This window comes from Colletes latitarsis, chromosome 14 (genome assembly GCF_051014445.1).
Source record: "Colletes latitarsis isolate SP2378_abdomen chromosome 14, iyColLati1, whole genome shotgun sequence".
Taxonomy (NCBI): Eukaryota; Metazoa; Arthropoda; class Insecta; order Hymenoptera; family Colletidae; genus Colletes; species Colletes latitarsis.
Genome location: NC_135147.1, coordinates 15,180,729 through 15,297,415, shown reverse-complemented (window position 1 = coordinate 15,297,415; position 116,687 = coordinate 15,180,729). Strand labels below are relative to the sequence as shown.

Genomic DNA, 116,687 nt, shown 5'->3' with positions numbered 1-116,687 from the left:
CCACCCCTGGGAAAAATTTTAATGGAAGATTCTAGAGGCCAAAATAAGACGAAAATCAAGAATACCAATTTGTTGATGGAGGCTTCTTTAAAAAGTTAATAACGTTTAAAGTTTCACCAGTACTGAATTTTTTTCTCAAAAATGCGCAGGATTTCGGAGGTATGTCTATTCGCCAAAAATGATTGCAATTGACCCCCGCAACCAAAAATAATTTTTCCAGAACGATTTGAAATTTTTTTTTTTCATCGTAAAATTTCACACCTTCTCGAATTTTTTTCTAGAAAGTGGCTAGGATTTCGGGGGTATATCCATTCGCCAAAAATGATTGTAATTGACCCCTTTAACAAAAAATAATTTTTTTAAGACGATTTGAAACTTTTCAATTTTGTTGAAAAATTTGATTACGTACTCGAATTTTTTTCTCGAAAATGCGTAGAATTTCGGCGTTATGTCTATTGACAAAAAATGATTGTAATCGACCCACGCAACCGAAAATAATTTTCCCAGAACGATTTGTAATTTTTTTTTCGTCGAAAAATTTAGACACCCTACCCCTTGCCGATTGTTCTTTTAAATTTGTTTTTCATTTTTAATAATTTTGCTTGACGCCCTACGGAAAAGTTGCCTAATACTTTTTTGTAGGCACTCATGAGCACTAATTCAGAAAAAAGTTTCATCGAAATATATTTACTATTGTAGGAGTTATGGACGTTTGAAAATTGGAACATTTCCATAGTGTTTTTCTCATTTTGCACGGTTAAGGAATAACTTTTCGAATATTTTTGGAATTTCTACATATTCTACACCAAAATACGCGTCGTTTGCCTTTTTAAACATTAAAATCGTCCAATCCGTTCAAAAGTTATGATATTTTGAAGATTTCCATGAAATTTCAGGGAAGCATTTTCTAGCCTGAAATTATATTTTCGGTGTGGAATTTTTTTCTCGGAAATGCGTAGGATTTCGAGGGTATGTGTATTCACTAAAAATGATTGCAATTGACCCCCGCAACCGAAAATAATTTTTCCAGGACAATTTGAAGTTTTTGAATTTAATTGTTAATAACTTTTTAACGAGGGCTCAGTCAAGAAATTGATATTCTTGATTTTCGTCTTATTTTGGCCTCCAAAATCTCCCATTAAAATTTTTCCCAGGGGTGGCCGGACACCCTGTATACCAAATTTATGCAGACTATATTTCATTTAACAAAACAATATTAATATTTAATTCAGCATATAAATATATATATAATAATAAATACAAAAGTAAAATAGATTTAATACAGATATAATGAAATATTGGATTCACTGTTGTTTTAAAACGAGTTAAATTAAAACATATGTACATAGTAATCTCCGGTTATTTGAAATAGTTTTTCCACGGCAAGATGGAAAAGAATCGATCGTACTGTGTATGTTTACCACGAACCAAAATCCATTCGTACCACAACAAAACTAATCGTTTAATTTCAATGAGAACTACGTACATGTAGAAAGATCTTTAATAAGTAATATTTTTAATATATCTAAATAATACGTTATTGTTTACATCTTTCCTTTTCTTAAACTGTTACAGTAGTTAAATTGCTAATACAAATATTTCAAGTATGCTTATTGCCTTATTTTTGTATATAGACTATCAATTTTAAAAAACGAAAATAAAAGATATTCCTATTTTGAATGTAATATTTTATAATAAAGATGTCAAAATTTTAGAAAAAAAACCTGTCATCAAGTGCAAGTGAGTATAACTCTTTAACTACCACATCAGTTTTCTGTGTCTAATGTTATCCTCGATATTTTTTCAAATAACAGCATAACAAATAGAAATATTTAATAATGTTTACATCTTTCCTTTTCTTAAACTGTTACAGTAGTTAAATTGCAAATACAAATATTTCAAGTATGCTTATTTTTGTATACACGGTGTTCGGCCACTCCTGGGAAAAATTTTAATGAGGGTTTCTAGAGGCCAAAATAAGACGAAAATCAAGAATACTAATTTGTTAATGGAGGCTTCGTTAAAAAGTTATTAACGTTTAGTTTCACCCGTACTGAATTTTTTTCTCGAAAATGCGCAGGAATTCGGGGGTATGTCTATTCACCAAAAATGATTGTAATTGACCCCCGCAACCAAAAATAATTTTTCCAAAACGATTTGAAATTTTTTTTTCCGTCGCAAAATTTCACACATTCTTGATTTTTTTTCTAGAAAGTGGGTAGGATTTCGGGGGTATGTGTATTCACCAAAAATGATTGTAATTGACCCCTGCAACCGAAAATAATTTTTCCAGAACGATTTGAAATTTGTTAATTTAATTGTTAATAACTTTTTAACGAAGCCTCCGTCAATAAATTGGTATTCTTGATTTTCATCTTATTTTGGCCTCTAGAATCCTCCATTAAAATTTTTCCCAGGGGTGGCCGAACATCCTGTATAATTCCGTTAACCTTGTAAAATTACTGACAAATTTATTTTCGTTTTTAACTATAGTTGTATATTAATATCATCCAAATACTTTTGTCACATTTAATTTTGTTCAATATTTAAAATATATATTTGTTACAATAGTGTAATAAATTATTCCTATATGTTGATTAATTAATATAACATGTACTGTACCCCATACTGAAATCATACAACAAAACGTGTTTGCCCGAATACATTTGTTCGGTATTATAATTGACGGTCGTGGAAGGAAAATTCAAATAAGGTTACGCGACATCTGTTACGAATTGCGATAGTGCTGCTCTCTCGCGACACAACTTACAATTTCTTCTAAGGTATAACAGTTGTGCACCGTCGACAATTCGTCTCGATCGGTTTTATTTTTTTCTTTTAATATTTCCCATTTTTTTCTGAAATTTCCCGCAACATTCCACCAAACCCGCGCTTCGTTGCGCAAGGGAAATCGTTCGAACCGTAGAAGAAAACTGCGGATAAACATATCATTCGATGTTGGCCGAACGAAATACGATAATCTCGGGCAATCATATGACTCCTCTGCACGTGACTTTATTTACAGTTGACTGATACTCGCGAACATGTATGGTGCAGTTCCTTGTGACATGATAGACCGAAAACGAAACAAAGTTAGCGGGCAATGCGGTAACTATATGTGGTCTTTAATTTATGATGCCTTTGCTCGATAAACTGTTTCCTTCGAGGAGGAGTTTCAAGAATAACGTTCAAACCTTCGTAGCGTCGAACGTCCTAACAGAGGAAGATGATAGGTAAGAATTCACCTTTTTCTCGCTTATTCCGATTTATTCGTTTGCATTCATCTTATTCATTCTCGTCACTCTGTATTTTTATCGTTCTATATGTATCGATCTTATTCACTGTTTCGATATCTATTGCTGATACGGTGTATCGATCATCGGTGTTCCAACATCGTTTTGATGTCTATTGCATGCTTTTGTTGTCCGAGGGAATGGTTTTTTTCATTCACGCTTCAAAGTAGTTCTGTTCGAATTGTAAGATTTGATCGAAATAGTGTTTACGAAAAACCTTAACCTATTTCGCGTATGCTTGTTTCTATCTCCCCGTTGGCGGGAGGCATAATCGCTTGTCATTACTAACTCACTCGTGACTTGGCTTCTGCATCGAGCCGTGAAATTGACCTCTACGTTAAAACTTTCCAAACGACTGTTACATATATTTAAATTCGCGTAGACAATTTCGTATGTAAAAATTGATCTTTTTTATACGTACGCAAATATAAAAAATGGTCCCTTCGATGGTAATTCATCCTTATATTTATTCAGACAGGCTAAAAAGGAATTATTTGTTACAACGTTATAAAGCATGTAACGGTTCTTATCTATGATGCACAATATAATCAAGGTTTCTGTCCAAAATCGCAGGATTATTGTAAAATTTAAAATCGATACCTGTTATAGAGTAAAATATTAAATATGAAAGAGAACAATAGATATGTTATTTCAGAATAATATTAGAAGATTACAAATTGAAATCCAGACATTGTTTTGTATAATTTCCGTCGTACGTACGTACATATAAAAATAATACACTAACGTACCAAATAAGTTTTTATTACATAGCATTGTCATATTAACTACTAATACAATATTTCCCATGTTATTTTTAAACGTTTAAGAGTTTCAAAAATTAAGGAACAAGGTATTTTCTTTATTCAAAATTTTTGTTTCGCACTTCCGATCTTTCATTATGTACAAAATATAAATAATAAAAAAGTATCAAATAATATATAAAACAGATGTTAAATCATAATTTACGCAAAATATATATATAATTCATAAATAAATTGCCTTCAAATTTATTTATACGTATCTTTTTATAATTAACACTAGATTTACGGGCATTGATCGCACGTATATTTATTGATACCTTTCATATTGACGATTACCTTAAAATACGATTTTTCTTTTAATTAGAATACGTATTCATGCCATTGCATCGAACAAATTCAACATAAGTTGTTAAAAAATAATATTTACGCGTTCTGCAATTTTAACACTAGATTTACGGGCATCGATAGCACGTATATTTATTGATACCTTTCATATTGACGATTACCTTAAAATACGATTTTTCTTTTAATTAGAATACGTATTCATGCCATTGCATCAATCGAATTCAACATAAATTGTTAAAAAATAATATTTACGTGTTCCGCAATTTTAAATATGGAATCTGACATCCGTCAAATTGACGGCTTCCGTAAATCTAGTTTTAAATATGGAATCTGACATCCGTCAAATTGACGGCTTCCGTAAATCTAGTGTTAATTTATACGATATAAAATACACTAGAATAAGATATTTTTGAACGAAACTTTTCAACATTTAGATCCGTATCACAATCAACATAATACTTTTATTTATTAAGCGACATCTATATTATAAAAATAAATAATCGAGATGTTCCAACTTGGAATAAAGAGTTATGATATAATTTAATTTAATCTAGTATGTTTATTGAATTATACATTTATTTATTTATATTATTCTATTACAGTATTATAATATGTTTAATATGTATAGGAACTCCGCCTTGTGCCTTGGAACAGGTCAAGTTCGGATCTTGTTGTTCCGAGAATGCGAGTGGCGCGGAAGAAAGCTTCTCTTCGACTCCCTCTCGTTGGAAAAACGATGGCGCAAGAATAAAGCAGCTGCATTTGATCTCAAAAACAATACCGAGCCGACAAATAACGATTCGATAAACTTCGCGGGCAGTCGTAGTTTCGAGGTGACAAATCGCCAAATCGTTTAAAAATCTTTTTCACATTACCGTATTTAATCATGAAATTATAATTTTTCAGCGAGAAAGAACGGCCGAGGACGATGTGAGTTTATTAAGCGAAATGGTATTTGGCACTGTGGCGATGACATACAGAGGATCTTCATTCAAGGTAAAATTTAATACAACACGTTTAACACTAGATTTACGGGCATTGATAGCACGTATATTTATTGACACCTCTCATGTTGACGATTACCTTAAAATACGATTTTTCTTTTAATTAGAATATGTATTCATGTCATTGCATCAATCAAATTCAACATAAGTTGTTAAAAAATAATATTTACGTGTTCTGCAATTTTAAATATAGAATTTAACATCCGTCAAATTGACGGCTTCCGTAAATCTAGTGTTAAATATAAAATTACGAAATAACATGCAATTTTCAATGTATCTTCTATATTATTTCTAGATACATTCGATGAATTCGCCACCCTGTATTATGTGCACCAAAGTTTTCCCTGCCACGGAGCATAACACGTGTAAACAGAGGTAAAGCTAAATCGTCAGTTATTGATTTGACATTACTGTTGATTTGTCGATACGATATTTGACTTATTACTCAATTATGTTCCAGCGAGAGAGTCTCAGACGAAGGGTTGGGTTGTTCCGTGAACCTTGATTCTAATTCCAGCATGCGAACCCTCTGTAAGTGAAACTGAAAGACTTGCATATTAGATCTATGTAGCTTTAGGATAGTAGGTAAAATTACAATGGAAATAAAGCAATAGATAGAATTCCGAATTAATAGCAGAGATCTCAAAGATAAACAACCAATGAAATAAGGAAAATGATAATTAACACCTTTCTGGCCCTTATTTTGTTTTGTAATATACAATGTTAGGCTTATTGGAATTGATATTATTGATGCCAAATAGTAAAGTATCAGTTCCTAACAAACTATTTTGATAACGCAGAAAATATCGATACGTGCCATTTTCATATATCGCGTACTTGATATAAATTCTTAATGGCGATACTATCATAACACATATCGATACCAATACGTATAAACCGAATCAAATAGACGTCAAAACAAAGTCTAATCCGCGTGAAATAAACAATTTCAAACAAATGCAAATAGTTACTTTCACTGATTAAATATAATTACAATTGTACCCGAATTTGCATACTAATTGGTTCCAGAGTAATCCGACATAAGCCAAGATAGATATGATGCACATTTGTATATTAACATTGTATTAGATAAAAGGGTAGGTTTTCCATTAATTTGTAATAGTAACTAAAAGTTCTTATATTTACATTTGTAATTATAAAATATATAAAATTAAATGCATTTACACGAATCTGATTATTTGAACAAATGCCTGTAGCATCACTGATAAAACGTAAGTCCAGATATTTCTGTACTTAAAATTGTATCTATCTTTTATATGTACTTAAGTTTCTTTTAATTTCTTTCGATTATACATATACAGGGTATCCCACGTAATCTGTCGCCACGATTTTTCGAGCATTTGCGGCGGTCTAATGGAAAAATTTACCAAATTTAATCAGTTTCTGGTTAACTACAAATTGCAATATAAAAACTACCAAAAAATGTCATTCTAAAAAAGTTAAGGCCACCTTCATTTTTTAAAATGGTATTGTATATTTTTTACTTCATATTATTGTAACTCGTATCAAGACGAATTTAATAAACTTGTATACCATGACCTTTGAATGACTTTGAAAATAAAAATGTGGAACATCTGAAGCAGTGAATTTGCACAGCATGCAGGTGAGCATTCGTCAGGAGAGCATTCTAGAAGCACCAAACATAAATTATAATTTAAAGTGTACGTAACAATTTCAAACATCACTGGTTTCACATTCTTTGCTTCAAAATTATTCGATGATCATGGTATACAAGGTCGTTGAATTTGTCTTGACACGTGCTACAACAATATGAAGAAAAGAATATACAATATCATTTAAAAAAATGAAGGTGACTTTAATTTTATTTAATAGTAAAATTTTTTGGTAATTTTTATATTGCACTTTGTAGCTGACTAGAAACTGATTAATTTTGATTTGGTACATTTTTCTGACAGACACTGAAAATTTGTACAAAACAGAACGAGACAGTTTTAAACAAAACTTTAAAACAAACACAAATGAGATATCGTACATTTTATAGTTGGAGTACCCAACAACAATCCCTCCCCCCTAGTAAGAATCTTGCAATGTTACATGGCTGATATTTTAAATTGGTCTATTTTGGGAATATGTTCTAAATATCATCGCGATCTTTCCAGCCAGTTTTCCGTGACGCTGTAGCAAACAGATAGACACAACTAAGTTTTATTTGTAATTGTTTAATGCTTATATCTATTGATAACAAATGGCTTACCTTGTTCCCTGGCATATACGGAACAGAGTAGAAGTAGTTCAATCGAAATCGATTCAATAGATTTTAAGTCAATCCAGAATGGACAGCCAGACAAAATGTCTAAAAACGTATAATTCAGTTTGGATATCCTATAAACTATAACGTCTGAGTCGAAATCGCCTAAAAATTGTACAATTACAGACAAAGTTACAATTTTATTTATATAAATAATATCAATACTTACACGGAATTATACGATATTGGTATCAAAACTAAATATCAAGTACCAAAGACTTTGATACCTTTCCATTTAACCATTAAGTACTCTGACATCGAATAGTCAAGCTTTGGGACATTTAACGCAACTATTATTTTGAATTATAACAGGATATTAGTCATCATGTACGACAGAGCTTTTTTTTCAATTCATAACTTCTCAATGTCTTGAATCGAAAAATGGGCAATGTTTGAAATACCTTTTTTTTCTTCATATTACAGAAAAGTACTATTATAGAATTATTATAAAAAATTATATTAATAGAAAAGTATTATGTTATAGAATATTATATTAATAGAGAAGTATTATATGCATTTTTTCATGTAATTCATTCTAATATTAAACGCGTTATTAATAATATCCTGGTACTGTTCTAAAAATGTCGTCGTAATCGATGAACACGATAGCGCTTCATCGAGTAATTGGAAACGAAAAATACAAACACATTAATTTTTTATATGAGTGTAGCTTTTGTCTGAACTAAACAAAATTATGAAACTTAAAACTTTACAAAATGACAGCACTTTGAAGGAATAAAACGAATTAATTACAAGTTTTGTTCCATATTTTTACATTATGAACAAAATTTCTAACACATTCAAATAGTCCTAATTCAGAAGAAAACTACTCAATGTTTACACCAGTTAAAGTAAGTTTTCACTACAAAACTGTTTCGTTCAAACGCTCGTATCTTGATCAATTTATTAAATTTCAACTTACTATTATAGAGTTTTTAAACATTAAGAACTTGTAAAAAATGGATTTTTTTCGCCCAAGACACAATGAAAGCCTCTTAAGAAGCTTAAATGGGGAGTATAACTGAATGACATGATTCACAATAATTATTATTTATTATCCTACTCAATGGATAATACCAAAAACAAAAATAAGTAATGTATTGTTAGTAATCACGATATATTAAAATAATTTTATAACATTTCTAATATGTGTTTATTCGCTCATATTGATATATACTGATAGATTCAGTTTTGCACCAGATATGGAACATTACAGTTTTTAATTCACAACAGTGTATTATTATTATGCCTACAGACCATTCAAATGTAAAACAATGTTAATATGATATACAATGACATACTATTTATCAAATTTGGACAATAGCGTAGCAAAATTTGATTTCATTATTCTTAAATCCTTTGACATTTATGATAGAGTGTATTCGTCTTTTCAATAATGCCCACAAATTTTTAATGAGATTGAGATCTGGAAAAATTTTGACAATAGACTTGAAGTAGATTTTGTTTCGTAACATCTTTGTGAATATACTAGTTTATAATACCTTCTTACATAAACAAATATAACTATTATGTGTGAACATTTTACCAGCTTTTTAAAGTCTTCCTTTAGCGCAGTGTAAAATCTAATCTTTTAGTCTCTATCATTATAAGTAAATAAACAAATATGTATTAAGTTTTCAAAAATATTTAAAAATGCTGTGACCACTAGTAATATATAAGACGAGTCTTTAAGATCACCTGAATAACTTGTTTATTTTTAAAAATATAAAAAAATGTTTGAAGTAGGAGTTGTTTAATTTTATGAATGATATAGAGTGATGACATTTCTTCGCTCCAGGTGGAAGAACTAAAAGTTTATATGACAAATATAATGGCCTACAATTCAATGTCACTAAAGATCAATGACGAAGAAAGATACTCTAAACATTTGCATTGGTAACCTTGAACGCTACTTGCTCTAATGCAGTTTTATATGCATGTTATTGCATTTCAGGTTTTATTTTCGTCTACTGCAGCACAACCTTTTTTTATACAGTCTTTCGTATCTTCATCTACTTGGCATCTTCTAGATCTGTTATGCTATAACCTACTTTACATATACTTCAATGTTAGAAGATATATAAATAAATAACATTCCATAATGTACAAATTATATTTATGATAGTATTCTTATACTAATCTATATCAACACAAGAGTTCTTACTTCGAAAATTTATTCAAAACTTCCATGATGGTTTACATGAAGAAACAAAATATTCATATCAAACCGCTTTAAAGCACGTATCACCGTTAAAGGTCATCATTTCGAATAGTTAAAGTAAAACTTGAAATGTAAAGATTGAAAGTACTGAACTTATACCTCTACCTCAAAACAAAATACTTTTCGTCGTAACTGACCTTGAGTGACCTGAATAACCTTGAAACGTAAATCGTTGTATTTGCCTTACAAGCCTCTATTAAAAAGCAAATAAAAAATATCGTTTCAAAACATTCTTTTTTATCTGTAATAATATACGAATTATCCAGGTGACTTGTTTCAAATGCCCCATTCTGTATTTATATTCATTGTTCTAATCATCTACTGCTTAATACTTTTCTGATCACATCACAGAATAATAGTAGTAGTTCCTGAAAAATATCAAAATATTCAATAACATTTCTTTGAATATAATTATACGACAATTTTGTACATAATTATATTAATGTTATTCAACATTAATTTTTCCTAATGAAATAATTTATAAATAACTATTTCTTTTACATGTAAGTAGAGCATCTTATGAACTGTACTCTGTAGAAATTCAATGAAGAATAAAAAACTCTGTAGGAGACTAACAGCATAAGTAATTTTAACCCTATGTTGTTATTCTCATAAAGGCTCACAAGTTCCATTAGACTGCCAAAAAAGGTGGAAAAAAAAGATTAAGAACTGCTGGCTCTACTATTTATGAAAATAGATGAAGTAGATAGAAGTAGAGCATCTTATGAACTGTACTTGATAAAAATTCAATAAAGAATAAAAAACTCTGTAGGAGACTAACAGCATAAGTAATTTTAACCCTATGTTGTTATTCTCATAAAGGCTCACAAGTTCCATTAGACTGCCAAAAAAGATGGAAAAAAAAGATTAAGAACTGCTGGCTCTACTATTTATGAAAATAGATAATACTTTTTGGGAAACGTGTAGTTATTGGTTCAGTTACATTTTTCATTCTAAATAGGACATTTTTTCCAGTGTCTCGGCCAAGTTCCGGGAATTTGTCAGGGTCTGAATTGAACGTTGGTCCAAGAAAAAATTCCACTTGCTCTAGTACCGGCAGTGGGTGGGACATAGATATACCGCTACCGATGGGCAGTAAGTTCACGCCAAGTTAGAGATGATTCATTGGCAGAAGATGTTCACTGATCGGAATATAACATGATGATAATCCAGGTTCGCAATCATTGGAAAGCAATGGATCATCAGGTATCGGTAGCCTTTCGAGCTTACGCCGAAGGTGGCTACGTGTAGTGTCTACTTCACTTGCACGGTCGGATTCGGACGATGCTTTTGGACTGCAATACTGGAGCGAAAATGGAAATGATAATAAAGATAGTCTCGTCAAGCGTCATAAAACAAGACTTGGGTTAACAATGTTAGTGCAACTGGCGAAGGGTCATGAAAGGTTTGATCTTAGTTAACGTTTGTCAACAAATGCTTAGATAATGAATCTCTTAGTGTTCCATTTTGTATTTAAAACGTGTGAAACCATAATTATTATTTATACTTGAATTACAGACGAATCGAAGCTTGTCTTTTGGAGCATATGGCTCTACTGGAAGGAATGCTAGACCGTTTACGATATTTTTGCATCGAGGCGGGTAACGTAAATGCCCAGAACAAAGGAATGCAACTCTCCGAACGGCTGTACAGATCTTCCTCCCCATTTATTATCTCATTGCTTCGATTACTTACGAACGTTAATACAAGGCTGAATTTACGGACACCTTTACTGTGGCATGATGTACTACTTAATTCAGTGAGAATAGAGCACAAAATGAATACATTGCATTATAGCTTGCAACAAATGTGTCAGTTACTCGAAAACATCGATACAAAATCAACCAATTTGTAAGTATACAAATAGAGGATTGGTGTGAACACAATTTCAACATCTGTGTGTTTTAGTTTTTTAAGTACCGTTGTAACTGCTGTTTTAACATACCATCTTGGTTGGATATACACTATACTGCCTGTTCATGATCGACAATTGGTAATTATATAAATTGTTCGCTATAGTACATGCGCGTGGTAATTTATTTCATTTAGCAAAACAATCCGTATATCAATACAATATCTATTTAAGATGGAGAAATTAGGTTCCTGGTATCCCTGCAATCCTCTATGGGCTCAACTGGGTGATTTGTACGGTGCATTGGGTAATCCAATTAGAGTAGCACATACTGTTGTCGCAGGAGATCCTCAAAAAGTCGATTTAATTAACTCCGTATTATCCTTCTTGTCATACTTTATTCGTAGTGGGATTGTACAAAAACGTTATGAATATTGCTGCGTTACCGAAGAAGATATTCACAAAGCTGCGAGCCTCATAGAACAAGCGAGAATAAAGCGTCCGCATTTATTCAATACGAAAGTAACTTGCAACGATCGAGACACTTTGGCGTCTCGACGCACATCGCGAACATTTACTCGCAAACAAATTCCAGTACAAGAGCATCCATATGACGTAGAAAGAGGTAACAGTTTCTTGCAACGCTCCTACCCTCAGTACACCGTTGACGAGTTAAGAGCAGAAGGATCTGTTAGCCTACTTAAGCGTAGTACTACAATGGAATCGAATCTTGATTCGTTCATGCTGAAACCGTTAGTATTTGAAAGAGATACGAAATTAGACCCGAAAGAATTTCCTTGTACCAACGACGAAAATGAAAAAACAACCAACGATGAGAAGACCTGTGCATCCAGCAAAGTTAAAATAATAGTTAGTGATATTGCATCACAGGATATTGACGTGGCCAAGACTGATACGCAACATTATTCTGAATTTCCATTGCGGAATTTCGAGAAGAAGTTAGAGGATGACGAAACAGAAGAGATGTTCATGAATACTAAAATGAACACATTCGAAGGATACGACACATCAATCGACACGCTAAAATTATATTCTAGTAGACCAGATTTTGACACTGGTCAGAGCATGGCTAATGAAAGAAAAAATTCACATGTTTTTTTCATGCTCGGCGACGAAGAAAAATCTGCCAAATCGATACCACGACCGCGGCTTGGTCATAGTTGTCAATGTTCATATATGTTTACAAGAGTGCCAAGTACATCCGCACAATTGCCAGAAGGTGTACTGAGAAAGATTATTCAAAGAAACTTTCCAGAGTCCTCTAAGAGTATACAGTCACCGCCAGGCACACCTTCAAGTATGACAGCAGGGTCTTTAGGATTCTGTCAGAGGTGCAATGGTCAAGGCTATGTACCTCCGCAGAATTACGACAATTGCAAACAAGTATTGGAAACACCGACCAACGCAACTGAAGTTCTGCGTACTTGCGGTAGTACCGTCGGTGATGGGAACGTTGGACTGTCTAGATCAAATAGCTTAGAAGCTTTGATGGAAGCGAGTAGCGTTGTAGAATTACCCATGCCACGGTTAGTTTCATAAGCATAGCATAGAATTTATTAAGAATCTTTAAGGCCAGTTTGAGAATATAAAATGTCTAATTGTAGATCGAAAAAGATGAAGAAGACTGATTCGCACCAGAATACAGGATTTACAAAAACACTTTTACAAAACAGTATAAAATGTGAAGAATCGCATGCGATAAGTAACACTGAAACTGGTTATACATGGGGTTTAGTCTTACAGGGTTTGCCAAAAAAGAAGAGAAAACGGAAAAAGAGAATTGTTAGACAAGGAGATAATAGAGATAACTGTGAAGTTGAAATTGAGAGAGAATGGTGGTATTGCATACGCGAAGAATGTCTTGCCAGTGTACGATATCCAACTGTTGATCAACCAATTGCTGAATCACTTTGTATTTTAGCAGATTTAGATACTTGGCACGTTGGAATAATATCAAACAATACACCTTCGCATGCTGCACCCTTACCAGTGGGAATGTCACGACTTGTTGCCAATATGCTGGAAAGCTTTGCTTACTTATGGCGAAAATACCATTCAGCATCACATGTAAGAACTTGTTTAATTTTTATTAATTGACATATGCAAATTTACATAACATTGTTTTGAACACTGTGAAATGTTCATAAGTGGAAATAGAAACTGTCTTAACAACTTTATGTACATACCAATACTTTAATATATTGATTTGAATGGAAAGCTCTTGCATATCCTAGGAAACAGAATTAATGCAATTAATCCCTTATCGTACAATGATGAGCTGGCTCATTATAAGTTCTTTATATCAAGTTTCACAATGACAAAGTTATATTTGTCATGAAGTTTTATATATTAAAATCAACAGATTTTCACATTCGTCAGGTATTCGTAAAACAAATTTATTCTCCTTTATAAGTATTGCATGGATGAATAAATTTAAACAACATTACAAAGTATATATTTAAAAAATTATTCGTAATTAAATCGTACGTCGAGGGATTAATAATAATTCGTCAGAATTAATCGCGTTTAATATTAGTCGATTACTTGAAATTAATCGTTCACGACGATCAACAATTAACAATAAAGTAATTATTCATAACAATTAATAATTTAATCGTCAATTGTCATGAACGATTAACAATTGTCCATCTCACTCGTAATCGTCAATCATTGTTTTCATTAAATTTTATTCAACACTGCTAAGAGATAACACTATAAAATATCAAGAAGGTATAAAATGATATTCACAAATATTTCAACGAAATTTCTATAAAAATAGAATCTAAAAGTTTATGAAATGTTAGGACAGAGTAATAGAGAATAATGGATACTATATTATTATGTCTAATTAAAGAGAAACGCAAAAACTTCCCATTCAATTCAATACGAATCTCACTATTTGTTTTAAAATGTTTTTATTACAGTGTGTAGGTATTCTTGAAGCAAAACTAAGGGAAATGTGGCTGAAAAGCGAGGCATTGGCTGAAATGTTGATGGTGACAGAGTTGTGTGATGCCAGTGTTGCAAATCTCACGCATGCTCTCGATCTTGATGCAGCAGATATACCACTTTTACTCGCAGTCGCAACTTCACACTCGCCAGAAATAGCACAGAGATTTGGTCTGACACTTACTTGAGTACATCATACTTTCATCACAATTTTTACACACTGACACGAAGTCTGTTTTGTCCGATAGAGAACGAAAACTGCAAAAGATGTTTCTATACTCGTTCATAGGTATGATTGTAGATAGCTTTAATAGCTCAACTAACTATCCCAATAAATTTTTATCCATCTTTCGAACGAGGATAATAAATTAGTGCTTCTTAAAAGATTTCTTTCCTTGATTATTATAAAGTCTGAATCAAATTGTACAATTCGTAAAAAGTCTAATTTGTTAAAAAATACACAAGTTTTAAATTTGCATTTAAAGGTTAGAACTTATGTATATATTTTGTAATAAAGATAAATGTAATTTTAAAGTATTTATATAAAATGACGACACATTATTCTTTGGTGGCTTGAAACTTTTAGAAATCATAATTTCAAAGAACGGATGATGGTTTTATTTAAAAAAAAATAAAAACAATAATTTTTAATGTATAAAAATGCGATACTTACAAGGAAATTTAGATGAAATTTTAAAAGATTTTGATGAAACTTTGTAGGCTTGAAAAACAGCCGAAAATAATACTTACGTATTTCTTTTTAGCTGCAGCAACTCAAGTTTAAGGGGTGAAATCATTCCCAAAATTTGACCCCAAAAGTGCTAACACGGAAATGGTTAAAGATAGAAAAAAAATATTTTAAGAAGAAAATGTTCGATAAAAAATTTTAAAAAATGATAGCATGTTCTATTCTAAACTCAACCATATACAAATATGTATAGTATCTTTAACAGTTAACACAAAAATTCCATTTATTATGCCGGCCACTCATGGTACTACATGGTACTATCAAAGTCAACGCGGTTTATAAATTGCTAGTATCGTCTTTCCACGAGAAAAAGGCACAGCGTGTTTACATCCCCACTCTTGCTGCAATCCGCTGATTGGCTGTCACCGATCTTCGTCAGTTTTCGACCAATACCTGTGAGTCAGTAGACTGCAACGGGTGTGGGGATGTACACACGCTGTGCCTTCTTCTCGTGGAAGGACGATACTAGCAATTTATAAACCACGCTGGCTTTGATGCGAGTACCACGAGTGGCCGGCCTAATAAATGGAATTTTTGTGTTGTTCAAATACATATGGCAAATGCATTTTTTTAAAAATATTTTTGAACATTTTTGGTCGACTCGAACATTTTCTTGTCATATGTCAAGAATCATTCAATTTTTGTCAAAACATTCATTTATCTCTAACCGTTTCTGAATTAGCACTTTCGAGGCCAAACTTTGAAAGGTGGTTTCGCTCCTTATACTCATGTTACTGTAGCTAAAAAGAAATACGTAAGTATACTTTTGAAGTAATGAATAATTATAAGGCTAATTTAACACATAGTATCTATAATTGTCCTTTTTTACACAACATGTAAGAATTTACCTCCATGCACTCTATAGGAGTGGATAATAAAACTTAGATTAATTTTTATACTTTAACGTGTTTTAATTCCAATTTTTAGCATTAAAACTCTTTTTTTATATGTACTTTCACATAAATCAATAGATATGAAGCGTTAAGATAGTGAACATTTTAATCGAATTATTAAAACTGTAATTTTCTTTTAAAAAAGTGCATTTTTTAGTACAGTAATGCTCGACTATATACGACGATTTTATCCCGAATATATGCAAAGGAATCACCTTTATCATTGTTTCTTTAGCTTAAGAGGCCAATAGCTATTAAAACAAAACGCTGCTGGCCAAAATTCAAAACGGTATCAAATCAAACCAAACGTGACTATATTCGAACTCTTTTTAATTACACGTTCTTCGAGCCATATCTGAAGAATTCTCTACTTCATACAGTTGGAACTATTATAAGTCATGTTTAAACTCATTTTAATCAAGAAAACCTCGCCGACAATACTCTTGTGAACATAAAATAAGAACTATAAAAGTTTTTCCTTTGAATTAGCGGTTGTTACACCGATATGGATGCGGCACTCAATTTGAAGTTCAACGACTGAGCATCCACAAAATAAGACACGTTCGCTATCGCATTCATTCCTATATATCTCATTCATTTCTCTCATTAGATAGCTCACACGTAGCTGGATCTCATCTCAAGACAAGAAATATTAATTTGAGCCCATCCCCAAATATGTATATGTCGATCTCCGACCAGGTTTTCTGCATATAATCGAGCACTACAATAATTATTTTTTATTTTTGCTTCAAAATATTACATTACTATATCCTTAACCTTAATAATTTAGCGAAGACCGTTTAACAATGTTACTGTCTATAAAAAGCGAATATTAAACAAACTTTTTTGTAGAAGCATATCAATTTTATTACGAAACACAGTAACAAAAATGTGAAGACCACCGACCGATTCAATCTTTTTAGTTTATTAAATTGTAAAAGAACTAGAAGCCGAACATATATTCAAAACGTGATTGGCATCTCGCGATGAATAAAAACCATTTGCAATACAGTTTGAGTATAAAATTAGCATTGAATATTATTATTGGTTTGTGTTCAGGATATCATCAATCTTTAATATACTACGAACAGTTTCACAAGCAAGCGTAGTGGCGCTTAGAGAAACTAAAGTCGGTTGAATTATGCTTTCCTGTAACATATAAGCAATCTCACCCTTCCGTACACTGATACCTGCAGTAGATTCGCCTTGAGCATGCCGATTCCGGAGTTCCGTCACTGTCGCAATGGGATTTAATCCTGCATTTTCTGCCAATGTCGATGGAATTATCTAAACCATTAAAAAATAAACATTTAGAAATTAGTGATTCGAGAGATGGTAAAAGGAAAATCATATACAGGGTGTTCGGCCATCCGTGAGAAAAATTTTAATGGGAGATTCTAGAGGCCAAAATAAGACGAAAATCAAGAATATCAATTTGTTGATGGAGGCTTCGTTAAAAAGTTATTAACGTTTAAAGTTTCGCCCGTACTGAATTTTTTTCTTGAAAGTGGGTAGGATTTCGGGGGTATGTGATTCATCAAAAATGATTGTAATTGACCTCCGCAACCAAAAATAATTTTTTCAGAATGATTTGAAATTTTTTAATTTAATTTTTTAATAACTTTTTAACCAAACCTCAGTCGAGAAATTGATATTCTTGATTATCTTCTTATTTTGGCCTCAGAATCTCCCTTTAAAATTTTTCCCAGGGGTGGCCGAACACCCTATATAATTCACAACTCACCTCAAATGCATTAGCGAAAGCTTTAATACAGTAAGCATCAATGCCGCTTAAAGTTTGAGCATACGCTCCTAATTTGACTGCAAGCTCAATTTCAGGTGCCCCTCCTCCAGGAATATAAGCACTATTTTTTACTAAACAACGAACTACGCACAATGCATCGTGCAATGATCGTTCTGCTTCTTCTAAAACCAATTTGTTACTACCTCGTACAACAACAGTTACAGTCCGTCCGGGATTCTGAATCTTTGTAATCTGTAAAATAAAAATTATTTTGAATCATATTATATAATTCGTGAAAATTATTCTATTCGATAAACTAGGAACGCTTAGGAATGTAAAATCTCCTTAACACATTAAACGTTATAGTCCCTGTGGACCAACACTAAACATTTCGAAGCTCTTCAAGAACCACCTAAAGTTTTATATACTAAAATATAACACAGTACACTTTGTAAGATAAAACAATAACAACAAACATTATCAAACAATTAATAAATAATTGGAGAACTTATTATGTAGTTATACATATGCATATATGTATAATATATTTATATTAGAATTGTAATTATAGTATGCCAAAATGTTTGCTCTCATGATACATAGAGTGTTTACTTTCTTAAGCATACTACTTAGTTTCAATTTTAATCATACTACTTTATAATACAAATATATACATATTAGTATTTCAAACGAACCGTGCTATAAAGTATATGTGAGAGTATGTATAAGTTGTACAGACCTTAACAAATTTAGAATTTCCAGTTTGAACTTCTTCGCATAATTCTGCGTTGACAAGATTTTCTGCAACGAAATGATCCAACGATGCAATTGGTCTACAACCTAATGTTTTACAAATAAATGAAATATCCTCGCGTTCGATATCGTTAATAACCATAACTTTGATTTTATCTAAAAAGTGTATAGCTAAATCGCTGATAGCGTCGCGGAGAATGGACTTTTGCACTAAGAGTACATTGCAACCGGATTTCTTAATTTGTTTTACAATGTTTAGTATGTAAGCCCTTTCTTCTTTCAAAACACGATCCATTGCAGCATAATCGGATACGATAACGTTATGGTCCATCTAAAATTACATTCAGTTGGTATTTAAAAATCAAAACTTTTTAATTTTAGATGCCCCTTTTCCTTGGAATACTTACATCTGTTTTTGGCGGAGAAATGCAGAATTGAATTAAACCTATTTTTGCCTTTTCAATACGTTTTGGGCCATTGATATTACAGGATTTTTGAGTAAATATCAATCCCTCTACAAGCTCAGTATCTTCAACGGTGCCACCTAACTTCTTTATTACTTTTATATTCTATAAACATAATCCAGAAATTATACATTTAATCTATAAGTAATATTTATTCTGAAACTACCATGCATTTTTTTGTTAAATTTGATAGCAAACTACTTTTTTAATTTTCTTAGAAAATACATAACAATTTTATTTATGCACTGATTTTCTTACATTAAGATCAACGTTCTTCTCGTTTTCCTCCTCAGTAATTCGTAATACTGCATTCACGGCTAGGGATGCTAAGAGACTAGACTGTTGGAAAACTACCTAAAAAAATAGTACAAAAATGTTACACATTACAAGTAAATGAAAAGAAATATATAATAGTGTCTGAACATATGCAAATATTTAAAATCAGATTTCCATTTAGCCGAGGTAAAGAAACGAAATTCGACTCAATCGCGCGAGAAATTAAAAAGCTATGCTACATTCGTATCAGGCGATAGCCACTAATGCAAATTAAAAACTTTAATTTTTCATTATATCTTCATAAGAGTATTATCAATGAGTTGGTAAAACTTTTTTGATTAAAATAAATACAAACACGATCATATTCGGACTCTTTTAAGTATACACTCATAATTGAACTGTTCAAAAACAATTTAATAAACATATGATTAAAAATAATCTGAATTCGGTCGTGTTTAGTCTCATTTTAATGGGAAAATCTCCTACAATCTTTTGATAATACTTTCATGAAGATAGCTGCCAAATAAAAAATATTGTAATGGGGATATTTCTTTTACATATATTTAAGTAAAACTTTGCGTATAATCGAGCGTTACTGTAATTGGCTAATGGACAATTGATCAAATATATTAAATGTGTGAAATCATGTATACTTTGGAGTTAAGTGAAGTTTCTGCAGCTTGAATCAACAAATTTTCCTTTGCCACAGAAAAACGAGTGGACATAAAGAATAATATGAGCTCAGTTTCATCCGCAACTTTCTGAATTGCATCACTGATTAACGTAGGATGTATTCCTTTTTGTAACAAACGTTCTGCAGCTTCCAGGAAAGCACCAGCAATTACAACAACACTAGTAGTACCATCTCCAGCCTCTGAATCTTGTGCTTTTGATAATTCAACCAGCTGAAAACACATAACAGTTAACCCAAACGCATTATTTCATAATTTAACATTCTAAAAGCTTTCCTATGAATTCTGAAACTTTAAACTCTCAAATATTAATCCTCTGACTGCCACGCCGAAATGTTTTGCTCAGAACGCCACGGACGTGTACCGTCAGATGCAAGATTTCATGGAAATTAATCTTTTATTTTCAATGTTCTAATACAAATTTTTAATTGCTCAATGGGGCACTTGTTATTTCAAAGTATCTTTTAATTAACGATTACGTTCAAAATGCACTAAGTGTCAATTTTCATTCAATTCTTACAATTGTAAGTAGTTCAAGCACTTTAGTCACTGATGACCATCGCGATCATCATCATCATGGGAGAAATTGTGGCTGGTCATATATGACCAATGTGGCAGTCAAATATTAAACAAAAAATTACCATTTTTGCTGCAGGATGTACAACATTCATTTCTTTTAGAATTGTAGCGCCATCGTTTGTAATTGTAACTTCGCCGTTGCCTGCTTGGATCTAAACATACAAAATGGAATACTGACTGTTATTATTTATAATTATAAATTATCTACAAAAATATAATATCAAACGGTATAAAATTGTAATTATAAAAGAAAAATCAATGTATTGCTTCGATATAACAACATATTTTTACCATTTTATCCATTCCTCTAGGACCCAAACTAGTACGAATTGCATCACTGACAGCTAAAACATATATAAATATTTTTTAGATATAAACTTTCATTTATAATTTCAACTACATATTTGAATACAGATAATTTTTATATGTTAGAAATTTATACAATAAAGTTATATTTATTTTTTAACCATTTGTATAGAACTTTTCATTGATACTAATTAATACGTGAATATTAATAATAAAAGAGGATACACATCGTCGTAATTAATTTTTCCTATAATCTCGATAAACTTTCACATGCATGAAAAATAAGTACGGTGTAAACTAAATCACTATCTGCTTGTTTTCATTTAAAAAATAGAATACGTATTTTGGTTGAAAAATATTAAGTAACAAATTCATGACACAACGTAGGTATTGCGTTCGACGACATGCCGGACATTACTATATAAGGTAAGACTTTTGTTTTGCAGACACAGAAATTAGTCGACAAAAATCGAAGAGTGTAAAATGCATTTCAACATCGATTATTTATTCACCTTTTGCAGCATTAATATTGCTAGTTCGAATATCGGTGGGCTTGGTTTTATCTTTATATGCTTGACCAAGAGCACTTCGTCCATCGCCGCTCGCCATTGGTGCCGTCATTTTCAATTAGATATTCACGTTTGATAAATTGTGTGAATCGTGAAGTTTGTACGCAAGTTTATAAGAAACTTCGTTGTTTTTGTCTTCAAAATAATTTCTCGTGACGCTTTTCCTTAATGATTCGTTGAACGCTCCAAAACACAATTTAATTTCTTACAACGCACGGACCTACCCAACACGCGCTCCAGAAATGACTGGAAACCAATGAATATAGAATCCAATGGAAGTAATACAAACATGAAGTATGAAAGATATGTTATTAGCTCCACATAGTGGAGAATTGGAAAAGGTATCATATACTTACGGCTACTGTGACGTCCGCGTAGCGTACGACTCCCCACTCTGGCCCCTCGCACCTGTATCACGTATAGTTAGTTACCAGTGTTACGTCGGGTCCCCTCGGCATTGGTAAGAAAGAATTTCCCCAGACTTACCCAATTAGCTTTCCTTCCGGGGGTGGCGTGCCGCTCTAGCGTGACGTCACAGATCACTCTCGGAAATGTTGGGGTGGTATTTCTATCGCGATGAGTTGCCAAGGTGGCGGCGTTGCGGGCTGGTGGCGGGAGTTTCGGTTGGCTGAGCCCGAGCTCTAGAAATTTGTCTGAGCACGGGTGTCAGTCGTTCCGGGAGAACATTGAGGCGGCGTTTCCATTAACGACGGCCGGCGTGGCAGGTTCTTTTGGCATTTCAATTTTACGAGCGAAGGAAGTAGATTTAGGGAGAGGAATGAATTAATCGTTACTGAACTTGAACACTGTACTTTATTATTCCCCAAATGGGAGCCTTTGCACGGCTCTGATATACGGTATAAAGGTTTACATTGCCAGAGAGAGATATCCACGGCCCATTAGCCAAGCAGGCTTATTAATTTCAAATTCTTCAGCTATCGACCATATCAACTATGTCAACTCTGGCAACTAACTCCCGCTCGGGAAAAGACGCTCCTTTTATTCCTTACAAACAGAGGGGCGGAAGCCCTCCCCGGTGGTTCGAATTCTTTGTGGAATCAGGTATTCCTGGTATCACCGGCTGAGACTTCGCACCCAGAAGCGTTTCCATATTCCTCCGGTTACCTTACGTCGGATGCAGATAACATTCCTTAATTTATTGATCGCGCTCAGCTAACAGCTCGCTTCGAAGGTATAAAATCTATTATATATTTTTTAATTCTACGCGTGTTTGACTCTATAACATAAATTAACTAACTCTTGCCAACAATGGATAATTGATAACTGATTACCACATTAAATATGTATAATAATTAACGCCCGAACATACAAATTACCAATGGATACCACGGCCAATTCTCGAGTCAACTCGAATATAATTTCTAGTGATGTTCAAGAGACGAATTCCGCGATCTAGTTATTTATCATCTAGTAATTTGTTAGTAAAAGTTAGTTAATTAATGTAATAGAGTTTAAGCACGCAGATTTTAGATTTTAGATTTTAGAAATAGATTTTATACCTTCGAAGCGAGCTATTAGCCGAGCGTGATAAATAAATTAAGGAATGTTATCTACATTCGGTGTAAGGTGACCGGAGGAATATGAGAACGCGTCTGGGCGCGAAGTCTCCGCCGGTGACACTCGGGGATATCTGGTATTGCAAGGAGACCGAAGCACAGGGTAGGTCTCCCACTCCTCTAATTGTCAGTAAATAAAAGAAGCGTCTTCTCCTAATGAGGGATTTTAGTCAAGTCAGTTAGTTTATTCATTGCTTTGATAGACGTCGGTCAGAAGAAGAGAGCCCGGTTAGTAGGCCGCGATCATTTGTAACGCGAATTTTATATATCAGAGTCGTGCAAGGGCTCCTCTTTTGAATAATAAACCAAAGTATTCCAATTTTAGTGGTGATTAATTAATTCCTTTCCTTAATCTAATTTTCTGGATGGCAACAGCATGCGTCAAGTTTGAACTAGTATCTTTTAATATTCTTTGACTCATAAAATTGAAATACCAAAGAGAACCCACCGCTTCGGTCGTCGTCAGCAAAAACACCGTCTCGATATCCTTTTGAATCGGCTGGCACCTGTGATCACGCAATTACTCAGAGTTCAGACTCCACCAATCGAAATAGAGACTTCCGCCGCCAACCTGCAACGCCGCCTTGCCGCAGGAGAAGCCACGCCGCCATCTTGGCAACTCATCTCAATAGGAACGCCGCCTCCGGAAGAAAATCTAACCAAGTAAGTCTAGGGAAATTCTTCTTTACCGATGCTGATGGAATGACGACGTAACATTACATTGGCTTACATATTGTCTTAATTAAGGACTTAATACAGGTATTATGTCATCAAGGCTATACCAAAATCAATATATTATCAAAAACCGAAATAAATATTGGTATTATATTGGTATTCCGATTATAAAAATTGTCAATTTAACGAGTCATCACACCTCGTCACTCCTTACCGAATTCGGGGACCAATTTTCATTTGTTTATATTTCATGTACGCTTATTAATACTAATATACGACAAACTAAACGTGAAAATATTTTAGAATATGTACAAATATTTTCATCGCCAAAACATGATACCGATTGGTGTTGATTATTTTGGTTTCGATATTACAGCAATTTCGGTACTATATCGATCTCGGTACGAAAAACTGATAACATAATTACAATAAGGACATAGTATGCACCAGTTTTAGATCTTACTTAAAACAAATCTCAAGAATTCTAATGAAGTATAACAGCGACAAAATTGCCGATAAATTAAATAAATACATATATCAATATTTTCATATAGCAGCATGACGTCACCATGACAAAGATATAAAAAGAAATAACGGTAAAATACCGGTATTTTGCATAAGTACCGGTATAAGTCCCTACTAGGGACTCCCTAGTTTCTATCATGCATCAAACTAAAGTTAGCTCAAACACGAACGTCTCAGATTGCAAATACAGCTGGGACTTCCTAAATTACATATTCTATATTCAAGTATCCGATTTTTCGCAGTACATATTTGAACAATGCGATGTGAACCGTAAATTAAGTTCTTTACGTTCATTGTTCTTGTTTAAAGTTTATTTTTATTTAAATGTTTTAAATGTTTATTTTTAAAAAATGTTTTATTAACGATATTCTACACAACATTTTTATATCTATAAAAAAAAACTAAATAAACCATATTTATATTTTTCGTCCAAAAACAACTTCATTTCGCAGTTACAATGTTAATGTCAATGTTAATGTTAGAAGAACATTTATCTTCATTTAATTTTCACAATTTTTGAGAATATACAGGGTGTTCCGTGGGTTTCTCGTTAAACTGCAAGAATTTAATCTAGAAGTAAAAAAAAAAGAAATGTTATATAAAGTTTGTAAATAAACACTTTGTTTTAGAGTTAGAAACAAATATTGTATAAATAAAATAAGTAGCGTATTTTTCGTTATACATTACGTAGAAGGTCGAGGAATTGCATTGTGTTTATCTGGTCTGCATAGTTACATGTTTTTTATCATCTAAAACAAATTACTAACTATATTCCATGTCGTACTATTTGTGATATCTTATTTTAAAATGATGTCCTTCTGCTCGAATGTAAATTTAAAATCGATAAACAAGTTCCTCAGTGTTTTGCTGAGTTTCAATAACTGCATTTTTAATTCCTTGCTTAAGTTTTTTGTATGAAATCAGTTTTATCAAGTAAACGTTTTATTTTAAACTTCTCCGCATGAAAAAATCGAGTGGCATAATATCGTTTCTAATTCTAAAACAAAGCGTCTATTCACAAATTTTATATAACATTTTTTTCTCCTTTTAATTTCTAGATTAAGTTCTCACAGTTTGGTGGAAAACCATGAAATATATCGCATAACTGTATTTACACATATTTTACACATGCAGATTATTCTAAGAATCATCGATTTCGTTCGCAGCAATGTTTCATTCGATGCATAACCCGAATTAACTGATGACGAGATGTAATGTTTAAATACATCATCAATAGATTGATATATCCGTATTATTTAAATAGTGCTCAGATATGAATGTTGTTTTATTCGAATAACTAGAATACTCAAATATTCGAAGTTTATTCATAGTATGTAGATATTCGAATACCAATAAAATATTCAAATAGCCTCAACTCTAATCATAGAGCGATATATGTCAACATTCTGTGTTATTCCGTGGAATATGCATGTAACGGATCGTTGCACAATTTAGCTGTTGTGCTAATAATTTATATCGCGCGAACCTATCGTGTGAACAATTGATATTAGTAAATTTATTTTTGCCTTAATTTACATTGTGTTACATATATTACAATTTACAACGTCTAAACGGTTTTAAATCTTAAAATATTAATAGCTTGTACACGAATACGGTGTGGTTTGAAATGTCCTTGGATTATTACATGAGCTTCCACTCTAGTCTGTAAGATACTCTAAGTCTGATGTAAAGTATGATTTCGACATATGAATTATCAGCGCCATTGCATGCCACGGTTTATTATTTACCTGAACGGGTCGCGAGTAAAATGCGAACAATTCATAATCGTGAAAGAACACGATTTTTAACGAATTTTAATAAAAAAATCAGTAACACTTTTAAGTGATCATTGTAAGTGATATACTCATAATATTGTAAGCTCAAAAATGTTTAAGGGCAAACTTGATAGATTGTTACCTGTCCGTTGTCATTTCTGATAATCGGCATGAGACGTGCCAACTCACCTACTATCAGTTAGATACGAATTCTGTTACGACAGTATGTGTACAACGAGAAACAGTTTATAATTTGCAATGAGATAAATTTGTATGGTAAGCCTGTAAAAAAGGATTGCGATACGATGGCAAGCACAGCTATCGCAACTAACCCGGAAAATAATTCCAAATTTTTGGAGTCGTTGCAAGCTGATTTTAAGTCTCTTGCTTCTGAAACGAAGAAAAAATATCCACAAATCAAAGAAGTATGTTCATCCCCTTCATCTTTTTAATAAATAAATACCTACTATAATTTAACATTAGCTAAAGAAGTTAGGTTAGTTTATCAACCTAAAGTGTATTTTTGCAAAAATTCATGGATAAAGTAGTCTCTATTAAAAATCAAGTTTCTGTCATTGCTTCGATGACTTTTTGAATACAGGATTGAAAACAGTTTTAAGGAACGCTATGTATAGATGACATATTTTTAATATTGTTATATATAATATTTCTATTCAATTTATTCCTATAATTTGTTGATAATAAAAGAATATATTTCTAAATGTTTGTAATAAATATTGAATGATTTTTTAACTAGAAATAAGATTTATATATTGTACTGCTTATCAATTCTTCTGTCAAATATATAAAAAGATGTTAATAAGTAAATTCCTTCAATATAGAAGTTTGGATTGTGTTATTCTAATAATTTTTTATAACAGAGACAGTAACATTAAAATTCTAATTAATTAAAGTTACAATTGATATTAACTTACATATAATTCATTGCAGTCATGTGAGGAAGGAATTACAAAAATAAGATCCGCTGCAAATGCTTCGGGTACACCTATTTATTATATTGTTAATCAAATCTTGTATCCTTTGGTTCAAGGCTGTGAGAGTAAAGATGTAAAAATTATTAAGGTACATATTGAGCAACATGCTTTTCATTATTTCGTTTGTATTAATTATAATTTTTACGTTTATTCTTTTAATATTACATTTTTATATGTTTCTAGTTTTGTTTAAGTATAATGCAAAGGTTAATCACGCAACAAGCTGTTGATCAAAAAGGTGCTCGTTACATTACGGACACACTATGGATGTTGATGGAAACAGGAACAGAAGAAGTTAAAGTTTTACAGACTGTAACTTTGTTACTCACAAGTAATACTATTGTACATGGCGAAACGCTTGCAAGGGTAATAATTTAGATTATCTCGGAAATTTGAAATTCTCATGAACTTTTTATAATAATCATTGGAAAAAATTAATTTTTTTGTATTCACCTAATCTAATTGTAAATTGTAAGATGTAATGTGTAATTTCCAGAATCTGGTTCTTTGCTTCCGCTTACATTTTACAAAAGATTGTACAACAATCAATACAGCAGGAGCCACAGTGAGGCAACTAGTATCACTGGTATTTGAGCGTGTTGTTGCAGAAGATGAACAGGGTCTTGATAATGTAAATTTCGATGAAATAAATTTAGAAGAACTAAAAATCGCGACTAATCAGGCACCCAAAGGTTTAGGACCATGCGCTGCCGATGCATATTTAATGTTTCAAGTAAGGATATGTAACTTAAGTTGTTAAATTACTGAATAAAATTAAATTACTAAATATACATTTATTCCAGGATTTAGTACAATTAGTGAATGCAGATCAACCTTATTGGTTAATTGGTATTACTGAAATGACACGTACATTTGGGTTAGAATTGCTAGAATCTGTTTTAACGAATTTTTCATCTGTATTTTTTAAGGTATATACATTCCAAATATAGGTAGTTCAAATACGAAGTATAAATTTCCAATTTAATATTTTTTCAGCACTCGGAATTTAGCTTTTTGTTAAAGGAAAGGGTTTGTGCCCTTGTAATTAAACTATTTTCACCCAATATCAAATATCGTAATTCTGTTCCGGCATCACTTCAGCAAGCTACACCTCTGGATAAACCTTATTTCCCTATTAGCATGAGACTTCTTAGAGTTGTTTCTATTTTAATACAAAAGTATCATTCTCTTTTGGTAAGCATTATAGTTTTGATATTCCATAATATATTTTAAAAGTAAAAATTGTTTAAAATGTTTATGAGAAATTAAAAATAAAGTAGTATTACATAAACATATTTTAATTAAATACAAATGTATATTAAATCCATCAAAAACATTTATTTCCGATAAATATTCTCCTGCTTTAAATAAATATCTTGTATTCGGATATTATACAAATAATGTAATGTGATTAAATTAACATTATGTATTACTGTGTGTATGATTTCAGGTGACAGAATGTGAAATATTTTTATCTTTAATTGTTAAATTTTTGGATCCTGATAAGCCAACTTGGCAGAGAGCTTTAGCATTAGAGGTCTTACACAAGATGACAGTTCAAGCTGATTTGCTTACAAACTTCTGTGAATGTTATGATTTAAAGCCTCATGCAACTAATATTTTTCAAGACATTGTCAATAGTTTGGGTGCCTATGTACATAGCCTTTTCGTTAATCCTCAAATGATGAATCAAACCAATATGGGTAAATTTAGTTTCATTAATAATGGTGGAACATTAAATAAAGATGAATTAATGCATTTATAATAACAGCGACAGGTACAGCAGTACCACAGAACACTACTTCTCCATTATTCACGGGAATGCCAATAGGTCCTGGTGTTTCCCCTCAGCCTGGTTTTTACTCGCGTGGTATTTGGCTGCCGGTAGTTGCCACATTCACAAGTGGTCAAGCTAAATCTACTTAGTAAGTACATTCTCACTCTTTATAGTTTTAACATTTAATTAAAACGATTAGCAAAGTGTTAACAAAGTAATTAATTCGACGTGCTAGCATATACAGAGTGTTTGGTCACCCCTGGGAAAAATTTTAATGGGAGGTTCTAGAGGCCAAAATTAGACGACAATCAAGAATACTAATTTGTTCATGAAGGCTTCGTCAAAAAATTAGTAATGTTTAAAGCTCCGCCCGTACTGAATTTTTTTCTAAAAAGTGGGTAGGATTTCGGGGGTAGGTCTATTTACCAATAATTATTGTAATTGACTCCCGCAACCGAAAATAATTTTTCCAGAACGATTTGAAATTTTTTTTTGCCGAAAAATTTAGGCACCTACCTCCTGCCGATTTTTCTTAAAAATTTGTTTTTCATTTTTAATAAATTTGTTTGACGCTCTACAGAAAAGTTGTCTAATACTTTTTTGTAGGTAGCCATGGGCTCTGCTTCAGAAAAAAATTTAAATGAGATACCTTTACTATTGTAGTAGTTACGGCCGTTTGAAAATTGGACCAGTTTTAGGGGGTTTTTCTCACTTTACGGTGTTAAGGAACAACTTTTTCAATATTGTTAGAATTTATACATATCTTCCACTAAAACACGCGTTGTTTGCATTTTGAAAAATTAAAATCCTCCGATCCGTTCAGGAGTTATGACATTTTAACGATTCGCAGGGAAGCCTTTGATTTTCGGTAAAGAATTTTTTTCTCGAAAGTGCGTAGGAATTCGGGGTATGTCTATTCACCAAATATGATTGTAATTGACCCCTGTAACTAAATATAATTTTTTTAGTATGATTTGAAATTTTTTAATTTAATTTTTTAATAACTTTTTAATGAAGCTTCAGTCAAGAAATTGATATTCTTGATTTTCGTCTTATTTTGGTCTCTAAAATTTCCCATTAAAATTTTTCCCAGGGGTGGCCGAACACCCTGTATGGACAGTGGAAACCTTTTCCAGAAATCATTCAAAGTTTAATATAACTGAAAAATATAGACAAAAATGTCGAATTAATAAATGTTTATTCAGAATTTGACCTCTCAATCCATATCTAGCGTTCATTTTCCTAAATATACTAGTTAAAGTTTTATATTTATCGAGTAAAGTAATTGTTAAATGTGTCTCGAATTTTTTTTGTGCAAATAATTCAAATAATTTTTAGCTTGGACATGCTTGACAAAGTTGAGCCACCACAGATTCCAGTTGGCTATGGAATAAGTATAGCCTATGCATGTTTATTGGATATTATACGTTCCATCTCTTTCGCCATTAATGGCTCTGGAGAAGTTTTAACTGGAAATCAATCTTATAAACCGATCGAATCTGAACGTAAACTTCACACCCAGCTTGTTAATTCTAGCTGGTGTGGACTGTTAGCAGCATTAAGTCCGCTCATAGATGCCAGGTAAAAAATATTAATGTTTACATTAATTATTCTATTTTATATTTAAAATTATTTCCATAGTATAAAGATAATTTCTTTTTCATTATAATTGTTAGCACCGACGAATCTGCAACGGAGAACGTATTAAAAGCAATTCAAACTTTTGCGTCTTTGTGTGGACAACTAGAGCTACAGACTCCACGTGATGCATTCATTACTGCAATCTGTAAAGCTTCGTTACCTCCTCACTATGCATTGACCGTATTGTATAATGCTCCCCAGGGTATACCGAGCGCAAGACAACAAGATTCCACTCAATACAATTTAACTATTGGAGAACCGGATTATCGGCAACAGGTAGTTGCTGTTGGTACTCCATTGCCTACCGCATCTCTACCAGTTGGTGAGTAGAAATAACTGAAAAACAAAATGATTCCTAAAAGAACTTAATAGAACAATGCATTATTAATTTGAATAATGAACTATCAGTGATATATGTATTTATTTAAAATACTTATATTTAAATAAAATATAAATAAAATATAATTGATATCATGATTGATCATATAGATCGCTACAACTCAATGTTAGACCTGATGCATTAAAAAAGTCATAAAATAAAATATACAGGGTGTTCGGCCACCCCTAGGAAAAATTTTAACGGGAGATTCTGGAGGTCAAAATAAGATGAAAATCAAGAATACCAATTTGTTGATCGAGGCTTTGTTAAAAAGTTATTAACGTTTAATGTTCCGTCTATAGAACGGTAATCTGCGAACAGCTGCGTGCGCGTGATAGTGGTACTCATTCACAAAATTGTAAGATTGTCGATGCGTCAGTAAGTAGAGTTCCTCATGCTGAATGAGAACCACTATCACGCGTATGCAGCTTTTCGCAGATTGCCGTTCTACAGGCGAAATTTCAAACATTAATAACTTTTTAACGAAGTCGCGATCAAAAAATTGGTATTTTTGATTTTCGTTTTATTTTAGTCCCTAGAATCTCCCATTAAAATTTTTCCCAGGGGTAGCCAAATACCTTGTATACATAAAAAAACTTGTATCTTTGGACTAACTATTTACGTTCTGGTTTTTATTTATTTGATAAAATTAAATTTATTTTAATAAAGCAATTATTTATAGTAAAATCTTAATTAAAAATTTTATACTGTGTGTTAAGAAATGTTTATACGAAACTTCTAATGCAAATTATTTGATTATAACATTGTTTATATGTTGCTAATAATAGTGATAGAAGTGGTATGCCAAAATGAATGCTAAATTACGTTTATGCAGGTGCACACCAAGGGCCTGTTATGTTAACAGCAAAGAATTTGCAGTGCATGCGTGCGTTACTTTCCCTCGCACATTGCCATGGAAGCATACTCGGTGGTGCATGGCACTTAGTACTTACGACATTGCAGCATCTTGTCTGGATACTTGGCTTAAAACCTTCTACAGGAGGATCTTTGAAAGCTGGTAGAACTGCTGCCGATCCAAATGCAGTACTAACAAATGCAGTTATGGCAGATTTACCTGTACTTAGTGCCATGCTTAGCAGGCTATTTGAAAGTAGCCAACATTTAGATGATGTAGCGTTACATCATCTAATAGATGCACTTTGTAAATTAAGCCACGAAGCGATGGAGTTGGCATATTCTAATAGGGTAAATGTCAAGACCTTGTGTATCTCATAGTGGTAAAATTAAGGGGATATTCTTCTCATTGATAAACAGAAAAAAAGGTGTTCCTTGGGAATTTATTACAATAAAAGTATAAACGTAAATAATTTTAGATTTTAATATAAGGTCATAGTATGTGTTTTTTAAGCTCTAACATATTTTATTTTGATGATTTTACTTGTAAAATCTGTTGAAATATAGACTGCAAAAATATCATAATTTTACAAAATATTTTGTCTTCGCTTGATTGGAAATTTCAAATAAATTCTTATTTTTCTAAATTGAAAATGTTCAATGAACTAATTTAAAAGGTAAAAATTACATTGTAGTAAGAAAATTAGTGATCTTGGTTAATTAAAAAAAATGTATTCCATATTTTCCGTTGATTCTAGTTCCAGTATTAGGAAACATATGTTTTTACGATTTCATCAAATCCGAAAAATTGTGTTTTGATAATTACAACCTCGATTATGACAGCCATGGAGATAAATTTTTTATATATACCGTAGAAAATAGTTAATAACTTCATAAACACACGAGATAATTGCATACCAATTTTTATATACTTTCTGAAAATAAGAATGTATATATATGCTAAATTTCAAATTCCAAGATCTTATACTTTTTATTACATCAAATTCTTCGAATTACCTAAAAAATAACGTTTTAAATGAGAATAACCCCGTAAAAGAAAGTTGTGATATTTTCTCTCCAAAGAAAAATTTTGAAAAAACTTAATATTCTTGTATTAGGAACCATCACTGTTTGCAGTGGCAAAACTATTAGAAACTGGTTTGGTAAATTTGCCCCGAGTAGAAGTTTTATGGAGGCCACTAACAAATCATTTGCTAGAAGTTTGTCAACATCCGCATATTCGTATGAGAGAATGGGGAGTGGAAGCTATTACATACCTTGTCAAAATGGCACTACAGCATAAATATCCACAACCTTTACGCGATAATCAAGTATGTTTACTGTATATTTGAAAGCATTAGAATTACATTTAAAGGAATCATTTGTTAAAAACGTTATTCGTTCTTCCATCACAGAAACTGCAAACTTTACTGCTAGGGCCATTATCGGAATTATCATCAGTACGTCATGGTGATGTAAGGCAACGTCAATTGGAGTGCGTTTTGCAAGTATTACATGGTGCAGGAGAGACATTATATCATGGTTGGCCCTTGGTACTCGGTATTATTGGAGCAGTATCAGATCATCATGGGTAAATGTCACTGTTAGTTACATAATTCAAGTTTAATAAAATATTATTGTTCTAGCCGTTGACCCACGGGTAAATTACTCGTATTTTGTACGGGATTATAATTATTAACTGTTTGCAAAAGACGTTTGCTAAACAGAAACTTTTTTTGTAGAAAAGAACTTTTCTTGGTTCGTTTAGTGTACATTACTGTAAAATTTATCACAATTATATAATATAAATTTTTCTTGAAATGTGGCAAGTTTAATTATCTAGAGTCGAGCGAGAAATTCATCAAATTTTGTACGTTTTTTTGAACATTTGAATTAATTACTCAAAAACTAATTGAAATTTCAAAATCGGACTTAGATTAACACCTGCTCATATTCTTTTAAAAGACATTTATCAAATTTCAAAACTTGTTATTGAGCCGTTTTCAATTAATGCTGTTACAAACAAAAATCCCTCACTCAGATTTATTATTAGTGTAGATTAAGGTAGTATGACATTCTTGGTTAATATATTTTTTTATAACCCATAATATATTTTGGATATTTTACAGAGAAGCCTTAGTCAGAATAGCTTTTCAATGCTTACAACTGGTAGTAACTGATTTTCTACCAGTGATGCCTTGGCGGTGTCTTCCACTTTGCGTCGACACAGCTGCCAAGTTTGGTTCACAAACACAAGAATTGAATATCTCGCTTACTGCTGTTGGATTAATGGTAAGTATTAATTACGTCTGATGAAGATTTATAATATTTAAAGTTTGTTTTTGTGTGTTAATCTTGGTCTATATGTTTCTTTTTTAAAAAATCGTATAATAGATTGGAAGTTAATATGCTGCGCGAATTTGGTGACAGTACGTTAAAACATTCGATTACGGAAGAAAATCATGATTAAAAGACGTGCATACATTCGGTTCTAGAAGACTTAGAAGCATCTAATCTTGTTAAAGTCGAAGTCAAAGTACCTCAAATAAATTATATTAAAATTAAGGCAATCAGGCACTTACAGTTTATTAAGAACGCTTTATTACCATCAAACTTTTTGCTTTGCGCACAAGATACAATGCATTAAAGTAGATTCATATATCATCGATAAAATATATTTTAGAGATTAGATCTTCATGTATTTATATTTTCATATCTTTTTTCAGTGGAATATAAGCGATTATTTTTATCAAAATCAAGAAAAACTCTGTGTTTCTCTAAAAGGAGATTCATCATCCGTATTTCCAGACTTTCCTGGTACAACGAATATGCCTGCGTTTGATAAACTTTGGATGTGTCTATATGCAAGATTAGGTAATAAAACTTTCTGGAATATAATAGTATAAAGATTGAGTTTAAAATCTAGTATAACCATTAAAAACGTAATTATGAACGTGATATGTTAGGAAATTATTTTATCCCAACAGATACCTACATGTTCCACAGTAGTAACAGTTATAATTGCGCAATTAGTTGTAATTTTAACATTCATGTTATTCAAAGATTATGTCATCATCAAAGGATAGGCCACTGTAGGATTAAGTAGTTTCCTATAATAATTTTTTATATTTGCATTTAGAAAAGAACTACTCTTTGTTTCATTCTCTAGAATCACTCTTTATACTAAAAGGTTGGAGATTTTCAAATCCAAAACAAACTGATATTCATTTAATTTTTATCATAATGTTTAACATCATGTTAATTTTAAGGTACTCAATTTTACTTTTAACTAACTCACTATTTTATTTTAACATTTTTAAGGAGACTTATGCGTGGATCCACGACCCGCAGTGCGCAAATCAGCTAGTCAGACTTTATTTTCTACAATATCTGCTCACGGTAGTTTGTTGCATCAACCAACATGGCAAGCTGTGCTTTGGCAGGTCCTTTTTCCGTTATTAGATAAAGTAAGGAGTTTATCTAATTCAGCGAGCAGTGAAAAAGTTGACACTAGTGGAAACATACTTATTCATCACAGCAGAAATACAGCACAGAAACAATGGGCTGAAACGCAGGTAACAATTTCTATATACATTTCAAGTTTGTATCTATATTGATATCTATGACAGAACAACTTTTATGAGGTCACTTTGTAGGTGTTGACATTGAGCGGCGTTGGAAGAGTATTTAATACAAAACGTCAACTTTTACAAATGTTGGGAGATTTTCCTAACGCTTGGTCTCTTTTATTAGAATTCATAGAAAATTCAGCACTTAGTAAAAATAATGAGGTGCGTGCGAACAATTTTCGTCTTCATAAGTGAAAGTAGAAACATGTAACCTTATTTACATCATATTTCAAATCGACAGGTATCATTGGCAGCTTTAAAATCATTTCAAGAGATTCTATATCTCCAAAAAGGAAGTGATAATAACGAAGTCGTTCAGTCAAATGATTCTGAAGCATTGTGGATTGTTGCTTGTCGTGTGTGGCTTCACATCGGAATGGAAAGTACAACACCACCCCAAGAATGCGAAACAGAACCCTATATACCTTCGCAAGCATTTTTAACAGCGTTGGTTCATATATTTCCAGCTGTTTTCCAACACATCAGAAACAAGTGTGTTTATAAAATTTTGTTAGTAATTGAACTGTATTTAGTAAAACAAATTTCATAGATTTTATTGACTTTTGGGTACAACATCTATAGTAGGAATAAATTATGATTTCATTTTTTCTCTTTTTTGCAGAGTTACTGGTCCGGATTTACAAAAACTTTGCACCGTGTTAAAAAATGCAGTTGCGGTTCCAGTACACGGCGAATCAACACCGTTTATCGTACCTACAATGCCAGATGTCGTTCTTACTCATCTGCAAGATGGTGTACTTCATTCCATGGAGCTTTTGCAAAAGGTATATAACACTGTCCAACAAATAAAAACCTTTCTGTTTTACAATATCTACTGGGTGATCCTTCTAGAGTTTCTTGTATCAAATTCCTTTCTTAATCCTTTCAAATTAGAAACTGTCTCGAAACTTTTCTTAGATGGGTTCCTTATTTCTAAGTGTCTATAAAATCTGATATTGTTTATTTGTACTAATAAAAAAATTTTCATCGTTTACAATGATTCAAAACAATGAAATTGAATAAACATATTCATTGATATATTCAGAAAACGCTCCTCTATTTGTTTAAGACAAATTGAACTTTCTGTTAAAAATTATGTTTTTACGAAACCATGTTTTTCTGGATTCATGTTTAGGGCGAGAAACTACAAGAATCACGTAGTAGATATTATAAAACAAAATTTGCGTTAAACAATGTAATTTATTTTGTTGATGGAATTATTTTTCCTCCATTCGAAAATAATTTTTTTACATTTTGACAGGAAGCACTAAACGGACCTGACAATTTGCGAACAATGATCGTACTAATATTTCTTCAGCTGCTAAGTTTTTCAAAATTGGCTTGTGAAGCGCCTACGTATGGTAAAATACCAACGAAACACATTTCCCAAGTTAGAGGTGTATCTGTGCGTATTTGTACCTTAGATACTTGACCGTGCATTGTCGTTAAGCGGTTATTGTTTAGTATCTCTTACTTATTTAGGCTGGTTGGGTGACCATGAATTATGTTCCTTTCGGAGAAAAAGCCTTAGCAATGGTCGTAACATTGTATCAAAAAACGGCACACGAAATGACAGTGATAGATGGACAAGTTTTAAAACACATTATAGAGGCGTTGCATGTGCCTTTGTTGATGAAATATACTTGCCCATCGCCGACAACTTGGAAATTAGCTGTTACTAGTCTGCTTGCTGTTCTACATACCGGTTTGCCCCTAGCCAGAAAATATCCAGAACAATTTCAAAGCATGTGGCCGGAGCTAGCGAATACTCTAGATGACTTCTTGTTTCCAAAGAGGTAATTTTTAATATTGTCTTTTTTGATTCTTTATCCAATTTTTACATATGAAAAAGAGAAAAAGATTCTTATTGCTGCTGTTTTGTAAAAGCAATAAAAAGTTTGCGTTTATTAAAAATTTTATGTTGGTCTTTTTGTTGTTTCTAGCGTACTAAATGTGGAACGAGGTGTTGAAGAAATCCAAGCGGATGAAGCCGTAGATTGTCAAGTGATGGAACTACTTCGCGACGAAGTGCTACCACATTCTCAACACATACCTCATCAATTTATCTTACGAGTAGTAATGCTTTTAAACAAAGGTTCCATACATTCAGCAACAACGACAAATATTGGTAGATATAAATTGTTTTTAAATTATACATAACTGAACGCACATTTTCCTTTCAATTTTTTAAATACATAATCTTCTGGTGTTCAATTTTTTCATCTACAGAAATTTCATTTTTTTTTTTTATTAATACTATAAAAGAAACCCATCCATATCTATTACTATTTTCCATTTTCTATTTATTATTGTAGAAAATGGTACAGAAACCAAATTAAGGGAAGAATTTGCAAAGACATGTTTTGAAACATTGCTACAATTTTCTCTTCTGGACGGACTAAATAATGAGTCAGAGCATGATACTTCCAAGAAACCTGAAAACGACGAAGGAGGCGTAGCAGGACGATTAGCAGTTACTGCTCTTCTTCATAGGTTCCAAGAAGTTTTACGTCGATATATAGAAAATGAAAGGCGAAGTGGAAAGTGCCCATTACCTAGGTAACAGTTTTGTTACTGATTCTTTCATATTTTTTTTTTTTTTTTTTTTTTTTAAATTAAAATTAAGTACTGTTTTATGGATAGTAAAACTAGTATTACTACGATTGTATAAGTCTATAAAAAATATTAATTACTAATTTTTAAGTACTTACTATATGAACCTTTTCTAGGTACAGATTATCTGAAATTTCATTTGTTCTGAAAGCTGTTGCAACACTTGTAGTGTCACTAAAAAAAGCACCCCCAAATAAAGGTAACTGTAACTTAAAGTACATGAAAAAAGCACGTATCTACTAGTGCATTTTTAATTATTTTTTTTGCCATTTACATAAATGTTACTTCTTATCTCATATTTAAATTGTATTGTGATATCGATTGTCCATGAATTTATTACCACATTTGAATTTGTATTTTATTTTTCAGTTGAAAAGTCAGTATGGGAGCAACTGATTGGATTATACCCTTGTTTAGTAGAATGTACAATTGCTACAACATCGAGCCAAGTTTCAAGATCTTTACGGGAAGCCTTGCTTCAATACCATGATCTATTGAGGCCACCGATTCACAGTTCAACAACATCAAACGGTGTTTGACCAATGCATACTTTGCTTCTTACTCGAAATAGTAACGTTTGCTACACCGCCAAGTAGTAAACTTTTTGTAACTACGGTTACATGTATAATAAACTACGTTACAAAATTTTTACTTCCGTGTAAATGTACAAGGCGAAGCATCCAAGGTGAAGTACTATTAGAAATCATTATTTACACATGTGCCGAAAAGTTTATCTGTCAGACATTATAAATTTTTCGTTATCATGTAACAAAGGTAAACAAATTTAATTCTCTTGGTTTTTGTAATGTAAACAATTTAATTTTGTAAATTGCAATAGATTTTTATAGAACAATAGTTTTAATTAGTAGTTTAATACTAATGTAAAAAATGCATTGATTAGGTACTCATTCAAAGTTTTCGGAGCTTCTTTTCTTTCAAATATTTATGCTTGTACAAAAATGATCTTGAAATTTAAGCCTTCCTTTTAGTTAAAAAGATGGTCTTTATATGACGAACAAATTTTTATGTGCGGTGTGATATTTATGGATAAAAGCTGCATACAATTTTTTATTTAACTAATATCACCATTTATAATCAGCAAAAACTAAAGTAACATGTGGTCTATCATATTTAAGTAAAATAGCACGCAACACTAGTTTTAGGAAGTCGAAGCAAGTATACAAAAGTTGTATGAAATATTTATTCCATAAGTGCAAATTGATTAATAACTACAATTTATATACATGCCATGCTACTGTACATAATTGATGTACAAGTTGGCTTTTCTAATACATATTGTAAATACTGAACTAATCGTGACTAGTAGAATATACAGCATAAGACGATTTTATAAATAATATGAAATTATTATTCGCTATTCTTACAATGATATAATATTGAAGAAATTATGATATAACGATGTAAATAGCTACACGGAAATTCAATAAAAGTCTGAAATATTTATTGCTATTTTTGTATAGAAATCGTGCCTTCACAGGTTTTAGGCTTCATATTTTTTGTATTTCCGTGATTCATAAATATATAGCAGAAATTTTTTAAATACTAAGTTTTTAAAACATTTGTACATGTGACGAAATGAATTAAAAATATGTTCTTTACGAACATTTTCTTATTATTTTAATATAATTTTGTAAAACATACTTTCGTTATGTTAGCTACGTTGTTGTGCTTAGGATTTTTACTCTTTTTTTTAAAAATCACAATCATAATCTAAACTAACTAGTCTGTATTCTGTTTTAAAGACTAATACTACAATATGATAAATAGATTTCATTAGATATTAGCAGTGTTAATGCACATAGTTCTGAACTATGCATAATTGTATAAATTGAATTTGTTAAGGATTTAATATATGCATATGGTACTTGGTTCGATTTCTTTTAATGGGCAAGCGCCATTGTGAGAGTTGAAAGGAAGCATCTTGCAAATGTAGATGTCGCATCGATAACCGGAAAACTTCTAGAAGTTAATCATGTTTCATTGAAAGCGCGTTGTAGAATTATCTTTATTGTACTATTATTTTGCATCGGATATCAAATAAATATGACAAATTTTACCTATATTCGATTGTTTCGAAGTGCGTCGATAAAGAAGTGAATTTGATTCATGGTGTATTTTCGAGCGACGCCGCAGCCATGATTGTTTAGTTTCGGGGGGGATGAAAAGCGAACGCGAATGAGGGATTTGAATGAAACGCGTGTGATCATAACGTATGAACTTATTTCGGTGTTTAATGAGTGTGCCTGTTAATTAAGAGATATGGTAAGCAGTAACGTTGGTTAAAACATGGATTAAGTGTCTATTTACGGAGAATAGTTTTCGCGCGAATTTTCAGGTGTTACGATTGTTGTTGGGTGCCGCCGTCGCTACCGCGGCGCAACACTGCACTTTCAAACTTTCGATCGATTTGTAGCCGATGCAAGACTGTAAAGCAAAATGGGCATTGTGTATGGCCTATACTGACGTGACTTTTATCCTATTTCTCGACGATTCCTCGATTCCGTATACCAATGACGTACCGTTTCTGTGAAAACGTTCGAAAACGTAACCGGGTATCACATCGCATATAAATCGATATACATGTACTTACGAATGTGTGTACAAATGCGCGTTTGTGTATGCAACGCTTGAACGCGAGTGTATATACAGGTACTACAAGGAGCCGTGGATCAGGAACGCCCCTTTTTACGATACGATCGAATTTCTTTCCCGCGCAATTTCTAAGATACGATGAAACGTCAATAATCGAAAACATAAAATTGCGTACTTCTCATTTAATCCCTGGACTGATTTCACTTAATTTTTCAGCTTCCTTTCTTCAACGATGATCCCATTTTCTTTCTAATGAAATTTTTAATTTATTGTTATTTGATATTTTTTTTTGTCGAATTTGAACTTTGATCCTGACGTGTAGAGAATATAATCAAAATAAATGATGAATGCTGAAAAGGAAACGGAGAATTTCAAAATGTACATCATATAAACGTAACTGTATTTGTTTTCTGTTAAGAAAGATATGACTACTTTTTAAATTTGTTTAAAATTTTTTGTTTACTTCGTAATAGTTACAATTAAGTTTATGTTTAAAATAGTTTTTTTTATTTTAAAGGAAGTTATAGTACTTTAAGTAATTCGTTACTGAGAAAAATGTAGGAAGTATTTTAAATGAGTAAAAGATTTTCCTGTGTTTGCGTTTTGCTGAAGATAGCATGTTGCTAAATCAGTTATCATGCTTAGTAGCAAGAGAATGTTTTTAGACTGTCTGTTGTGTTCTTATGTAAAATATGTAATAGAAAGAAGTAAATGAATATATAAAGATTTTTACAATATAAATAAAATTTGATAAAATACGTAATGAATCTGTAAATTGTTTTATGTGTGCGTTATCGTAAATCTGTAACTTGATTTCATCATTTATAAATAAAAAGTAAAACATGTTGAAAATATGGAAATAATATTCTCTTTTTATACATTGTTTTAGGGTATTTAAACATTTCCTTGAAATGTGGTTACGAAGCGAACATGTTGGTAGACGACTACGTGGTCGCTTAAATATAAGCACCAGATCCAAAGTCTCCAACCATCGAGTACAAATAGGCAGTTTGCGGAAACTACCATCTATCAGTAATAATAATCATCGTATTAATTCACAAAACATGTGCGGCAGACTAACACGATGGAGGCGTAGATGTACACATTTTTTAAAAGAGGTCAGCATTAAAATTTTTAATCAAATATTAGATTTGAATTAATTGTTTTATATATAGTACATTCTTTCTTGTTATCATCAAAGACATTAATATTCAATTATATTTCAAAGTGTATTATTGTTATTAGCTTATCGTAAATGATCTTTGCAGGTCATTTATTAAAACAAACTTCACTGTTTCTTAAAAAGAAAAACTTTCTAACTAATCAGCGATTAATGGTTAATGAGTGACTGACTAACTCGCAAGGATGTTATGCAATTAGATTACTTAGAACTACAATCGAAGCCATTTGGTTAATATAAGGACACCAATTCAGTTTTGTTAAAAAGATTATTATCTTCGTAGGCTTGTAAAGAAAATGTTTTACATTTTGCGAAATCTACACCTATTAGACGAGAGAGAGGACCTCGTAGAAGAAAATGCATAAAGCGATCAATGGTTACTTCAACTCCATTACATCGATCAGCTGCGAAAGATGCAATTCCTGTAAGTTATTATAAATTACTTGATTTCTTTATAATCGAAAGTACATTGTCTAAATTTTTTTAGCTATCAAAATGCACAATAATATCTAAAGTCACAGAAGAATCTAAAGAAAACTGGAATACAACTATTTTATCTCTATATTCATCCATATTAAATACAGATTCATGTTGTTCCTCCATATCTACTATAAATGATTTCAAGCCTTCCATTCCAAGTGTATCACACCTGACAAATCTAATGCCTCCAGCATCTATAGGATCACATTCAGATCTTTCATATGTATTAGACAATGAAGAAGCTAAGAATAATGGTAAGTGAATTTATAAAAATTATATACTAATTTATTTTTTCTTTTGTGCATGCTAAATGAAATTTTACTTGTTATAGATGCCAGTTCACTGTATTATTCTGCTACCTGTACAGAAACAGAAACATCTGAAGAATGCTATAGTTTAATACATTCTACATCCATGTATGGAACACGCGCTTTCTCACCAGAAAAGTATTTTCCAAATGGAAAATACGCACTTAGCAACAACAATGAAAATAACAGCAGTTTATCAAAAAATCAATATTCTATTGACAGTCATTCATCGAAATATGAATCGAGTTATATTTCTGTAAAGTATAGTACATCAACCATGTACAGTATAAATCATCATCATTCATCTGATACAAATGGGAATGTTACTGAGAAATACAGTTCTGATGATATTGAGAGTGATTATCACGATGTTGAGTACATGGAAGTTGGAGGTGAGGAAATAGTAGAAAGTTGTGATGTGGAAAATATGGTTACTCATGTGCAGGAAGACTGGGAACCATTTGATCCTTATGTCTTTATCAAGCACTTACCACCTTTAACTCCAGCAATGAGAGCCAGATGTCCTGCTCTTCCACTTAAAACACGCAGCAGTCCAGAATTTAGTCTAGTATTAGATTTGGTATGTTTATATTTAACTGAAAAAATAAAATAGTAAATAATAAAAAATTATGAATTGAACACTGATAAAATTTTGATATCTAAATATCATGGAATAAATGAATCTCTGTTAAAAAATATTTTGTTACACAGGATGAAACATTAGTTCACTGTAGTCTACAAGAACTTTCGGATGCAGCGTTTCGTTTTCCAGTCGTTTTTCAAGATGTAACTTACACAGTGTTTGTCAGAACACGACCGTATTTTCGTGAATTTTTAGAACATGTCTCGTCACTGTACGAAGTAATCCTTTTTACTGCAAGTAAACGAGTTTATGCCAATAAATTAATGAATCTATTAGATCCGACAAGGAAGTTGATTAAATACCGTCTGTTCAGAGAGCACTGTGTTTGCGTTAATGGAAACTATATCAAGGATCTGTCTATATTGGGTAGAGATTTATCTAAAACTGTTATTATTGATAATAGTCCACAAGCATTTGGATATCAGGTAAATTAATATTTACGGAATGTAGAATGAAATGTTATAAATTATTCTTTATTCGTACAAAATATTTCTATTACAGTTAGAAAATGGTATCCCCATAGAAAGTTGGTTCGCTGATCGTTCAGATAATGAACTAATGAAGTTGTTACCTTTTTTAGAAAACTTAGTAAACTGGGTGAGTACTCACATTTATACACAATAAGTCATAACGGCCATTAGAAATAAAATAAATTTAATTATTATTGCAGGGAGGGGATGTTAGACCACGCATTAGAGAACAATTTCGACTTTTTAGTTTTTTACCACCAGATTAATTTAGGTAGTAAGCACAAAATTAATGTGGAAGTACCAGCCTACGTCGGTATATACATGTATGTATATCTTAAAAATATTAAGTAGATAAATGTAAGATATTAATACAAAGCGTGCAATAATACACGCCAAAAAAATTATATAATTTGGAATAATATCTTATTAATAAGCATGTCCGATGGAAAAACATTAAAACGCGTAAAATCCAAAACACAATTACTTTTGCAAACGTTTAAATTACTATCGAGCTATGATTTTCATGAAATTTCAAGTAAAAGTTCATTTATTAATGGAATGTATTAGATTTTATACTACATTATTACATTCTTAATCATATTTACTTTAAATTTGAAAATGTCTTAATACGTCAAAATTGTGTTAAGAAATATATCATAATATAGTAAATATGAGAATCTATATCTATCAAATTTTGGGCAGGTACCAACCAATTGAAATGATAGATAATAAAAGTTTGTAATTTACATACAGACCAATCAAGATTTAATATTAATGACTGCTAGAGCTAATGCGTTATGCGAGTAAATACTACGCATAAAGTTTTAATTCAAATTGTTTAACAATTGATTCGCGCATCGATTGTTAAATGCTCTAGCAATAAAAGTTGTAATAAATTACAGGTGTCTCTCAATTTACATATACTTTTCAGAAGGTGAATAAAAATTAATTTAAAATATACGAATATACGTGTAATATGAAATCGAGAGATGCCTGAAACATATTTGCATTAAAGAATCATTACTTTCTTTTTTGTTTTTGCAATTTTATTTAAAAAAATGTTTCAGTTTCTTTTTGTTAAAAGTGCTAAGTGTATATAAAATTAACTATTATATATGCGTACATACACTCGCTGGATTTTTTTTTTTTTTTTTTTTTTTTAACTTTTAGCTGAACAAGTTTTTTTTTTAACGAGATTACTTTAATTCAATTTATAAAATTAATTATAATGTCCGTTACACGTAAAAATACACAAAGCACTTAATGCATTTATCTATTCACAAGAGTAACTTAAGAAAGTTGATACTCACAAGGTGAAATTATTGCAATAGTTAACAAAAAACAGTAAAGTTCATCAGATAGAAACAAAATATACTCGTAGAATAAATACAGGTAAAAAATAAATATACAGCAAACTTCCAGTTGCGATACCAGTAACTTCTGTTTTCACAATGTTTTTACTTTTATGCATAGTACATACATAGCAAAAATGAAGTCATGCCTATATAATAGAAAAACCTGTAAAATGGGAATATTGAGCTCGTACCTTCAGTACAAAAAATACTGTTTGCATTTATTACATTTGTAATTGACTATTTCAATTTTGTATGGTTTTAAAAATGTGTCTGCACAAGTAATTCAGATTCATGTTAAAGCGATGTCCTCGAACATTAAAGTTTTACAAACGTTAGTATTATCATTTATAATTTTAATTTTGCAGATGATGATAATAATTATCGCATTTTTAATCAGTTTTTACCGATCGTTTCTTTTTTCTGTTTGTTTACTATAATGTAGGTATACACATACATTTAAAATATGTCTCAAGGGATACGAAGTCTTCGATTCAAGCTTAGTCATTATAGAGGAATATGATCTCAGTCTGATTATTTTTAATCAGTATATTAAAACTATAAGTGCTGAAGCTTTAGTTGAGCACTACAAGTATAAATCAGTATAGATTACAGGTTATTTGAGTGCATATATATTTATATTCGTAATGTCTTAATTACGAGTATACGATATGTATGTTCTGTATGAACGTGCGTGTGACAACTATATCATTATACCTACACCTAATAAGATTATAGAATTGCATGTATATCCATAGTCGGAGACCTATATCAAAATGAAACAACCATGCAAAATAATTTAGCACAAGTAACATGAGAATTTATATCTTGTAGTTCTTATACTTCAAGATCACATGTACGTTTCACGTCACAAAATTACAGATGTGTAAGATCGATCCTGTTATTAAAAATTTTGAAAGTGTTTAAATTTTCTATATTGGATATATTTTTCATTAAGTTCCGAATCTTATTAAAGTTGATACTTTATAATTTCGTATGAGTGTGTTGAGCGAAAATGCAAATAGATATAATCTTTTAATTTTATTATTATAAATTATTGTGAATATTTATCATTTCATGCAATGATTTTATTTCCTTTTATGTTAATAAATATTAAATCACAAGTCGCTTACACTTCTGTTTAGAATAATGAAATTATATTTCTATGTACATTGTAATAGCAACTTTCAGACATAATATTTGTTACTGAAAGATACTATCAAGAAATAAAAAATAATAAAAGTAGGGAGATTGTACAAGAAAAATACATGCTTGTTACATATAAAACAAATGTTTATGTTATTAATTCGTTTATTTGTCATTAAACGATAAATATATTCACATATAAATTGTTCTAGTACGAAAGCGAACATTGTTTGTTTAATAACATGCTTGCACATTAAATATTACATTACAAGGAACATTTCAACATTTTCAAATATACTAGACTAATTTTATGTTCTATTTAGTACACAAATGTTTGACTAATTAAAATATAATAGTCATAACCAGTATTTATTGTAATTAAACGCTGGAGACAAGAAGTATGTAACAGACTGAATATAATAATTAGAAAAACTAATATACAGCAGTGCAAAATTTTGTATATTTTCAAATTCAGCTTTTTATGGTATAAAATAATTTGAACATTACTCCAACAACTTATATTTAACTTAAATTGGACATTATTGTATTACACCATAATACACCATTATGTTATTTTAAATACAATTTCTAAGCGTATATTACAATTAGATAGAACACAAGAATCTATATAAAAACTGACTAGAGACATAATAAAACTTTATTATATAATGCCAAAGTATTCTGTATAAAATAAATATGCATTGAAAATTGATGCACATTAATAGAAACATACATACGTAGAGATAAATATATATCATCATTAACTATGTTAAATATATACACAATGTCTATGATTGAAAAATTACTTATTGTCGATTAATACCACATATAATTATACTTAACATCAAAATGATTATTTTTGTACATGATTTTTCAGTGCGATTCAGTTAAATCAGAAATAAATGTTGATAATAACTATGTTAAAAATAATATTTTAAAAAATGGACAATAATCATTTAACAATCATTTACGATTACTTCCGACAAGAAGCCATTCTGTGAAATGTCAAGTTTACAGATACCTTTTATCGATTACGTATTCTTGCTGTTTTCCAAGAACATACCTATGTTTGGAAATCCTCAAAGTCGTGTTACTTACTTCTCGCCTCTAACGTTTCGCTACTTTACATGATCGCTTGAGGAGAAAAAATGCTGAAAAATGTCACGTGCAGTATTATGTATTTAAAATAACGTTATTTCATGTTCAACGCTAATATAATTTCTATAGTTAACAGTTGTAACAAGTTAACTATTAATAATTTCTTATTTTCTATACAATTTATTATCCCTCCAAACTCGAACTTCAGATACATTGAATTTTTCTTTATTGTTGTTACTGCAAGATTTGTCATATTTATGTACCCGTGTAGATATATGATATACAATATATATGTACACTTTGAGTTCTCAAGCAACATAGATTTGTAAATTGGTGGTTATATTTCCACATACATATGAAATAGAATTTGTTTTTCATCAATGTTTCTTTTCGTAAAAAAGTATGCATAGATATGTTCAACTTTAATTAACTTTCGTAATAAAGATTGTATACCAAATATATTGTAGGGAGAAGCAAAGATCGATCCCGGCAGGAATTACTAATTATACTAGGTCAAATATTTTAATCAGCCTTCAGGAAGCCTGCGACTAATAAAGAAAATTACTCAATTGACACTTTGACTTAGTATACAAATAGAGCATTAAAAAATATTACACAACATAGTTTTTATTGGTTGATATTTGTGTTTAAGTGATTAAAATTGCCTTTAAAGTTTTGAATAAATTACTTTTGAATAATAAATAAAAGATAAATAACTTTTGATCTGTTATTCGTTCAATAAAAATTACAATTAAATTATATGATCAAATTATGTTCCATGTTAAACAAATAAAAATTTATTCGAATAAGTATTCAATTAAATATACGCGATTAAACTACTGTACGGAATTTTTATTCGTCATCTATTATTGAAATAAAATTTTACCCTATACTGATACTTATATGCAGAATGGTCCAGAACGATTCAACTGCATAAGTCGAAGACTTGCGTGTACCTAAGTGTATTTTATATAGTCATATATCATACACCATAAGATTGTTACCTAAAGTACATTTTATTATTTAAAATAAAAGAAGTTAGCTTTTTGAAAAAAAATCAATCAAATTTTTATTGAATGCTGCACAGTTTTGGCTTTGCATCTTCGTTTTTGGCAACGTTGCATGCATAAAACAGGAACTTATTATCAGTGCAGTCAGTATACCTGAGTTCAACATATCTGAAGTTCGAGTGTAGCTCCTTCTAATCTTCTGAACGCTGGAAATACCTAGTCTCAATGCGTTTGCAGAGATTCACAAGCAGTTGATAGCTCTGGACAATATTCGCCAGTTTGTTACCAGGTAGAGGTGTTGTAATTATTGTGAAAATATGTCCAAAGACTAAGGCATCCAATTCATTTGGTATTCTAAATATAATTAAATAATACAATAATCAATTAGAAATTTAACTAAACAAATAAATATACAAATAGATATATATTTCATGCACTTGTACAAATCTATTGACAAAATAACAATAAATGTTTATAATTAAAGAGAATCTTCCGATAATGGTGGTAGTGATTCAAGGGATTCTGAACAATTCCATAGGGTATCTTTGGAGGGGGAGTTGATAACTTCAAAATCCATTACAGATTCAGCCAAAGCATACTGGAAATAGTTATGTTCAACATTTATAGCATGCTCAATGAGTTTAGGAAATTGTTTTACAGTTGCAGCAATATCTTCTACAGTAGGACGAAGTTTAGAGTTGAGTAGTTTATGTACATGACCAAACACCAAAGCATCTACTTCATTAGGCCTTTTTAATTTGAAAACATAAAAATAAAATAGTAATGTGCGAGATGTATTTCACTTATCATTAAAGTTAAGTGTTAGATGAACGTTATGATACGTGTCTATCTAGTGTTTTTATTAAATTCTACTATGAAAGATTAACAAAACTTTTATAATAATTGATGTTAACTTATACTTACTTTTCTCCAGAAAAATATGTATTACCCTCCAGTCTATCGGATAATGCTGTGCAACAATTTTTTACCTCTGTACATACTTCCTCTAAAGTCTTATTATACCACCCAAGTACATTGAGTTTCTTTATGACATCTTTTCTTTTCTGCCAGTTTAAATAGTGATTCAAGGGCCAAGGATATACACTCCCATGTCTTGGCTTGGTTACCTCGTTTAAAGTTACTTCGTCGATCCAAGAAATATATAATTCAGCATTTACAAATACATTATTCACTAACGATATATAAGCTCTCATGTCTGCTTTGCAATTTGAAGATAAATGATCTGATAAACTTATGCCTTTATTTCCTATGAATGACACAATATTGTCAAATTCAGATATTAAAAATGCTCCGCATTTAATAAATGGCACTCGGCCAGATGGTGACATATATTCCGCATTGCTTCTCAGCTCTATTTGAAATTTAAGATCACACATTTTAAGGAAAGCTTGTACGGCTAAACAATTTGCACTATCGGGTAACAATATTTGTTCAACCTCGTATGGTTGATATAAAGTAATTGTTTGGGGCCATGGCTCTTGACCTAAATGAAAAGAAGGAGCATAATTTAATTGGTGTTTTGAAATAAAAAAAAAAAGAATTAGGCTTTCAAATTGTAAACATAAAGATTAACATAGAATAATGTATAAAACTGTTGTGTATAAACATTTGAACATCACATACAGATGTAATAAGAAAAAACTAATAAATAATATAGTAACGCTATTGAACAGATAAAGGTTAAGTATCGTGTAAGTTAAAATCGTGAAATAAAATACTTCAAAATAAAATAAACAATTACCTTCTAATTCAAAAATTATAGAATCCTCCAACAAAGTGCTAGGCATTTTATTGAATTGAGTTTAATATTAACAATGATATAAAATTTTAATTTTTTCAACTAGACCGAACTTCGCCAGTAAGAGAGAACAAGGAAACGTTAAAAGCAATCAAATCGGAACTTTTCCAATGTAAATAATGAAGTTAATATTTCGAGAACAAGTACATTACAATTCAAGTAGATACATTAGATAAAATAATAAAATTTAATTTTTATAGCAAATACTTTCCCAGATTATTAGCTTTAGTTACCACAATTTGCAATAACTTCAAATCAAAATGTATTAATTTATTTACATATTTTCATATATGTATTAATACTTTTATATAATACAAGCATATTAAAAAAGAATTCAAGTAATTATACAAATCTGGATTTATGGAAATAAGTTTTTTCAAATTTTCAACTTTAAACATTTCTTGTCAAGAAATCGTATTAAAAGCGTGTTTTTAATCGATGATTGCTCTAATGTGAAACCATGAATTTAACAAATAAATATTTTAACTTTTTTGATCTTTTTCGAAGTTTTTTATTGTAGGATATCGATTTAATGATTTAGACTGAATATGTTAAATAACATTCGCTGAATATATTTTATTAATTTTGAATTTAGAAATTTAAAAAATTAAAAATGTTAAAGTCAATGTTATATTTATGTATGCAAATATGTATTGAAATTATTTGTTTAAGTATCTATACATTTTAAAACTTGCAAAGAGTATAATTATATTTAAATAGTGTATAAATAGTATATTGGTGAATGATAGTAGTATAGTGAAGAGTCATTTTGAATGCCGCAAGTATTTCCGCGCCGGAAATGTTCAACACAATCTGCGCAAGGGTTAGTGCGCTGTAAACAGCAGTTTCTTTCTCTTTCAAACACGCCAAGATGTCGAAGAGAGGTAAGTTTGTTTTCGTGGCTGTTAAGAATCCAATAAAATCCGTCTGATGGTACCCTATCAATTTAAAACGAATTATACAAAAAATGGACAAACGTTTACTGTGTGCAATGATAGGAATAATTTTATATTAATAACGGTGCAAATTGGAAAAATTATCAATTGTATTTGGGAATAAATTTGCGTAGACGTGTCCGCCGATAACAACAATTAATATGAAATCATTATTTTTTAAGGACGTGGTGGTTCGGCAGGAGCGAAATTTAGGATATCTCTAGGTTTGCCAGTTGGTGCAGTCATTAATTGTGCTGATAATACTGGTAAGTACTTAATAAAAAATTATACAAATAGCACATAACCTCAAACACTAACCGTGTTATGGCTATTGATTAACACATGGGTTATGAGTGTCATTGTATTTTAAAATATTTACTAGAATTACCTATACTTCAAATAAGGAATAACATTAGTACCTATCGGTAGTAAATGATAATCTAATAGTTCACTGCAAAATAAAAGTCTAGCAATTATGTTATTGTTAATTTATTAAATATTGCCATTGATAGAATTACTTTTCTTTCACTTATTTTCTAATATAAGGAATCATTAGTATATGAAAGATAAAGTTTAATTTCGTATAATTAAATATATTTTGAAGTTTAGTTATTTTTGCATTATATAGTAAGCAAATTTAGTATGAATATAATATGATAAATTTGACATACGACAAAGTTGATTTAATTGAATATGTGGATAAGAAAATGTCTATATATTTTAATTATAATTTTCAGCTATAAAGTTTAATAAATAATTTTTTTACAGGTGCAAAAAATTTATATGTCATTGCAGTTCAAGGAATTAAAGGCAGATTAAATCGTTTGCCAGCTGCAGGATCAGGTGACATGATTGTTGCCACTGTGAAGAAGGGAAAACCTGAACTCAGGAAAAAAGGTACTTTTAATTGAACTTGTCAATTTTACAAATTATAGAATTTGTAATTGTGTTTATATATATTTGTTTTCCACATATGTAATCTTGCTTTATAAAGTAGTAATCACTACTGTATAAACAATTTTATGAAAATTGAATATTTTATAGAATTTTCATTTTACTTGTTTGGAGAATTACAAATAACTTGTTTTAAGCTTATATTCTTATTCTTATAATTTTATATACTTTTACAGTTTTATAGATACCTATTTTGATCAAAAGATGCATATAATTGTGAAAATAAATGTAGTAATGAAATTAATGTAAATTATGGTATTTTTAATATCATGTTATTGAGACAAAATGATTTAACTTTTTAAGTTAAAATTTAAAAAAATATCTTGACACTTTTGGTAGAAATAGCATTAAATGAATTGTGCCTGCGTAATAAAAACTTTATTCTATTTCATAGTTATGCCTGCAGTGGTGATAAGGCAACGGAAACCATTTCGAAGGAAGGATGGGGTGTTTATATATTTTGAGGACAATGCAGGCGTTATAGTAAATAATAAAGGTGAAATGAAAGGATCAGCTATTACAGGACCTGTTGCGAAAGAATGTGCAGATTTGTGGCCCAGGATTGCATCTAACGCTAGCAGTATTGCTTAAAACGTACTGTATAAATTTATTGTCCTTAATAAAATATATTTGAGCATTTGCTCAGAACTTTTTTTGTATTTTTTTCTTGTTATAATCTTTCATTTGACAATCGTTAAATAAATTAAGATAGAATAAATATTACACAGCTTTCAATAAAATTTATATGGAATGGTAGATGTATGTTTACAAAAAATATAAGTACAACGTTAATTGAATATGTTTATAAATTTCTGAAAAAAGGAGGTTAGCGTTTGGGAAATCCTATTTGGCAAAAAGGAATCGTTTATCCAAAGAAAGATGATTTTTTATATTTATAATTATGTGTATCTTCAAGAAAGGTATTGTTAAATTTCAGTAATTATTATACAGTTTGATCTACAATCCGTTATCAATACAGATCAACTTAAATACGAATCCCGATTACTGATAATAAAATAATGTTAAAAAGAGAAGAAATACCAAAAAATAGTTTAATGCTTATTACGTGGTTATGCTATCTAAAAAGAAAGAACTTTGCAAATATATATCAGAAACTAAGACAGTGTGGCGGTTATATGTATAGGAAAAAGTTGTTCAAAATCTTATGTTTTATAACATATTTTACAATCATCAAAATCGAAGTTGAGGCCCCCTAAAGTAAATAATTATCAAAAAAATTTTCGAAATCGTATGCTGATTGTCGCGTGGTAAAATTTCAGATGTTGCAAGAGCAAGAAGGAAAGGCTCACACTCGCCTTCTTTCTCGTTTTCCCAAAGTTGCACGAAGTTACGTACAGATGGTCCTTGCGGTAGTATGTCTCTGTTTTCTCCAAACATCAACAATCCTTCTTAAGATTTATATAAATCGTTTTAAAAAATTTGTAGAAATCATGTATATGTATCGAAATAATTATAAAACTATAAGACGTATAATCATTATCCGGGAGCTGATTACGTTCAAAATCTAATCAGACTTTAAAACGAGAACATAAAACTTAAATGTAAAATTTTATTGTGCGTAAATAGGCACAGAAAAAAAAATTTCTTTTTTTTTAATAGTCACAATATGATCAGGGGATTTTAAAACGTGTATTTTTGCTAAAAAAAATTTTCGAAATTTTTGTTTCATTGAAATTCATTTAGTCGTTTAGATGCAATCATGTTAACAGCATAGGAACAAAAAAAATTTCTTTTTTATTAATAGTCACAATATAATCAAGGGGTCTTAAAATGTACATTTTCGCTAAAAAAAATTTTCGAAATTTTTGTTTCGTATGGTACTTTCCTTATACCTTACACAAGTCAGAAAGTAAAAATGCTGGGACAGTCGAGACGGAATCGTTTGCCGATTATCGCGAGATCGTATTTCAGCTGTTACAAGAGCAAGAAGGAAAGGTTCACACTCGCCTTCTTTCTCGATTTCCCGAAATTGTGCGAAGTGCCGAGCCACGTACACGTGGCTCATGCGCGTAGATGCTGCTATCCCCACCACTCTGTTAGACGTTACAGAAGTTCGTTGTTACTAATGACGACGTTGACGCATTCTAGATCTGGCAACACTGTTCCCGATTCCTGGTATACCGAGAGCTACGTCTGGCATCAGTGTCCCAGGCAGGAAAGCGAGGAGCTGTTTTGTTTGGAAGGGGAGAAATATTCCTTTGTTCCCAGAAACTTCTCAGTAGGATCAAGTTTCGCTTGTACTGCGTAGTAGTTGAATAGCAACAAAAAATGTGACGACATTGACGGTTAACACTAGGTTTACGGACACTCGTTGTGCATATTTTTATTATAATTCACTACGTTGACAATTTCATTAAAATGCAGTTTTTTCTTTTAATTAAAGTACATATCCATATCATTACATCAATTCAATTCAACATAAATTGCTAACAAATAATATTTATGAGTCCTATAACGTTAAGTTTAGAATCTGAATGCATCAAATTGACGTATACCGTAAATCTAGTGTTAAGAAAAATGTATCAGTAACTAAACGAAGCAAATAATGTAATAATAACTGATCATTGATGCAAATATTAATTATTACATATGTGTAATGTAAGAAAAATATTTTGACAAATTTATATTTGCAGCTTTACGCATTAAAAATTATATCGATGAATACTTTCTTTAAGACATTTTAAATGTTTGCATTATCACAGTTAGGTATACAAGTTTCCATTGATTTCTTACGATTCAGCTAAGGAGAGAGAAATTTGTTAATTCGTTATCTGCCATTAAAATATTAAAAATATAATTCAATGATGAATCAATATTACAAGTATTAGGGTTCTTTCATTATAAACAATTTTGCAACATTCTTGTAAGTTTGAAGTATCAATCATCAGTGACCAGAATGGCAGTTAATGTATTAAGAGGATAATTATTATAACATTAGGTTTTTTTATGAGGGAATTTACAAATTTAGAAACATTTTATTATTTAAATTTTTTAAATTTTTACGATTACGTATTATGTGTGTATCGGTATACAGATATTTCTGTTTCCTTAATTAATTACTCGTTGAATTATTGTACAATATTTCAGGTTATCCGGTTATGGAAACATAAATGCGAGCCATAATTTCACATTTATTTAACGACTAACTTAATTTATAAGGTCGGAAATATCGTTATCGTGAAATAGATTGTTCGCTACAAATTTACGTATCGAATGAAATTTCAGCTTTATTAAAATATAAGGTATAGAAAACGTAAAAATATAAATGGTTTATGTAACGTTACGGTACAGTGGAGAAGTACCTTTTCTCAGACTTTTCGAAACGAAATTGCAATTCATTTACTGCCAGTAGAAGACAAAACGGTATATAAAAATATTTTACATTATTTATATAGATAAAAATTCGATACACTGGATGGTACTGTTTTTGAAATTTAACGTATCTACTTTACCTGTATCATAGTCAAGTACAACCTTTAAAGATATGTTAAATATAAGTTTTATTATTATTAAATAGGAAATATAGTTTCAAATAACCTAACAAATTCGAATTATTTAGGAAATAAATTATGGATACAACACACATTACATTGACACACCTTCTTTTACTTAATATCGGAGGACGAAGCAACTTACTGAACCAATAATAATAAAATAATATGATACATAACAGAATATGGTCCACATGTAAAAATATGTGTAAAGAAAATCTGCTCACTGCTTCGGAACCCTGAATGACAAGAAATTTATATCAAAACTTGTAAATTACCTAACATGCTTCCCACAAATGAATTTTATTATGATTAAATTTTGAACAATGTTACTACCATTGGGATTGCTATGAAATACCATATAAATTACTGAATTACAAACATTTCTATTATTCACAATATAATCTGAGCAAAAGTTCGAACCATCTCTATACATGAAAACGGTTAAACAACGTGTTAATGATTTTTTAATTTCTATTCTCCCAAAAAGTAATATTGACCATAAATTTAAGGTTATTTAATTATTTTCTTATATAGTATTCTAACGTTATTCTAGAAAACTTACATGCATTTTGGAGAGGATCAAAAGTTTAGGGTCGAAGGAGTTTATACATAATTTGTAGATTCATAAATTAGGAATTATGTTTCTTTATTAGTTTTTAGGATAAACATGTTAGGTATGGGTATGTTTTATAATGGACACAAGAAAATGAGAAAAGATTAGTTTTTAGAATAAACACGTTAGGTATGGGTGTGTTTTATAATGGACACAAGAAAATGAGTAAAGAACGTCTTTTATTTTTAATAAATCTGAAAAGTAAGTAAAATGGATTACAACAAACATATAGTGACTGTTATTCTGCATAATAAATAGCAGAATTTAAAATTAATGTTCAAACACGATTGTATATTTATTAGCAATAATTTTTTTCATCAAAATATAAATTTATTAAATTAAATACGATAATAGTAGTTATTCCATGAAATGAAACAATGTTAACAAGTTTTTTACAGCCATTAGCAAATTTGCATTATTGTAATGCAAATTTCCCAAGTCACACCACGAGGAGGTTGCTGCAAATGGTGACTCACCCTATCTCCAAACGTGTCCCAACCACCCTTCCTTTGCAAAACAAATGCCACGGTATGTTTCATCGTGGCTTTCCAATCCTTTATTCCAAGAGAAATAAACGATTCAATACTATCATACTAACGCGGAAAAAGAGGTAGAGGTGCTAACCATCCCTCTAAACTCTTTTTAAGCTAAATAACTTAATCTAAACGCCCTATCTAAAAGAAAGTGTGCCCTAACTAACGACAGCTCCTAGATTCGTTGTCAGCTTCCTAAGAACCCTAACACCATTGAGACCATAGGGGGTTTCTGCTTCGTTGGTTTCTTCTTTGTTAACTAAGAGAACGGATTTAGTAAACGTTTCGTCGATATGATGTAGAATAGCTGTCTCAAAATTTGAAGTTAACGAGAACGGAATCGACACGAAATTCTAATAATGAATATACACATGCATAGGTACATTTTCCATATTGTCCAACACGTCGCCACGAGGATCGCGGAAAAGGTGGAAAAATTGTAAATAGTATAAATGCATTAATTTGTATTTATCCAATTTACATGCGAATTTTGCCTATGAAGAAAAAGCAAGAAATATATGCAGTCGCAACTGCGAAAACATAATATTGATACTGCTTCCGTTCCAACGGCAATCGCGAAAAATCCCTAATAGGTTACCAATATTACGCGTACGATCCCCCATCGTATTACCACTAGGGCCGTTAAGGAAACGCAGAAAGAAATCTGTCTAATCGTCGCGTAAATTGGTCGAGTAAAAGCGGTGCACGTCACGAAAACATCAAGAAGAACGATTATTTCTAGACGCAGCACGCAAATCGTATACTTCTTAGCTACGTATCGCTTAGAAAATGAACACCAGTAGTCACGTTTCAAAGCAACGCCCTGAAACGTAGAAAATGGCGGCCATTTTCGTTCAACGTTACGGCTACGAATTAACAATTCTCACCTTACCGAATTGTAGACAGAGGGGAAGAAAAGCAGAAAGGAAACGACGGGCCTTCCAAAATGTACGATGGACCAAAAAAATACACTCGCGACGCGGATGACGCGGATGACGCGGAAAACGCGAAAATTAAATACACCATTTTTACTACGAAACGTATACAGGGAGCCAGCTTGGTCAAAATAACTAATATAATTAATACAGTTAAGAAAAAATCATGCTTAATTCCCCTTATAAAATTGAAAAACCAAACCCAACCAGACCGAAGGGACGACCAAGCTCAACTGAAGTCACGTCGACCGGTCGACAGCGTCGCCGGCGCTGCATCCCCACTTTCGAGCACATTCGTGCTCACTTCGGGCAGCTTCGGAAAATCGAGAAAGAGGGCGAATGTCAGTTTGTCTTTCTCGAATCTCCGCCCTACGAGCTCACGTATGTATGATCTGGCATAGTGTGAGGAAGTGGAATAAGGACACCGAGATCTCTGTCTGGTATACATATATCTCTGGAGGTAGGACGTGTAGTGGCAACGTTGCTGATTTTTCGAAGGCATAAAAACGATCATCATCGTCATTGCAACGACAAAACAACTACCTAGCAACAAATCTTATTAGAAATTACTGATGTACGGAACCATGCATACCGTAGAAAAAATGGCGGAATATGACGATACGTTGACCGCTGCTAAGAAAGTTTTACACATTCATTTTCAAAGAAACGTTTTATTTTCATTTGTCAAATGGATGGAAATATAATTCTGCAATATTTCAGAAACACACATACAACAAATATTTATTTTACAAATTTCACTTTGAAGTTTAGATGTTTTTAAAGTAAAAACAATATTTTGTGGGGGGAAATTTAAATAATGAAAGGAGGTATTGCGATGAAGGAAAATAATTATAAGAGAAGTGATGATATAAATTAAACGTAACGTTTACGGTCTATAAGCGTTCCTGGGTTGTTACTGATCTGTTCGATTTAGACCTTGTCAACACCTCTAGAGGTTACACATACATAACTGCCTCTTGTTCACTGGAATTCGGGAACCGTTACATAGATAAAAACCCGAACGTCCTCTCTGCCCGGAGAGAAAGAGGGGCTTTATGTATACCGTACGGTAGCGATGTACTGGGTATGCGAAATACTTTGAAACGATTTAACGCTTACAATTTGAATTTTGTTGTGTTCTAACTGCAAAATAAGTTAACTATTAAGCCAATAAAATTATAGCAGCTTGTAGAAAATGGAACTTTCAACGACGTTCTTTTATCATATTCCGAGAAGTAATTAAACAAAAAAATCGATACGTCAACCGATAAAAAATGTTATTGAGAATATGAATACCAAACATTACATTCGGTTAAAAGGTTTTCAAGTTATCACGTAGGTACATCAGCGTACCGTGCATACCGTTACGTGGTTCAGAATAACGCCATTTTCTCTGTTATAAATAAATATAGATATTTTTTAAAAATTGTTTCCAAAAGTTCAAGAAATTATTTATGGTAAACAGAGGTCATTTCGACTGAACACACATTTCTTGTAAAAAATTCATAAAAATACCTCTTGTTTTAGGTCCATTAAGGTGTTGTCATCTTTTAAATAAAATAAATGGCGTTACGGTCATTAATAATTCATTAATCGTCAGTTTTAATATGAATGTTGCATTTTTAAACTTGTAATAATATGTCGTGTAAGAATTACCATCGAACGTTCGCGAAATCGGTGGTCCAGTCAAAAGTTAGAATCACGACCGATCAATAATCGGGCCGACTGTAAATCGAAGCTTCTAGAAGCATTTTCGTTATGAAAAAAAAAGAATTGCGACAGATAGTTCCGTTGACGATAATCGAAGCTTCGCGATGTTTCGCGAAATCGCTATTTATGTTTTTTTTTGTCTTGCAATTAAAAACAACCAAGACAGACATAGAAACGCCGATTTTATCTGTTTTCGTTGTTTTAATTGTAAAACAAGGAAAAACAAAATTGCTGCAATATCGCACCGCTCGTCTGTTTTCAGCCTAACTGCATCTGCCAAAAGAGCGTATACAGGGTGTTCAGCCACCCCTGAGAAAAATTTTAATGGTTGATTCTAGAGGCCATTTAAAATAATACGAAAATCAAGAATATTAATTTCTTGAATGAGGCTTCATTAAAAAGTTATTAAGAAATTTAATTAAAATATTACAAATCATTTTGAAAAAATTATTTTCGATTGCAGGGGTCAATTATAATCATTTTTACTCAATAGACATACCCCCGCAATCCTACCTACTTTGTAGAAAAAAATTCAAGTGTGAAATTTTTCGAAAAAATTAAAAAATTTCAAATCGTTCTAGAAAAATTATTTTGGTTGCGGGGCTCAATTACAATCATTTTTGGTGAATACACATACCCCAGAAATTCTACCTACTTTCGAGAAAAAAATTCGAATAGTTACTGAAATTTTTAGACGAAATTAAAAAATTTCAAATCATACTAAAAAAATTACAAAAATACAAGCATATTTGGTGAATAGACATACCCCGAAATCCTATGCACTTTCGAGAAAAAAATTCTTTACCGAAAATCAAAGGCTTTCCTGCGAATCGTTAAAATGTTATAATTCCTGAACGGATTGGAGGATCTTAATTTTCCAAAATGCAAACAACGCGTATTTTAGTGGAGAATATGTAGAAATTCTAACAATATTGAAAAAGTTGTTCCTTGACACCGTAAAATGAAAAAAACCTCATAAAAATGGTCCAATTTTCAAAAAGCCATAACTCTCACGATAGTGAATATATTTCAATGAAACTTTTTTCTGAAGTAGAGCCCATGGGTACCTACAAAAAAGTATTAGACAACTTTTCTGTAGAGCGTCAAACAAATTTATTAAAAATGGAAAACGAATTTTTAAGAAACATCGATAGGGGGTAGGTGCCTAAATTTTTCGACGAAAAAAAATTTCAAATCGTTCTGGAAAAATTATTTTTGGTTGCGGAGCTTAATTACAATAATTTTTGGTCAGTAGACATACCCCCGAAATCCTGTGCATTTTCGAGAAAAAAAATCAGTACGGACGGAACTTTAAACGTTAATAACTTCTTAACGAAGTCTTAATCAACAAATTGGTATTCTTGATTTTCGTTTTATTTTGGCCTCTAGAATCTCCTATTAAAATTTTTCCCAAGGGTGGTCGAACACCCTGTATACATTTGAAATAAACCGGACGTCTGATCGGCAGAGTAGCACATCGGGAGTGTACGATTGAAAGAAACCAGGCACCAGACGCCCCATTGTCGTCAGAAGAGTACAGTCGAAATAAACTGGACACCTATTCGTAAATTCTTGCATTAGGAGTGTAAAATCTGGCAGAGTAATCATACACTTCTTGTAATAATTTTTATCATTTATTCGCATGGGACTCTATTAGTTCGTTGCTAGCTGATCGAAGTTAACAAGGAATATTTGAAATTTGCCTATAGCTGTATCTCAATGTATCTAACGAAATATACGTAGATACATATGTATATACATATTCCTTTGTGTTCCTAGAAAACTTATTGTCTTATATCCAAAAAAATTATTGTGATTTTCCCTGAAATCTTTTCTACAAACCTCTATTTTACTAACGATTCTTTAAGGAAACTGATCGTGACTTTTTCAAAAGATTAAAGTTGTTATTTTGAATTAAAATGTATTATTTTTATGTTATGAATATAATTATAAAGTATAATTATGAATATAATTATAAAGTTTAAAAAACAGTTTTTCAAATAATATGGATCATTCTTGATTAAAATAAGACAAGGGATATTGCGTAATGTTAATAGCTTTAAAAATAAATGGTGAAATAAAACGAAGGATAAATATCTTCGATAAGGAATCGTCTTTACTAACCCACTGGCGAAAGAACGGTTACGCTTATGAATAGTGACAACGCTGCGCGTCGCCGGCGTTACGATATGGCAACATCGCGTTCAGTTCTGTAGCGTGGTTGGGTTCTTATACCTGATATTGCAGCTGCCTACTGTCTGCCTCTTAACAGCTCAACATAAAGTAATCCGACGAATTGTAATGAGTTAGCATTTCTTGTAATTGTTAAACAAAGAAGATAAATAAAGCTGTATACTAAAATTTTCTCATATTATTAAAAAATGGTTATAGAGATCTCTATTCCAAAATGTACATCACACGACCGGTGCAACGTTAATTTCTATTCATTTTCAATTGGTTAATTTTATTAAGTCACCGTTTATTATAATTCCTAAATAAAGAGGACAAATAAGACTGTATTCTCAAATTTTTTTTTAGATTTAACTATTATTCCCTGTTATTAGAAAGTAGCTGTGCGGCAGAGGCTACACAATTTTATAGTTCCTAGCATGTATAATATGTATGTATAGCACACGGTCACTTGGTGTGGAATTGTGGAAAGTCAATGAATTTTCAAAAAGCGCCCAGGTCTGCTTTCGAGAAATGCAAACGACATTAGTCGCGACGACGCATGTCGTTTGTCGACAATTCGAACGGGTGGGCGATGCAAGAGCAAGAATGAGAGGTTCACATTTGCCTTCTTTCTTTACTCCTCAAAATTGTCCAAAGCAGTGATGGATTTTCGTGGGATTTTTCCCTCGCAGGATTCCTTTCTGCGCATGCGTAAGCTGACGTCACAGCTATATGTCGCCCGCTACCATAGATGTATCTTAAGCGCAAAAGGAGGTGCATGCAAGGGACCTGTTGGGAATTCCAACATTTTATTAGGGGACACCTCATTTAGTTTAATATTAGCTTAAATTACTTGATTAGCAATTTGGCAAGTACCTTATGATACAAAGCAAATTGACGTACTATTAAGCCATTAAGCACCGTACTTTGGGACCATACCTGCCCCTTGGGACCGCGGACACAAACCCCTGTACACTTTATTTTGTTCCTTACTGGGATCCAACGGTACCCTAAATTCTAGTTAAGTGTATACGACAATGAGGACTGTAGCGCTCGCTCCAGTGCGCATGATCAGGAAAATCCTACGAAATTCCATCACTGGTCCAAAGTGCTGTGCTCATTTTGAGCAACTTTTTAAGAGTCGAGAAAGAGAGCGAGTATCATTCTGTCTTTCTCACGAAGTGAAATGAGGAGTTTCTGGTGCTCCTGATGAGCAGTTTAATAATACTGATTTCCAGTAGCAAATACGTTTTTGCCAAGTTAATTTTTACAGAAATAATGTATTACAATTTAAAATAAAAAATAGAGATTTCGCGGTCAACTTGGCGATAAGGTACATCCTTACGAATTTTAATAATCTTGAAATATGTTATTAAGGGCATCATTTTGAGAAACAAATTGTTCAGAATGATACCCTAAACGACATACATATGTCAAGCCTTAATGTATAATGTATACCTCATCGATAAGTTGCAAATTTTTTCTGGAAATTTGTTAGATACCTGTATACAATTCTGGACTGTCTCACTTCTTCTTGTGCTTATTTTTATAACTTGGTAACGTTGCGCAAAATGGGCCGAAAAAATACATTGGATGTAAGGTTTACTTGTATACCGGGTTTATGTTAATATTAACAATTCTTCAATGAAAAATATAGAAAACATACTTGGGCCAACTTTAACATAATTTTTTGTAACACCACCTTTCTAGAATTAACGGATATGATTCGTCATAAATATGATAAAAACTTTCTTCCACTTAGCACTTCGATCAAAAAACATATTTGGTGAAAAAATCTTTTCCATTCTATAAGTCTTTTATGATCATTAATTGTTCACAATAAAAATTATAATTTATATAACTGTATATTAAATATTTGTTGGTCTAACTAATGTTAAAAATGTAACGGCTCCGTATAAAAATAAAATAACTTATCAAATATTTCTTTAACATATTGATTGCCAGACTAAAACCTTAAAATGTTTTTTTAGACCAAAACTTTGACTTTAGACAATTGTATACTATACATAATTTGTCTTAAGACTTATTTTCGTAACCTCTCTAAAATTCATGAATCCTATTCAAATTTATTTCCTTTAACATTTCAACTTGAGAATTAATTGTTTTAGTTCCATAATGAAAAATTCTGTTATCTATATGAATGTATATGGATGACGTGGCAGTCAAAGTGTCAATAAATGTACACAACGAGATTAATATTGAATGTATGCTATATTATATTGCTAATAATAAATATAGTTACAATTAAAAACAATCGTGATACTAACGATGGAGAGATATTTCGAAATGAGATATTAAACCCTGAAAGTATTAAAATTATGTTATTTCCAATGATAAACTATGTGTAACTGCTTTTTATAATATTTAATTTATTACTTTTATCATGTGGGTCTCGACTTCCACACAGGCGATAACCTAAAGTAGTCTTGCGTTTTGTAGAAATATATCCTGGAATGTATAAACTCGGTGCATCTAATCGTCCAGTTGACATAAGTTTGTTAAAATCTTCTTCTAATTTATTAACGATTGGACCTAAATGTAAAATTATAAAATTATTATTTAACTATTGGATTTTAAATACTTTATAAATATTCCAAATTACCTTTAAAATGTAATAGAAACTGAATACATGCACCATTGTGTAAAGTTTTAGTTTTTCTACTGTCTATAGATAACATCCATTCAGGAATACCCATAATTTTTCGTACATCCTCTAAAAATTGTGCTCTATAATAAGGAATATATATTGAATTATCATATAATATTGTAAAATTAGTAACAAATTTTATTTAGAAATATGATAAATAGGGTATTGCATATGTACTAACACCACGAAACGAGGTGGTTTTCTTATATTTGCATATTTTACGATGTCATTATCTGGTTCGATATTGGCACACGCAAATCTATTGCGTCCGAAATCTTTATCAAAAATAACAATAGATCTACCCATTGCAGATTCTGATCCACCTAAAGGAAAATTAGAATCTGTAAAAACTTGTCTCTTTAATCCTATATTGATGGGACCTAATCTGCCTGATATATCTCCTACGTAACATCTTAACAGTAAATCAGGTCCACATTCTTGTCTATATAGATCATCCTATGAAATAAAAGTTAAATTATTTCATAGAATTAAAATATTTACTGTGTTAGATATAATTCTAATTAATATTACATTTAAAGGATCAGCCAATTGTGTAAAATAAGGATTCCATATATATCCACCTGCCACACATCTAGTGTCTTTTACTTGCACAGCTGCATCTACACCCACTGGATTTACATATATTGCCCAATTGTGGTTTTTTGTCTATAACAAAATATTTTTAAATATTTATAAATTGATCCCTAAATATGAATTCTGTCAAATGTACTTACAACATTACGATCATGTTTACCAGGGTGTTGCAATTTTACTTCAATTACAGTGTCGCTGCGACTACCATCTCGATATACCAGTTGTAACTACAATTATTAGTTATTATTAAAATCTATTTCTACGTCTTAATATTTTTTAAATCTATAATACCATTCTTATGTAACCATATGCAAAGCCTTGTGGATGATGAAAAGAAGCAATTGCTCGTAACTCATCAGCCTCAGATGGTGCGTATCCTCTTTCTATGGTTGAACATGCCCATCTGAAAGAAAGAGTACTGTAAAATATACACAGAATTCCTCCTAAAATGTTTGATAAAATTTAACTAATGTATTCTTGTAATCGTACATACTACAATACTACAAATATAATAAATCACATGTTCAAAAAACAGTTTTTTAACGACTCAAGAATAAAACATTTGTGTCACTCTGAATTACTTACAAAAATATTAAATATTTTAAATCTAGTAAATTTAAGCCGCATTTTGAATACTCGATATACTACATGTACTTGTGATTGGCAAAGTAATAATAACCAAATAGTCTTTGTTTTATAACAACTTTTCATATTTTAAATATTATTTTACTAATAATTATCACTATTTATCATTATTATAAAAATTTTCTAAACGATACTACTTATTATTTACTTATAAAAGTATTATTTAAAGAATACTTTTATATCGGAGTACAATAATAAATAGATAGTTTATATTGTAATAAATTATTGAGTATGCTGACATCTTTACTTTTTAATACCTTAATAGATTAGTAATTTTTCATATATTTGACAATCATAGAATCTAATATAAGTATCATTATCAATTATATAAATTACAATTACCTTAAATTCTTTTTCTTTTTGTGAATTACTATGCTTCTGCCTAATATACTTTTTGATCCAAACAATGGAAGGATCGTATCATTAAAAGTTGATGTATATTTTTTCCTGTTCTCCAATGTACCAAATTTTCCACTGAGATCACCAACTTCGTATTGATCAGAAGTTCCTTCATTGGGAAGCGGTGTGTTACTCCCATTGACGCTGAATGGATTCCAATGTCCATATAAAGATGTACTTTCGCATGGAAATTCTAAATCTTGTTCTATCGAAGTCTAAAATGTGTAAACTTGTATTACAGGGAATTAAAAAAATATTAATTTCACTATATTTATATTACCATATGTACATGATATCCACTCATTATTCCATTAAGACCATCTAAATTTACTTCTATGTTCGTAACATCATATTCAGTTTGTTGTATGAATTCCAGTTTTCCTCTTAACGAAATATTTTCTCCGTTTCCAAACCAATCTTTTGCTACAGCTTTGCGATTATACACTCTACTAATTCTGAATAAAAATTATAATATTCAGTCCATATTTATATTAGAATTAAACTTCTATTTTTTATCAAATTTACATTGAGCATGCTAGTCTTTCTCCCCTTGCGCGTGGTCCATGGTCATCATATATTACCAAACCTTTTCCTAATATACTATTAGGTCCTGACAAAGATAACATTGTATCCGTAAACAATTTCCGTGTTAAAGTAGATCCGTAGAGTTTTCTACCAGCAATATCAATCGTACCATGTCTTGTTAGATCTCCTGCCCTACATAATGTTATTTCATCCATTGAACAGTATTCAGAATTCGAATCCTGTTCTACCTAAAACATTTGAACAAATAATATTACAAAATAAAAAAAGACGATTGCATTGAGTATTATAAATATTTCGACTAATTTTATTAATCACTATACTTTATATGGGTTATATGGTTCTCCAGCGCTCAAACATCTGCCTGTCCAGTTATAGTAATCTTTACCTGGTGGATTGTCATGAATCATCCATCTAAATATATATACAATTTCAAATATTCGTGTATATCTTTAAAAAAGTTATTATTTTTAATAAACGTACTTGAACATTATACCTATGTAATGCCGAATTGTTTAAAGTATTACCATCTGCATGAATTAAATTTTCAATTATGATGGTAGTGTCCATTTGAGGATAATTTTGTGGTTGACGGAAAATTATTCTTCCAACAATAGGATATCTGTACACTACTTGTGCAGTTAACATTGGCATTTGTCCAGTATTATCTGGCAAGTAAAGATTCACAGTACCACACATCCATGGGACTGCACTCGTGTTATCGGTTTCATTATATCTGAAGAGTGTGAAAACAGTTTATTTCTATAATCGTATAAGCGAAAATGAAAAATATGGAGGGCATTATTACTTGTGAAGAAGAAGGCTTCTGTGCACGACACTGTAACTTCCTGAAAGAGGAAGATATGTGTCCCAATAAATTCCATTAAGTTTCGCACTTCCTGGTAAAATATCATAATGATACGATCCTTCTTTGCGATTTTGAAGTTTTCCAGAAAGATCACCAATAGCATATTGATCTTGAGTTCCAAACCCTGATTTACATAATTGTACTTTAAATTGTAGATTTCATGCTTAAAAAACTTAATACTTGTTAAAAAATACATATATTAACTGTTTACCTGCTGGTGGCACAATTGTTATGTTAATATTACTTGGATTATATACATCTTTAGTTGTTTCACATAATTCGTCAGTTTTACTTAGTGTTTCCGTTACCTTTGGCGGCAACGCATGAATTTTGTATGAATGTATTTTAGTCGCATATCTCAATCTTGTTTCTAAGTCATTGATGGGCGTTAAGGAAATATTAACCCATGTTGGCTCGAACGGAGTTATTTGAGTCAATACTACCTCTCCTTTTATGCCATGAGAACTAATTAAAGTTCTAAGTAATTAAAAGATAAAATAAAATGAAATTAAACATATGTAGAAAATATTTAAAAATATCTATACAGGATGTCCCATGCAACTGGGAAAGCTATATCTCTAAAACTGTTAAAGATGCAAATAAATACCATAAGACAAAATTGAACAGTATCAAATGATGCACAAACTGAATATGATTTTATCCATTGTTATGCATTCTATGCATCGTTATGAATTCTATAATTTTGATCATACTACTCTATAGAATTTTTTAATCTTGGTAAATGAGTATTAAGGTACTTATGCCCTAAACTTCATAGTTCAAGAGTTATAACACATTAAAGTTTACTAAATTTGTTCAGTTTAGCTTTATTCATTTTCGTGGAGATATACTTGTGTATTATTATGCATGTAAACATGAGTCTATGTCTAATATCAATTAATGTAGGATTAACTTTCTTGTTTATTTTCTTATGGAGATATTTGAAAAATAAAGTGTATTACATAAAGTGAATGTTACATTCTGTTCCTAGTGTTCAACACCATATTTGTTTAGAAATACCGAAAATGGCCAAGAAATACATAATAAAAATGTTAAGTAATCTAAAGAAAAAAGTGAAACAATGTTTGGACTACAATGGAAGACCGTATAAATATTTGGTGTATCGTGAATAATGTATAATATTTTTAAAGTATACTAAAATAGTTTAATATGCTTTAAAGTGGTATAATTCTTGAATTATTAGGTTAAGGGGATAAGTACCTTAATATTTTGAATAAAGAAGTGTATCGGTTTTAGAGATACAGCTTATTCCAATTACATGGGGCATCTTATATGGTGTACAATTTTGAAAATCTGAGGTGCATCTTAATAAATGTAAAGAAATGAAAAGTAATGGGAAATTAAAATATTTGTGAAGTCTTACTTGGCTAAAATTGGTTTCCGATGATTAATCTTGCCACAAACTAAAAATGAATCGTCGTGCGTCGGATGAAATATCACTAAGTATAATAGACGGTGAGGGCCAAGCAAATCAGCAGGTAGCAGAGACAATTCGGAATCTCTATACAACGTTTTATACCTTTTCTGATAGTTGGTAGCCACTTTTAGTTTGCCTAAACGTGTATCAACATCGCCGATGGCTTTCCCATTACCAGCATTATTTGGATCAAAGACAGATTGTAGAATGTTGCAACTCGATTTATCTGGATTGCAAGTAAATATTAAAAATTTAATTTGTTCAAAGTAAATCGTCGTTGATTAATGAACGAAATATATTTTATAAAAAACTGAACCTTTACTGATGTCAAAAATGTCAGTTACATAAATCTTCCAGTAATGTTCCGTGTAGTCCACACTTTGCAATTTCTGTTTATTAACGTGATGCAAATCCACGTAAATTATCGTATCGGTGGTGTTAGCACCAACGTGACCACCCAACCAACGGAACCAAATAGTTCCCGCTATAGGTCCGTAGAAATGTGCTTCCGCAAATTTTTCTACATTTTTTTCGAGTACCTTAGGAATTATCGATAAGGAAAGAAGTCTTTTTTAATTTATACTTAAGAAACATGCAAAATTAATTTTCCGTCTCTGAAAAATTACCGTGATCGAGGCGCAAATGGTTCTGTCCGAATATGAATCCTGGAAGAGCAAGCTTTTACCCCATAAACCGTTTTTGCCTGTTAAGCTTATTCCTGAAATTTCTACCGATCCTGTTTCATTTCCAGGCATATCCAGTGGTCCAACAAATTCCGTCAAATCGATGACACTACGAAATTTATAATATCGTTAAAAAAAAAGAAAGTAGAAACAGGTGTTTTAAAATAAAAATGTAAAACATAAATACCTTTCTCCAATGTATCGACGGTTGCATCTATCGTTGACAACGGTATAATCAACAGGGAATTGAGTAACTGACCAAAACCATTGTTGATCCGGATATTGAAGTGTAGCTTGAAGTGAGAATCGAATTCTTACAGATGTTTGCGTTGCTTTCTCGAATCGAATTTCTCCGTGAAGTCCGCCGGAAGAAATATACGCCGCCAGACGTAATGAATGCCCAACGGAAGCTATAAAAACGTAAGTGTACGATACAATATAATATTAGGATATGCAGGATCTAATGTCTGTTATGTAGGATAAATTTTCGTGGCGTCCAAACATAAAATGATTTTTTTTATTTAACATAAAGTAGAATTGTACATTATAAAAATGTATTTATAAATACATACATAGGGGGTGTGCGTGTATATGTGTGTTTTAATGTTTTATTTCGGTACTTGAATTGTACCGAAATTGTCATCAGCGATGATGACTAACAATTAGAACTCTTTTATACGACGATACTTGTATAAGACATATGTCGAAAACTTTGATCTCAGCATAGGTTACGAAAATCACTGTCCGATATTGCTATTAAGTTCATGTGTAGTTACGATCTGTATCGCGTACAAATATTGTCGCGTGAAATGGTTCTAAATGTTATTATTCTGTACATGTGTATGTATATTATAATATAATATTACTTACCGTAAGTTAATAAAATAAACCACCACATCTTTACGTGTTATAGAAGAATATTTAATGCATTTTTTAAAAGCAATGTATCAAGTGGCTAACTTGTATTCTAACCCATGCTATGTCAAGCAGTTACCTTGCAATGAAACCAGTCAAGGTAACGCGGCTTATACTTTCTCATTTCTTCGAACGCTTATGGTGGGAGTCTTTTGTGAAAAAGGAGTTCGTTGACTGTCATATCGAGAAGGAAAGAAATCTGTAATGGTCACAAGAAATAAATCGACACCTAGTTCGTTAACAACGTTTATTAACTCGACATTTGTAAACATAACAATTAGAAGTTTCAACGTATCTCGTATAATTTGAATATGTTTAAACAAATATTCGACGGGAAGACTGACGAAGCTAATGAAAAAACGAGATCAACGATCTGTTATACAGTGATCTTTAGATGACTTTGAGCTTAGGAATTTATAAAAATTTATTAAGAAAATTAGTTTCTGAATGTAAACGGTAAAAACATTTGTTCTAGATTCGACCTTTTGTTTATAATACAATTGTTAATGCTAAATATGTATAATATAATAAACAACTGCCTACGTGTGATGGTGGTTCTCACTCACAAGACTGTAAGATTGTCGATACGTCAGTTAATAGAATTTCTCATACTGAATGAGAACCTAAATGTAATAATACATTTATTTTATTCTAAAATTCAATTTTATTAAAAATGTTTACTTTTTGATTTATAAAGAAATGTAATATTATAATCGAGAAATATTTCGAAAATCTCACAAGGATATTTCAATTTTTTCCTACATGAATTTTTTCTACCTTCGTTTCGAAAAATTCTAACAAATATATTTAAAAAATCTTAGAAAAAATTAAAAGAGGTCTTATTTATTCCATATTCGAGTAGTATAATTTGTAATATTCTTGGAATACACATTTCTTAGAACGGTTAATATTTAAACAAAGTCATTTAAATTGTTTGTTAATATTTTCTTTAATACTAAAACATTCAGTATCAAACGGAAAGTTAGTTAGTGCAGCCGGTTTAAAATACTTTTTAAGGTACATGAAAATTATCTCCTTGGACTATTGTCAATTTTATTGTTCAACTGTAATCAGTAAGCGATACATACACACATACGTACTATACATAAAATAACACACATGATATTATTCTTCCATTAATATTAAATAAAATTGTATGCCTGAACTTTTCTTGCATAATGAAGTCAGTCGTTCAAAATATAGTAAAATAGATTGTAAAAGAAATTAAGACAGGTGTTTTGCATAGATAAACAAATATCATTGTTTAATGGGAATGATTAGTAATATTAGAAAAAGTATGTAAATAGTGTGGCGAAAAATAAAGTTAGTTGAAAGCCGGAATTCTATGACACGGTAAAGCGTAATACAGGGTGTTCGGCCAACCCTGGGAAAAATTTTAATGGGAGATTTTAGGGGCCAAAATGAGACTAAAATCAAGAATACCAATTTGTTGATTGAGGCTTCGTTAAAAAGTTATTAACGTTTAAAGTTCCGCCTGTAGAACGACAATCTGCGAACAGCTGCGTGCGCATGATAGTGGTTCTCATTCAGTATGAGAAATTAACTGACGTATCGACAATCTTACAGTTTTGAGAGTGAGAACCACCATCACACGTACGCAGTTGTTCGCAGATTGCCGTTCTACAGGCGGAAATATAAACGTTAATAACTTTTTAACGAAGCCTCAATCAACAAATGGTATTCTTGATTTTCGTCTTATTTTGACCTCCAGAATCTCCCGTTAAAATTTTTCCCAGGGGTGGCCGAATACCCTGTATAATCTGCTCTATACAGGGTGTTCGACCACCCCTGGGAAAAATTTTAATGGTGGATTCTAGAAGCCAAAATAAGACGAAAATCAAGAATACCAATTTATTAATGGGGACTTCGTTAAAAAGTTATTATCGTTTAAAGTTTCAACTGTATTGAATTTTTTTCTCGAAAACGCACAAGATTTCGGGGGTATGTCTATTCACCAAAAATTATTGTAATTGACCCCCGCAACCGAAAATAATTTTTCCAGAACAATTTGAAATTTTTTTTTTTCGTCGAATTTAGGCACCTAATTAGATTTTTGGTAAGGAATTTTTTTCTCGAAAGTGCGTAGGATTTCGATGGTATATGTAATGACCAAAAATTATTATAATTGACTCCTGCAACCGAAAATAATTTTTCCAGAACGATTCGAAAATTTTTGTTTTCACCGAAAAATTTCAGCACCTACCCAATTTTTTTTCTCGAAAGTGGATAGGATTTCGAAGGTATGTGTATTCATCAAAAGTGATTGTAATTGACCCCCGCAACCGAAAATAATTTTTCCAGAACGATGTGAAATTTTTGAATTTAATTGTTAATAACTCTTTAACGAAGCTTCCATCAACAAATTGGTATTCTTGATTTTCGTCTTGTTTTGGCCTCTAGAATTCTCCGGGGTGGCCGAACACCCTGTATGTATGTATGATCAGGTGAAATTGATAGTTAATAATGCCATACAGGTAAAAAATAGGTTGAAATCATTTAATGGTATTAATATTAGTGTTGAAGAAGTATATAGAACATTACGATAAGTCAGATCGAAGAAAAGAGTCAATGTTAAAAAATCGCTGTTAATAAAACGGTACATGATACTATCAAAAATCTTTAGAGCCAGTTAAAACAAGAATTAGTAAATTAAAAACAAAAATTAAAATTTATCATTATTGTGGGAAAATATATTTAAAAAATGGAATTAAATTAATCTTCACTAATGTAAAAAACTTGTAGAAATTCTGCCCAGTAGAATTCAAGTCATTATTGATGTCAATGGTGGATACACTAAGTATTACAGTTATTTAATGTTTAGTCACATTATTGATCACATTAAAATTACGATTATTGTTTAATTAATGTTCTAATAAAAACTATGTTCAATATGTTTTGTATTTTTTGTATTAATGTAAGACTTTAAAGTATATTAAATACATTTTCAAAAATGTATAAATAGAGACTACAGTTTAAATAAATAAAAATTATAATAAAGGAAAGTACTTGCTCAATTTCGAGGGTTATTGTATTTTAATCAATATATTTATGAAACCATTATTTTGCGTAAATAATTATTATCTTCAATTAAAATGTTATTAATGTGTTGTAATGGGAAGTATTGTAACGTATTCGTCTCTGTTAATTTTGTTTAATAGTCAAAACGTAATGAAGGGACTTCAAACGTATTTTTAAAAATAGTTTGAATTGGCTCATTAACACCGGAAATAGTAAAGTCGATCAAGTTATGTGACTTACTCTACATAATTGACATATTAGTACAGTTACACATAATCAAGTAAATCATTAATTATGTCCTAATAATCTGTTATAAAAAAGGATTTATGCGTATTAGAAATATATTTACCATCAGCAGATAAATAAGTACACTCTACGTAGAAAGTTTCTAGATATAGAACTGCTAAAAATAAATATATTTTTCTTCCTGAGATTGTGAATTCTTTCAGAAATTATTTTTCATAACGGATAATTTTTATAACGATCTCATAACGGTTTCTTAATTTTTTTATATTAATAACATTTAGAGTTTGTATTCCTCTTTCGTTACAGGACTTTCGAGATATAAAAATAACGATAACGTTTAATTAATCACTCAAAATTCGTTTATATTTTTTAAACAATGAATAAGTACTACTTCGTTGTTATCTTAGATCTATGAATGTGGGTTCAATTTAATATATAAAATGTCTAACCTTCAAATGTTATTTGTATTGTAGCAAAACAATTTCCTTCCGCTGAATCTTAAAATTGGGAAGAATGCATTAACGACGATGTGTTGAAAGTCGTGACTAATTACTCGAACATATGTAATAATTTAACTATAGATCTAAAATTCCTTGATATCTTCTGCTCTCAGGTATCGGACAGTTATTTATGGAAACCAAGCGCTTTAGGCATTGGTGCAGAAATCGGAAATCCTTGTTAGAATAAGCATTGAAAATGTGTTACAATCGTATTGTATTAATATTTAGCAATTACTTGTTTCGATATTGCTTTAGTTTTAAGGTGTAATTGCGTAATACGCTCTTGTAAATTTATAATTTTTAAAAAAATGTGTTTGGATATATACCGAATGTAATGGAGTAGCTTTTTCAAATAACATTGCAGAACAAATTTTAAACTACAATTTGTATTCTTTATGATTAAGCTTTTTTTCTATTTATTTGCATACATTGAGATAGGAAATAACAGAGAAAACTATTATTTGTCTTTAGTTTAAAAAATTCAAGGCATGATTTTGATGTCTTTATTAGTTCATCATAGATTATAAAGCTATACTTTATTAAAATAATAGAACTAAAACTAGTACATTCACATAGATTTAGTTTGTCGCTTGTAGCGAACATGTAGAACATTTCTTAAAATGTTTTAGTAATAGTCTGATAAAATTGTAAAAATCTGTCGAATACAGAAATGCAAATGTCATCAAAATGTTCTTCTTTGGGTAGTAGAGAATGTCCAATTTTAGTTCCTGTATCGGAGTGAACTAGAGCTGCTATTTTAATTCAACTTTCATTTTGGTAATTAGGGTGATAATAAGAACTAGGATCGATTACTCGGTGGAAAAATACTTATTTCCTGTTGAGCAGTGCTGTTATTCGGAAGTGTAAGAGTTGTTTGCATTCTATTTAGATGCGGTAGTACGAATTCGAATACCGTAAATGACATGCGATAGGAGAACACGTGAACTATGTGTAGGTACAGATGTAAAAAGATAAGACGCGTAAGACTTAAGATTATCGTAACCATCTTCTTCCGGGATACCCTTGACTCAGATTTTCGTTCTGAAAAGCAAAGCCGAACTGCGAAAAAGGGCTGTAAGACATCATCGTTGGTACAATCCTCGGCAAACTGTTTTAGTCGAAACATCGAAAGGGTTGCTATTTTGAGGTGGCTCGCACTAAATATGGTCAGATAGGCGTTGGCGTTGTACCCGGGCAAGGCACCCCTGCTCAAGCACCAGACGCGTAGTGGGGGAGATCTACCAAAGTTACTTAGATAAGTTCACCTCTATGACTCGGACAGTTGGTTCGTTGTGACCATCTCGCACCATCCTCTTACAAACCAACCGTAGCCATGGTAAGTAGGTGCCGGATACACCGCGATACCATTGTGATTTTCGATTCAAGCGATCAGGAATTACGCGACAAATTTTCTACGTCGAATATTCGCTAAAAAAGTGGAATGTCGCGAACGAAAAAAAACAGAATGTTACGTATTACACGTGTGACTAGTGGTGGAAAGATACTTGACCAATCGTACCGGGGGTAAATTAAAACAAAACAACTAAAAAAAATCGATCAATTGCGTAAACTGTGCCGGAATTGTACGCTAAGTGATAAATTCGGCAGGGTGCATCCGGGATATTACAAATTGTGTTAATAGAGTGTAAACAGTGCTCTTCGTTAGATTTTTGGCTATTAGCCATTCCGTACTTGAATATTACTATTCGATTTATTTTTGATCAGTGTATCCTAATTCTTGACCGCATTTATAGAATTGTTCTAGACTTTTGCCCTGTAGAACCTCTCCCAGAACTTCCGGCCAAATTACGCTTAGGAGTTATAACTATAGAGGCTAATTATATTTTAAACAGACACATTTCATAACAGATATATATATATATATTTTTTTTTCTCCAGCTTTATGTGTATTTCCAACGAATTATACATTACTAAAACTTTATTAATACTTTCACAATATGTTATTTGTTTTGGATTTTTAAAAAGATCTATTTCTTGTAAATCGTTTGACAGGGACACATTTTATAACAGATATATATATATATTTTTTTCTCTAGCTTTATGTGTATTTCCAACGAATTATACATTACTAAAACTTTATTAATACTTTCACAATATGTTATTTGTTTTGGATTTTTAAAAAGATCTATTTCTTGTAAATCGTTTGATTAAACATCATTTCTTTAGTAAATAAATACTGCCATTGTTTCTGCAGTTTTAAATTGAATTTAATGTATAGTTACTTGGCAACGTTAAGTAACACATATAAGTGTCAGATATATTAAAAAATTTGGAAAATTACGTAACTGTAGTAACTTGAGAGGCCGTACCGAATAAACGGTCTATATTTGTCTTGGCTTCTTTTCAGTCATACCATGGGCGATAGAAAGATCCTATTTTTAGTCTCCATGAGTAACGCCTTCCGAATTTTCCGCGACTATTAATATTTAAACTAACCTCAGCTAAAAATTAGATATCGCTGATATGTCAGAGTTGTATTGTTCGAATATCCCGATTACGGACATTTTAAGCGTGCTACTAATTATTTATCGCACGAGCATTTTAATTAAATAATTATTTCAATTACGAACAATTATGAATTCAATTATGAACAAAATTATCGTGTCACGGTAAAATTATTTTTAACAAATTATTCGTTTATTACCGTAGGAATTTACATCTACAGATGAACAATAATTCAAATTTCTATTTTTGTAATGAAAGTGTACCTTAATTTTTTTAAGACAGTTACAAACTGAAACGTGACTTTTTTGTGAGAAAATATAAAAATACATATATCTAAACTCAGTGTTCTATTATTGCCAACACGATACACAGATGCATCATTTTCTACAAAATCATCCTCGAATTCCGATTACATAGGAAGATATTATGAAACCGAATACGTCGGATGTTCTTCGAATTTTGACAAGTATTATGTTATACAATCGATATAATGTGATATTGTTGATACTAAACGGAAGTACTATACCAGCACAGTCTCATGCATATTAATAGAGGAAATTGTTCGATAAAGTGTAAATTGATACTATATCGTTTTGAAAAACAATTATTGAAATTTAATTAAACAAATAAACTTGAATATTGTCAATTATGTACATGAATATGTTGTACCATAATGCCCCACAGATTCTCTATAAATCCCATCGATTCTATGTAAAGCGTATTATGTAATACTCATACTGTGCACATAATGTGTTAATATTTTCCCAAATTCAATAAGAATTAAAATAACAATTATAGAACCGTAACCGACATCGATATAGGCTACAACCTATACAGGGTATACGGCCACTCCTGGGAAAAATTTTAATGAAAAATTCTAGAGGCCAAAATAAGACGAAAATCAAGAATATCAATTTGTTGATTGAGGCTTCGTTAAAAAGTTATTAAAAAATTAAATTTAAAAATTTCAAATCATTCTGAAAAAATTATTTTTGGTTGCGGGGATCAATTACAATCATTTTTGGTGAATAGATTTACCCCCGAAATCCTGCGCACTTTCGAGAAAAAAATTCAGTAAGTGCAGAAATTTTTCGGCAAAAAAAAATTTCAAATCGTTCTGGAAAAATTAGTTTTGGTTGCAGGGGTCAATCATAATCATTTTTGGTCATTAGACACACCCTCGAAATCTTACCCACTTTCGAGAAAAAATTCTTTATCGAAAATCTAATTTCTGGCCAGAAATGTTTTCTCGAAATTTCATGCAAATGTTTAAAATATCATAAATTCTGAATGGATTGGAGGATTTTAATTTTTCAAACGGCAAACAACACGTATTTTAGTGAACAATATGTAGAAATTCCAAGAATATTCGAAAAGTTGTTCTTTAACACCATGGAGTGAGAAAAACCCCATAAAAATGGCCAAATCTTCAAACGTCCATAACTTATACAATAGTGAACGTATTTGAATGAAATTTGGTGAGGAAGTAGAGCTCATAGATACATACAAAAAAGTATTAAACAAGATTTCAGTAGGACGTCAATTAAATTTATTAAAAATGAAAAACGAATTTTTAAGAAAAATCGACAAGGGGGTAAAGTAGGGGTAGTCTCTATTCTGTTACTAGAAGTCCATTCAAAATGTTTTTTATCTAGTGTAACATGATTTAGAAAAAGCTTTAATATGAGTATACTAAATTTTTCGCTAATTGTTCTTTTTTCAACGTTTTCAAGATAATCTCCAATTTTTTTACATAAAAAAAGTGGTAGGTGCCTAAATTTTTCGGGGAAAAAAAAAATTTCAAATCGTTCTGGAAAAATTATTTTCAGTTGCGGGGGTTAATTACAATCATTTTTGGTGAATATACATACCCCTGAAATCCTATTCACTTTCGAGAAAAAAATTCGAGTAGGTACTGAAATTTTTAGACGAAATTAAAAAATTTCAAATCGTTCTGGAAAAATTATTTTTGGTTGCGGGGGTCAATTATAATCATTTTTGGTGAATACACATACCTCCGAAATCCTTCGCACTTTCAAGAAAAAAATTCAGGAAGGTAGACAAATTTTTCGACAAAATTAAAAGATTTCAAATCGTTCTGGAAAAATTATTTTTGGTAGCGGGGGTCAATTACAATCATTTTTGGTGAATACGCATACCTCCGAAATCCTTCGCACTTTCGAGAAAAAAATGCTTTAACGAAAATATACTGTGTGGCCGGAAATGTTTCTATAACTTTTTAACGAAGTCTCAATCAACAAATTAGTATCCTTGATTTTCGTCTTATTTTGGTCTCTAGAATCTCCCATTAAAATATTTCCCAGGGGAGGCCGAACACCCTGTATATCCATAACGGTTATAACGTTTTTTCAGTTCTCTTTTGATTCAGAAATGATATACAGGATGAACTACGTAACTTGTTCAACTTAATTTATTCTGTTACTAGTAGTCCATTCAAAATGTTTTTTATCTAGTGCAACATGATTTAGAAAAAGCTTTAATATGAGGATACTTAATTTTTCGCTAATTGTTTTTTTTCAACGTTTTCAATGTAATCTTCAATTTTTTTATATAAAAATCTATATTTTTTTTCATATATCCTGTAGTGGATATTAAAACAACTTCGACAAACATCATAACAAATACTTTTCTTTTCATCTAAACCTAGAGGAATATTAGGGAAGATATTTCTTCCCTTAATCCGAATGACGTTGAAACGATGTCCAATAGCGTAGATGGTAATTATTCTCTCGAACATGTAACGGGAAGCATGACGTTTATCAGGAAATAGTGCACCCAATATTGAATTACATCAGCAATCTCTATAAATCAGGAACATATTTATATATACATACCAACATTTCATTGGTACTATAGGTCATCGTATAATCGTTCAGAAACCCGGAAAAGCTGGCAAAATTTTAAATTTACTTTTTTTTATTGGGAACCGATGAATTCGAAAATGTTTTGTGTTTTTATATACAACTGGAAGCAAAAATTCACATTTTTTAATTATTTTTTCCTTGTATATTAAAAATATGTAGTACTTTTCAAAGATATCATGCTCTATTTAATCATAAGGGGGGAAAAATGAAAAGTAAAAGTAATTAAATTAATCGTCTTCGTCACTGACTTTACCAGTACTGGTGGATATGTCTGTAATTGGTTAATTTTCGACTATTCCTTCTTCGGTTGATTCCATATCTTGTACATTTCGAAAAGAGGAATCCTGGAAGGTCTCCTTGGCAATTTGCGTAACGATGTTACAATTGGATTAGAAGTTAATAAAAATCTGAGAAATATATTTTTGTTTGTCATTTCTTTAAATACTTTCTTGATATGGTGTCCGTAAAAAAATTGTAGGTCTTTATTTCTGGTTTCTTCTAACATTTATCCTATTGGTAATACATTAAAGAAACAATTTATGCATCACGTATTAAAACTGTATGAATTGAACGTGGCATATAGTACCAAAGATATGTGTTAATAAAATGTTTCGTAGTATCTAAAACAAAGTTTTCAAAGGTTTGCACATTAATATTGTAAGCATATGAAATTGATTATGGAATGGAAGCAAATCGCTTAATGAAATTTTTAGCAGTATGCGTAGAGTTCGATGATATAAGGATTTCGTTTCTTAAATAAACATCAGTAGAACTCAAATGTTGCAAGTAATGCTGAAACACTTTTTGATCTACTATTAAATGTTTACAAGGTTGCATTTCAAATTAATTATTGCGAAATTATTAAAAAAATATATTTAACTTAGTTGCTCCAAAATCTGAAAAGTAATGAAGCTGCGATTTAGGGGCTCAGAAATCACAATGCTTAATACAGGGTGTTCGGCCACTGCTGGGAAAAATTTTAATGGGAGATTCTAGAAGCCAAAATAAGACGAAAATCAAGAATATCAATTTTTTGACTGAGGCTTCATTAAAAAGTTATTGAAAAATTAAATTAAAAAATTTCAAATCATTCTGACAAAATTATTTTTGGTTGCGGGGCTCAAATACATTCATTTCTGGTGGATACACATACCCCTGAAATCCTATCCACTTTCGAGAAAAAAATTCGAGTAGGTACTGAAATTTCTAGAAGAAATTAAAAAATTCCAAATCATACTAACAAAATTATATTTAGTTACAGGGGTCAATTACAAGCATTTTTGGAGAATAGACATACCCCAAAATCCTACGCACTTTCGAGAAAAAAAAATATTTAATGTGATGCCAGAAATGCTTCCCCGAAATTTCATGCGAATCTTTAAAATGTCATAACTGCTGAACGGATTGGAGGATTTTAATTTTTCAAAATGCAAACAACGCGTATTTTAGTGGAAAATACGTAGAAATTCTAACAATATTGAAAAAGTTGTTCCTTGACACCGTAAAGTAAGAAAAACCCCATAAAACTGGTCCAATTTTCAAACGACCATAACTTCTACAATAGTCATTGGATTTCATTGAAATTTAGTTTGGAAGTAGAGCTCGTGGATATCTACAAAAAAGTATTAAACCACATTTTCGTACAGCGTCAAACAAATTTATTTGAATTCGAAAACTAATTTTTAAGAAAAATCGACAGGAGGTAGGTGTCTAAATTTTTTGGCGAAAAAAAAATTTCAAATCGTTCTGGAAAAATTATTTTTGGTTGTGGGGCTCAATTACATTAATTTCTGGTGAATGCACATACCCCTGAAATCTTATCCACTTTCGAGAAAAAAATTTGAGTAGGTACTGAAATTTTTAGACGACATTAAAAAATTTCAAATCATACTAAAAGAATTATATTTAGTTCCAGGGATTAATTACAATCATTTTTGGTGGATAGACATACCTCGAAATCCTACGCACTTTCGAGAAAAAAAAAACTCTAATGTGAGGCCAAAAATGTTTCCCCGAAATTTCATGCGAATCTTTAAAATGTCATAACTGCTGAACGGATTGGAGGATTTTAATGTTTAAAAAAGCAATCAACGCTTATTTTAGTAGAGAATATGTAGAAATTGTAAAAATATTGGAAGAGTTGCTCCTTGATCCCGTAAAATGTGAAAAACTCTATAAAAATGGTCCAATATTTAAACGGCCATAACTCCTACGATAGTAAAAGTATCTCATTGAAACTTTTTTTCTGAAGCAGAGCCCATAGGTACCTACAAAAAAGTATTAGACAATTTTTCTATAGAGCGTCAAACAAGTTTATAAAAAATGAAAAACAAATTTTTAAGAAAAATCGTCAGGGGGTAGGTGTCTAAATTTTTCGACGAAAAAAAAAAATCTGAAATCGTTCTGGAAAAATTATTTTCGGTTTCGTGGGTCAATTACAATCAGTTTTGGTCATTAGATAAACCCTCGAAATCCTACGCACTTTCGAGAAAAAAATTCGATGTGTGAAATTTTTCGACAAAATTAAACAATTTCAAATCGTTCTGGAAAAATTATTTTCGGTTGCGGAGGTCAATTACAATAACTTTTGGTGAATAGACCTACCCCCGAAATCCTACCTACTTTAATAACTTTTTAACGAAGCCTCCATCAACAAATTAGTATTCTTGATTTTCATCTTATTTTGGTCTGCAAAATCTCTCATTAAAATTTTTCCCAAAGGTGGCTGAACACCCTGTATAGACTTCCGAATATGAGAAACGGTACCTCCAATATTATGTACATTACTTGCTGCAGTCAATTGTGTTCTACGCACACACTAAAAAAATGAATTTTTTTGCTTCTCCAAGTTTTTGAGTCACTCTTGCGAGAATCATAAGAGAGACTAATACAGTATTTCCTCGTTAATATTCGTACGTTGTTTCCTCTGTAATATTCACAGACATCCCCACCTATTCCTGAAACTGCCTTCGCCAAAAGAACCAGAGTTTGACCAGTAATATAAACCGCTTTTTTTTTAACTCATTTACAATCATTTTCAATGACGATGCGGTTAATGCAATCCGAGATAACAGCTTACAATTCTAGGGATAGTCTCTCTCTCGATATTCTTCACGTTGCAGCTTGAAGCTTCCGATATCATTAGAATTACATTGTTTATATTGTACATAAAGATAAGTACTATCAGTATACGAGAGATCTTCGATGTAGGAAAAGGAAGATAGACATCAATAATAATTAATAGTAATCTATGAACAGTTTCCGGAAATGTACAAGTGGATAGTAATCAATATTCCTTTTTGATAGCATGCAAAATGACGTGCGAAAGTCTTATAACCAATTTCTTTTAACGTTTTTTTCAGGTCTAAATAGAAAAAATGTATTTATTATGCTGCTTGCCGAATTCGTCGTAATATCCATTGAATGATAAGCATACAAAAATATAGGCTTATGAAAAAAACTAGAGATTACCTTGAAAACTTCGAAAAAGACAATTGGTAAAAAATGTAGTATACTCACCTTAAAGCTCTTCTTAAACCATGTTATACTAGACGAAAACATTTTTAACGGACCACTAGTAATAGAATAAATTAAGCTGATCATGATATGTGGTTCATCTTGTGTAATAGTTTGAAAAAGTTATTTCCGGAACCGTATTCTTCCTTGTACTGTAAAAGTATAGATTTTCAAAATTTGATTTGGAGAACTGCTGATAGGACTGGTAGCTGATTTCGTGTTAATGCCCCTCTCTTTCGCCTCGATCCCTTAAATTGTAGTGGAGAACAAAGACGGTTGTAACACTTTGAATTTAAAATAGTGTTAGATAAAAACTATTGCATTTACAATGAATTAAATAAATTCTTCTATGAATATATTACCTATTTATCTGAGATTATTGAGTTACAGCTATTTTGTTATGTGTCGAAGGATATCTGAGTTATTAAGTAAAAATAGCAAGCGGAGAAAATTTTACAATCTTCCCAGCGCCAATTCATCCTCGAGTCAGTTGTAACAGAGCATAGAGACGATAGTAACACAAATTTAACTATAGAAAATCAAAATATTTATTTAATTAATTTTTACTTAAAAAGGACAAAATTGATATTTTGGTATGTAGAAAATTGAAAAAATTAGATATAATGCTTCTGCTTTTATTATATATTTTACAATAGTATTTTACTGGGGTGTTAGTATCTTCTTTTTTAATATTCAGTCTTTCTTTTACATATCTTGAAAGAGATACATAACATAAATTACATTTCTTTACAGTAGCTCGAATAGATAATTGATTTTTTTTTTATATTATCATATGCATCGTTGTACTTTAATACGTTCACTGTCCGGTTTCTCAGCGGCGTATCGAATAGCACGGTGATATGACCCATATACAGGTCATGTACAGTGAACGTGTTAATAGAAACTTAAGAAGGAATCTACCTATTACTATTCACTGTAAATACAGTGTTCGCTCGGCACGACTTGTTATGATTAATCATTGGACGATGGTTTAGCGTCAAAAAACAAAAGAATATTGAAGTTGCAGTTGGTATGAACTTTAATTATAAATTTTCATTAATTTTCATTAACAGTCACGCTTATGAATGCTATGTAACGATCAGTATTTCTTTATGAAATACCAAATCAAAGATTTCAAACAAGAAAGAAGGATTATTAAAGAAGTAAGAAAAATTAACTTTTGGATACCGAATATTGTTTTCCTTCATTACACAATTGTCTAGTAGCATCCAAATGTCGTTTTATATTATACAGGGGGTTCGGCCATCCCTGGGAAAAATTTTAATGGGTGATTCTAGAGGCCAAAATAAGACGAAAATCAAGAATACTAATTTGTTGATGGAGGCTTCGATAAAAAGTTATTAACGTTTAAATTTCCGCCTGTAGATAGGCAACCTGCATACAGCTGCGTGCGAGCGATAGTAGTTCTCACTCAGCATGAGAAGCTCCACTTAGTGACGCATCGACAGCGTCACAGTTTTCTGAGTGAGAACCACTATCACGCGCACGTAGCTGTTCGCAAATTGCCGTTCCATAGGCGGAACTTTAAACGTTAATAACTTTTTAACGAAGTCGCGATCAAAAAATTGGTATTCTTCATTTTCGTCTTATTTTGGCCTCTAAAATCCCCCATCAAAATTTTTCCCTGGTGTGGCTGAACAACCTGTATACCTGAAACTTGTATTAATATTTATAATATATTCTGAGATATTTGCAGTGTTACAATCGTCATCGATCTCCCCTATTATTTTTATTGTACATTACGTATAGAATTTAATTATTTGTAAATAATCTTAGGCGGATAAAGAGAAGAAGAAAAAGACTAAAAAGAAGGAGGAGGCAGCGCCTGCTCCTGCGCCTGAACCTGAACCAGCACCCCCCGCGGAAGAGAAGCCGCCGACTCCTACTGGTACACCTAAGGAATCTGGTTCGACTAGAGCAAGCAGTCGGGGAAGCCGCAAAGCCAAACGCTCTGGATCCAGTGTGTTTTCTATGTTTACTCAGAAACAAGTTGCCGAATTTAAAGAGGTATGCTAAAAATAAAACTTTAATCACGTAAAATAATTATTTTGAAAATTCAATTCGTATTCGTGCACTATGCGAATGTTTCATATAAATGAAATAAAACATGTTTCTTAATACTTTTCAGTTATTTTTATCAAATATTATTTATTATATCGGGCTACTCGTATTTATAAAATAGTTTTGTGTTTTATGTATTTAAAAAACAAACGGGATACACAAAAGAATGTAACTAGCCATAAAAACTAAAATTCTACTAACTTGTATTCATACAGTCAATTTGTAAAGGATAACTCGATAACATATATCTTAGGGATTTGTTTTCTCTACAGTGATGGCCATATACTTAGTGTTTACAAATAAATTTTAAAGTTATATACAGGGTGGGGCAGTAATTATTAGCACCTCAGATATCTTGGAAACTATAAGTTTCACAGAAATGTTTGCTAAAGTAAATTGCACAGTACGAAGGGCACTATTGGGTGGCGATAATAGTTTTTTTGCAGGTGGAGGTACTTCGGACATTTGAAGGTCACATCCATTTTTTTAAGTGGATCGGTATGTTTTTGCTTCCGTATCACGATAGAGGATCTTAAAACGAGTTCAACGACCTATTACACAAGCTCATTGAAGGTCATAGAAAGTAGAGAAAGGCGATAATACTTATGGTTTTGGTAGTAAATGAAACATACGTATTGTCAACAGTAGAGGAATGCGTAATGCTTACCGTTTACTTCACTGAGAATAAACACTGCTTGAAGGACACTTTAATAGTTTGCAAAGTAAGATAAACATCATAAGATTAGTATCGATAAATTGGTCAATCCGGCACGATGTATCCGTTTGAAGAGCAGGTTGATATGCTTCTTATTTATGGCGAATGCCAACAAAATTCTGTAAGGGCGAAAAACTTGTATGCTGAACGATATCCACATCGGTCTCAGCCTTCGCGTCAAACATTTAAAAATGTGTATGATAAACTTAGGCAAACCGGTAGTTTAAGTGTTCGTAAAAGTGAACGCCAGAAACGAGTAATTAACGAAGAAATGGAAATCGGTGTGATCGCTAGTGTGTTTAGAAATTATCATATTAGTTCGCGACAAATTGAAGGCGAATCTGGCATTAGTAGGAGGAGCGTACTTCGCATTTTGCACCGTCACAAATTTCATCCGTATCACGTTAGTCTTCACCAAGAATTGCATGGGAACGACTTCATGAATCGCGTTGAGTTTTGTCGATGGACTATACGTCAGATTCAAAACAATGAGCTTTTTTTTAATACCGTCTTATTTACTGATGAAGCAACATTCACAAATCACGGGAATGTTAATTTGCATAACATGCATTTATGGGCAGCGGAAAATCCACATTGGCTGCGATAGGTTGAACATCAAAAACAATGGTCTGTGAATGTATGGTGCGGTATCATAGGTGATCAAATTATTGGACCTTATTTTATCAATGGAAATTTCAATGGCAACGTCTATGCTAATTTTATTAAGGATACATTGGGTCTTTTGCTAGAAGAGTTACCTTTATTTACACGACAAACCATGTGGTATCAACATGATGGATGCCCAGCACATTATTCATCGATTGCGCCAAGGGAACTCGATGAAAAATTTCGAAATCGTTGGATTGGACGCGGCGGTCCAATATCGTGGCCAGCTCGTTCACCAGACATAACACCTTTAGATTTCTTTCTGTGGGGAACACTGAAAGAGAAAGTGTACAAAGAAGTACCAACTACATCTCACGATATGCAACAGCGAATTATTGCAGCCTGTGCATCAATAAGTTCTGACGCTGTAAGACTTGCAAGTCAATCAATCGTAAAAAGAATCCAACGGTGCATTGACAGTGATGGTCATCATTTCAAACACCTACTATAAACATGTTTCATTTACTACCAAAACCGTAAGTATTATCGCCTTTCTCTACTTTCTATGACCTTCAATGACCTTGTGTAATAGGTCGTTGAACTCGTTTTAAGATCCTCTATCGCGATACGGAAGCAAAATCATACCGATCCATTTAAAAAAATGGATGTGACCTTCAAATGTCCGAAGTACCTCCACCTGCAAAAAAACTATTATCGCCACCCAATAGCGCCCTTCGTACTGTGCAATTTACTTTAGCAAACATTTCTGTGAAACTTATAGTTTCCAAGATATCTGAGGTGCTAATAGTTACTGCCCCACCCTGTATAATAGAAAAATGTTGCAGAAACAAAGCATCTATAATCTTCAAAATTCACAATCTTAGTGTAGATATTAGAACCAGTGTTTTTTTTTTTACCTTAAGAAATAAAGATTAATATATACATTTTGTCTGTAGCATCAGTTTTTGCAGTGGACAAATACTTAGGGACACAAGAGTTACCATATTAGACAACAATAATAAATAACTTGTATCAGTCTCTGTCGAAAAATTTGTACATTTAAATATGTTCAAGACAGTATTAGTGTGAGTATTATATTATGGCAAGACAGTAGGAAATTATGTTGCCTTTCTTTGAAACTTGGGGTATCTAGAGTTGTTTATTTCCAAACTATGAAGTGTACTGAATGTTTTGGGATACAAACAATATTTTTTGTAAAATTAAACAACGAAAAATAGATGTCAAGACTGACAGAAAATTTTATAGGATGTCAAAATAGATGGTAGGAATAGGATGTTAAAATTGTATTGGTTATAACATTCGGAAATATTGCCAGATTTGGATAGAAACATAAGTGATCAAACAAAGCGTCGAAAAATATATCAAGGAGCAAAAATCGAAAAATTTAGAAAAATTGTACACACTTATTGAAAATGATTGAAAGTCCATACCAATAGAACAATGCATTAATACAATGTATGCAATGAAAATGTAGTTAAGTTTTGAAAGAAACGTTTATTCATTACATATTTGCATATTATAAATAAAAAATAAAATACAAATGTAAAATCTGAAAAATATTCAAATGTCTTTAAGTATATGTCCATTTAAAATACTACATCAAAGATTAAAAATCTCAACATTTTTTTAGTATTGGAATGTAAACAAAAATTTTTGACCACTAATTGGAAAATGGTTACACCTATTAGATATTCAAGAAATTTTCAATTAACTACATTTTAATGGCTTAGTGTATACTTGTATATACATTTTTCATTAAATTTGAGTTTTTATATATAATAAACAGCTCTTGATAGTCTGTTTATGTTGAATACATATCATAATATTTACTATTTTATAAATATTCTAAAAAAAATATTTTTATTTATTGTATTTCCTTGCAGCTATTAGTTTTAGTGCATATATGTTGCATGTCTATACATAAGATATACGACGATCGTACACAACATTTTTATTTTTTCAATATAATATGTTCACTAATGTGTATATATTACATGGCTTGTATATTTTATGTTTATTGTATACAACAATAACATTATAATGATACATCTGGTGACTGAAGTTAAGTTTAGTAATAAAAATGAATTTGATTGAAAATTGTGAGATATTCTATTGGAAATAGGTGGTGGAATAAAAAAACAATTTGTTCGATATTACTTTTAACTAAGCTTTATTAGAAACACTTGGAAGGCACGTCTGCACGGTTTGGAAGAAACATACAGAAAGAGGAAGGTCAGTGACCAAAAATACGTCCCGTACCCTCAGACCCAATCGGTCATATTCTTTGTCTAAACCAGCCAAGGAAGGGATACAACTGCACCCTCTTGACTTGTATCTCGAAACGCGAAACGCAACACACGCGTCGATGGTTTTTGTCAAGGAAAGAAAACTTTCTCTTTTGGAAGAGAAAAAACCAACATATTCTTTATAGAAGAAAACGTTTAAATGATTCTTAATATTTTTGATATTAGTAAAATAACAATTAACAATAACTATCTCAGTAATAGTAATATTATACTTCATTCTAATAATAATGGTTTTGATCAAAATGATAATCACTGTGATAACCCTGGTGATAATACAGATCATCTGTTTCATACTGATGATAACAGAAGAGGAAAGAAACAAAGAAAAACCCTTTTTATTATCTTTTAAATGATTGTAATAAAAAGGAAAAACTATGTTAAAAATCCTTTTATATAACATTAAGCATTAGCTTCAAAATTATTAATTCAATTTTAAGTAATATTAGTATTAAAGTGGAATTTAAGGGTATTTCACGGCCTGAGTCTAAACTCGAGGTCAAGGCTTCCGGATGGTTGCCGCGTTCGTCTTCAGCTGAAAACTCCGATTTGAGGTCTCCTGTTCCTAGGAAGTCTTTATAATAGTAATAATATAGCGGAGTTTTATAGATGAGCTGATCTATTTCAGGCCTCCAGTCCTGAAGATGCAGCCTGCATTACATGAGCGATTCTAGAGGCCAAAATAAGACGAAAATCAAGAATACCAATTAGTTGATGGAGGCTTCGTTACAAAGTTATTAACGTTTAAAGTTCCGCCTGTAGAATGGCAATCCGCGTACAGTTGCGTTTGCGCAGAAGGTTGCGGCAGGCCAGTGCTAGTGGTTCTCACGCAGCATGAAAAATTCTACTTACCGACGTTATCGACAGCCTTCGATTTTTGTCCACTTATGGAAACACGAACACCTTACGTTGAATAAGATTCAACCTGTCCTATGAAAATCCAGAAGGGCATATCAAAATTCGCCCGACGAGATTTTCACAGAGAAAGGGTGAATATCAGTTCCAATACACAATGTTGTGAACAAAAATCACCCACACGTGATCTTACACGCCCCACGATTGTCCATAGTGTCCGCAAGTGTCCACAAATAATCTTTTCAGGCACTAACCACTATGCAAATAAATAAACACGCACCGCGATTATGTTATTCGTGAGTGGCTATGTCTACGTGCACCATGATTCTACAGAATTATTTACGAATAGAACTGTTATTAATTTTTTAAATACACTTTAATTTAAAAATGTAAAAAGGAATTTAATAAGTATTCGTTGATTGTTTATATCACTGTATTTCTTTCATGCTACTTAATACATAATTGAATGAAATATGTCTAAATTGTGTCGTGTGAACTTACTTGACTGATTCTTTTTTACGACTGACTAGCTGGCCGAACACGTGCCGATGCTGTCCTTTGTTTCCACTGACAATGAGTGTAGAGTGCATGTGTGTGTGCATGAGAGAGATAAGCGAGGCGAGTGACGTAGAATCGGGGTCCTATTCGGTATTTGTTTCTCAGAACCTCGTCGATCGATGGCACAGTCAGCTGCTAGTATCAAATTTCATTTATAGTAGTATAAAATTTCATTTATCCTTGCGATTCCTTTTTACATTTTGAAATTAAAGTGTATTTTAAAATTAATAACAGTTTTGTTCGCAAGTAACTCGGAAGAATCGTGACACACGTACACATAGTCACTCACGAATAACATAATCGCGGGGCGTGTTTATTTAATGCTTTGACTGCCGCGTCACTCATATATGGGTGACAGGATTAACCATTGTGATACTAGAAAAATTAATTCTCAAGTTAAGACGTCGAGGGAAATAAATTCGAATAGAATTTGTGAATTTTAACAAGGTTACGAAAATAAGTACTGAAACAAATTTTAGGTTATATAGTCTACAATGGTCTAAAATCAAAATTTTACTTTTGCAGAATATTATAGTGTTTTGATCTGGCAGTGAACGTGTTAATTGCATAGTGGTTAGTGCCTGAAAGGATTATTTGTAGACACTTGCGGACACTATGGACAATCGTGGGGCGTGTATGATCGCGTGTAGGTGATTTTTGTTCACACATTGTATATTGAAACTGGCATTCATCATTTCTCTGTGAAAATCTCGTCGGGCGAGTTTCGATATGCTCTGCCGGATTTGCAAAAGACAGATTGAATCTTATTCAACGTAAGGTGTTCGCGTTTCCATAAGTGAACAAAAATCTAAGGCTGTCGATAACGTCGGTAAGTAGAATTGTTCATGTTGCGTGAGAACCACTAGCACTGGCCTGCCGCAACCTTCTGCGCAAACGCAGCTGCACGCGGATTACCATTCTACAGGCGGAACTTTAAACGTTAATAACTTTGTAACGAAGCCTCCATCAACTAATTGGTATTCTTGATTTTCGTCTTATTTTGGCCTCTAGAATCGCTCATGTAATGCAGGCTGCATCTTCAGGACTGGAGGCCTGAAATAGATCAGCTCATCTATAAAACTCCGCTATATTATTACTATTATAAAGACTTCCTAAGAACAGGAGACCTCAAATCGGAGTTTTCAACTGAGGACATACGCGGCAACCATCCGGAAGCCTTGACCTCGAATATTGATATTAATGGTGCATATACTATCCAGTGATAACTTGATGGCTAGGCACGCTGATTGGTCGTAGCGTAATAGCGACGCCTGCTCTCCCACGCATTGTCATTATTGGCTGAGCCGCTCACAACTACAATTCCATCGCGTGACAAAGGACGTGAACGAAACGTATATGGACAAAGTAGAATAGGACAAGACTGAGAGGCATTGGCGTAACCGTACGCTCAAAATACTAGCTGTGAATAGGAGAAAAATGTATCTCTCGTGGTTATGGAAACCTTATTACTATGCAGCGTGACGTCAGAGCGAGCCTCTCCAATGGGAATAAGGCGGCGCGAAGACCTTCTCTCCTTGCCCTTGCCCCGTTTAGTTTGTTGGTGTCTAGCCAACAAGTCATCACTGGATAGTACATATACAATCCTCGACCGACTTCCCAATATCCCAGTCGTCTAAGGCAGGTCCTGCTAGAAAGCTTTACTGACGAGCCCGCTGGCAGGTTCGGTCGAAACGTGCCCCTTCCTTTCCTTTTCTGTCCTACGATTCTCACGAGTTCCTACCCGCAGCAAAGCAGCGCGCACCAAAACTTCGTTAAAGGGTTCCTTCCTAACTGGGATGGGATACAGTAATACAGAATTTAACAAACAAATTTTGGTATGAAATAGTAGTTACGTCAAGAGATAGTATTTGAAATATACTTAATACATATAATTAAAATATACTTAAGTATATTTTAATGCTCGTTTATAGAAATACATGTAAATAATTTTATTTCCCTGAACGATATATAATTTAAAAAATTAACTCTGCTATGAAATAGCTATTACATATCCATATATGATACATATGATGTAGAATAGTTTGTAATAGGTATACAGTAAAGTCTCTTTATATGTAATTCAACTGGTCCATACATCGTGCGTCCGCGAGAATTTGGCTAGCGGGAATTTATCTATCCCCACTCTCGTTGTATTCGGCCACCCCTGGGAAAAATTTCAATGGGAGATTCTAGAGGCCAAAATAAGACAAAAATCAAGAATAGCAATTTCTCCCCTGAGGCTTCGTTAAAAAGTTATTAAAAAGTTAAATTAAAAAATTTCAAATCATTCTGAAAAAATTATTTTCGGTTGCAGGTGTCAATTACAATCATTTTTGGTCATTAGACATACTCTCGAAATCCTGTCCACTTTCGAGAAAAAAATTCAAGAAGGTGTGAAATTTTTCGACAAAATTAAAAAATTTGAAATCGTTTTGGAAAAATTACTTTCGGTTGCGAAGGTCAATTATAATCATTTTTGGTGAATACACATACTTCCGAAATCTTACCCACTTTCGAGAAAAAAATTCGAGAATGTGTGAAATTTTTTCGATGAAAAAAAAAATTTCAAATTGTTTTAGAAAAATTATTTTCGGTTCTGGGGGTCAATTACAATCATTTTTGGTGAATAGACGTACCCCCGAAATCCTACTCAATTTCTAGAAAAAAAATCGGAAGGTGTGAAATTTTTTCTATGGAAAGAAAAAATTTCAAATCGTTTTGGAAAAATTATCTTTGGTTGCGGGGATTACTTACAACCATTTTTGGTGAGTAGTTACACCCCCCAAATCTTGCGCATTTTCGAGAAAAAAATTCAGTACGGGCGGAACTTTAAACGTTAATAACTTTTTAATAAAGCCTCCATCAACAAATTGGTATTCTTGATTTTCGTCTTATTTTGGCCTCTAGAAAAAGAAAATTAATTTTGTTGAGGTCTCGCATGAGACTCCCCCCTTAACAATGATGAGATACTGTAGGAAGATTTATTATCATAATTTATCCGATATTGTAAACAGATGTTTATTATGGTTCAATTTATTTTCCAGGCATTCCAACTTATGGATGCGGACAAAGATGGTATAATTGGAAAGAACGACCTTCGTGCGACTTTCGATTCCGTTGGTCGTCTTGTCACTGATAAAGAAATTGATGATATGCTGAATGAAGCACCGGCGCCCATCAACTTTACTCAATTATTAAATCTGTTCGCAACTCGCATGTCGGGTTCAGGTACTTATTAAGTTACTGAAGTGTTTTATTAACAGATAACATAGTTTTGCAAAATCTTTCTAAAAAGAGACATTTATTAATATTATATTTGCTATATAAACGAATATAATACATAAATTTAAATTTCTTGAATCTAATTTCCAGTTAGTCTTTTTACGGTCCATTTAAACATGTGAAATTCAATATATGTTTTAATTTATTTTAATGATAATTTGAAGAAAGTTATTTAAATAATTTTAAATAATATCGCATAATATTTCATAGTAATCGTAAATTGTATTCAATGTTTTAGGTACGGATGACGATGAAACTGTAATTGCTGCCTTTAACACCTTCGATGTAGATGGTAAAATTGATGGTGAAAGGTGAGCAACGAATGCTACTACTACTGTAATAATACATTTATTAACCCTTTGCGTTCGATAGTTTTTTTGTTATAAAGAACTAGCAACTCGAAACTATTCCAATAAAATTGATGAAATTAATTTATTTTTAAAATAAATGTTTGTTCTAAAATTGGTGTAAGTTTGCTAGTAAACAAATAACTTGAAAAAATCCTCTGGTTCTATTTAGTTTGAAGAAGTACTTTTATAAACTTTTGTCGGCTGTAAACTTTATTCTTACTGGTATTTTCTCAGAATTTGTTTCTAACACCTAACAATTTTGAAATCTTTCCGTCTTTTCAAATCAATTCCTTTGTCACTATCTATATCGCTGTTATCATTTTCATTACGCTCAAATATTTTATACAGCGTGTTCGGCCACCCCTGGGAACAATTTTAATGGGGGATTCTAGAGGCCAAAATAAGACGAAAATCAAGAATACCAATTTGTTGATGGAGGGTTCGTCAAAAAGTTATTAACAATTAAATTCAAAAATTTCAAATCGTTCTGGAAAAATTATTTTCGGTTGCGGGGGTCAATTATAATAGTTTTTAGTCAATAGACATACCCCCGAAATCCTACCCATTTTCTAGAAAAAAATTCGAGAAGGTGGTGGAATTTTTCGGCAAAAAAAAAAATTTCTCAAATGGTTCTAAAAAAATTATTTCCGATTGCAAGGGTCGATTATAATCATTTTTGATGAATAGATATACCCCGGAAATCCTACCCAGTTTGGAGAAAAAAATTCGAGAAGATGTGAAATTTTTCAACAAAATTAAAAAATATTAAATCGTTCTAAAAAAATTATTTTTGATTGCAGTTATCAATTATAATCATTTTTGGTCAATAGACATACCCTCGAAATCCTAACCATTTTCGAGAAAAATTCCTTACCAAAAATAGAATTTCAGGCCAGAAATGCTTCCCGTAAATTTCATGCGAATCTTGAAAACACCATAACTTCTGAACGGATTCGACGATTTTAATGTTCAAAATGCCAAACGTCGCGTATTTTAGTGTAGAATATATAGCAGTTATAAAAATATTCGAAAAGTTGTTCCTTGACCCCGTAATGTTAAAACAACCCCATAAAAATGGTCCAATTTTCAAACAGCCATAACTCCTACGATAGTGAATATATTTCAATGAAACTTTTTTCTGAAGTAGAACCCATAGGTACCTACAAAAAAGTATTAAACAACTTTTCTGTAGGATGTCAAGCGAAATTATTAAAAATCAAAAACGAATTTTTAAGGAAAATCGACAAGGGTAGCTGCCTAAATTTTTCGACGAAATTAAAAAGTTTGAAATCATTCTGGAAAAATTATTTTCGGTTGCGGGGATCAATTACAATCATTTTTGGTGAATAGACATATCCACGAAATCCTACCCACTTTCTAGAAAAAAATTCGAAAAGATGTGAAATTTTTCGGCGGAAAAAAAGAATTTCTAATTGTTTTGGAAAAATTATTTTCGGTTGCGAGGATCAATTACAATCATTTTTGGTGAATAGACATACCCCCGAAATCTTGTGTGTTTTCGAGAAAAAAATTCAATACAGTTGAAACTTTAAACGATAATAACTTTTTAACGAAGTTCCCATCAATAAATTGGTATTCTTGATTTTCATCTTATTTTGGCTTCTAGAATCCACCATTAAAATTGTTCCCAGGGGTGGTCGAACATCCTGTATATCTCTATTATGAATTTGGTCTCCAAACAACGTAATTTCACACTTATTTTTATTGATACTAATTTCATTGTAATAATTAAAATAATAAACACGATGACTTTAATATAAGGAGCAACTAAAATGAATATAGACTGTTATTGTCGTCTCTCGTTCTCCATTCGAGTTGCTGTATCAAAGCAAGTGGCGTACGAGAGTCGCCTTCCGAACGCAAAAAGTTAATATATCGTTTCATATGTTCATAATTTTAAGAGTTTTAAAATGCAGCCATTTTGTAGTTGTAATGATATACTAATATGGAAATTACTATTTTTCTATAGATTAAGGCACGCTTTAATGACGTATGGAGACAAATTTACTGCAAAAGAAGTCGACGATGCGTACGACAATATGTATATTGACGACAAAGGTTTCATCGACACGCCAAGCCTTATCGCGATGCTAACTGGTACGGGTGACGAAGATGAGGAATAACTTTAAGCGATGTTCAATATGAAAAAGCTTCTGTTAAACCTCTGTTCATTGAAAACAAAGTCTCGTGTTAGTGTCAGGCTCGTCTGGTTTGCTTCCAAAGGACGAAAAACGGAGATAAAGCAACCATAATCATTCCCCTTTCTTTGTTCTTCACTGGTAAAAAGTCTTTTTTCTGAGGGAACTGTTTTCAATAATAAAAGTCCGTTAATGATCGCAGAGAAATCGCAAAATATTCTCTTGGACGTAAAAACAGCGCATCTGACGATAAACGAGGCTTCGAATCTCTATATTATTGTTCATATAATAAAAGTACTTTAAAACTTCGCAATAACAGTTTCAATATTGACCTGCCATGAATAAGACCATCGATGAAGTTAACAGTTTCCCGTCCTTGTTCTTTTCTAATTCGTATATCAAATTCAACATAAATTAAACCTGAATTTTTAAGTTCAAAGTAATATGCGTGGAATAATACATAATGATATTTTATTACGTAACTGTATTAATTGACTTTCCTTACTTTTAAACTAGAAAATTCGTTTAATACTACTTTATCAAATTGCTTAAAAAAATATACTTAGATACGATACTTACATTTTTTTTTATTAGTTTTTAAAATTTGTCTTTTTTCTTGTCAAATTGCTTAACACGTTGACTGCCAGTCTAAAATCCTAAAATTGTTCACGAGACCAAAACTCTGGTTTTAGGCAATTGTAAACTATACAACTTAAAAGTTGTCGTAGTAGTTACCTTTGTAACCTCGTTAAAATTTACGAAGCCTATTAAAATTTATTTTCTTTGACATTTTAATTTGAGAATTAATTGTTGTAGTTCCACTGTGAAAAATTCTGTTACCCATATATGGGTGACGTAGCAGTCAAGGTGTTAATGAAAGGTGTTGCTCTGTGGTACGTTGTTTATTTCAACGTAAACTCTCGTCATGAATTCTATTAACTACGCAAAACAATGTATTTTACATAACAAGACTTTTCTTACGGATGGTTATAATTGTCGATAATTATTATTGGATTTAAACTTCGGTTGAGTTGCTGAAATAATTTAAGACTCTAATCGAATAGAAAAGATTTAAGAGAAAATGTCTATGCATGCAATAAAATTGAGAGTCAAGATTGGATTGTTCAAGTATCCTTTTTCAATGATATGGAAAATGTTGAGAGCTAATAATTCTATGTCTTTACTCCTTAGTGTGGAACGGTCAGATAATAGTGTTGGATTCCACTAGCATTGACAACACTTTATTTTTTTAAGAAACTTGTACAACTATTAGGTCGACTAAGTATTAGATTCTTTCTGCCGGTTCTTCAATATTGCAAGCTTTTATATACTAGTGCTGGAGATATGTAAAGGTAGGGACGATGGTCAAGGGACAGTGTGACTCAGGAAAGGTATGAGGTTCAGAATGAGTAAGGATTAGAAATCGTGACTAGGATGTTTGGGTAAGTAATGTTTGTAATGTGACTGAGTGGTGTTTGTATGGTCGTGTTGGTCATCCAACAAGAGAGTAACAAGCTTGTGATCTCTAGATTATGGTAGCACATACATATAGACACAATACAGCTTTGGAACTAATGATTGAATCAGCATTACAAATACCGATAAAATACCGGCATTTTTAGGTAGTTATTATAGTGCCTTTAAAAAAATCGAATATTGCAAATATTAGTATGAAAAGTCTTCAAAACAACGTAGTATTGATACAGACATACATACGTATGTATTTCGATATAATACCGGTAAATATTTTATGGAAAAAGATAAAATCACGAATTATTTTGGTTTTAGAAATTTAAATGTAGAAATAAAAGGAAATAAATATTTTTAGGATTCGTTGTCTTTCTTCCTCACAATACAAGTATACAGAATATTTCAATAAAAGAAATATACAGGGTGTTCGGCCACCCCTGGGAAAAATTTTAATGGGGGATTCTAGAGGCCGAAACAAAACGAAAATCAAGAATACCAATTTGTTGATGGAGGCTTCGTTAAAAAGTTATTAACAATTAAATTCAAAAATTTCAAATCATTCTAAAAAAATTATTTTCGGTTGTGGGGGTCAATTACAATCATTTTTGGTGAACAGACATACCCTCGAAATATTGCGCATTTTCGAGAAAAAAATTCAGTACGTGCTGGACTTTAAACGTTAATAACTTTTTAACGAAGCCTCCATCAAGGAATTGGTATTCTTGATTTTCGTCTTATTTTGGCCTCTAGAATCCCCCATTAAAATTTTTCCCTGGTGTGGCCGAACACCCTGTATGGTAAGCACAAATGAACACGGTAAATAAATTGAAGAAGAACGTAACTATAAGGGTAACTTAAATAAAGTACGTAAATAAATTACTCTGAAATCGCTCTGGTATTACTCTTCGTTGTGAAATACTAGATAACGAACTAAAGTTGTCAAAACTGAAATCGTATCAAATGACGTCCTCATTGTTTATTAATATCCTAGCAAGAGTAGTGAATAAATACATAGGTGCATTCATTTACGATTCACGGCTGCGTGTTCGGTGCAATGTTCGTTAGGAAAATCGTAATTTAGGTTGTTACCAAATCAATTATATTTTTATTTTAATTTCTGATCGATTTAATCTTACGCTTTATATTCATAGTAATCCATAGTAATTATATTCATAATAGTATTTCGGTACTTTTGCGGGTATAGATGGCAAATACCGGACAAATATACATATACAAAAATATGAGTATCTAACCCAAACAGTAGGGACCCGCATGCCAGGTGGGGGAAGCCGACGGTCGGTAATTAGTACCGACGGTTGGTAATTATCAAAGGTCGGTAAAAAGAAGAGGTAATTATCAGAGGTCGGTAAAGAGAGGAGAGGGAAAAAATTCGATGTCTGATGATTTAAAAAATAATATATTTAATTTTTATCGTATTGCTGGCGTGAGAGTATAAATGATGTAATTTTATTTCACAAAATTAGATACATTTTTATTTAGTTATTAACAGCATCTTATAAAATATTATCTAGCGAAAATGCTAACAGCTTACAATCCGCAGGCGAATTTTTATCGTAATACTCGCGAAGGATTTTGTCAGCCTCACGTCTATGGATAATATTATTCCGTTTTAAAATAGTTGTAAATTGTTTGTATTTCTCGCTGACATAGTGCGTATTTTGACATAGCCACGAATATGCATGCTCGACGCACTGTTCAAGTTCAACTCTGTATGCGTCAGCCACGATCGCTGATTTTTTTTCTTGTTTCTATTAATATCACCATGACAATCAACGACAAATAATGTATAACGTGTCAAGCTAAATCTAGTTTTGCATTGATATCGTTATTAAACGCATTGCTGTCAAAGGTTTCTGAATGTAGTTGTATGAATATTTAAATATATGCAATAATTATGATACACTATTTGTTTTTATAATTGAAAAAAGTGATTCATGGTGAGATGTATTGTAGTAAGTGTAAAAGTACAGAAGCAATGAAATTTAATTGCTAAGATTTAATGTTCAATTGCTACGCAAGCTATTTCTCAAAAAAACGAGTGAAAATATATTACAAATCAAGAATTAGTGCTCACCATAATAAGTTTAATAATATACATCCTTTTATACAAGATATTTGTCGCTTTATCGGTTACCATTTAACGATGAAACCACCAAGGCAAGAATTTTTGCAAAATGAGCTGGAAATATCGTCGACAACGGTAGTTGATTGGGCCAGCTTTTGCCGCAAATTATGTATTTTATGGGCAGAGAAACATTCTGTTCCAATCGGGGGTGAAAATGAAATTGTTGAAATGGATGAGGCGAAGATTGGTAAACGGAAATTTAATAAAGGAAGACTTTTAACTGGCCAATGGATATTTGAAGGAATATTTATTTATATTAATAAACGTATATTTATTATTCCAATTCCAGATCGATCATCAGAGACATTATTTGAAGCGATCCGAAATTGGATCAAACCTGGTACTACGATTATGAGTGATTGCTGGAAAGCGTACGCTTGTCTCAACAAAGAAGGTTTTAAGCATTTAAGAATCAACCACAAAATTAACTTTGTAGATCCGGAGACAAATGCACGAAATAAGGGCGAATATTCCGAAGTATGGAATATTCGGTTGCGGGGGTCAATTATAATCATTTTCGGTGAATAGACATACTTCCGAAATCTTACCCACTTTCGAGAAAAAAATTCAGTATTGGCGGAACTTTAAACGTTAATAACTTCTTAACGAAGCCTCCATCAACAAATTGGTATTCTTGATTTTCATTTTATTTTGGCCTCTAGAATCTCCCATTAAAATTTTTCCCCGGGGGTGACCGAACACCCTGTATGCGATCTGGTACTTCGTACAACATGAAATACGAAAAAAATTACAAATATAAAATCTTTCTTTATTGTGAAAAAACAAAATTCCAATTTATCCGTATTTTGTACATGGATGTGTAGTTTCTCTGTACAAATGGAGAAAAAAAATCATTAATATCCAACGAGAAAAATAAAAAAATGTGCTATTTTTTAACATATTGTTTAAACAAATAAAAGTTTTGTAAATCTCTTTAGACCATCAAATTCGCCGTTTAAAAACATAAATTTCATCCATTTGAAGCACACCCCTATCTCTAATAGTTCCCGAGATATTTTGTTTTGAACCTCCAATTTTGAGGGCTGATTTCAACCCCTTAAAGTGAATATTAGCAGCTACAAAAAAATACGTGTCTAATAGATTTATGAGAACCACATAAATGCGAAGTTTCATCAAAATTGGAGATTTACACCTCGGGATGGTCCTTTGTCAGACGAAAGGCATCCGTGTCGGAGTATGTGATTGTGTTTCCTGGTTATTCTAATTAAGATACTCAAAAAGTACATCTTCTGACTCGCCACGCCTGGAGGCAAGTGGAAGGAGTATTTTCACGTTTAAATTGGTGAACAGAATAGAGTCTATTCAGGATAAGGGGAGTTTTTCTTTCCTAAGCCCCCTGGGCTTGGGGAATCATAGGAACGACGCCATCATGGACGTCGACCCGCCGGCAGGGAGGGGGAAAGCAGGCCCCGGAGAGGAGCTACGGAAGCATAGTACTGCATTGAAACGTAAAGTTCCTATTGACGCTGATCCTACATCCAGCGAAGAGAAAAAAAAAATACTAGTAAACACTGACCCCAGGACAAACATTACACCGAACCTCTATCCTGGAAATTACCAAGGGACCGCCACAGTGGAAATAAAAATCTCAAAGGAAAAGTCTGTAAATACGAAAGCACATAACCTCATCTTTATCGCAAGGGCGGTGAGTTCCCTCAAAGCTGGGGCAATCGACCTGAAATTAAGAGGCCCAGCAGGTGTTGAATTCAAATTCCCGAATAAAGACCTTGCGAATGACTTTGTTCTTAATAATTCACTGGCCAAGGAAGGATTTCAAACGTTCATACCCAAATTAAAAATTGAAAAAACAGGTCTTAGCAGAGGTGTTCCAACGGATGTTACCATGGAGGAGTTCATGGAGGAGTTCATAGAGCAGTCCATCTCTCCCTGCCGAATCTTAAAAGCCCACCGGATGAACAGGAAGACTGTCAACAAGGAAACCCAAGCATGGGAATGGACCCCCTCCGAGACCATCTTGGTAACGTTTGAGGGTGTGAGAATCCCGGATTATATTAAGCTGTTTGGTCTCTACAACGTTAAGGTTCACACCTACGTAGAACCTATTAAAACCTGCTGGAACTGCCTCAGGTATGGTCATTCCACCAAGTTCTGCAGAGGTCATAAGGTATGCAGGGATTGCGGCCAGCAAGCCACAGAAGACAGACATGAGTGCCCCATCACCTCCCAAGAGAGCGTATGCCATCATTGCAAAGGAGATCATAGAATTTTTGATCAGTCGTGCCCCACCTACCTGAAAAACAAGAAAATCAAGGAAATCATGACCTACGACAGCCTAGGCTTCTGGGAGGCCAAAGAACTAGTCAATGAGCCTCTTGACTCTCTCAAATCCAAGCACATCGACAAACAGGCAAGTAATCCTCCGTTATTTCCAGAAACTGCAACCAGTTTTCTCTAGCTTAAAGAAATATCACTGAACAAACAATTTCACCTTAAATCTTTTGGCGGCCAATGCAGGCCTCTTCCTACAAAGACACCATGGTCACAAGGAATACTTAACATAAAAAGTAGCAAAGGCAAAACTAGCATCCATAGCCTGAATAACACTGAGCAACAAGATAAAGAAAACAAACCTGCGGAAAGAGCTGCTACCAGCGGCTTGACTTTCCAAAAACTTGTAAGCTTAAAGCGCACAGAGCCAATCAAGGTAAAAACTTCACCAACGTCCTCCAATCCTGTAAGAACCGACACTCTAAAGAATCAGCTATTAACCTCACCAACCGTAGTGCCAAAATCACACTCCACTCTAAACTTAAAACAATATAAAGGATCATCGAAGATCAAAAACATTAATGGATCATCTCAGAATTCTATTGTGGAATTGCAGAAGCATACTAAATAAGACCAACGATCTCGATAGAATTATCAATGACTACGACGTCATAATTCTAGTAGAGACTTGGCGCAGGGAAAACTACGCACTGAAGAAAAAGAATTTTGCAACAATAAGGAAAGACAGAGTAGGCAGCCGCAGAGGTGATGGTGTGGCCCTGCTCGTCAGAGACAACCTTCAATTCAATACACGGAGGGACATAGAATGCAAGGATCAAAGCACAGAGACACTAGTTATCCAAATCATTAACCTCTCTACAGAACTGACAATAGCGGCCTGCTATTGTCAATTCCTCCAAAGGTTAGCCAGCAGAGGCAGCTTTGCCATTGGAGGCGACTATAATGCTCATCAGCCTACGTGGAACTGTCAGGACAACAATTCTTCAGGAGAAAAATTATTTAAGCTTATCAGCGACCACAACCTAGTAATCCACAATGTGGACAGTCAATCCCACATCGGTGGCTTTAACCAATGTAGCAACAACCTAAACTTGATCGTCACAAATCCGGAAATAACACACCTCATCCAAGCACGGCAACTAACTAGAAGACGCATACGGGTCAGACCACTTTCCAATTAGCTGTCAAATTAATGTACAAAAGGCAATCTACAGACCCAAAAGCAACAAAATCTCCTCAATCAAAACCAACTGGGAAGGGTATAAGGAGGAAATGGATTCCCATTTCTTCTCTTTCCTAAGTCAGGAGTTCGACTCTCTCAACGCACTCCTAAAATACAACATTTTTTTCAACTACGCAAAACAAGCGACGACCAACCATACTCCAGCAAAAAGAGCAGCACGATTTCATCGCAGCGACCCTGCCAAATGGTGGGATGTAGAATGCGACAAGGCCGTCAGATTAAGGAAGGCAGCCCTAAAAAAGTGATGGTACACGTTGAATATGCAAGACTGGGTCAGCTACAAAAAACAAGTCGCTGTCACCAGAAGGATACTGAAAAGCAAGAAAAGGCAATCATTCAGGGACTTCGCAGCCAGCCTAAACCATAGAACCAATCTATCCTATCTCTGGAGAACAGTTAAAAACTTTAAGAACAGATGGGTGAACGCGACTGTCTCAGACGCATCAGGAGACCAGATAAGAATAAATGAAGATGCTGCCATCCAGAAACTATGTCCACCATGGCTTCCGGATAGACCTCCGGATGACTACAGTTCAGCCGAAAACATATTTCTCGACCAACCTTTTAATTTCACGGAATTTCTACTTGCAGCTAGTCAATGCAAAGAGGCGTCTGCTCCAGGTCCAGACCTAATTGAGTACAAAATGATCAATCACCTGTCAACCAGATGCAAGCTGCTTCTGCTTGACATTTTCAACCGGATCACTCAATTGTGCCGGAGGACTGGAAAGAATCCCATACACTCCTAATACCTAAACCAAATAGCAACAGTCTAAGACCAATCGCTCTCTCCTCCAATCCATGCAAATTCTTTGAAAGACTCATCAACAATAGGCTACACTGGTGGTGCAAATACAATAAAATCCTTCCTAACTCTCAATCTGGTTTTAGAAAAGGACGCTCTTGCCTTGACAATATAGGAATACTCACCATATTAGCAGACATAGGACACCGGACGAAAAAATATACCCTTGCAGCACTCCTGGATGTCAGCAGTGCATTTGACAACGTGCAAAGAAGCATCCTCCTTCATAAACTCGCAGAACACAATATTAAGGGCAACACTCTGCATTTTATTTCACAGTGGATGTATGAGAGAAGAACTAGCTTCATTGGAAATGAATACTTGGAAAAAAACTTCAAGAATCTAAAAGTATACAAAGGCGTTCCTCGGGGGGGGGGGGGGGGGGGGGTTTCTCAGTCCCCTGCTCTTTAACTTGTACACAGGGAGTATCACAGACAACCTCCACGAGTGTGTGCTCATCACCCAATATGCAGACGACATTGCAATAGTTACACAGGACACCATTTTTCAAAATGCCAAAGAACAACTGACAGAAGCCATCACTACTATCAAAAACAATCTGGAAAAAATAGGACTACAGCTTTCACTGGCCAAAACAGAAATATTTTCATTCAACAACTCCCCAATGAGACCTCTACAGACTGATATTTGCATAGACGACCATACCATAACAAGTAAACCGACAGCAAGATTTCTAGGAGTATACATTGACCAGCATCTGAATTTCAAGGCACACTCACGAAGAATCCTCGTTCAAGGCTTTAAAATGCTAAATGTACTAAAATTTCTGAGAGGAACATGGTGGGGGTGTGATCCTGAAACCCTAATTCTGATTTACAGATCACTAATGCGTGCCAAAATAGAGTACGGCATCATGTGGTACTATCCACGTGATAAGAAAACGAGAGGGCAGGTAGAGTGCGTCCAAAGTAGTGCCATAAGAATAGCAATGGGATACAGAATCTCAATCCTAAAAAACGTGATAATGGCAGAAATCAAAATAGTCTATCTAAAAGACAGAGCTACTTTCTTAGGGGCCAAGTACCTCACTAAATGCATCTCTAACAGCTCACACCCCTTTCTTAGCATTGCACTGCAGTTCTGCGAGACCTACAGAATGCAGCAGCATAGAAGTAACCCGCACCACATAAGGACAGACCTCTAGTAAGAAGCCTAAAAGCAAAAGAGGACTTTATACCTCTCATAGATATTCTACCTGATTTTCTACCCAACACAACAGACTACTCCACACTTGTATTTCAGCCAGAAATAGCCATTTCCCCCTCTAGAGCTCTTCAAGCCACTGCAAGAGCGGCAGAAGTCTTTTTAGGTATCGTAAATACCTTCTTCAGAAACCACACAACGATATTCACTGATGGGTCCAAATCGGAGGACAGTCCCGCTGTTGGCGCAGCCTGCATTGTGCCCCAAAACAGCTACAGCGAAGCCACGACATTCCCAAAGCCTGCCTCCGTCTTCACGGCCGAATGTGCAGCCATGAAGATAGCAGTGGAATATGCTCTCAGAAACCTGACAAAGTCATACTTAATATGCATTGACTCGCTCAGTGTGTTACAAAGCTTGCAAAAAGTTCCGCTCACACCTCAATCCAACAAATACATAGCAGAAATCAAACAAGGACTTAAAACATTCAGGGAAAAAACAAAAACGGGGGAGATCACACTCATGTGGGTTCCCTCGTACAGCGGAATTGAAGGCAATGAGCTTGCTGACTCACTTGCCAAAACTGCCTCACTCTCCCCATCAAACTGCTGCATCCCATACACAGACATCACACAACTCTTAAAAGAGAAAATTGACCGTGTTTCAGAGGAGGAAAGTGCAGGGAATTTATAAAGGGACCCTATTTTTCAAGGAGTTCTACCATAGATCAAGACGCCCTTGGTTTTATAACACGAAACTTCCAAGACGGACCACAGTCTGGATAAACAGAGCTCGGGCTGGTCACTACAATCTCGCTGCTTCTCTTGCAAGGTGCCACATCACTGCAAGCTCGGCTTGCACCTGCGGGTACAGTGAGCAGACCTTAGATCATATTCTGTGGCACTGCTCCCTGATGAAAGGAGCAGAGGGAAAACATGATAAGAGGCCTGAAACACAACACCTGGAAACCACCTCACCGTATTCAGACATATCTGCAACAACCCAACATTAAGGCGCTCCTTATCATTGATGCGTTATTGTAATCTGTTTCATCAATTGTGATGTCTGTTATTATAATCTAGACATAAGTAGTAAAATAAGTTCAAATAATCTAAGACTGACTAGGTTAAGTAGGCTAATACTCAAGGTTTGTACATACATTTATAAGTGCAATTATTAAAATAATAAAAAAAAAATGTTTTGAAATAATCTAACCGTTTTGTCGGTCTGTCGTCACTCTTACGTTTTGTCTTTTCTGCGGTTGTTTTTTTGGGGCTCGTGGCTTGCGGTTCGATTTCCAACGTGTGATCAATTCTTTATTTCTAACGCAATAAATTTAGTTTGTGCAAACTGAATTGTGGCAATCTACCCTTTAATGTCCTAACCATTTAACAGAAATCTTTCCCACTTCGGATAATATGCCCCCGGCAGGCGATCACGGACAACGGCCGCCAATTTGAAAGCGGGGAATTTAGCACCCTGCTGCAGGAATACCACATCGACCACCGGAAGACGCCGCCCTACACTCCGCAATGTAACCCCGTGGAGCGGACCAACCGGGTCATTAAGACCATGATCGCCCAGTTCTGCAACGGAGACCACCGCATCTGGGATGCTTGGATCCCGGAGCTTGCGTTCGCCTACAACACCGCCCAGCATAGCGCCAACGGCCAAACTCCGGCCTACTTGAATTACGGCCGGAAGCTCGCAGTACCAGGAGACCCAACCCGGTCAGACCGCCCGGTAAACCCGGACACCCGTCACGAGGCGCTCAGCCGTCTCCAGGACGCCCTCCACCTCGCTGGGCAAGCCATGGCAGCCGCCACGTCACGCCAAGAACGGTACTATAACCGACGACGGCACGACTGGGCACCGGCCGAGGGAGACGCCGTAATGTGTCGCATGCACCCGCTTTCCTCCGCCGAAAAAGGATTCAACGCAAAACTCGCGCCAAAATACGCTGGGCTATACCGAGTGCTGCGCGCCTTCGGCCCAACCGTGGTACTACTGCGAGGACCGCGAGGCAAGACGATGCGTGCGCACCTACAGGACCTCAAGACCTGCCCCACCACCGAGGACTTCGGTATAAAAGACCGACCGATCGACCCAGGAACCCAGATCCACGGCCATGAACCGACCACGCGGACCAGCTCCAGCCACGTCAGGGCCGCTCGGACAAGACCAGTCGCACCGACCGCTAGAGTCCCGGCCCCGCATCCGGGCAATCGAGACGCTGCCCGCCGTTCCACCCGAACGCCGGGGACCGCCACCCGCGGAGGTCAACACGCTCCAGGACCAACGGGCCGCCTTCATCGGGGCAGTACCCGCCCCGGCGGTCACCAACAGCAGCCGGCCCACCGCACAACGCCGGACAACACGGGCCAGCCCCGTCACGCAGACTCGCCACCGAGTAGCCGGACCCGCAAAGCCGGTCGACGCTGGGAACAGGCCGCCATCCGGCACCTCGGACCGACCTGCACCAGCCCGTACCAGCGCCAACGCCTCCGCCACACCGAGCAGAGCCGCCATCCGGCGCCCGAAGCTGGCCCCCGCCAACACGAGTAGACCGGGAGACACAAACGGAGGCCCCCGGCCCGCCACCGCGACCACCCGTCGCCAACGCGCGCCAACGACAGCCCCGGCTGCGGCATACCACACCGGGTACCTTCGTCCTAGACCTGCCGCAGGTCACGCAACGGTACCCGGCGGCCAGTAGCTGGCATTCCGGCGTCTGAACCCGGACCATTTTTTTTTTTTTTTTTTACGTGGGGAAATACTCATGGACACCCCGAGGCCCTTAAGTAGGGGAGGGCCTCGGGGTAGTGCCGGACTCCTACCGGCTAAAACCCCACGGTGACCGTCCTTGGGCGCTGCGGCGGGGGACCGGGAACTCTAGTAAGACGTCATAGAGTCCCCCGCCGCGCCTTGCCTGTCGAGGCTCATCCCGGGGGGAACCACAACGTGTCATTCCCCCCTAATTTCTCCGCCGCGGACGCCAGGTCACCCGACGCCCGCGGCCCCGGGGCTGACTTCGGTGCTCGGGCCCCTAACGCCGAGCACCTGCAGCCCCCACGGGCGGCCCGTCCATCCCCCGGCCATCGACGTGGTGGCCGGAGGTGAAAGCTGACGGGCCGCCCCAACTCTTCAAGAGCTATTGAAAGGGGCCAGGAGGCGAAGATCGCCTCGCCCTCGCCCCTCTCCGAGCCCTCCCTCTCCGAGCGGGATGCGCGGCCTGCTCGCGCGCCCGCTCGGCGGCCTCCTTCTGTGATATAACTACCTCACAGATGGAGGCCACCACTTGCCATGTCCTCTCGCTGGCCACCATTTTGCCAACTACTGTGGGTGACAGTGTGGGTGACGAAAGAATCGCAAAGATAAACACTGCCGAAAGGCAAGCGACCGCGAGAGCGAGAGTGAGAGAGAGAGTGAGAGCGTACGCGCGAGCGAGAGAAGTGTAAAGGGCAATAGACGCCGAAATCGGTGTGGCAATGAACGTGTGCGAGAACCCAAATATAAGAAAGCGAACGATAGAAGACAGGTTCAGAGTGTATTATGCGAGCGTGACGTATAGAGAAATTGCGAAATAAAAAACCTGTGAGTGCACCGAGATTACGAGGGATAATTCTCTAAATCGACATCACGAAACCATATCCCTACATACCGTGGCCAGCGAGAGGTTCCTCCCAGCTTGCTGTTGCAGGACACGGTGCTCATCTGCCCACGCTGGGCAGGCTGCCAGCGTGTGCTGCGCCGTGTCCCGAGGGTCTCCACAATGGTGGCACACCGCCGTCGCCTCCTTCCCGATTCGACACAGGTACTCCCCAAAGCAACCATGCCCGGTGAGCACCTGTGTCATCCTGTAGGACAGCCTACCCGGTTTGTCCTGCCACTCTTGCCAATGTGGCAGGACTGCACCAACGGACCGTTGTGTGGCTCCACCAGTCTGAATGAGTTGGTGGAACCACATAAACAAAACGGTCCGTTGGGCATGGCGCCTCGTCGCTTCGACCGCTTGCCTCCTCTCCTCTGGCGGCCTCCCAGCCTCCTGGAGCCCCCTCGAATGGCGGAAAACCAATTGGTTTCTCCAGGCTAGGAGCTCCGGTCGCCGCCGAGCCGTACCGCGTCCCTGATCACCCTCATTGGGTGGGCGACGCGGACGGCTTGGTGGCGACGGTATGGGGAGGGGGCGACGGGTCCCCACCGTTCTCCTTGTTGGAGCGCGGTCGGGGATTCGTCGCCGTGGACTGGGGGCGAGTCGCTGTGGTGGGGTGCTACATTTCGCCCCGTAGCGGTCACGCTGCGTTCGAGCTGTACTTGGCCGAGGTCGCGGCATGCGTGCAGCGCTGCGCGGCCCGGCCGGTGCTGGTCCTGGGGGATTTTAATGCCAAGTCGGTGGCTTGGGGATCCCCCAGGACCTCCGTTCGCGGCGGGATCCTGGGCGATTGGGCGGCGGGGCTCGACCTCCGGGTATTGAACCGGGGGTCGGAGCACACATGCGTGCGGCGATATGGGGGGTCCATCGTGGATGTTGGATTCGCGACCCCCAACGCCGTGCGCATGGTGTCGGGTTGGCACGTGGTCGCGGGGGCAGAGACACTCTCCGATCACCGGTACATCCGGATGGAGGTCTCTGCCGCCGCGAGTGCATCCCGACACGGCCGCCTGCGTGGCACCCCACCACGCCGCTGGGCGCTTCGGCGCCTGGACAAGGACGCCCTGATGGCAGCTGCCCTCGCTGCAACTTGGCCGCAGGGAGCGGCCGAGTTGCCGAGCATAGAGGAGGAGGTCGCCCGGCTCGGAGCATTGGTCGCGGGTATTTGCGACGCGGCGATGCCTCGGGTCGGGCGGGCTTCTCCTCGCCGGGCGGTGTACTGGTGGTCGGACATGATCGCGGAGTTGCGAGTCGCGACTGTCCGCGCCCGACGCCAGTACACCCGCGCGCGCCGTCGTCAACGTACAGGCGACGGCGTGGCGCGAGCGAGGGCAGCTGATGACCTGTATGGAGCATACCGCGTGGCGCGGGTTGCTCTGCAGGTCGCCATCAAACGGGCCAAGACCCGGGCATGGAAGGAGCTCCTCCAGACCCTTGATGACGATCCATGGGGGCGCCCATATAAGGTGGTGCTGAATAAGCTCCGCCCGTGGGCGCCCCCCGTCACCGAGGGTCTTGACCCCCGGCTGCTGGAGGACGTGGTCAATACACTCTTCCCAATTGGGGAGAGGGGACCGCGTCCTCCGGCGGCGGCGGCTGTCCCAGTGGAGTGGACGGCCGAGCTGGGGGTCACGCAGGAGGAGCTGGCAGCGGCCATCAGACGGCTCGGGGTTCGTAACAAGGCCCCGGGTCCGGATGGTGTGCCCGGCCGGGTTTGGGTCTTGACCCAGGGCGTCCTTGGGGCCGACCTCAGGCGGTTGTTCGACCGCTGCCTGAGGGACGGGCGATTCCCCCCCAGTTGGAAGGTGGCGAGGATGGTCCTCCTCCGGAAGGAGGGTCGGCCCGCGGAGTCTCCCTCCGCATACCGGCCCATTTGTCTCCTCGACGAGGTGGGCAAGCTCTTCGAGCGAGTGATTGCTGCCCGCCTCGTCGAGCACCTGTCGCGGGGTGATCCCGGTCTGGCCGACTGCCAGTTCGGTTTCCGGGGGGGCCGATCGACTATCGACGCGATAGGTCGTGTGAGGGCCCTCTCGGGGGCGGCCGTCTCCCGGGGAGGGGTGGCATTGGCAATATCCTTGGATATTGCCAATGCCTTTAACACCCTCCCCTGGGAAGGGATAAGGAGGGGACTCGAATATCATCGAGTCCCCCCTTGTCTCAGGGCGGTCGTCGGGGATTATCTCTGCGGCAGGTGGATCGAGTATCCGGGCCGGGATGGTGATATGCGGAGGGAGGTGTACTGCGGTGTTCCGCAGGGGTCGGTCCTCGGGCCACTCCTGTGGAACATCGCGTACGACTCGGTGTTGCGGGCCGGCCTCCCCGACGGCGTCAGCACGGTGTGTTATGCGGATGACACACTGGTGCTGGCCGTCGGGGCGCACTGGGGGAGGGCCATGCGTCGCGCGGAGGAGGGGTCGCAACGCGTCGTCGACCGGATCAGGGGGATGGGGATGACGGTGGCGGTCCATAAGACCGAGGTGATTGCGTTTCATTCACCTCGGCAGGATCCGCCACCCCCTCTGATCCGGGTGGGTGGGGCTGACATCGAGGTGAAGCCCCAGATCAGGTATCTAGGGCTGATCCTCGATAGCCACTGGCGTTTCGAGGAGCATTTCCGCTGCCTGGTCCCCCGGTTGGAAAGGATGGTTGCGGCTCTGGGCCGGATCCTGCCCAACCTGGGGGGCCCGGCGGGCCGAGTTCGTCGCCTCTATGTGGCAATGGTCCAGTCGTTGGCCCTATACGGGGCCCCCGTCTGGGCGGACGACCTGGCTGCCTCCCGGCGCAGCATGACTATGCTGCGTCGGGTGCAGAGGCGCATGGCGCTCAGGGTCGTCCGCGGGTATCGGACCATGTCACATGAGGCGGCGACGGTTCTAGCGGGGATGCCGCCCATGGACCTGCTCGCGCGGTCGCACGCGGTGATGTACCGGCACCGCGTCGACCGTCGCGCGGGGGTGGGGGCGGTCCCGGGCGGGCAGGAACCTGCTTGGGGCGATTTGAAGCGCCAGGCCCGGCAGTCCGTGTTGCTCGCGTGGCAGGAGCGGCTGGCTCTGCCAACCGCGGGGCACCGGACTGTCGGGGCGGTTCGGCCACTCCCGAAGGAGTGGCTGGACAGAGGCCATGGCAGCCTCACCTACCGGATGGCACAGGTATTTTCCGGGCATGGCAGCTTCGGAAGATACCTGTGCCGGATAGGGAAGGAGCCGACGGCGCGTTGCTGCCACTGCGACGCTGAGCAGGACACGGCGGATCATACCCTGGAGGTATGCCCCGCGTGGGAGGGGGAGCGCCGTGTCCTGGTCGGCGTCGTCGGGCGGGATGTCTCGCTGCCGGGCGTGGTGCGCGCCATGCTCGGCAGCGAGGAGAAGTGGAGGGCCGTGGCCTCCTTCTGCGAGAACGTAATGTTGCAGAAGGAGGCCGCGGGGGTAGGGAGCGCGAGCTTCAGCGGCGCGCTGAAGCTCGCGCTCGTGCGGTGGCCCGAGGTCGTCGCCCGGTCGCGAGGCGTCGCGGGCGGCCGCCTCGGCGTGGCGGATGACCTAGGCTGGGAGGGGGGTCCTGAGGGGACCCTCCTCCCGCCAGGCGGCGCCGGGTCGGACCGGTTGGGGGTAGGAGTGCCTCCCCCTACCGGTCCGACGCAAGTGGAGGCACCCTCGGCGGTCTGGTGCGGCCATGAACGCCCGGCCGCCGAGGGGTGGAAACGGGGTCGCGGGCGGTTGCGAGTTGGGGCTCGCAGCCGCCACTAAACGCGGCCCCGTCCCGCCGCTATGAGGCAGTGTGTCTACTGGGGGGACCGATTGTCCCCCCGGGGGATGGGCGCGAAAGCGCGGGCACGGGGAGGATACCGGAAGAATGCTTCGAGCGATTCCCGGTATCCTCCCAAAGCGTGCCGAAGGGTCACCGTGGGGTTTTTAGTGGGTAGGTCCCGCGCCTGTCGTTGTACGGGCGCGGGGAATCCCACACACCCCTCCCACCTCTCCCCAAGGAGGTGGGAGGGAGTCTTTCGAAGATTTTCCCCACGACAAAAAAAAAAAAAAAAAAAAAAAAGGCTAGGAGCTCCAGGGGCGGGAGACACGCCAGGGTAGTCGCCGCCTCGTGGGAGATGGTGCGATACCCTCTAACAACCCGGATTGCCAGCCGACGGTTGACGCGGCGCAGCATCTCCGTGCTGCGCCGGCTGGCATCCAGTTGTGGGGCCCAGATTGGGGCCCCGTAGAGGGCAATTGAACGCACCACCTCCACATAGAGGCGGCGGACTCCAACATCAAGCCCCCCGATATTCGGAAGAAGGCGGCCTAACGCGGCAGCCGCCACGGGGGGCCAAGCGGTCGAAATGCTCGACGAAGCGCCACCGGCTGTCGAGGATCAGGCTCAGGTATTTCATATGGGCCTTCACCTCGACGTAGGCTGTCCCAACTCGGATCCGCAGGCCGGCCAGCGGCACCGCACGGGGGCCAAGTTTTTGAAAATACATGGCCTCCGTTTTCTGGGGTGCCACCTCTAGGCCCAGCCTGCGGATTTCGGCGACGACGGTGGCCATCGCCATCTCCGCGGCGCGCGCTGTCCCTCTCCAATCTGACCCGCTGACGAGTATCAGCGTGTCATCGGCATAACACGTCAGCGCCACGTCAGCGGGCAGAGGGGCTCCCAGTACCGAGTCGTACCCGATGTTCCATAGCAAGGGCCCAAGAACCGACCCCTGCGGAACACCGCGTACGACTCCCCTCCGCATGTATACTCCATCCCGGCCGGTGCAACTGATCCACCTGTCGCTAAGGTAGGACCCAACTATCCTCTTCAGGTATGGGGGCACACGATGAAAGTCTAGCGCCCCCATAATCGTCTCCCAGGGTAGGGTGTTAGAGGCATTGACGATATCTAGCGATATCGCCAGAACCACTCTACCCTGGGAGGTGGCCCCCTGAGAGAGGGACCGGACCAGCTGGACGGCATCGAGCGTGGAGCGTCCCTCTCTAAAGCCGAATTGGCAGGGGGCCAAGTCGGGTCCTACTGTGGACAGGTGGTTGGAGAGGCGGGCAGCTACTATGCGCTCAAAGAGCTTGCCCGCCTCATCCAACAAACACACCGGCCGGTTCGCGGAGGGCGTACCTGCGGGCCTTCCCGCCTTCTGGAGAAGGACTAGCCGCGCCGCCTTCCAGGACGAGGGGAATACCCCTCGACGGAGGCAACCGCTCAGCAGCCTCCCGAACCGCGGACTTAAGACGCCAAGGGCACAGGCCAACACCTGTTGACCCGGAGCAACCCTCCGAAACCTCATCCGACGAACGACCCGGCCCATCTCCTCGGGGGTGACCTCTAGTTCCTGGGATCAGAGGGTTGGGTCCCAGGGTTCTCGAGGAGGTGGTACCCCGACCCGGTTAGACCTCGGGAACAGGGTTGATACCACCTCCTCTAAAAACTAGAGGTCGAGGTCTGAACCCGGACCAGTTACGGGTGCAACTCCGGCCTGCCCGGCCGAACAACCCGGCACCAGCCGCCGGCCACGTGGACGCCCGGCCCGCAGCCGACCCGCCGCAGCCCATGGACCTGGAGGTCCTGGACGAAGAGTGGCTGGAAGCCCTAGGCCTAGGGCCCTAAGTTAGCATGTAAGACCCCCCCCGTAGGTTTAAGTACCCCGTTAAGTATGTAAATAGAAATAATAATAAATAGCGAAAAAAAAAAGAAACCAGAACATCAGAGAGAGGCAGCCGAGTGGGACCGCGCCCCCGGAGGAGGGGAGGTGGTGTAGCGGCAAACTTGCCGACCGTAAGTCGCTACCCACTCTCTTCTCTCTCTCTCTCACTCGCTCGCCTTCTCCCGCGCTCTCGCGCACGCCACCGACCACCGCTAGGTAGCCGTCGGCATGACGCGCCGCCCGACTCCCCGATAAGGCCGCCCAGGTGGCCAACGACGCGCGTGCGCTCCCGCAACGCGAACAACTCGCCGCGGGTATAAATCGCGAGCGCGGCGCGATATCGGGGAGATCGCTCGAGTCCGTTAGCCTGGCCTCTTCCGCCGATAACAGCACAGAGCACCCGAACCGATACGGAGCGATTCTTACATTTTTGTCAACTTGGTATTCCGCCAACGGAGCGCGTCAAAGCAGAGTGCGTCCGCAGCTGACTTTGACGCCCACAGCACCGTTTAGCCCACCGTCCCGACGTCGTGGCATCTAAGGCCACGAAACGCGGACATCCGGCCACCGGTAGGGACTAGTGCGTCCGCAGAGCCCCTCTGGATTCACGGCCTCTCAGCCGAGGGAAGGGTGGAGGTGCGTCCGCTGCCATCCGACCCCACTAGTCGGCGATCCCTACTCCGCCTCCTGACATCCTCCTACCCCAGCGAACCAGTGTAGCGGCGAACGAGCACGAGCGAGTGGCCAGCCTCGGCTGGCCCCCAGAATAGGGATCTTTATACCCCTAGCACAGGAGCGAGCGAACCCGGCGTACCGACTGAGCCGGCAAAAACCGGGGAACTCATCCGGAGTTCCCGTTACAAGCTGAATCCAAATGACCTCGAGGTAGTTGCTGTCAACGGGGCCATCATCAAAAAATACGGCCAGAAAGTTCTTTCTCTTAACCTCAACCTCCATCGAACATTTTACTGGTCCTTCATTATTGCAGATATCCAAACAACTATCATCGGAGCAGACTTCCTAGCCCATCATGCATTGCTGCTGGATCTGAAGGGTCGCTGCCCCATTGATTCCATGACTTCGTTGACCATCAAAGGCCAACTCTCAAGGGCAGCCATCCACTGCGTGTCCAGCATTGAACAGGCGAACTATTTCGGCATAGAGCACCCAGGCTACAAAGAGCTTCTGCGTGAATTCATTGACACCACGAGGCTCAATTCAGCAGTTGCCACCAATGCGAGCAACGCTGTTGCTCACCATATTGAGACAAATATTCACAAATATCCACATGGTGCCCAAGGAACTTGGTGGCTGGCGAATCACTGGGGACTACAGGAAGCTCAATTTATGCACCGTCCCAGACCGGTATCCTGTCTCACATGGAGATGACATTCTCCAGGGTCTCCACGGTTCCTCTATATTCACCATCATTGACCTTTTTTTTTTTTTTTTTTTGTACGTGGGGAAATCCTCATGGACACCCGCGGGCCGGCGGGTAGTGCCGGACTCTTACCGGCTAAAACCCCACGGTGACCATCCTCAGATGCCTGGCGAGGTACCGGGAACTCTAATGAGACATCACAGAGTCCCCCGCCATGTCGTGCTTCTTCAGGCCCCTCCCAGTGGGAGCCACTCCTCCCACCGCATTCCCACTCAACGACCACATCCATCTGGATCTCATCGAACTACCGAAGGTTGGAAATCTTCAATATTGCCTGATTACCATCGACAGATTTAGTAGATGGCCACTTGCTATCCCACTGACCAACATGTCGGCAGATACAGTTGCATCTGGCTTTTACACTCAATGGGTTTGCCAATTCGGAACGCCGCTCACCATAACCATAGACCAGGGGCTTCAATTTGAGTCAACCCTTTTCTCATCCCTCGCTCAGCTACTAGGTATCAAATGCAGCAGGACCACACTATACCATCCGCAATCGAACGGTATGGTAGAGCAGTGGCACCGCACGCTGAAGGCCGCTCTCATGTGCAACTCACGAACACCTTGGCTTGACATGCTACCAACCGTACTTCTTGGTCTCCACACCACCTACAAGGAGGACCTGAAAGCATCTCCGGCTGAAATGCTTTTTGGTACGTTACTGCGTATATCTGGTGACTTCTTCGTTTCAGACAGTATTCCAGCGGACTCCCAAGTCTTCATTAGGAGCCCTCAGGGGCTGCCAGCCTTTCAGCTGCAGTACGGGCTTAACGAACCCGGGGTACCCGAGTCATACACACACCGTAAGCCTCCTGTTGGTCGTCACAACGACCCATT

At 34.9% G+C, this 116,687-nt stretch overlaps 9 protein-coding genes across 14 annotated transcripts; 6 read left to right on the top strand and 3 right to left on the bottom strand.

Moving 5' to 3' along the window:
• The first annotated feature begins 2,770 nt into the window (after positions 1 to 2,770).
• LOC143350297 (folliculin-interacting protein 2) lies at positions 2,771 to 16,363 on the top strand. The gene is made up of 12 exons (XM_076782310.1): positions 2,771 to 3,233; positions 5,028 to 5,232; positions 5,306 to 5,395; positions 5,699 to 5,778; positions 5,864 to 5,934; positions 10,890 to 11,009; positions 11,088 to 11,319; positions 11,433 to 11,765; positions 11,823 to 11,907; positions 12,001 to 13,313; positions 13,392 to 13,854; positions 14,712 to 16,363. The coding sequence occupies exons 1-12, from the start codon at positions 3,133 to 3,135 to the stop codon at positions 14,922 to 14,924; spliced, it is 3,306 nt and encodes a 1,101-aa protein (XP_076638425.1). The 5' UTR covers positions 2,771 to 3,132; the 3' UTR covers positions 14,925 to 16,363.
• Positions 16,364 to 16,370: 7 nt separating this feature from the next.
• Cct4 (chaperonin containing TCP1 subunit 4) lies at positions 16,371 to 22,006 on the bottom strand. Of its 2 annotated transcripts, XR_013081080.1 has the most exons (10): positions 21,704 to 22,006; positions 21,177 to 21,229; positions 20,948 to 21,037; positions 20,268 to 20,519; positions 19,597 to 19,692; positions 19,282 to 19,443; positions 18,861 to 19,205; positions 18,122 to 18,373; positions 16,999 to 17,664; positions 16,371 to 16,958 (listed from the first exon to the last, which is right to left on the bottom strand). XR_013081080.1 is itself a non-coding variant. In XM_076782322.1 (9 exons), exons 1-9 carry the CDS (start codon positions 21,810 to 21,812, stop codon positions 17,419 to 17,421), a joined length of 1,605 nt encoding a protein of 534 aa, XP_076638437.1. In that variant the 5' UTR covers positions 21,813 to 22,006; the 3' UTR covers positions 16,371 to 17,418. The 2 variants fall into 2 exon arrangements, 1 of the variants encoding a protein (XP_076638437.1); XM_076782322.1 differs by having other exon boundaries at positions 16,371 to 17,664.
• Positions 22,007 to 26,235: 4,229 nt separating this feature from the next.
• Mon2 (Mon2 homolog, regulator of endosome-to-Golgi trafficking) lies at positions 26,236 to 39,740 on the top strand. 2 transcript variants are annotated; one of them, XM_076782309.1, is made up of 25 exons: positions 26,236 to 26,737; positions 27,264 to 27,395; positions 27,491 to 27,673; positions 27,804 to 28,040; positions 28,111 to 28,236; positions 28,304 to 28,501; positions 28,758 to 29,010; positions 29,079 to 29,232; positions 30,423 to 30,665; positions 30,761 to 31,047; positions 31,940 to 32,310; positions 33,078 to 33,290; positions 33,375 to 33,550; positions 34,089 to 34,251; positions 34,686 to 34,833; positions 35,281 to 35,534; positions 35,616 to 35,750; positions 35,830 to 36,080; positions 36,211 to 36,373; positions 36,850 to 36,993; positions 37,071 to 37,384; positions 37,532 to 37,716; positions 37,904 to 38,147; positions 38,324 to 38,400; positions 38,571 to 39,740. In XM_076782309.1, exons 1-25 carry the CDS (start codon positions 26,618 to 26,620, stop codon positions 38,738 to 38,740), a joined length of 4,941 nt encoding a protein of 1,646 aa, XP_076638424.1. In that variant the 5' UTR covers positions 26,236 to 26,617; the 3' UTR covers positions 38,741 to 39,740. The 2 variants fall into 2 exon arrangements, with proteins under 2 accessions (XP_076638424.1, XP_076638423.1); XM_076782308.1 differs by having other exon boundaries at positions 38,318 to 38,400; positions 38,571 to 39,739.
• A 1,008-nt stretch (positions 39,741 to 40,748) lies between these two features.
• On the top strand, positions 40,749 to 48,989 carry LOC143350302 (uncharacterized). 2 transcript variants are annotated; one of them, XM_076782317.1, is made up of 8 exons: positions 40,749 to 40,871; positions 41,704 to 41,932; positions 42,278 to 42,418; positions 42,482 to 42,728; positions 42,806 to 43,362; positions 43,494 to 43,850; positions 43,927 to 44,022; positions 44,096 to 48,989. In XM_076782317.1, exons 2-8 carry the CDS (start codon positions 41,726 to 41,728, stop codon positions 44,159 to 44,161), a joined length of 1,671 nt encoding a protein of 556 aa, XP_076638432.1. In that variant the 5' UTR covers positions 40,749 to 40,871; positions 41,704 to 41,725; the 3' UTR covers positions 44,162 to 48,989. The 2 variants fall into 2 exon arrangements, with proteins under 2 accessions (XP_076638432.1, XP_076638431.1); XM_076782316.1 differs by lacking the exon at positions 40,749 to 40,871 and adding an exon at positions 41,120 to 41,192.
• On the bottom strand, positions 47,409 to 50,469 carry LOC143350307 (metaxin-2). Of its 2 annotated transcripts, XM_076782331.1 has the most exons (4): positions 50,264 to 50,460; positions 49,426 to 50,005; positions 48,718 to 48,855; positions 47,409 to 47,544 (listed from the first exon to the last, which is right to left on the bottom strand). In XM_076782331.1, the coding sequence occupies exons 1-4, from the start codon at positions 50,307 to 50,309 to the stop codon at positions 47,517 to 47,519; spliced, it is 792 nt and encodes a 263-aa protein (XP_076638446.1). In that variant the 5' UTR covers positions 50,310 to 50,460; the 3' UTR covers positions 47,409 to 47,516. The 2 variants fall into 2 exon arrangements, with proteins under 2 accessions (XP_076638446.1, XP_076638445.1); XM_076782330.1 differs by lacking the exons at positions 47,409 to 47,544; positions 48,718 to 48,855 and adding an exon at positions 48,889 to 49,250 and having other exon boundaries at positions 50,264 to 50,469.
• A 662-nt stretch (positions 50,470 to 51,131) lies between these two features.
• On the top strand, positions 51,132 to 52,857 carry Rpl23 (ribosomal protein L23). The gene is made up of 4 exons (XM_076781262.1): positions 51,132 to 51,204; positions 51,438 to 51,521; positions 52,024 to 52,152; positions 52,604 to 52,857. The coding sequence occupies exons 1-4, from the start codon at positions 51,192 to 51,194 to the stop codon at positions 52,798 to 52,800; spliced, it is 423 nt and encodes a 140-aa protein (XP_076637377.1). The 5' UTR covers positions 51,132 to 51,191; the 3' UTR covers positions 52,801 to 52,857.
• Positions 52,858 to 63,298: 10,441 nt separating this feature from the next.
• On the bottom strand, positions 63,299 to 70,517 carry Rsod (Related to Sod). 2 transcript variants are annotated; one of them, XM_076781350.1, is made up of 20 exons: positions 70,396 to 70,517; positions 69,713 to 69,935; positions 69,469 to 69,634; positions 69,159 to 69,381; positions 68,789 to 69,068; positions 67,616 to 67,881; positions 67,345 to 67,528; positions 67,033 to 67,272; positions 66,860 to 66,950; positions 66,688 to 66,766; positions 66,519 to 66,603; positions 66,274 to 66,448; positions 65,937 to 66,208; positions 65,241 to 65,352; positions 65,090 to 65,176; positions 64,887 to 65,021; positions 64,537 to 64,811; positions 64,311 to 64,435; positions 64,085 to 64,240; positions 63,299 to 64,009 (listed from the first exon to the last, which is right to left on the bottom strand). In XM_076781350.1, the coding sequence occupies exons 1-20, from the start codon at positions 70,421 to 70,423 to the stop codon at positions 63,918 to 63,920; spliced, it is 3,294 nt and encodes a 1,097-aa protein (XP_076637465.1). In that variant the 5' UTR covers positions 70,424 to 70,517; the 3' UTR covers positions 63,299 to 63,917. The 2 variants fall into 2 exon arrangements, with proteins under 2 accessions (XP_076637465.1, XP_076637464.1); XM_076781349.1 differs by having other exon boundaries at positions 66,519 to 66,766.
• A 4,888-nt stretch (positions 70,518 to 75,405) lies between these two features.
• Mlc2 (myosin regulatory light chain 2) lies at positions 75,406 to 96,331 on the top strand. The gene is made up of 5 exons (XM_076781361.1): positions 75,406 to 75,561; positions 84,890 to 85,120; positions 93,277 to 93,460; positions 93,753 to 93,825; positions 95,855 to 96,331. The coding sequence occupies exons 1-5, from the start codon at positions 75,559 to 75,561 to the stop codon at positions 96,006 to 96,008; spliced, it is 645 nt and encodes a 214-aa protein (XP_076637476.1). The 5' UTR covers positions 75,406 to 75,558; the 3' UTR covers positions 96,009 to 96,331.
• A 4,698-nt stretch (positions 96,332 to 101,029) lies between these two features.
• On the top strand, positions 101,030 to 102,607 carry LOC143350180 (uncharacterized). Its single transcript, XM_076782092.1, has one exon. The coding sequence runs from the start codon at positions 101,030 to 101,032 to the stop codon at positions 102,074 to 102,076; it is 1,047 nt and encodes a 348-aa protein (XP_076638207.1). The 3' UTR covers positions 102,077 to 102,607.
• The last annotated feature ends 14,080 nt before the right edge of the window (positions 102,608 to 116,687 follow it).

Excerpts from the sequence above, each read along its gene's own strand:
- LOC143350297 (XM_076782310.1), top strand. The coding sequence starts at position 3,133 with ATGATGCCTTTGCTCGATAAACTGTTTCCTTCGAGGAGGAGTTTCAAG. Across the intron at positions 11,766-11,822 it reads GATACAAAATCAACCAATTT|TTTTTTAAGTACCGTTGTAA; the intron begins GTAAGTATACAA and ends TGTGTGTTTTAG. Across the intron at positions 11,908-12,000 it reads CTGTTCATGATCGACAATTG|ATGGAGAAATTAGGTTCCTG; the intron begins GTAATTATATAA and ends TATCTATTTAAG.
- Cct4 (XM_076782322.1), bottom strand. The coding sequence starts at position 21,812 with ATGACGGCACCAATGGCGAGCGGCGATGGACGAAGTGCTCTTGGTCAA. Across the intron at positions 21,230-21,703 it reads CAATATTAATGCTGCAAAAG|CTGTCAGTGATGCAATTCGT; the intron begins GTGAATAAATAA and ends TATATGTTTTAG. Across the intron at positions 19,693-20,267 it reads AAACTTCACTTAACTCCAAA|GTAGTTTTCCAACAGTCTAG; the intron begins GTATACATGATT and ends CTATTTTTTTAG.
- Mon2 (XM_076782308.1), top strand. The coding sequence starts at position 26,618 with ATGGCAAGCACAGCTATCGCAACTAACCCGGAAAATAATTCCAAATTT. Across the intron at positions 26,738-27,263 it reads AATATCCACAAATCAAAGAA|TCATGTGAGGAAGGAATTAC; the intron begins GTATGTTCATCC and ends AATTCATTGCAG. Across the intron at positions 34,834-35,280 it reads GTGTCTATATGCAAGATTAG|GAGACTTATGCGTGGATCCA; the intron begins GTAATAAAACTT and ends AACATTTTTAAG.
- LOC143350302 (XM_076782316.1), top strand. The coding sequence starts at position 41,155 with ATGATGAATGCTGAAAAGGAAACGGAGAATTTCAAAAT. Across the intron at positions 41,193-41,703 it reads GAAACGGAGAATTTCAAAAT|GGTATTTAAACATTTCCTTG; the intron begins GTACATCATATA and ends ACATTGTTTTAG. Across the intron at positions 42,729-42,805 it reads TGAAGAAGCTAAGAATAATG|ATGCCAGTTCACTGTATTAT; the intron begins GTAAGTGAATTT and ends TACTTGTTATAG.
- LOC143350307 (XM_076782330.1), bottom strand. The coding sequence starts at position 50,309 with ATGCCTAGCACTTTGTTGGAGGATTCTATAATTTTTGAATTAGAAG. Across the intron at positions 50,006-50,263 it reads TATAATTTTTGAATTAGAAG|GTCAAGAGCCATGGCCCCAA; the intron begins GTAATTGTTTAT and ends CTTTTCATTTAG. Across the intron at positions 49,251-49,425 it reads ACATATTTTTCTGGAGAAAA|GCCTAATGAAGTAGATGCTT; the intron begins GTAAGTATAAGT and ends CAAATTAAAAAG.
- Rpl23 (XM_076781262.1), top strand. Across the intron at positions 51,522-52,023 it reads TAATTGTGCTGATAATACTG|GTGCAAAAAATTTATATGTC; the intron begins GTAAGTACTTAA and ends ATTTTTTTACAG. Across the intron at positions 52,153-52,603 it reads ACCTGAACTCAGGAAAAAAG|TTATGCCTGCAGTGGTGATA; the intron begins GTACTTTTAATT and ends TCTATTTCATAG.
- Rsod (XM_076781349.1), bottom strand. The coding sequence starts at position 70,423 with ATGTGGTGGTTTATTTTATTAACTTACG. Across the intron at positions 69,635-69,712 it reads CGTCGATACATTGGAGAAAG|TGTCATCGATTTGACGGAAT; the intron begins GTATTTATGTTT and ends TAAATTTCGTAG. Across the intron at positions 65,177-65,240 it reads CATATGGTTACATAAGAATG|TTACAACTGGTATATCGAGA; the intron begins GTATTATAGATT and ends TAATAATTGTAG.
- Mlc2 (XM_076781361.1), top strand. Across the intron at positions 85,121-93,276 it reads AAGTTGCCGAATTTAAAGAG|GCATTCCAACTTATGGATGC; the intron begins GTATGCTAAAAA and ends TTTATTTTCCAG. Across the intron at positions 93,461-93,752 it reads AACTCGCATGTCGGGTTCAG|GTACGGATGACGATGAAACT; the intron begins GTACTTATTAAG and ends TCAATGTTTTAG.
- LOC143350180 (XM_076782092.1), top strand. The coding sequence starts at position 101,030 with ATGGACGTCGACCCGCCGGCAGGGAGGGGGAAAGCAGGCCCCGGAGAG.